Source organism: Schistocerca serialis, chromosome 11 (genome assembly GCF_023864345.2).
Source record: "Schistocerca serialis cubense isolate TAMUIC-IGC-003099 chromosome 11, iqSchSeri2.2, whole genome shotgun sequence".
NCBI lineage: Eukaryota > Metazoa > Arthropoda > Insecta > Orthoptera > Acrididae > Schistocerca > Schistocerca serialis.
This window is the reverse complement of record NC_064648.1, coordinates 206,438,795-206,582,973: the sequence shown is the minus strand read 5'-3', so window position 1 is coordinate 206,582,973 and position 144,179 is coordinate 206,438,795. Positions and strand designations below refer to the sequence as shown.

Here is a 144,179-nt window from a genome sequence, read left to right as displayed (position 1 = left end):
AAAGACTTCATAGCATTCCATTTGAAAAAAATCAAAATGACAAACAGTTAGTTTTCATTTTTCATTGACAAAGCTATGTAAAATATAAATAAGCAATTTGTCATTTCTGACTCTTGAAATAGAATGCTATGGAGTCTTCAGGCCAGATCCCATATGGTTTATGACAACTTCCTTCCCTCTGTCGATTAGATGTTGATAGTGCAGCTACTGGGAGACCACCAACTTGAGGGTTTGCTGACTGCAATTTTTGGACATAGTTTATGAGAAATCCAAATATTTTTTGTAATAATTCGCTGTTGTTACAGTTTAACATAATATTGGAAATAGGTCTGGACAACTCCCTTGTCCTAAATTGCAGCAAAAAAATGTCTGACGTCTCAATGTGCTCTACTGGTCACTCTGTGGCTCCTTCAACTGGCCCATCTATGGCTCCCTCTACTCTACTGACAGTGTGCGAAACGACTGCAGAGTTGATTCTGCTGGAGCCAGCCCCATGTGTCTCATCAAGACACATTAATGGCTGATTCCCTCAATTCTACTGACTGTATGTAAAATTACTGCAGAGTTGATTCTGCTAGAGTCAACCCTATGTGTCTCATCAAGACGCATGAATGGCTGACTCCTATAACTTTCTGGCAGTTTATCTAAACTTCACTCAGGTTAAAAAATAAGATTGCACAGATATGCTTGCATGAGTATTTAAGTCTGAAAATTTCACATTTGCAATTTGGCCTATCAATCTGGAAGTATTACAGTATTTCGTCTCTGCACTCTCCACACAAAACCAACCGTCAGATATCATATTTACTGATGTTGCTGTTGAATCAACTTTTGTTGTTTCAAATCACTGCATGATGTAACACAAACACCTTTGCTTTTTTGTACAAAAATATTGGAATATATTTGTTATAATATTTGATAGAAGATTCTGCAGACGGTACATTTTATGAAGACTTGGAAGAAGATAATTTATTGATACCATAGTACCCCCTTTTAATGTCTTGTCTGTATTCTATATGAGGAAAAAAATGTTTCAACATCTAATTCATGGCTTCAACAGCATTTGTAGTGTTGATGGTGTCAAAACTGCACTTGTCCTCCAAGGCTTTCACCCATATTTTTCATACCAATAGGTACTGCTGTTTGAAGAACCGACATGCCTTTTTGTTTCTCCTAGAAAACTCATATGTTCGTAACTCTTCTATACGAATTCTAAATTCTCTCTCAGTTGGTGATTCTGAAGTGTGTTGCCACATACCCTCAAATGTTTTCATATCTTGTGGTGCAAATAGATTATCCCCCTTTTTTAGCCACCTTCCCCATGCCTGTTTCAGATGAAACTGGCACATATGAACTTTTGACTGAGGGAATGCTTGTTCAATTGATTTTATCTCAGACTCTGAAAAATCAGTTACCCAACAGGTTGTATTCCAATCCTTGTTCTAGCCCTAGGAAATTTCTAGTGCTTCTTGAATTGATGTTCCATTTTCTATCTGAATGAAAAAGAAACCAGCAACAAAAAAGCCCACATTAGCCTTAACAGCATAAAAAATTAGGGAATATGTCGTTGTTTGTATGTTACATCTTGTAAACAACTATCCCCATGCGTCTTTGAAAGATCTCTTTGCCTACTGCTTTGATAGCAGAAAAGTAATGGTTCCACTTCTCTATTGCCATCTGGACAATGTCTGTAATGTATCATATGATTCATTGATACCTTATCCCACTCATCAACCTCAGTGTTCAGTCTACTGTCATCAACCAATATTGTCTTTGTATCATGTAAGGCTCGATACATGTGAGAATAAATTGCTTTATCCATGGGGTAAAATTTTGTGTTCATTGAACTCGGTTTGTACGTCCCTGTGAAAAGTCATCTAAACACCTATCTAGAGCAAACTTAACAGCGTTCTGTAATGTTGTTCCATTCAACACTAACTCCTGGATTTCCTTTATCAACAAAGATCAAACAATGGAAAATCCAAGATGGAATGTAAAAATCTTATGAGTGTGGCAGCAGCCACTAGAGACCGAAGTCATGTGTGTGTGAATTGCGTTTGTGTTTGTGTGTGTGTGTGTGTGTGTGTGTGTGTGTGTGTGTGTGTGTGTGTGTCATCTATTTTTGACACAGGTCTTGTTGGCTGAAAGCTCATTTGTGACATTCTTTTTGTTGTGCCTATCTGTGACTCAGCATCTCCACTATATAGTCTTAGGAACTTTCTTTACAAACAAAGGATGTATGATCCCATTTGCTTCTAATCTCTCAGTGGTATGTTTGTGCTGGTTTGCTGCAGAAGCTATTAAATAAAATCATAGGAAACTGTATGGCTGCTGTGATTCCAAATCTTGCCTGAGCCTTGCATGAACCTGTTACACAAAAGAAATGTCTAAATTATTTTTATTTATGGTTTCTTCCATTACTTCATTGATGGAGCAATTCCATATTTAAGGTTGAGTTTGTTCTACTGATTTTAGTCTATTTCGAACTAGTTTCTGGCTTATTAGGCCATCTCCAGGAAACAACTGACTACTCTCTAGGTCTACAGTCTGGAAGGGACACTGCTTCTTAGATAACTAAGCATTATAAGCGAAGATACACTTGTACAGAGTGTTGTGTATCACACTTGTCTCTCAATGTTGAATTACACTTCACACTATTGTCAATGTTAAGTACAATAAATAGTGAAACTTCCCAATATTACAGGTTAAATGATTTTTTTGTGTTGAGATACTGTTAAAGTGTGTACTCTTCATTTATGTTGTGGAATGAATACATATAATTAAAAAAAATACTGTAAACTTAACTAAAGGCAATAGACAGTGTTATACACAACAATTAGAATTTATAATCTTACATTATTATACACACATCAAAAAAAGTTTTCTATCACCCCATTTTCAAGAACTCCTGAAGATAGACGTTGACTGTGGATATTGATCCTTTGACTGTTCAGAGATGTCACTAAACCCGCCCAAAGGCGTAGACAGACATGCATGAGCAGCGCCTACTAGACGGAGGGAGTGCGAAGACGATCAGTTCCAGTCATTCCACCAGCAAGGAGGTAGACAGTTCGTGTTATCTGTAGTTCAACCATGGCTAGACGGTCAATACCTCGATTCGATCGTGTCCGCATTGTTACTTTGTGCCAGGAAGGACTCTGAAGAAGGGAAGTGTTCAGGTGTCTTGGAGTGTACCAAAGCGATGTTGTACGGACATGGAGGAGATACAGAGGAGACAGGAACTGTCGATGACACGCCTCACTCAGGCCGTCCAAGGGTTACTACTGCAGTGGATGACTGCTACTTTCGGATTATGGCTCGGAGGAACCCTGACAGCAACCACAGGATGCTGTATTACGACTCAAACTGTGTGCAATAGCCTGAGTGTTGCGCAACTTCACTCCTGACGTCCATGGTGAGGTCCATCTTTGCAACCACGACACCGTACAGTTCGGTACAGATGGGCTCAACAACATGCCGAATGGACTGCTCAGTGTTGGCATCAAGTCCTCTTCACCAATGAGTGTTGGATATACCTTCAACCAATCGTCAGAGACGTGTTTGGAGGCAACCCGGTCAGGCTGAAGACCTTAGACACACTGTCCAGCGAGTGCAGCAAGGTGGAGGGTCCCTGTCGTTTTGGGGTGGCATTTCGTGGGGCCAACATACGCCACTGGTGGTCTTGGAAGGCACTGTGACAAATGTATGTTATCTGAATGTCATCCTCCGACTGATAGTGCTACCATATTGGCAGCATTTTGTTGAGGCATTCGTTTTCATGGACGACAATTCGTGCCCCCATCGTGCACCTATTGTGAATGACTTCCTTCATAGCAACGACATCACTCGAATATAGTGGTCAGGATGTTCTCCAGAGACGACCCTATCGAACAAATCTGGGATAGAAAGAGATTTTCACTCTGCAGCGGAGTGTGCGCTGATATGAGACTTCCTGGCAGATTAAAACTGTGTGCCGGGCCGAGACTGGAACTTGGGACCTTTGCCTATCGGGGGCAAGTGCTCTACCAACTGAGTTATCCAAGCATGACTCACGACCCGCCCTCACAGCCTTAATTCCGCCAGTACCTCGTCTCCTACCTTCCAAACTTGACAGAAGCTCTTCTGCGAACCTTGCACATTCCACTGCAGAGTAAAAATCTCATTCTGGAAACATTCCCCAGACTGTGGCTAAACCATATCTCCGTAATATCCTTTCTTCCAGGAGTGCTAGTACTGCAAGGGATCTATGTCGAATCACCGTTCAGCAGTGTGACAATCTGGACCAACAGTGCCTTGATGAACTTGTGGATAGTATGCCACAACGAATATAGGAATGCATCATTGCATGAGGACTTGGTACTGGGTATTAGAGGTACTAGTGTGTAGAGTAATCTGGACCACCACCACTAAAGGTCTCGCTGTACGGTGGTACAGAATGCAGTGTGTGGGTTTCATGAGCAATAAAAAGGGCAGAAATGACGTTTATGTTGAGCTCTATTCCAATTTTCTGTACAGGTTCTGGAACTCTCAGAACCGAGGTGATGCAAAGCCTTTTTTGATGGGCGTAGAAAGTACAATGATGTTTAGGTCCATTAACACCACACAGCAGCTTTCAGTACTGTCTTCTTTCAAATAATTAAAATTGTTTCTTATCTTTTCTTACTTCACACTTCTATCAGAAAGAATAAGAATACAGGAGCATCCACGTGATTTCTCTCATTTGCAAAAGCTGTTTACTACTTCAAAATTTTTTAATTTATTAAAAATTTTTATATTGTCATATGTAAGCTGATGTTCATTGAGGCAAACAACTTTTATATGTTTACATTCAGAGAGAATAATTTGTGATTCATGAACTTTATGACTCTTGTTTGAAAAGTGCATTGGGTAGAGACAATCTTTCTTGTTTATGTTTTTAAAGCATGCGGTTTCTTAGGTAGCATTTTGGTCCTGCTACTTTTGCTACCAAATGCTTTTTATTATGCCCATCCTTCCTTATAAGTTGCCTCCATTCTTTAGAATTTTACAGGTATCAGTAAACATATCAATAAGAACTTTGCATCCTAACCCATAACTATATAGGTTAAGAAGCTATAACAACAAAATAAATCTCTAACAAGTATTTTGATACCTATGTTCATAAATGGAATATCAACTACGTAATACAGTGAGTGGAGGGGGCTGGGGGTAAGGGGTGGGGAGGCACTATGCAAGTTTTACCAGTTTGGGAAAGAACTGGGAAAAATTCATCCTCCATGTTGGAAGTCACCATTGCAGACTTAGTGCTTTTTTTCATTTTAAAATAAGACACATGGCATGGTACTCAGTCAACAAAAAGATAATACCTGCTGAAGTTGCCCATCAGCTGTTTCAGATCGTTTATTTGATTTTCAGTATTTTTCATATATTTGGGTTCATCATGGTGTATAGGTTTTATACAATAATCAGTCACAGAAAGTAGAAAATAAAATGTATTAAATATTTCGCTTTATATGTCTGGCACCACTAGCTCAAGGGCAGTATCGACTATCCCTCTTGTGGCCCTGTTACCAATATCTACGAGGAAGAGTTGGTTTCTGTGTGTTGTGTCCTCAGAAGCTCTTTGCTTGCTGATATATATACGGGTTTGCCGGCCCGAGAGAGGAGTCACGAGATTTGGGAATTGGTGAAAGTGTTGCGACAAGACGTGGTCAGGAGGACAGAGAAGCCGAAGCCACGAGCTGCGCAAGGAGGGCCCGTGCAGAGCGAAGACACCGGAGTACTTCACTGGGGTCAGTGTCGACTACAAGCAGCAGGCCGTCATTCCATCGGTTGGTTGGCAACATTCGTGTCAGACAACCGCTCGTGGCCTGGCTGCCCTCTTCTACCTGGCTGTCATCAGCACCACTCAGTAACCACTGCGACGCACTGTGGATCCATGCAACGCCTTGCTGATAAAGGGAAGTAGTATTCTGTAATCCTCGTGGTGATTTGTGGCATTGTTTACCTTACCTCCTTATTAGTTCCTGATTTGTGCCCAACCCTCAGGGTTTTACTTGGTCGGCTCTTTGATCGTAAATATAGGCCATAGTGCTGTACTAGACACCTGTTGTCGTTTGAAAATTTGTTCTGATTCTTGTTTATACCCGATCATTAATGTTTTAATGAATCAGCTCCTGGTCGGAAATACAGTCGGAACAATTCTACCAAGGCACAGGGGTCTTGTAATTAGGTTTAGATGCTAACCGGTTCAATTCCTTGACTATAATTGCATTTGAGATAATCTGAACTACCTGTTGTACTAGGCTGTGTGTTCCTGTCTCTGAAAGACCCGTTCATTATTGGTGCACTTTTAACTGGGTCTTGTAGTTCTGCCGAGTGAGTTCTCTTGTTATAAGTGCTCATACTTAATTTTTTAAAACATTCCTTGAGAGCGGCCTTCATAACTGACAAGCAGTTAACTTTCGACATATTAACAGTCAGAATGAGATTGTCAAAAGGGATAGGTTGGAATCCAGTCGCACCTTGGTTGCTGATTGAAATGATAAGGTTGCTAGCTTTGAAGCAAGCCTTACCATTGTCATAATTGTTTCCTGATTTGTTTAACCTTTAAGCATAGGTGCGCATCTTAACCCCTAACCTTTCGACATACAGTTTCCAAATTTAAAAAACTTTTTTATGTCATGTGTTTGAGTAATTAAAACACTATTGTCATCAATGTTATATGTTTTCCTGTGTTGCAGAAGGGCATTTAATAAGAGAAACTGTCGGCCGCGGTAGCAGACACCACTTTTCCACCTGATAATGGGTGGGCTGCAGGTCCGGTGCCTCGTAATTACTGTCACGTTATTCTTGTTTTGATTTCTGTTGTAAAGGGTTATTCATTTCAGAAATTTGTTAACTTGTAAAGATAACAAATTTATGGTTATATGTTGTTAAATAAACGAGTTGTGTGAAAAGGAAGTTATATTGGTGGGTCCTCCCACCCACGTTTTCCTTAATACCAGTAAATACCACATCTCAAATAGTATGACCTGTTCATCATACCTGCAAATATGTTGCATAATATTTGTTTCCCACTGCTGCTATTGCAATAAAAGACAAATATACATTGTACATAGTTTTGTTTATTAACGCTTTTTATGTACAGAAAATAAAAAATATGTTGTTGACATATTTCTTATTGTTCATTCTGCCTTACATTCCTACAGTATTGTTTAAATGGCTTTTTTTGTACCCTATAAATTATGATTGTATTGTGTTCAAACCAACACGACGAACGATATATTTAGGTTCTCCATCTGTAAACCAAGTTTTACAGATTTAATATTTATAGGAGTTATAGTAGCAGACTTCAGTACTGCAAGCATACATACATTTATGCTTTGTTCTAAATTGTCTTGTATGGTACATTTCATGTATATAACTTACAGCATCGTTAAATAACGCTTTCACATACACAACCGCTCATTAATTTCAATATAAGCAATAAATGACATCTAGTTCTCTGAAGATAAGGTCTAATACCGTGGGTACGGTCGAGGAAGTAAAGAAATAGTACAACATTTGTACACGTGTCATGAGTTTTATTTGTGGTCAGTGAGATACAATAGTATCCAACAAACAATGTTGTGTACATAAACATTATGTGCCTACCTGATATGTTTGTTTACCTATCTGGCGACGGACGCCACATTTGGTGCACCTGTGTTGTCCGCTGTAGTTATGTGATGCCCGCAGCGAACGGCAAGCATCGCTACGATACGTAATATGTGGTTCCTGCAGGTCAGTTCCTTCATGACATTGAAGTGTGCGCATCGCTAGTGTGGCTCCACGAGTGGAGATATCCATAGAAAAACTTGCTGCAGTTGTAGCACTTAGCCAAGCAGGTTTATCTATTCGCCAAATTACGAAACAGTGTAGTGTGTCTACAGAGGGAGTGCACTACGCCCTTCATCGCCCGAAAACAACAGATTTTTTTTTTGCCAATAAGGACATACCACGACCAGAACGACCTCGTAAAACAACTAAACGTGACGATAGATATCTCACAATTACTAGTAAGATAGATTCAAAACAGCGTCCCAAATTCATGCAGAATTGGTAGAAATGAACTCGGCAACAATATCTGTTGCAACAGTAGAAAGGAGACTGACTGAAACCGGCTTGAAAAGAAGTGTCACAGAAAGAAAACCCTTTCTAAGGCCCATAAATAAACAGAAGAAACTTGAATGGGATAGAAAACATCGTGATTGGACATCGGACGAGTGGACGAAGATGTTATTTATCGATGAATCAAAGTTCGAGATTTTTGGAACCAGAAGGAGAATATTTGTTCGCCGATAGATAGGGGAAAGGGTAGCCCAGCCGTGTGATCTACCTACAGTTAAACACAGTGGAGCTTCTACTATGGTTTGGATATGATTTACCGAAGCTAGAGTTGGCGACATTGTGAAAATAGATGGACGTATGGATCAGAAGCAGCACCGTTGCATACTTCGGTATAATGCAATACGAAGTGGATTGTGCTCAATAGGGTCAAATGGCTCTGAGCACTATGGGACTTAACTTCTGAGGTCATGAGTCCCCTAGAACTTAGAACTAGTTAAACCTAACTAACCTAAAGACGTCACACACATCCATGCCCGAGGCAGTATTCGAACCTGGTTCCAGACTGTAGTGCCTCAAACCGCTCGGCCACCTCGGCCTGCTGCTTGATAGGGGAAGGGTTCATTCACAACAGGGTAATGACCCAAAAACATCGATCGGCATACTGTATGAACTACAATGTATCAAAGGAAAAACAGAAAGTACTGAATGATATGGTATCGCTGTTCCACAGCCCCGATTGTAATCCCATTGAAATGGCCTATAATGAAGTGGACAGACGCATAAGGGAAGTTAATATATCCAGCAAGGAATGTCTCTGGAATATTGTTAAGGATGTGTGGAATCATATAGATTCACGATATCTATAAAAACTGTTTGACCGCATGCCTGGAGTTTGTGAGGCATTCATTAAATCGAAGGGAGGATACTTTGATGAAAATAAAATATAATGATTGCGATCGTATTATATATATGGAAGTTAATTATATTATATTTTATGAGAAATAACGTTTGATTTGTGTCGTAAATTTGAAATAGCAGGATGTATTGAAATTAATAAGCATTAGTGTATGGTTGCCACTGACTTTCTCTGTCGCAATCAGTTTTGCACTTTATAGCCAATACAACTTCATAACACTTCAGAGTTTTAAATAACCACATTGTGAAGAGCCCTGTGGTGATGGTGATGAGAACTTTAATGTAGCAGTTTTATACAGGTCGATGATGGCTGCCTTACTGCTGCAGATCTTCACATCAGAAGGAAGTTGAGACGGGTCATAGTGTGTTGTCATCAACCTCCCAGTGAGATTCATCAGCCTACATTGCCCTGCCTACTCCATCTCTGTAAATTGTGTTCTAGCATTATGGCAAACATTCTCAGTTTCTACTATAACCTCACATTCACAAAGATATACTAAGCTTACAGTTGCATGTTTGGAACCACATCCTGCTGACATGTGTGCACTGGTAAAGAGTAGCATTCTGAAATGAACTGACAATATGACATGGCTGTATAGTGTATATATCTCTCTGCAGTATAGATGCCCTTGGAATCCTAAGACTTAATGCAGTAACGTAAAAATTATACAGTAAAATTGCAGGGCAATTGCACACATTTTGAGCAGTGAAGACATTATGAAAATGACACTGTACAGCGATTCTCATCAGTAAGTAAGTGGTGTGCGTACTGTAAGACCTACGGTACACACACCATCAGATTATTTGACTTGTCACTCTAACGAAGTAGGCGAGTGTCAGCAATATGTCTCGTGGTCTTATCGTGGCGTGTTCATCTTCTGCCGTTAGGTCAGACGATAGAAATGCCACTTGCACGCTTAGAGTACCAGATTGACGGTGACCAACTTTAAACAGAACTTGATTAATTTTCACACACATTTATTAAAATAATAAAAATCATAGACATAACGTAACTTGATTCTGGATGCTGTTTACAGTTGACAATCTGAAGTTCCTTTGGTCTTGGTATGTTAATCTTATTCTCACATATCTCCGATACTTGACAAAGTGTCTATACATTTCTCTTCATGGCTATGTACAGGAATATGATAATCTTATTAGGCGCAGATTGAAACTTGACTACAGACTAAGGCAGACTGACTAATCAGAGGTCTGTATACTCGTTATAATACCTCGAGCGTTCAGGTATCACTGTGCGAGTGTGATCCGCGAGGAGAAAAGGTTCTACGTAGCAGCAATCTCACTGGCTGCGTTACATATCAATACGCGGATTGGCAGAAGCAGAATTTGGTCCGCCTCTAAGGCAGCGCCATCTCGTAGTGCGGAGACGGACGAGCGCTGCGCCTGCGCTGTCATGCTTAGCGGGGCGCGCTCTAGTGGGAAAGTTGTGTACGCGCTGACTACGTGGAAGTATGTACATAACAAAGTACTATTTCAATATCCACGGCCCAGTGCACCTCTGGATCCAGGGACCAAGACTAGGGGAGCAGCATAATTGAAAAAGTCATGCGTAATTATCTGTTGAAATTATGACATACACCTCAGGATCCAGGAAACAGGCCCAGAATAATTACATTCTTGATGATTAAACATGGAGATATTCGAATCAGCACGTTTGAGGATAAAGAGATCTCTGGATTAGCAGAACTGGATCATCATGTGACGTCATGACAGGGTGCGGGGCATGCAACCGCCTCAGCGGGTGTTGCAACATGTGACCCTGGTGTTGTTACGATAATATTGAGGCTAGAGCAAATTGAATATTTAGAAAGTGACATGGATTGTCTGTGAAAGAACACTGAGCCCCCTACTTTAGGTAAGCACATCTGCATTGTCCAGTGTTAATCTAGTTCATGATCCTCTACTGACATCTGGGGGGATTGAATCCTTCTCTCTGCATGAAAGGGTCTTTGACTAGATGTTTGTTGACTAATGATGACAACGTTTAATGAATTTCCCATGAATGATTGACATTGAAAGAGGACACCACAGGGTTTTTTGCTGTGCACCATGAGGTTTTCCTTGATTTCAAGCGTTGGTATTCTGACTATGCAATATCTCTATGAATCAGTAGCTGAGAATTCTTCTGGATGTTCCTCCAGACATTTAGGAGAGCTGATCTTCTCACAGCTGGAGGTGGGATGATGCTGAGAACAGGAAGCCTTAGAGTGTTTTTACTCTGAATACATCTCGTAATGTTTGATTGAGTGGCACTATTGATCCTGGTAGAGCAATAATATTCAGTAACAGAGCATCTATGATAGGGTTAAAGCTGTGGCTCTTAAAACAGGGGCATTAGCTCCCCATAAGGTACCAACAAATTTTTGAAGACTGTTGTATCTCGTTGTATGAGTTTAGCTGCCACAACTTGTAAGTTAACAGTTCTATACAGCGCCAGGTATTACAGTATAATGCAATACAGCAAGACTTGGCCTCTGAATCTGACGTCTGGTATGTAATCTGACTGTCTTGTACATAGATATAATGTAGATACAATTGTCTTCTGAGGATTTAGATGGATCCACAATTTCTTGAAGTATACATTCAAGACTTCCCTATGTGTGGATAAAGAGGTTTCAGCATCAGAAACGTTGTGGCTCTGGGCCACCAAGTAAATGTCATCACCATAAATCAATATGCTTGAAGACATTCCGGTAAGCCGTGCGTGTTCAGACCAAAAAGGTATTACCCCAGCGCAAATGCTTGAAGTAAACCATCATTCTGTTTAAGTACCCTGCAGCTGCCTTTGTCAGACTAGATATGAAATTATCTATTGCTTAACATGTTATAGAGTAAGTCCTTAAATTTACGATATAAGATAACAATCGTGAATTCCTAAAGAGGTCCTTCTCACCAAGCAGTGTCGTAATCAGCTGATAGGCCAAAAGACCGCTACACTTACTAATTTCTGCTCATACCAATTTGCGATATAAGTAACGAGAGAGAGTATCTCTTCATTAAGTTAATTACTCTTTCTAAGCTGGTCTAGTGCCTTTACTTTTAACGAAAAGGTCTGTTTTGATTCTCCCTATACGTTCAGAGTTGCACTCTGTAACTTTGCTGGTGTAGTAGTCTACATGATATTGTTTTTATTATTTCTGTTTGCTTGTTTCTATGACATCTTAAAACGGTTTACTGTTCGCATTGACCTGACAGCCATTTACTTACAGAGTTCCAAGATATGCTATTAGGTGATGACGTTCAAGCCTATGGAATTCACAGTCACATACTATTTACCATGAGTGGCAAATTATGACTTCATACTGCGTAAGTTTCATTATGTAGAATTAAAGTATGTTATTGAAGATTTTTAAAGTCAGTTAAACCTATGGCAATTTTCTGTTTCTTGTTTCTTTTACAGGCCTGATGATGGTTGTTTCGTACCCAAAACTTGTAATGATTAGTAAATCACTGTGTCTTTGCAATCAACAAAATTAAAAGATTTTGTAATTTAGTTTTAATGTTTTAGAAATACATAAGATCGCTTATTTCTATCACCTGATAAGTCAGGCCTTAATAACATGTGATTATGATTAAGATCATTCGTTGACTATTTCAAACTGACCTCATTAAAAAATGTCAGCTTCTAAGTTGCCGATGCCGGGCGTGTGGTCGAGCGGCTCTAGGCGCTTCAGTCTGGAACCGCGCGACTGCTACGGTCGCAGGATCGAATCCTGCCTCGGGCATGAATGTGTGTGATGTCCTTAGGTTAGTTAGGTTTAAGTAGTTCTAAGTTCTAGGGGACTGATGACCTCAGATGTTAAGTCCCATAGTGCTCAGAGCCATTTGAACCATTTTTGTAAGTTGACAATCCCAATTACAGTCACGTTCTGCAGGCGAGAGGTAAAAATGAAAATCTTTAAGTTTAGTCCAAGCAGCAGAATGCCTTGCCAAACGTGTTACTGTTAGAACTAGTAAGCGCTTAATGGTGTTGTCACACCGTTTATCTTTAATGTTAGGCTTCTATTTGACTTGAATATAGCATGTAATGCTGGTGGACTGGAGGACGATGTGATTCTTATTGTCGAGTGCTGGCATTCACCTTATGTCTCGATTAAAACCTCCATGTAAAAAACATCAAATGGGGTTATTTGTCGAACGTCAAGGCATTTTATGTCCTGTTCCCGTGGTTTTCGTAGTCTTTTCGACTAATTTTTAAACACTAATCTGTAGTATGATACAAAGGAGTTTCTAAAATAATTGTTTTAGTCACATTTTAACGAAAATGGGCTAAGTGCTATGTTATATAGTAGAAACTACAATCTTCTAAATGGTATAGTGATGCATGTATTTGTGTGCACAATAGCATAGTACATCATATTTATTATTTCTGCTGTCATGAAGTTATAATTTTTTGTTTATAACTGATTTAGTTATGTCAGTTATATCACATATTACAGAAAGGGCAGTGGATATAGATGTAGATGAGATAGGAGATGTAATACTGCAAGAAGAATTTGACAGTGCTGTGAAATATCTAAGTTGAAACAAGGCCCTAGGACTAAACAATATTCTGTCAGGACTATGGATAGCCATGACAAAACTCTTCCTTCCATTAGATGTATGAGAAAGGCGAAACACCCTCATACATTACGAAGAATATAATAATATCAATTCCAAAGGAAGCAATTGCTGACAGGTGTGAAAATTACTGAACTATCAGTTTAATAAGTCGTGATTGCAAGATACTAACAGGAATTCTTTGTAGAAGAGTGAGAAAACTGGTAGAAGCTGACCTAAGGGAAGTTCAGTTTGGATTCCAGAGAAATGTGGGAACATGTGAGACAGTACTAACCATACAATTTATCTTAGAAGATGGGTTAAACTTACGTTTATGGCATTTGTAGACTTAGATAAAGTTTTTGACAATGATGAATGGAATATCCTGTGTGAAATTCTGAAGATAGTAGGGGTAAAATAAAGTGAACGAAAGGCTATTTACAACTTGTACAGAAACCAGAGGGCAGTTATAAGGGTCGAAGCGCATTTAAGAGAATTTGGAGCAGTAGTTAAATTTCAGGGAGAAGAAATTAAAGCTTTTAGGTTTGCTGATGAATTGTAATTCAGTGAGAGACACTAAAGGACTTAGAAGAACAGTTGAACGAAATGGACAGTGTCTTGAAAGGAGGATGTAAGACGAACATCAACAAAAGCAAAACCAGGATGATGGAGTGTAATCGAATTAAATCAGATAATCGTAGGGGATTAGATTAGGCGATGAAGCACTGAGATGAGATCTGCTGTTTGGGCAGCGAAATAGCTGATGGTGGCCAAAGTAGAGAGGACATGAAATGTAGACCGGCAATTGGAAAAAAAGTATTTGTGAGGAAGAAAAATTTGTTAACTTCAAATATAGACTTAAGCATTGAAAAGTCATTTCTGAAGCTATTTGTATGGAGTGTAGCCATGTACATGAACGATAAACAATTTAGACAAAAAGAGAATAGGAGTTTTTGAAATGTGGTGCTATGGAAGAATGATGAAGTTTAGATGGGTGGATCACCCAACTAGTGAGGATATACCGTACTGAGTAGAATTGGAGGGTCAAGAAATGGGTGGCACAACTTGACGAAATGGAGGGATCGGTTGTAAGGACGCATTCTGAGGCATCAAGAGGTAACCAAGGGAAGTGGGGGGGGGGGGGGGGGGGTAAAACTCTCAGAGGAAGACTAATGGTCGAGTGCACCAACCGCAGTCAAAAAGCATGATAACCTAGGTCCCGCGATCATGGTAAAAAGTAAATCGCTTTTAAAATGTTTCTGCAGTCCACCAACGTTAATCGCTGGTCAGCAAACCGTCGTCTGCCAACTGTGCATTTGACCGTGGTAAACTCTCTACATTGCAATGGAATGTGTCCTGGCGACGCAAAGATATTAGTAAACATGAAATTGCACAGATAATCGCTGATGCCGCATTCTATCTTTGCTGTTTTTTCCGTTGACAAGCAGAAGCGTGTGTACGTACCTCGGTACCTATTTCCGATCTGTTGGTTTCGTTTTTGGAGAATAATGGAGAATAAAAGAAGAAAACCGAATTTCTCGAAGTATGAGATAGATGTACTTCTTGAACTGGTGGGTGCAAATGCATCCGTTCTTGAAAATAAGAAAACCGACGGCTGCAGCTTAAAAGAAAAACAGGCAATGTGGTCCCATGTGGAGGCGCAATTTAATTCTACTCCTGGTAAGTTTACTCATAAATGAATAACTTTTCTAGGTTCATCGCAAGCATAGGATACGGCACACACTGGCTTTTAGTTTGAAATTTGAAACTGTTATTGGCGTACCACTGAAATACGTGATAGGACTATGTACATTTACGGTTGGTATTGTTTTGTTAGTTTTAAATTTAAAAGTCCAATGCCGTGCTACTGTTAACTAAATATTATGTGACTAATGGAAGCTTTTATGTTGAAAATTTTGAACATGCGTTTCTCACTTAGCCCTATTCTTCATTTATGCCTATACCACTTTCTTTTTAATGAACTGAAATGTAAGCAAAAGCCATATACAGATCTTAGATTTTTATTGCAGTTATAAGTTAAGAGCCTCAGAATGCCAAATGAACTTATGAATGAAAATAATATAATAATTAATTTATGGTACTACAAACTACAACATCTATTTAATTTCAGGTGTGACAAAAAGATCCTGTGACAGGCTGAAAAGCTGTTATGAAAACATGAAAAGAAGATTTCGAAAAGACCTTGCAGAAGAAAAGGTGTAAGTGTATAAAATGGGTGGGGGGAAGCCTACCCAAAAAACCAAGCTCCATGATTGGGCTAAACTATTAGAAATTGTTGGTTCCTCAATGAAACTGTTAACAAATGCATACCATTCCGATGCACAGTTTAGCATGATTGTGGATGTTTTCAATATGGAGTGCAGTGCAGTGAGAACATGTCACCTGCTTCAGTTGTCGAGTTAGCAGAGTGCACACAACCTAGCACTTCCCACACACATGTCGTAATACAAAGTAAAGAGACACCAGATAATGATCTGGTGGATGTCACCCAGCTGCAGTCTGTTTCACGGTCTCCTGATCAACTCAATGAAAACATTTGCACTCCGAAAAATACATGGCATCATCGCAGGATGCCTGCAAAACCAAGGCCATCAGGTTCGCGAACAGTAATCGAAAATGTGTGCAAGAAGAGAGTGGAACTACTGGAGGCCCAATTACACATGATGAAGGCAGAGCATCAAAAGGAGCCGAGGATTAAAAATTTAAAGATTCTGGCCCTGAAAGAAAAACTAAAATACTGGAAGAAGAAAAATGCCAGTGACACATGACTTTTTTTTCCTGTGACAGTGAATTTTTGTAATTTTTTGTGTTGTGTTGTATTCTATTTAATGTATTAAAGTTGTCTCACAGTTCAAATAGTTTCTCTGCGTTTGTCCTGTTAGTGATACTGCTGCTATCCTAGTTGGTGTCTGTCTAATATCTGCTTACAGCTTATTTGGTCTGGACTAAGTTTCATCCAATTACTTAAAATTAGGATTACTTCATATATAAAAACAGATTAGCAACACTACACTTTACACAAGTAAGCTACATCTCAGTTGCAGGTCTGCAGCCATAACGTCAGGTGCCAATTTCTACTTAAATGACTTAACAATGAGGTAGACTGTTAATGAAACAAAATAATAGTAATAAAGCATCCTTGTTACTCTAACTTTGGAATGAACATGGGTGCTGTAACAGTTATATACATAAGGCCGAATGTTATCATGTTTTGCATTATTTATACCAGAAATATCCTAACATATTAAATTATGAGGGTAAGTGCTCCTAATCATAATTCTGTGTGTGCCATTTTCCGTGCAATACTCTGCACCTGGTAATGTTTATAATGGGAACCTATATCTTTTATGACAATACAATTTGAAGTGAGACATTTTGAGAAATACATTGCTGTGGTGGGTTCTCTTTTCTGCAAAAGCAAGCATAGCATATGTTGCTTTCCTAGCCACACCACTTGGTAATGTGTGTGGTGGAAACGTGTAACATTTATCATTACAGTATTTGCAGAGAGGCGTTATTGAATAATACATTGCTAATATGGACAGTAGTGAGATTAACATTGTGTGGCTTTTCTAGCAATATTCTCCACCTGTTAATGTTTATAATGTCAGCCCATAACTTTTATCACAACAAAATTTGTAACAAGATATTTTCAGAAATGCATTCCTGTGATGGGTCACTGTTTTCTGCTAAAGTAATCATAGCATGTGTGGCTTTCTTAGCAATACTCTGCACCTACTAATGGTTATGATGGCAACCCATAACTTCTGCCACAACTGTATTTGTAGTGAGGCATATTTCTGTTGCACTATGCAATGACAAGAAATTCCCTTCTGTACAGGTGAGCATTAAGTATGTGAAAAAACTGCATCAATATCAGTGATAGAGTGAGGGAGGGAGTACAGGTGAGCATTAAATATGTGAAAAAACTGCATCAATATCAGTGACAGAGTGAGGGAGGGAGTTTCCCTCAGTAATAACTTAAAGTATGACACTTCGTACCATCAACCCACAGCATTACGGTTCTGCTTTCATATCTTCCAAAGTAGCACACTCCTTAACTAATTATTGCTCTTGCACTGATCCCCAAAGTATTAGACATTGCTGACAAAATTCCATTGCCTTTTGTAGCAATGAGAACTTGTTTTTGGTGGCAATTTCTAAACACAAATTTGTCTTCAATTTCACGTATTTTTCTTTTAATACCATACAGTTGTGCATAATACTGTGTAAAGTGCTGCTACGCGCATGACTGACTAGAATTAACAACGGAATTCAATTCTTTGCACAACCTTATAGCCACACACAATTATGTTTGCAGAAAATCATATTGTAAAGAAAGAGTAGTGATTAATATGGAAACAATTTAACAAATAAACAATCCCAAGCTGACATTTTATGTTATTACACAAATGATTATTTATTTTGTGCCTATGTGTTTACTGCATATTCACAAGTTTAAGCTAATCTAGGTGATAAGACTGCATTAATACTGAGCAGAAGTGCCGTAAAATAATCTCTAAACTGAAAGGTTCTAATAATAAAGAATGTGCTCCTTTAATATTACAAAACTGTTGGACATTCACATATTTGTTGTTACAGTAGAAAATTTAAGAGATGTTTAGGATCTATAGTGAACATAGTACAGAAATATCCATTATATTTTATTCCACTCGCTTTTACTCTCACACTCTCTAAATGTAATGGAGTCATTTGTTCTCAAATTTAAGTACATACCCAGAAACTGAACATGTATGTAAATAACAGAGTACTGCATTGCTTTCACAACCAATGTGATGCAAGAAATATGTCTTTAATAATGAATTATCAACAGTTCCACACTAAAAAAATATCTCAGAAAAGTAGCAGCTGGGTAATTGTCTGTAGGCAGCACATCCTGTCCCTGGCACGCCAAAACCTCAAATTTCGCATCACACACCCAGTTCAGTGAGTACTTTTATGTTCGCTAGACAGCAGAAACAAAATAGATTACATGCTGAAATCATCTGAAAAATTGAAAATACGGCGAAATCCCATAACTATAATCATAATTTTTCATTACGAACAATGTCTGAATTTATGTTAGATTATCGAAAATGTTCACTAATTATAGCATGGCGAACTGCTCTTCCAGGTAATGTATCATCACGATACATCTGCTGTCCAGATAGCACTGGTTCGTTGTCTTCAATGTTGGGGCCTTTCTCATCACGTAACTGATTTAAAAATCGAGAAATTTCAGTATCTTCTGGTGGTTCTTCACCGCTTGTACTCCTCGGAATATTATGCAAGACAGCCGTATCCACAATTATTGACATTGCTAACTGTGAATTACATCTTATTCCTACAGATAATATGGGAAATCTTGTCTTCCACATACCATATTTTCTCTCAACAGTGTTTCTAGTTTTAATATGAGACCTGTTATATCGATGCTCTGCTTCATTTTGCGGATTTAAAAGTGGAGTTAACAAGTAGGATATACATGCATAACCACTATCTCCCACTAAGTGACCTTGTGGTATTTCTCCATTTTCAAATTGAGCTCTGCGAGCGCAGTTGAGAAATATGGTACTGTCGTGCACAGAGCCCGGCCATCGAGCGACAATATCTCTTATTAACAAATTGTGATCACTAATGGTTTGGCAGTTAAAGGAAAAATATGATTTCCTATTGCGGAAAAGTTCAGCATTATGTCCTCCAGGGGACTGAATTCTTATATGGGTACAATCCAAGGTACCAAGAATGCCGGGAAATCGGTCCAATTGACTAAACCCATTCATCACAGAGCACACTTCTTCTCTTGTAGGAAATTTTATAAAGCGAGGAGACAGTGATTCTATGATGTCTGATACATCATTGATGATTCGTCGTACTGTTGTACGATGTACATTACTGTTGTCCCCAATAAGAATGTTGAACGCACCTGTTGCATATGCCCTTAAAGTAATCAAAAGTCTGTTTATCGGAGAAACAGGGTTATTCCGATCAGTAGGAAATTCTAACCTATCATTAATTTGATTTAATAACCAGCACACTGTTTCTTTTGACAGACGAAATCTCTCTTCAAACTTCCTGTCACCATAATCTTCAAAAGGGTTTCCCCTTTCCACAATCACTCCAACACGATTTTGGTCACGATTTAAATGCTCAAGGTATAACAAATCTTCCTCAATGCCATCCATAACATCAAAACGCGCCGGAATCTTAATAGCGTATGCTTCTAAAACCGCGGTTATGTCGAGAAAACCGGGAAAGAGCCCCAGTTAAATATAACCGCGGTCGATTCCCTCGTTTAACTTAGATCGATGTTGGTGCACCGGAATACTGTGCTCAACAGGTTTATATATCGACTTAACCGCGGTTAACTGGTAATCGAGATTGGTGCACTCGGCCATAAGTGGTCAATACAGTAAGCAGATTCCGAAGGATGTAGGGTGCAGTAGTTACTTGGAGAGGAAGAGGCTTTCACAGGATAGAGTGGAATGGAGAGCTGTGTTTAAAAGCAGTCTTCAGAGTGAAGGCCAAACAACATCTTTCTGTTATATGTGGTGTGAACTGAAGAACATCCAGCAGAAGCCTGTTTAGGGAACTAGGGATACTAACTACTGCTTCCCAATATATTTATTCCTTAATGAAATTTGTCATTAAAAATATATCACTTTTTCAAACCAACAGCTCAATTCATGGAATCAATACTAGAAATAAGAATAATCTTCACAAGGATTTAAAGCCACTTACTCTTGCACAAAAAGGTGTGCATTATTCAGGAACACACATTTCCAGTCTACTGACTGGTTTAATGCGGCCCGCCACGAATTCCTTTCCTGTGCTAACCTCTTCACCTCAGAGTAGCACTTGCAACCTACGTCCTCAATTATTTGCTTCACGTATTCCAATCTCTGTCTTCCTCTACAGTTTTTGCCCTCTACACCTCCCTCTAGTACCATGGAAGTCATTCCCTCATGTCTTAGCAGATGTCCTATCATCCTGTCTCTTCTCCTTATCAGTGTTTTCCACATATTCCTTTCCTCTCCGATTCTGCGCAGAACCTCCTCATTCCTTACCTTATCAGTCCACCTAATTGTCAACATTCGTCTATAGCACCACATCTCAAATGCTTCGATTCTCTTCTGTTCCGGTTTTCCCACAGTCCATGTTTCGCTACCATACAATGCTGTACTCCAGACTTACATCCTCAGATATTTCTTCCTCAAATTAAGGCCGGTATTTGATATTAGTAGACTTCTCTTGGCCAGAAATGCCTTTTTTGCCATAGTGAGTCTGCTTTTCATGTCCTTGCTCCGTCCGTCATTGGTTGTTTTACTGCCTAGGTAGCAGAATACCTTAACTTCATTGACTTCGTGACCATCAATCCTGATGTTAAGTTTCTCGCTGTTCTCATTTCTACTACTTCTCATTACCTTCGTCTTTCTCCGATTTACTCTCAAACCATACTGTGTACTCATTAGACTGTTCATTCCGTTCAGCAGATCATTTAATTCTTCTTCACTTTCACTCAGGATAGCAATGTCATCAGCGAATCGTATCATTGATATCCTTTCACCTTGCATTTTAATTCCACTCCTGAACCTTTCTTTTATTTCCACCATTGCTTCCTCGATCTACAGATTGAAGAGTAGGGGCGAAAGGCTTCAGCCTTGTCTTAAACCCTTCTTAATATTCTCAATTTTCTTTTCCATTCTTCTGTATATTATTCTTGTAAGCAGCTTCGATGCATGAGCTGTTAAGCTGATTGCGCGATAATTCTCGCACTTGTCAGCTCTTGCCGTCTTCGGAATTGTGTGGATGATGCTTTTCCGAAAGTCAGATGGCATATCGCCAGACTCATATATTCTACACACAAACGTGAATAGTCGTTTTGTTGCCACTTCCCCCAATGATTTTAGAAATTCCGATGGAATGTTATCAATCCCTTCTGCCTTATTTGACCGGAAGTCCTCCAAAGCTCTTTTAAATTCCGATTCTAATACTGGATCCCCTATCTCTTCTAAATCGACTCCTGTTTCTTCTTCTATCACATCAGACAAATCTTCACCCTCATAGAGGCTTTCAATGTATTGTTTCCACCTATCTGCTCTCTCCTCTGCATTTAACAGTGGAATTCCCGTTGCACTCTTAATGTTACCACCGTTGCTTTTAATGTCACCAAAGGTTGTTTTGACTTTCCTGTATGCTGAGTCTGTCCTTCCGACAATCATATCTTTTTCGATGTCTTCACATTTTTCCTGCAGCCACTTCGTCTTAGCTTCCCTGCACTTCCTATTTATTTCATTCCTCAACGACTTGTATTTCTGTATTCCTGATTTTCCCGGAACATGTTTGTACTTCCTCCTTTCATCAATCAACTGAAGTATTTCTTCTGTTACCCATGGTTTCTTCGCAGCTACCTTCTTTGTACCTATGTTTTCCTTCCCAACTTCTGTGATGGCCCTTTTCAGAGATGTCCATTCCTCTTCAACTGTATTGCCTACTGCGCTATTCCTTATTGCTGTATCTATAGGATTTATTGGTGGCCAACTCCTTCTACTCAATTGATGAATTTCTCAGTAGAACCAACTGATATATATAACTTCTGCACAATTTCAGTACTTGCAGTGATGTGTCCATTGTAAATAAGTGTGTGTGTTTGTTTGTGTGTGTGTGTGTGTGTGTGTGTGTGTGTGTGTGTGTGTGTGTGTGTGTGTGTGTTTGTGTTTGTGTGTGTGTGTGTAAGTACAATCTAACTTCTGCACCATTTCAGTGAAGTAATGTGTTCATTGTAAATAAGTATTATAGTAGTTCTATTACATGTTTATTACCTTATAAATAAAAAACCTTTTTTTATTTTAAATTCATTGCATTAGTGTTTGTAAAATGATTCTTTCATATAGTGTTCATTAAAAAAATGACGATCATCCCACTCGGGACCTATGGGAGGTACATTAACTTATTTGTTTCAGTTGTACGTAAATATTTGCCATGTATTGTTGTTTTTCTTACATGTTCCACATCCTGGAGGACCTCCTCACTACAGGTCAATTGGAATAAAAGTGAATCTAATCTAATATAATATAATCTGTGTTACAACATCTTACTTTCCAGTGTATTTCTTCATTGTTTATAACTGACTGGCAGAATATGTCTGATGTAACTTCAAAGATAATGTGTTGGGGAATACATAGATATTTAAAGTATGGGTAGTTGATGGTCCCTGGTTGGTGCTGAAGGATAGATTTCATGGACCCAATGTATTTTAAACTACTGAGCCTATTGCTAGCGTCTTTCCCTTTTTATGTATTGAGTGTGTCGTTAGAGAGGCAATAGGAAAGTCATATGCTAGGTTTCAGTTACTCATAGGATCCTCTTGTTGTTAGATATGATCTTCTTAGTTTGATTGCCAGCCACTGTGACCGATTGGTTTTAGGCGCTTCAGTCTGGAACCGCACGACCGCTACGGTCGCAGGTTCGAATCCTGCCTCGGGCATGGATGTGTGTGATGCCGTTAGGTTAGTTGGGCTTAAGTAGTTCTAAGTTCTAGGGGACTGATGACCTCAGATGTTAAGTCCCATAGTGCTCAGAGCCATTTGAACCATTTTCTTAGTTTGATTGCTTGACATTAGCGATGTCTGCATTGCCATGTTCAAGTTCCGTGTGAATGAATATTTGATGTGTGAACAATGGCGCTGGTTGATCATTGTGTGTTTCACTAGTCGTAATAGCATGTGTGTATTCTGTGCTATTTTTGTCTGTTTTGTTTTTCACCCAGTTTAATAGCTCGTCTAAGTGAGTGAAAAGAGTTTTAAATGTGCTTGTAGGGTGATCTGGGATGGAGAGTACAATATTTAGCTTCTTTGGTCCCCATGCTTGCAGATTAGTAAGGTGTCGGTGCTAGAACAGTGTTTACTGACTTTTTGCGGGGTTGGTTCTTGAACTCGACTTGGTTAGCGAAGATTGCTGCTTGTTTGGGAAGGGACCGACATGCTCATTAATTCTGCCGCATGTTGGGCGGTGACACCAGTACGCAGTGTCATCTGTGTGCGGGGCTGTTCTTTCTTTCCTCGGCCGAGGTTTGGCGACGTCAGCTGCGTTGCTTGTGTGTAGTAGTGGAGACGTGGCTGTTCCAGGTGGCGTCTCTGAGGCTGGCGTAGAACTTGTCGAACGTCGATCACCGAGTAGGCCTCGTACTTACCTGTTCCCCACAACGTTTCACGTGGCAAGTTGAAATGTAACGTTTCAAAGAGTAGCGCAGAGTGCCAGAATTTTAACGGAACGCTCGTTCGCTGTCCACTGGGAAGCGTGCTGCCGTTGCATCTGCCGTGTTGCGTTGAGCCTGTGTCACTTTCCTGCTCAGTCCTAGAACCGGCTTACCTGTGCTATGGTTGCCGCTGAATCCGACTTGTTCTTGTGCGATTATGTTGCTTTATTCCTTGAATTCTTTTTAGTTTCTCTCGAAAGGCGCGAGTTACACAGGCAGTTGGCAGCAGATCTGTCTGAGTGACACGTGTGCTGTGGAACAACGAAGTACATGCAACAACTGCTGAAGAAATATCGGCTGCGAGAATGGTTGTCATCACAATTATCAGAGGAAATGCCTCAATACATGTATTGGGGTCAATGGAAGCGTCTGATTCCACCCGTCTGCTTTGACCCGTGTCGTCATTACGCCATGGGTTTTATGAGTTGGTTGTGTTTGTAGATATCGTCTCGTTGTGTTTCATGGTGCCGTCTGGTGTTTTGTGTGTGTGTGTGTGTGTGTGTGTGTGTGTGTGTGTGTGTGTGTGTGTTGAGTGTAATGTGTTGTATTGGGTTACCTTGCGCCTTAGTTTTGGGTATGTGAAGTCGTTGGCAGTGTTAAACGTAAGGTTTCGAAGTTTTTCCAATGAGTTATCAATTTTTTTTGTAAATGTGTTTGGCGTTTTCATGAGGTGTTATTGGTTTGTTGTTGTTGGTGTTCAAAAATGGTTCAAAATGGCTCTGAGCACTATGGGACTTAACTGCTAAGGTAATCAGTCCCCTAGAACTTACAACTACTTAAACCTAACTAACCTAAGGACATCACACACATCCATGCCCGAGGCAGGATTCGAACCTGCGACCGTAGCAGTCGCGCGGCTCCACACTGTAGCACCTAGAACTGCTCGGCCACTCTGGCTGGCCTGTTGTTGGGTTGGTGATAAGTAATCTTTTTTTATTTTTTTTTTTATTTGCCCATTCTTCTCGAGTTGTGATGTTTTGTGTATTATTGAACGTTTTTTAACTTGTACAGAGATGTTTGATTTGTGGATTTTTGAGGTTGTGGTTTTTGTTTTATTTTTCGTAGTTGTAAGCGTTGGTTTTTTGGTATCATCACCTGTGGTTGACCTATGTAGGTCAAGGGAAGTGTCCGATTCCTGCAGATTTCTTTTTTTGTTGGTGTAGAGGAATATTGTAATTCTTTTTTGTTCGTCATTTTGTGTTTTGGTATCGTAGTGTGTTTTTTTACTATTATGTTTAGCTTGTCCTCACTCTAAAACCGCGAGCCGCTGCGTCCGAGCGGTTGTAGGCGCTTCAGTCCGGAACCACACGACCGCTACGGTCGTAGGTTCGAATCCTGCCTCGGGCATGGATGTGTGTGATGTCCTTAGGTTAGTTAGCTTTAAGTAGTTCTAAGTCTAGGGGACTGATGACCTCACAATTTAAGTCCCATAGTGCTCAGAGCCATTTTAACCATTGTTGCTTCATTCCTTGAATTTAGTTTTAGTTTGTGTCCAAAGGTTTCCCTATCACTGAGAGCAGGTAACCTATGAGTGGGGATTGTTTTTTGGTCTATCAGCTTCGGAAATCACCTTCATTTTAGCTTGCTTCTATTTTACAGAGACTGTTTTCAGTTTCACGGCTGGGATGAAGCAACGTTGTAATGTGTTTGAGGCAGGTGTCTTCTGAAAGAAGTAATTTATGTTGTTATCTTCCGGTGTCTCTAATCTCTCGGCTGCTGTTCTTACATTTCAGGTTCCTTAATCTTATGAAGAAGTAGATGTTAAGCGGTTCGTGAGTTCTGTTGAATTTGCGGTAATATGGTTGATAGAGACTCCTTTTTTCTAGCATTTTGCTGAAGTTTCTTGAGGTCGTGGGTAATGGACGACGTTCTCATCTTCTATTAAGGCAGGCTGTTTGCAAATGATATACTATGGCTCATTTGAATTTTTTTCCGAAAACAACTGGCATTGTGGGGCCTAATTATTGCTGTTCCCTCGCCCATGACTTGGCGGGTTTCACATTAGGTCATTGAGACTGTTCAGGCCAATTTTAGCACGTCCGTTTGGTTAGTGCTGTACTGTTTCCAGAATTTTCTTTCTGTTTAATTTTGTTTATTATGTACACAAGGAGCGTTTCTTTGTCTTCTGTTATTTTCTTCTTAGCTCCGTTTTGAGCTACAGCAGGTTGTATTGCTTGCACTGTTTGTTGGCTGCAGTAGGTTATAACAAATGGATTCAGTAGCTGATACGGTAGGTTTTGCGCTTAAACGTCTCAGTCTGATTTTTTCGGCGATCCGAGTCCGTGAATCTATGTTGGTTTTAATGTTTTTCTGCTTTTTGTGGTTAATAACTGTAGTTCATATAGTAAACCGCAGGTACTCTTTAGTTATGCTGTCGCCAAATTCAGTCTCGCTTCAGTATCTGTGATCTAACATAAAAGTGTCATAGTGATTGGTTAAAATTGGTGAGTCATTTCTAAGTCTCAAAATGGCGGCAACAAGTTCACCACTTTTCTTGTTCGATTTTTTTCAGAAAATATATAGACCTAGCTCTGAGTCTTCTGAGACTTTAGCTGGGCCGAGTGAGGGTATGAAAAATAATGAGATTAGCTAGGAGGTCCTCAGCAGGAGGTACATGTATCGTTGTGTTTCTTATACCGTGCTCTAATTTTTAACAAGATTGTGTAGTGAATGTTTAGATTTTACTACTGGTTGAATCGTGCTGCAGCTAGGTGTTTTATATGAAAGATTGCCACGCACGTATTTCAGCTTCTACACTCATGCTCATAAATTAAGGATAATGCTGATACACGGTGAAACAACGCTCTGGTGGGTGGTTTGCGGGTTTAAATCACCTCGGGGTCTGACCGTGCGGTGCATTTGACATGCGGTCGTCGCACGGTGGCGCTGGCAGCAGTCCACATACGCAGAGGTGTGTTGGTGCTGTCAGAGTACGGTGCAGCGAGTAAGTGTGCAGACGTTTTCAGACGTGCTAACGGTGACTGTGTGTTGAAAATGGCTCAAACAACACATATTGATGACGTTATGGGTAGAATACTAGGGCGACTGGAGGCTGGTCAAACACAGCAGGTCGTACCACGGGCCCTCCGTGTGCCACAAAGTGTGATTATGGCAACGATTCCAGCAGACAGGAAACGTGTCCGGGCGCTACAGTACGGGACGTCCACAGTGTACAACACCACAAGAAGACCGATATCTCACCATCAGTGCCCGCAGACGGCCACGGAGTACTGCAGGTAGCCTCGCTCGGGACCTTACCGCAGCCACTGGAACAGTTGTCTCCAGACACACAGTCTACAGACGACTGAACAGACACGGTTTATTCGCCTGGCGACATGCAAGGTGCATTCCACTGACCCCTGGTCACAGGAGAGCCCGTAAAGCGAGCTGTCAAGAACACAGTACATCGTCATTGGAACAGTGGTCCCAGGCTATGTTCACAGACGGGTCCAGGTATAGTCTGAACAGTCATTCTCGCCGGGTTTTCGTCTGGCTTGAACCAGGAAGCAGATACCAACCCCTTAATGTCCTTGAAAGGGACCTGTATGAGGATCGCGGTTTGATGGTATGGGGTGGGATTATGATTGGTGGACGTACACCCCTGCGTGTATTTGACAGAGGATATGTAACAGGTCAGGTGTATTGGGACCATTTTTCACCAGTATCTCCGCCTTTTCAGTGGTGCAGTGGGCCCCATCTTCCTCCTGATGGATGATAACGCACAGCCCCACAGAGCTGCCATCATGCAGGAGTACCTTGAAACAGAAGATATCAGGCGAATGGAGTGGCCTGCCTGTTCTCCAGACCTAAACCTCATCGAGCACGTCCTGGATGTTCTCGGTCGACGTATCGCTGCAAGTCTTCAAACCTCCAGGAAACTTCGGGAGCTCCGACAGGCACTGGTGCAAGAATGGGACGCTATACCCCAGCAGCTGCCCGACCACCTGATCCAGAGTATGCCAACCCGTTGTGCGGCCTGTGTACGTGTGCACGGTGATCATACCCCATATAGACGTCGAGGTACATGCGCAGGAAACAGTGGCGTTTTGTAGTACATTTGTTTCGGGACGGTTTTCTCAATTTATCACTAGTACCCGGACTTACAGATCTGTGTCGTGTGTGTTCCCTATGTGCCTATGCTATTAGCGCTAGTTTTGTGTAGTGCCAAGCTGTGTGGCACCACTTTCTCCAATTATCCTTAATTTATGAGCATGAGTGTACTATGGCCTGGTTTGGGTTGGTCAAATCGGTGACGGATGTGGTTGTGTAGATTGATTTCTCTGCCTGGGCATCAGGTGTTTGCTATGACAATAATACTACTTTTTCTGTTACTACGTCTTCAAGAAATTTCTTCCTCGGGCAGAAACCCAATGCGTTGATAAAGCAGACAGCGGCAAAATCTTTCTCAGGCTTGTTCGTGGTGTCTCATGCTAGGTTAAGTTTAGGCCTTTTTGTCGATCGGCTTGGCGATATACATGTGGATCCGTGTTCGCCAAAGAGCGTCGTAGAAATTTTTTAGAAACTGTTGTTGTTTCCCTCCTTACAAACATAATGTTGAGACGGGCAGTAGTGAAGGCTCAGAGAGTGTTTTCCGTTTGATTGATTTCGTTCTGGGTCAAAGACCGCGATAGTTTCATCAGTGCACTTAATGTTTTCAGTTTTGTTGGCTGAGATAGCCTTTTTTGGTCTTCCTTTGCGACTCTCATCACTATTAAAGCTATCAGTGTTGCAGCTGCTGCATCTTGGTGCTTCTTTTTTCGGGTCTCGCAATTAAAAATTCGGTGTGGTCGGCTCCGTTTTCCACATTTCGGTCTATTACAGCAGTTTTTGATGGCATGTTGGAAAGTGTTGCAACTTGAATGTTGCTGTTATTGATGAGGTAGTGTTTTAGATTGGTTCAAATGGCGCTGAGAACTATGGGACTTAAGATCTGAGGTCATCAGTCCCCTAGAACGTAGAACTACTTAAACCTAACTAACCTAAGGACATCACACACAGCCATGCCCGAGGTATGGTCGCGCGGTTGCAGACTGAATGCTTTGGATAGTTCATCCTTATGAGGTACGCAGTGCAGTCTGAAATGGCGAGCAAGTTCCTTCTCTGTTGGTTGTTTGCGAGTATAGATGACCGGAAGTTTTTAATAGGTCCTGGAATGATGTGTGAAATGATGAGCACGGAATTTTGATTTAATTTCCCGGTACTTCCAGGTCCTCTTCAGTTTTTTCGATTGTCATATCATGGTCAAAATTGGTTATCCCAAAGGTGAGCTTGAGTGCATGCGGTTTCTCTTTTGCTTACTGTCTGGCGTGCGGTGTGATTGCGGTTACTGTTGCTTCAGATCGGTAACTAACTCAAACTGTTTTCTTGGGTTTCGAAATCTGGTGGGCGTGCTGTGATGTTGGCAAAGTTTTTCGGAATTTTTGGTGAACGACTTGGTGGCCCAGGCAACTGTTTTAGTGCGAGTTACAGCGATTTGGCGGTTTCTTTGCCAGTTTCTGCCTTTATACAGGGTGTTACAGAAAGGTATGGCCAAACTTTCAGGAAACATTCCTCACACACAAAGAAAGAAAATATGTTATGTGGACATGTGTCCGGAAACCCTTACTTTCCATGTTAGAGCTCATTTTATTACTTCTCTTCAGATCACATTAATCATGGAATGGAAACACACAGCAACAGAATGTACCAGCGTGACCTCAGACACTTTGTTACAGGAAATGTTCAAAACGTCCTCTGTTAGTGAGGATACGTGCATCCACCCTCCGTCGCACGGAATCCCTGATGCGCTGATGCAGCCCTGGAGAATGGCGTATTGTATCACAGCCGTCCACAATACGAGCACGAAGAGTCTCTACATTTGGTACCGGGGTTGCGTAGACGAGAGCTTTCAAATGCCCCCATAAATGAAAGTCAAGAGGGTTGAGGTCAGGAGAGCGGGGAGGCCACGGAATTGGCCCGCCTCTACCAATCCATTGGTCACCGAATCTGTTGTTGAGAAGCGTACGAACACTTCGACTGAAATGTGCAGGAGCTCCATCGTGCACGAACCACATGTTGTTTCGTACTTGTAAAGGCACATGTTCTAGCAGCGCAGGTAGAGAATCCCGTATGAAATCATGGCGGTGAATCGAGGAAGTACAGTACATACTGACTAAACTAAGATGAGCTCTAACATAGATATCAAGCGTTTCCGGACACATGTCCACATAACATCTTTCCTTTATTTGTGTGTGAGGAATGTTTGCTGAAAGTTTGGCCGTACCTTTTTGTAACACCCTGTATATGAAGATGGTATCTGTTCTTTTGGAGCATGTCCGAAAAAACAGATACCATGGTTGATCTTGCAGCTCTCGAAGAATGAAGTTAGAATGAAATCCATACCTTTAGCTGCTTACAGGTGTTGATAAATATCAATGGGGAGAGTTGAAAATGTGTGGCCCTACTGGGACTCAAACGTATGCTCGTGGGAGTGGAAGCTGTCATCAAAGCTAAGGGTGGGCCAACACCATACTGAATTCCAGCATTACCGATGGAGGTCGCCACGAAGTTGTAAGTCATTTGCAACCAGGTGTCTGGATACTTTTGATTACATAGTGTAGGTAGCATTAGGATATTAATTACTGCCGGCCGATGTGGCCGTGTGGTTCTAGGCGCTACAGTCTGGAACCGCGCGACCGCCACGGTCGCAGTTTCGAATCCTGCCTCGGGCATGGATGTGTGTGATGTCCCTAGGTTGGTTAGGTTTAAGTAGTTCTAAGTTCTAGGGGACTGATGACCACAGGTGTTAAGTCCCTTAGTGCTCAGAGCCATTTGAACCATTTATTAATTACTGAGTCTTGGCTGATGAGGTTCAGTCCTGTCTCACGGGTCAAGTCTCGTCTGGCGACCCTCGTATCGGACTGACTTTATGTGTGTATCTGTGCGGGACACATATCTGGTTCCGCCAGTAAGTGTCTCTAGGGCGCCACCTGACGGATCTGGAACACCGGAGCCAGGAATGGTGCGGAGTTTGGCCTGAAAGTAGGTGTGAGCTGGCGTGACGCTGAAGGAAAGGGGGGTGGGGCTGTGGCAGCGGGGCCAGGCCTGGCCCACACCTGCTGTGAGCGCCCCCCTGTGGTCAAGGCAGCGTGCAGGCGGGCTGCACCCGGCACCTGCCTCGTGACGAACCACGGTGGGCAGTCACGCTGCAGTCTCTGGTTTCGCCACTTCCAGTACGGCAACTCTTGCTTCAGGAAAATCGCTGTCAGCATTGTGGATGCCTGCTAAATGAGTGATGATCCCTTTCCGAAAATCAGTCCACGTAGTATTATTTACCGCAGGAGTTTCAGTTGGGCTGGATATTAAATTGACACAGACACTCGTTTACTTTTCTCACTCAGGTTTTATTTGAACACGAATCACAATAAATTTGGCTTACGGTCTCATTCTAGTTAAGCTACTATGGCACATGTCTTCCAGGACTCACACTACTGGCACATGTTTATTCTTCCACAGTTCTGTTTCAATAAATGCCTCTTTAAGTAATGTTCTTCCTTGTTTAAGAGTAGTGCAGGGAACACTAATTTTTAACACCTGCTGCAGTACCCTGACGAACCTGTAGCTCAAGAAATCACCATCTTGTCTCACAAACGCAATAACTCTAATCTGGTAAAACACTGTCCTTCCACACTCTGCCTTCACTTCAAGCCACATTTCACACAGACAGTTATTTATTACTTTTTTTTACTCTGCCTGTTTGAGCTACTTTATGGAATCGATCCACTAATAAGCTCAACACACCCATTTACACGTTCGTCCACACACTACTTCAGCCATTGCCCTGCTCTTTAGACTTTGTAAAGATTTGAATGTCTCTGCCATGGTACTTAAATTACAAATCATATAGAAGTACAACTTTCACACACATACATAAAACTTCCTTATTTCAGACAACATATGTTAATTAACACTATATACTGGGTGATCAAAAAGTTAGTATAAATTTGAAAACTTAATAAACCACAGAACAATGTAAGGTAAAAATTGACACACATGCTTGGAATGACATGGGGTTTTATTTGAACAAAAAAAAAAAAAGTTCACAAAATGTCCGACACATGGTGCTGGACAGCAAAAAGTCAGTGACTGCACATCACAATCATGTATAAGAGGAGCTGTAATGAGAGAGAGAATCAGATGTGCCAGCAGTCGCAGCATGTTGACATTACCTGAAGAGGCACTTTTAATGAAGCTGTATTATCAGAATAGGGAATGTGCTAGTTCAGCGTTACGATCCTATCGCCATAGGAAGGGGATTCGAAAGGGTAAAGGTCCGTTGACAAATGCAGCTGTGGCGAGTATGATTTCGAAGTTCGCAGCCACGGGTTGTTTAGACGACAGACCCCGTAGTGGCCGACCGAGCACAAGGCGTAATGCTGCTGAGACAGTTCAGGAAGAAATGGAGACTGTAGCGGGTTCGTCTACCCATGGGGAAGTCAGCGCTCGTGCAGTCGCACGTCGCACCGGCATTCCATACACTACTGTTTGGTTGGCACTTAGGCGTACCCTCCGATGCTATCCGTACAGAATCCATCGGCATCGTGAACTGTTACCTGGGGATTTAGCGAAGCGGAGGGCATTTGCGGTGTGGGCGTTTCAAAAGATGGCGGAAGACGACGGTTGGTTGAGTAACGTGTTGTGGACCGACGAAGCTCATTTCACGCTCCGGGGGTCTGTCAACGCCCACAACTGCAGAATTTGGGCTACCGAAAACCCTAGAACTGTCGTGGAAACTCCATTGCATGACGAGAAAGTCACGCTATCGGTTGGATTTACCACATCTACCGTTATCGGGCCTTTTTTCTTCGAGGAAATGCGTGATTCTGGTTTTGTAACTGCTACCGTGACGGGTGAGAGGTAAGCCGGCCGATATGTTACAGAATCGCATCATCCCCAGCCTGGCTGATCAACACCTGCTGGAACGTACGATGTTATGCTGGATGGCGCTCCACCCCATATTGCTAGACGCGTGAAATATCTCTTGCGCGCGTCGTTTGGTGATGCTCGTGTGCTCAGCCGCCCCTTTCGTCACGCTTGGCCTCCCAGGTCTCCAGACCTCAGTCCGTGAGATTATTGGCTTTGGGGTTACCTGAAGCCTGAAGTGTGTCGTGATCGACCGACGTCTCTAGGGATGCTGAAAGACAACATCCGACGCCAATGCCTCACCATAGCTCAGGACACGCTTTACAGTGCTGTTCACAACATTATTCCTCGACTATTGTATTGTTGAGGAATGATGGTGAACATATTGAGCATTTCCTGTAAAGACCGTCATCTTTGCTTTGTCTTACTTTGTTATGCTAATTATTGCTGTTCTGATCAGATGAAGCGCCATCTGTCGGACATTTTTTGAACTTTTGTATTTTTTTGGTTCTGATATAACTTCATGTCATTCCAAGCATGTGTGTCAATTTGTACCTCTCTATCTACATTATTTCGGGATTTATTCAGTTTTCATATTTATACTGACTTTTTGATTACCTGGTATGTATGTGTGTGTGTGTGTGTGTGTGTGTGTGTGTTAGGGTACACAATGCGTTTTAGTAAGTGCCCTCAGAGCATTAGAATATGTAGACAGAGGCTACCATTTACAAGCAAGCCCACAGTTATAAATGAAGTAGACAGTAGGAAAGAGAAATACTGGCTGTACAATATCACATTTAATGTCGTCATATCAGGTAGATTCCATTTTCACTGCTGGCCTTAGTGCTACAGCGAGGATTCTGTAACCACGGGCTGTTCATTGTTCCTCCTGGCCAGGTTCCTCTCAGCTGCGGAGCACAGCTCCTGCCCTGCAGGGACGCTGGTCGGGCTCCACCACACGAGTATCCTGTCCTTCAGCGCGGGGAGCGTCGTTCCGTTGCAGATGAAGCAGACGAACAGCACCGGTCCCTGCACCATCGTACCCAGGTGTACGTAGTACACAAACTGCGCCACCCCCTGAGCCTGGTGGAACCCGATCCTAATTATAATGCCTAGTCCGCTTAAGATAACGGCCTTAACTGACATAAAAAGACATTGCTTCTTTGAGGCAAATTTATTGTTACCAACAATTTTGAGTCGCCGCATGAAATACCGAGTACGTAGGTACATGTATCCGACCAGTCCGAGACAAACCAAGTTGAAAGTGACTGACATTGAAATCCCCACGAGGACTACTATACGACTGTGGATCAGGTAGTATCTACTGGTCTTTTCCAAAGCAACAGCTGCCACACATACTGTACTCCACGGTATTAACGCCAACAGAACTTGACGGCAGAATAACTGGCTTAGTTCGGCAGGTAGTATGTCGTTAGGAAGCCTGAGATGACGAACACAGGCGTACATCTCGTAGCAGAATATGTTCAGCCAGATACAGCTGAGAAGTGTGAGGGCGCCGTCTATCAGCACTGCTGTAGGTAAGTCAGGGACGCCTGCCATACGGTACACGACCTCAGAACACAGGACCTGGATTATGCCAGTGATCTGAAACGACAAGAATATCTTTCCAGGCAGGTTACGTAACTGGGGAAGGTACATGTACACTCCGGCAGTCGAAAAGCGGAAAATGATGTTTATCACTATAAGTGAGATTTCTAAATACTTTAAACTGTCAATTTTAAAATCCTTGTATCTCAAGGTGGCGTTGTTCAAAGTGGCTTTGTAGGCCAGTGATTGTTCTGTTAGCATAGAATACGTCAATGGGACGTCTCTAAATAGATAAAAAAGGACCCGACAACTATTGGAAGGCTTAAAGAAGAAAAAGTCGTGACACTTCAGCAACAGAACAGCTCTGGAAACAGAGCAGATGGCATCTGTAGCGTTCGATTGCAGACACGATTGATCGTCAGGACTATCGAAGTAGCAGCGAGCATCGTGCACTGATTGCATGATACTAAACGGGACGTCCTGACAAATGCCAAACGAGTTGACAGCCATCCAGGCCAGCAGACAGAGGTTGACGTTTACCCTCTGCGTGTAGGCCAGGTAGCTGGTGACGGGTATGTGGGGCGACCGCTGCACCATGTCGTCCCACAGCTGCGCACGGCACTGCAAGCGCTGGCTAACGGCTTCCACTGGCAGGTCATCCAGTGGACACGTGGGGTTGTCCAGGGCGTTCATCAACAGCTGCACGCAGTCAGTGTCCACGGAGAGGGTAGTGTTGCTTCTGTCTTCCAACTGCCACTCCTCGTCTGCAAAAAAATGACAACAAGTAGGTGGTGCCCATACACTGCAGGCAGCTCAACCCAAACTCCCCTCTGGGCGATAAGATTCAGCTTCGTTTACCTTGTAAGTGATGTGCACTTAAGTGGCGTTTGTGAAATGAGTGGAGCCCTGAGCTATATCCTGATGGATAAAACATCCTCACGCAAATGGAAATGCTATCTGACATTAAAATCAAAGCAAAATATTGGGTCGCCAGCAACTCTAGCCACACGGCAAACGAGAACTTCGACTGAATTAGAAAATTAATTAATTTAGTCATAACAAAAACTCATAATAGAACATTTGTTGTAAAGTCATGCATAAAGAATGGGATGTTTAGATTAGATTAATTATTCATTCCATAGACCCACAAAAGAGGGGATCCTCCTGGGTGTGGAACATGTCAGATAAACACATTACAAAGATGAAATTATAAAAACTTGAGTTTCATTAATTTTAATAATCCTCAGTCAATAAATAGTAAAATTATATACATGAATTAGAATTAAACTTCTAATATTTACAGGTTTAGTACTTACTTCTGCTTCCATTAAATCCATCATTCACACAGTAGCTAGTTACTTGGCTATTACAACCAAGTATTGTCAAAAATTAAAGTAAATTATTCGTTTCAATGATCCTCAGTTAAGAACAGTCAAATTACGTACAAGATTTAAAATTAAACTTCCACTATTTACAGACTAAAGACTATTATCTGCTTTTCATACATCCATCATTCACACAATAGATAGCTACTTGGCTATTACAATCAAGTGTTGTCAAAAATTAAAGTAAACTATTCATTTGAATGATCCTCAGTTAAGAACAGTCAAATTGTGTACAAGATTTAAAATTAAACTTCCACTATTTACAGACTAAAGACTACTATCTGCTTTTCATACATCCATCATTCACACAATAGATAGTTACTTGGCTATTACAACCAAGTGTTGTCAAAAATTAAAGTAAACTGTTCATTTGAATGATCCTCAGTTAAGAATAGTCTAATTATGTACAAGATTTAAAATTAAACTTCCAATATTTACAGACTTAAGACTCATATCTGCTTTTCATCATCATCATTCACACAGTAGGTAGTTACAACCAAGTATTGTCAAAAATTCAAGTATAATAAATTTTCATGAAAATGGTCTACTACACTTGTTGAGAGATTCAAGGATGGAATAGAAGGATTTGGCCACCAAATATTCTTTGAAATTATGTTTAAATTGTGCCTTGTCTGAAACTAAACTCTTAATGGTTGCTGGTATCTTACTGAATATATGCGCTGCTGAATACTGGACTCCTTTCTGGGCAAGAGTGAGTGGTTTTAAATCTTTATGTATATTGTTCCCCCCATGAACCATGGACCTTGCCGTTGGTGGGGAGGCTTGCGTGCCTCAGCGATACAGATATCCGTACCGTAGGTGCAACCACAACGGAGGGGTATCTGTTGAGAGGCCAGACAAACATGTGGTTCCTGAAGAGGGGCAGCAGCCTTTTCAGTAGTTGCAAGGGCAACAGTCTGGATGATTGACTGATCTGGCCTTGTAACAATAACCAAAACGGCCTTGCTGTGCTGGTACTGCGAACGGCTGAAAGCAAGGGGAAACTACAGCCGTAATTTTTCCCGAGGGCATGCAGCTTTACTGTATGATTACATGATGATGACGTCCTCTTGGGTAAAATATTCCGGAGGTAAAATAGTCCCCCATTCGGATCTCCGGGCGGGGACTACTCAAGAGGATGTCGTTATCAGGAGAAAGAAAACTGGCGTTCTACGGATCGGAGCGTGGAATGTCAGATCCCTTAATCGGGCAGGTAGGTTAGAAAATTTAAAAAGGGAAATGGATAGGTTGAAGTTAGATATAGTGGGAATTAGTGAAGTTTGGTGGCAGGAGGAACAAGACTTCTGGTCAGGTGACTACAGGGTTATAAACACAAAATCAAATAGGGGTAATGCAGGAGTAGGTTTAATAATGAATAGGAAAATAGGAATGCGGGTAAGCTACTACAAACAGCATAGTGAACGCATTATTGTGGCCAAGATAGACACGAAGCCCACACCTACTACAGTAGTACAAGTTTATATGCCAACTAGCTCTGCAGATGACGAAGAAATTGAAGAAATGTGTGATGAAATAAAAGAAATTATTCAGATTGTGAAGGGAGACGAAAATTTAATAGTCATGGGTGACTGGAATTCGAGTGTAGGAAAAGGGAGAGAAGGAAACATAGTAGGTGAATATGGATTGGGGGACAGAAATGAAAGAGGAAGCCGCCTGGTAGAATTTTGCACAGAGCACAACATAATCATAGCTAACACTTGGTTTAAGAATCTTGAAAGAAGGTTGTATACATGGAAGAACCCTGGAGATACTAAAAGGTATCAGATAGATTATATAATGGTAAGACAGAGATTTAGGAACCAGGTTTTAAATTGTAAGACATTTCCAGGGGCAGATGTGGACTCTGACCACAATCTATTGGTTATGACCTGTAGATTAAAACTGAAGAAACTGCAAAAAGGTGGGAATTTAAGGAGATGGGACCTGGATAAACTAAAAGAACCAGAGGTTGTACAGAGATTCAGGGAGAGCATAAGGGAGCAATTGACAAGAATGGGGGAAATAAATACGGTAGAAGAAGAATGGGTAGCTTTGAGGGATGAAGTAGTGAAGGCAGCAGAGGATCAAGTAGGTAAAAAGACGAGGGCTAGTAGAAATCCTTGGGTAACAGAAGAAATATTGAATTTAATTGATGAAAGGAGAAAATATAAAAATGCAGTAAGTGAAACAGGCAAAAAGGAATACAAACGTCTCAAAAATGAGATCGACAGGAAGTGCAAAATGGCTAAGCAGGGATGGCTAGAGGACAAATGTAAGGATGTAGAGGCCTATCTCACTAGGGGTAAGATAGATACCGCCTACAGGAAAATTAAAGAGACCTTTGGAGATAAGAGAACAACTTGTATGAATATCAAGAGCTCAGATGGCAACCCAGTTCTAAGCAAAGAAGGGAAAGCAGAAAGGTGGAAGGAGTATATAGAGGGTCTATACAAGGGCGATGTACTTGAGGACAATATTATGGAAATGGAGGAAGATGTAGATGAAGATGAAATGGGAGATACGATACTGCGTGAAGAGTTTGACAGAGCACTGAAAGACCTGAGTCGAAACAAGGCCCCCGGAGTAGACAATATTCCATTGGAACTACTGACGGCCGTGGGAGAGCCAGTCCTGACAAAACTCTACCATCTGGTGAGCAAGATGTATGAAACAGGCGAAATACCCTCAGACTTCAAGAAGAATATAATAATTCCAATCCCAAAGAAAGCAGGTGTTGACAGATGTGAAAATTACCGAACTATCAGCTTAATAAGTCACAGCTGCAAAATACTAACACGAATTCTTTACAGACGAATGGAAAAACTAGTAGAAGCCAACCTCGGGGAAGATCAGTTTGGATTCCGTAGAAACACTGGAACACGTGAGGCAATACTAACCTTACGACTTATCTTAGAAGAAAGATTAAGGAAAGGCAAACCTACGTTTCTAGCATTTGTAGACTTAGAGAAAGCTTTTGACAATGTTGACTGGAATACTCTCTTTCAAATTCTAAAGGTGGCAGGGGTAAAATACAGGGAGCGAAAGGCTATTTACAATTTGTACAGAAACCAGATGGCAGTTATAAGAGTCGAGGGACATGAAAGGGAAGCAGTGGTTGGGAAGGGAGTAAGACAGGGTTGTAGCCTCTCCCCGATGTTGTTCAATCTGTATATTGAGCAAGCAGTAAAGGAAACAAAAGAAAAATTCGGGGTAGGTATTAAAATTCATGGAGAAGAAATAAAAACTTTGAGGTTCGCCGATGACATTGTAATTCTGTCAGAGACAGCAAAGGACTTGGAAGAGCAGTTGAATAGAATGGACAGTGTCTTGAAAGGAGGATATAAGATGAACATCAACAAAAGCAAAACAAGGATAATGGAATGTAGTCTAATTAAGTCCGGTGATGCTGAGGGAATTAGATTAGGAAATGAGGCACTTAAAGTAGTAAAGGAGTTTTGCTATTTGGGGAGCAAAATAACTGATGATGGTCGAAGTAGAGAGGATATAAAATGTAGGCTGGCAATGGCAAGGAAAGCGTTTCTGAAGAAGAGAAATTTGTTAACATCCAGTATTGATTTAAGTGTCAGGAAGTCATTTCTGAAAGTATTCGTATGGAGTGTAGCCATGTATGGAAGTGAAACATGGACGATAAATAGTTTGGACAAGAAGAGAATAGAAGCTTTCGAAATGTGGTGCTACAGAAGAATGCTGAAGATTAGATGGGTAGATCACATAACTAATGAGGAGGTATTGAATAGGATTGGGGAGGAGAGAAGTTTGTGGCACAACTTGACCAGAAGAAGGGATCGGTTGGTAGGACATGTTCTGAGGCATCAAGGGATCACCAATTTAGTATTGGAGGGCAGCGTGGAGGGTAAAAATCGTAGAGGGAGACCAAGAGATGAATACACTAAGCAGATTCAGAAGGATGTAGGTTGCAGTAGGTACTGGGAGATGAAAAAGCTTGCACAGGATAGAGTAGCATGGAGAGCTGCATCAAACCAGTCTCAGGACTGAAGACCACAACAACAACAACAACAACAACATGTATATTGTTCTTATTCCTAGTAGTGATACTGTGTACTTTGCAGTTAGTTGGAAAAAGGGACACATTATTTACAACAAATTTCATTAGGGAATAAATATACTGTGAAGCTGTGGTTAGTATGCCCATTTCTTTGAATAGGTTTCGACATGATGTTCTTGGATTTACACTACACATTACTGTTACTATTCGCTTCTGAACTCTAAAAATTATTTCTCGGTTTGAGTAATTAATAATACGATACAGGGATTGGTCAGATGAATCAAATATTAAATTAAAGTAAAAAGTGTGTGAACACTGTGAATAAGAGCAGCTTGCAGCAACATTCCTGAGAGCAAGATCTATTCTAAAGAATTTCTCTTAAATAAAAAGGGAGCACTAATTATGGGATCTCTTTGCATGGAAACGCTATGGATCGGCTAACAAGGAAACTACAGGTAAATGGCTTAGGTAAAGGAGACATGGCTTCGGTACACTGGATAAGACTTGAAACAAAATTATTTATTTCTTAAGTCATTTTTATAAGACATCTACATAACTGCTGTTGCCTGGTAACTACAAAAGATTGCTTGTGATACGCTATACGATTCACAACAGAATCTCTTAATTTAGAATCGCGGTCGTAATTAGAGGGAGACGGGAAAGGTTTAATACTCGCATTCAGACCCAGATTCACTCAAAGAACAGCAAGGACGGCCCCAACACCAACATGCAACGAAGCTAGGAGGTTTGTTCCGCTGTATTGAGAAATGATTAAATAAAAGAGTAAATCTGAATATCACGGTTGCATTTAAAGTTGAACCTCAGTTTGGAGAAACAGCCTCAACGAAGGCTACACATAGATGCTTACGCACTTAACATGAAATCACAAACCACAAATACAACTGAATAATACCATTAAAACTGTTGCTGCACACGCATTGCTAGATGGACCTTCTGTGTTTTGTGGTTGCAGATTGAATTTCAGCATTGATTTGAATGACACATTTTCCCATGGGAATGGCTGGTTGACAGTAGCAGTTGTACGTGGTGGGAGTGGTGTCCCGAACGTGTCTGGATTGGAAAGCTTCGTCGACAGAGACATCATAGCCTACAAAACATATCATGTTACCGAAAATGCTAATAAAGACTTCGGCAAATCAACATATATGTCTCCTTCTCCCTTTGTCCTGTATACCCGTAAGAGAGCTCAGTATAAATTTGAAAACTTAATAAACCACGGAATAATCTAGATAGAGAGGTAAAAATTGACACACATGGTTGGAATGACATGGGGTTTTATTAGAACAAAAAAAAAAAAAAAAACAACGTATTGCTAGACGCGTGAAAGATCTCTTGTGCGCGCGTCGTTTGGTGATGATCGTGTGCTCAGCCGCCACTTTCGTCTCGCTTGGCCTCCCAGCTCCCCAGACCTCAGTCCGTGCGATTATTGGCTTTGGGGTTACCTGAAGTCGCAAGTGTATCGTGATCGACCGACATCTCTAGGGATGCTGAAAGACAACATCCGACGCCAATGCCTCACCATAACTCAGGACACGCTTTACAGTGCTGTTCACAACATTATTCCTCGACTACAGCTATTGTTGAGGAAAGATGGTGGACATATTGAGCATTTCCTGTAAAGAACATCATCTTTGCTTTGTCTTCCTTTGTTATGCTAATTATTGCTATTCTGATCAGATGAAGCGTTATCTCTCGGACATTTTTTGAACTTTTGTATTTTTTTGGTTCTAATATAACTTCATGTCATTACAAGCATGTGCGTCAATTTGTAGCCCTCTATCTACATTACTCCGTGATTTATTAAGTTTTCAAATTTATACTGACTTTTTGATCACCCGGTATTTAATATTCCAAAATCAGAGCAATACGTAAACTCTAGGACAGAGACAGGGGGTCACAGGAGAGTTAGCACTCCGTCTGAAGGCCAAAAGTGGCCCACCGAGACCACCCGACCGACGTGTCATCCTCAGGTGAGGATGTGGATAGGAGGGGCGTGTGGTCAGCACACCGCTCTCCTGGTCGTTATGATGGTTTTCTTCGACCGCAGCCGCTACTATTCGGTCGAGTAGATCCTCAATTGGCATCACGAGGCTGAGTGCACCCCGAAAAATGGCAACAGCGCATGGCGACCACGCCCGACAGCGCTAAACTTCCGTGATCTGAAGGGAACCGGTGTATGCACTGCGGCAAGGCCGTTGCCACACGAGAGAGTTAGGCTCACAGTTAACTCGTGTGGCCACGTGGTTCATGGAGAGACAATTTATACGTATGATGGCCAAATTTTAGCAACATTAAACCACGCAAACGTGAGCAATTAACATTTTACAGAGGACACATTTGAATAGACGAAGGGTAATGGCAGGGGCCCTACAAACTCTAATAGTAACCCACGTGGACGGTTTCCGACGGACATATAGTAATGAACAAGGAAAATTCACAAAGAGGCAAAAATTATCAAGACTCGGGAAAGATGAGAATGTATGCACACGCAGTCGCAGGCACACAAAACATTCACAATGAACGGAGGCGCAATTCCTACGTGAGATCGCTTCAATATATGCAACACCTTTGTGTTACGTTCTTCTTACGAACCAAAGTCTGCCATTAGGAATCAAACTGAAAGTCTGCAAAAGTCTTGCATTCCTTGCTGCGACCCAGCAAACCAATCTCTATTAGGCTAAGCGCGAGGCCAAAAACTAAAAGCTCCCCTCTCGCTATGAGACAACGCGCCACGCGGTTAGTTCGACCCACGCTTCTTCGAAGAGACCTCGACTGCAGGCCCTCGGAGATCTCGAACCAACTGCCCGTCTCACACTAAAGCTTCTCCTACACGACTCCGTGACCAGGAAAGCGCACAGATGGTGCTTCCACCACCAATTTAACACCGGTAACTTTCACACGAAGCGAACAAGCCTCATTGCCTACCTGTAAACTACAAGGGTTGGTCATTCTGTAAGACTACCGCTGATTCTCTGCAGCATACTAAACCACCGTACAGCAAAATGAAACACACCCATATTCATTCGCTCACGCATGCCAGAGAGTTTTGGAAGAGGAGAACAAGGGATAAACGTTTTATGGAATCATACTCGTGAGTTGGGTTACATACAAAAAAAAAAAAAAAAATATGGGAGACCTGTGGCTAGACTGAATCATAGCTCAGTCTTCTCCGGTGCGAAATTTAGCAACGAAAAAACCCGAATTGTAATGTACACTACTGGCCATTAAAATTGCTACACCACAAAGATGACGTGCTAAAGATGCGAAATTTAACCGACAGGAAGAAAGAAGAGGCTGTGATATGCAAATGATTAGCTTTTCAGAGCATTCACACAAGGTTGGCGCCGGTGGCGACACCTACAACGTGCTGACATGAGGAAAGTTTCCAACCGATTTCTCCTCATACACAAACAGCATTTGACCAGCGTTGCCTGGTGAAACGTTGTTGTGATGCCTCGTGTAAGGAGGAGAAATGCGTACCATCACTTTTCCCACTTTGATAAAGGTCGGATTGTAGCCTATCGCGATTGCGGTCTGTCGTATCGCGACATTGCTGCTCGTGTTGGTCAAGATCCAATGACTGTTAGCAGAATATGGAATCGGTGGGTTCAGGAGGGTAATACGGAACGCCATGCTGGATCCCAACGGCCTCGTATCACTAGCAGTCGAGAAGACAGGCATCTTATCCGCACGGCTGTAACGGATCCCTGAGTCAACAGATGGGGACGTTTTCAAGACGACAACCATCTGCACGAACAGTTCGACGACGTTTGCAGCAGCATGGACTATCAGCTCGGAGACCGTGGCTGCGGTTACCCTTGACGCTGCATCACAGACAGGAGCGCCTGCGATGGTGTCCCCACGACGAACCTGCGTGCACGAATGGCAAAATCTCGTTTTTTCGGATGAATCCAGGTTCTGTTTACAGCATCATGATGGTCGCATCCGTGTTGGGCGACATCGGGTGTACCGGCGTGATGGTGTGGGGTGCCACTGGTTACATGTCTCGGTCACCTCTTGTTCGCGTTGACGGCACTTTGAACAGTGGACGTTACATTTCAAATGTGTTACGACCCGTGGCTCTACCCTTCATTCGATGCCTGCGAAACCCTATATTTCAGCAGGATAATGCACGACCGCATGTTGCAGGTCCTGTCCGGGCCTTTCTGGATACAGAAAATGTTCGACTGCTGCCCTGGCCAGCACATTCTCCAGTTCTCTCACCAATTCAAAACGTCTGGTCAATGGTGGCCGAGCAACTGGCTCGTCACAATACGCCAGTCACTACTCTTGATGAACTGTGGTATCGTGTTGAAGCTGCTTGGGCAGCTGTACCTGTACACGCCATCCAAGCTCTGTTTCACTCAATGCCCAGGTGTATCAAGGCCGTTATTACGGCCAGAGGTGGTTGTTCTGGGTACTGATTTCTCAGGTTCTATGCACTCAAATTGCGTGAAAATGTAATCACATATCAGTTCTAGTATAGTATATTTGTCCAATAAATATCCGTTTATCATCTGCATTTCTTCTTGGTGTTGCAATTTTAATGGCCAGTAGTGTGGGGTGAAAGTGCACTGGAAAGCAAATAAAATGATAATGAAAGGGGACTATAGGACCGTTTCAACCTACATTATCCAGGTTCAGTTACCCAGAGCTATGTAAACAGATGTCATTTTTAATATGCAAGTCTATTCCATCTACAATGTGTCGAAGAGATCCGTGTATCGTTATTGACTTAATAAAAAATGAGGAAATATATGGGTTTTATTGCTGATGGTGATGAGGCTCCATACTCCTAGGAGCGCAGGGGACGATGCGGGAGACCCACACCGCCGTACTAGGCGAGGTCCTAGCGGATGTGGTTTGCCATTGCCTTCCCCCGTCCGTAATGGGGATGAATGATGATGAAGACGACACAACAACACTCAGTCCTCTCGAGGCAGGGAAAATCCCTGACCCCGCCGGGAATCGAACCCGGGACCCCGTGCGCGGGATGCGAGATCGCTACCGCAAGACCACGAGCTGCAGACAGGTTACTCCTTCTTTGAAGCTGGCAAAAAAGAATGTTATCAGTATTGCATTTTTGTTTCAGCGCTGCAGTCTTTCAGTTCCGACCCCATGGAGCAACAGTTATATTGTAAATGAGAGATTAGTGGCGGATTTGTGGGTGCATGAACTTCCACAGACAGGAAAAACAATGAAAGTTCTGATGAGACCATTTGGCACAGTTCACGTCATAAATAAGCCCTCCCTGATTGAGACAAATGTCCTGTTTTTTCAGGCTGTCTCAAAGACAAGCAACGTATTGGAAGCAATAAAACGTGAGAGGAAAGGTGTGCCACCGTCTCTTAATCAGATGAGCAGTCTCCAGCGAAATCCATTCGCTAAAGAGGAGTTGGAACTTCCAAGCATCTTGGTCAACAGCGCACGACCACTCTGAAAAAAAATTTGAATACGAAATGATTTCGGCCGACGTTTGTTACTGAATTATCTGACAATGGTGTGGAGCAACGATTTGTGACCTACCGTACTTCGTTGTGACAACTTCTGCCGTGCCTCGCTCAAGAGTCTTGTTTACTGATAAATGTGCCGTATATCGCAGTTTGCACGGGAGAAATATTGTTTTCTTGTCTAAGGTTCAAATGGTTCAAATGGCTCTGAGCACTAAGGGACTTAACATCTGTGGTCATCAGTCGCCTAGAACTTAGAACTACTTAAACCTAACTAACCTAAGGACATCACACACACATCCATGCCCGAGGCAGGATTCGAACCTGCGACCGTAGCGGTCGCGCGGTTCCGGACTGAGCGCCTAGAACCGCTAGACCACCGCGGCCGGCTCTTGTCTAAGGAAAATGCCCATTATCAGCAAGAGCCCACGTGCGGGCTTCCAAAAAGAAAATGTAATGATGTGGTGTGATGGGGTGTGGCCCTCAACTACGTACCCTCTGACTCAGAGGTGAAACATTGAAGTTTTGAGCCGGCCGGTGTGGCCGTGCGGTTCTAGGCGCTTCAGTCTGGAATCCGCGTGACCGCTACGGTCGCAGGTTCGAATCCTGCCTCGGGCATGGATGTGTGTGATGTTCTTAGGTTAATTCGGTTTAAGTAGTTCTAAGTTCTAGGCGACTGATGACCACAGATGTTAAGTCCCTTAGTGCTCAGAGCCATTGGAACCATTTAGAAGCCGACCTCGGGGAAGATCAGTTTGGATTCCGTAGAAATATGGGAACACGTGAGGCTATACTGACCTTACGACTTATTTTGGAAGCTAGATTAAGAAAAGGCAAACCTCCGTTTCTAGGATTTGTAGACTTAGAGAAAGCTTTTCACAATGTTGACTGGAATACTCTCTTTCAAATTCTGAAGGTGGTAGATGTAAAATACAGGGAGCGAGAGGCTATTTACAATTTGTACAGAAAGCAGATGGCATTTATAAGAGTCGAGGGACATGAAAGGGAAGCAGTGGTTGGGAAGGGAGTGAGACAGGGTTGTAGCGTCTCCCCGATGTTGTTCAATCTGTATATTGAGCAAGCAGTAAAAGAAACAAAAGAAAAATTCGGACTAGGTATTAAAATCAATGGAGAAGAAATAAAAACTTTGAGGTTCGCCGATGACATTGTAATTCTGTCAGAGACAGCAAAGGACTTGGAAGAGTAGTTGAACGGAATGGACAGTGTGCTGAGGGAATTAGATTAGGAAGTGAGACACTTAAAATAGTAAAGGGGTTTTGCTATTTGGGGATCAAAATAACTGATGATGGTCGAAGTACAGAGGATATAAAATGTAGACTGGCAATGGAAAGGAAAGCGTTTCTGAAGAAAAGAAATTTGTTGACGTCGGGTATAGATTTAGGTGCCAGGGAGTCGTTTCTGAAAGTATTTGTATGGAGTGTGGCCATGTGTGGAATTGAAACATGGACGATAAATAGTTTGGAAAAGAAGAGAATAGATGCTTTCGAAATGTAGTGCTACAGAAGAATGCTGAAGATTAGATGAGTAGATCACATAACTAATGAGGAGGTATTGAATAGGATTGGAGAGGTTTGTGGCACAACTTGATTAGAAGAAGGGATCGGTTGGTAGGACACGTTCTGAGGCATCAAGGGATCACAAATTTAGTATTGGAGGGCAGCGTAGAGGGTAAAAATCGTAGAGGGAGACTAAGAGATGAATACACTAAGCGGATTCAGAAGGATGTAGGTTGCAGTAAGTACTGGGAGATGAAGTAGCTTGCACGGGAGAGTAGCACGGAGAGCTGCATCAAACCTGTCTCAGGACTGAAGACCACAACAACAACAACCACGCTAGTAACTCAATATGAAGATAAATTAAGTCCCATGTGGCACAACGCTAAAAGATCAATGGAAAATTGACGCAAGTGTACAGGAAGCCTTTCTAAGCAGGATTACAAGGCCGATAAGCAAAAATGCTAGGGGGACATGGAGACACATAGACCTCTGTGTATCCGCTGGACACTTACTTTTCATATCTAAGTACCTTAACAGGGAAACATACTCTTCTGACATAACTCTATGGGGACATCCGGACATGCTGTACAATGAAAGTGGATGCAGGCTGAATTCTCGTCTATCTGATATTTCACTTTTGTCCCCTAACCTAGTGACTCCCATGACGCAGATTTAAGACAAGTGACGGAGCAGATTTGTCACCAGTTTGTTTCGTTAGTGCGAGATTGTCGAGGAAAAGCACAACAAACTACAGTAGCTGAAGATTTAGGAAATATCTTTACCACAATGAACGGTTTACTCGTAATATTCTGTTAGTATAAATTCAAAAACACGTAGAGAAATGTAAAAGTACTACATCACTTCACCCACACCTTTTGTGGCGATAATAATGCAGCAGTAAATGCAATTGGGGCACATGTGGCTCAGTTGCTCAGTGGATGAATGTGGGATTAGAACTCCAGAGAAGTAGGGTTCACGGATTGCTCCTGAGATTCCTTCTGTCACTTATCACTTCTTTCACCTCTGACACTGATTTATCGAAGTCGAAAATGTCGGAACTGCAGAATGGTTCAGAGGCCCAATAATTAACAGTGCCGCACAATAATTAACTGGCTAATTTAGTTCAAAAGTAGGAAGATGGCCAATGACCACAACCTGCAGTAGGACCATGGCTGGCGAAGCACTGCAGTGACCAAACCAAGCTTCAGCTTGAGGACAGCTTTAGCTTTTGCCTTCTGAGAAGTCCTGATAGTCGTTTTTCTCGAGCACCACTCACTTCCACAGCATAAATCAAAGAAGAATGATACTGAAACGCTATGCATCGTCCAATGTACATAGTTCATTGCCGTGTTGAGCGCAAGTGTAGACACAGTACGATTCCTATACACAGATTCTGTGAAAGGCCGAATACACGACTTTGTCGTAGACACTTCAATTTCTTTGTTATTCATTTCACTCCCACCACATGATGGAGTGGTGGTCAAGCTGCAGACAAGTTGCTGATCTTCAGCCTATCGAGGTTAAAAATGCCTGTATAGTTTTTTATTGTTTGAATGAATAATATGATAGGTTTCAAAAAAACAAAAGGCATATCGTCTCTAAACAAACACACAGATGTTGAAGTTGATGATGGTGCTATGGTGAAGATAAAGCTAGTGCTTCTGGCAAGTCGTTGGGAGTCAGGTTCCAATACATGCTATGAGGGTAATACAGTATGATGCAGGTGCAGGCCAGAAAGGGTGTATGCATTACGAGGTGTTGGAATGGGCTGGGAAGTAAGATTGATAAGTTGATGTGGGAAGAGGGAGGTGTGAGGGAGGGATTATGGTGGTCAGGAGGCTGGAAGCGGGAACCTCTATATATTGAAGGGATATAGACGCAAGGATTATAGCTGGTTGGATGGGTGTCAACATACTATTCTGGAACAGGAAGAAGCATCCAGCTCAAGTTTCGCTGGAATAGGATACGGAAGAAGCGCAGATGGAGGGTGGGTATGACATGTTGGTAGAGGCGCAGAAAGTATGCATGCGATTGGGGAGAAAAACCTGCTTTTGATCCCCAAGTTTGTGGAAAGTATACACTTTGTGTCAAAGTTAGAGGAACTTCAGAAGAGAGGGCAATCTAATTAGTTGGTAGAGGTTGCATGTGAGAGGGGGAAGACAATACAGATTGCATCGTGTTCTAAGACTGTAAGGAATGGTAAAATTTAGAGAGTGCAGATACCCAGGCTATATTGGTGGAAGTAAGACATGAGCAGGATTTTGGAAAGACGAAGGAAGAAACGATTAGGGGCTAACGTCCTGTTGATGACAGAGCCATTAGAGACAGAGCATAAGCTAGAATTGGGAAATATGGGGAAGCAAGACAGGTGCATCCATCCAAAGGAACCATCGTATCATTCACCTTAAACTGTTTAGGGACATCACAGAGAAACGAAATTTTCATCGAAAGTCGAGTTTGGAACCACCAGCTTACCACAGCACCGCCTCATCTTGCGGGTTTTTCCAAGTACAGAGGATGGTTGAATGATGGAATACCCACATATGTCCAGTTTGCTGCTTTCTTAATTTGAGTCTGTTGTACGCTGAGAGTGTGTGGTTAGTCCAAGATGCGAGAAAGAAATTGAGAGTCCTTCTGCCCATGTAAGCAGGGAGAAACGCTTATCTTCCTCCACGCAACTGGGTACTGTCGTTGCACTGTCCTATGTCGCGCCTCGAAACTACAGGAGGAGTGGCTTACTGTTCCTTTCTCATTGGCCCCTGGCAATGCAGCTTAGGCGTACAACACCTCTGTGGCGGTCGACTGACGATTTGCCACTGGCGATCATCGTCGACACCTCATGCGTTACCTTCAACAGTGCAACAGGCCCACGTGTCATGACACACTGAGGAGAGGTAATTTAATGAAGGACACTGACACAAGGCCTGGTGATGAGGAACTTTGAGCTCCCATCCCCCCTCCCATTACTGGGGAAATACACACACAAAAAAAAGTTTTGCGTCACCCCAGTTCCAAGAATTCCTGAAGATACACGTTGACTGTGGATATTGTATGACAGACACAGACGCTTTGACTGTTCAGAGATGTCAGTAAACCCGCCCAAAGATGTAAAAAACCATGCATGAGCAGAGCCTACTGCACGGAGGGAGTCCCAAGCCGATCAGTTCTAGTCATTCCACCAGGCTGGAGGTACACGGCTCGTGTTGTCTCTAGTTCAACCGTGCCTAGACGGTCAATACCGCGATTCGATCGCGTCCGCATTGTTACTTTGTGCCAGGAAGGGCTCTCGACAAGGGAAATGTCCAGGTGTCTCGGAGTCAACCAAAGCGATGTTGTTCGGACATGGAGGAGATACAGAGAGACAGGAATTGTCGATGACATGCCTCGCTCAGGCCGCCCGAGGGCTACTACTGCGGTGGATGACCGCTACCTACGGATTATGGCTCGGAGGAGCCCTGACAGCAACGCCACCATGTTGAACAATGCTTTTCGTGCAGCCACAGGACGTCGTGTTACGACTGAAACTGTGTGTAATAGGTTGCATGCTGCGAAACTTCACTCCTGACGCCCATGGCGAGGTCCATCTTTACAACCACGACACCGTGCAGCGCGGTACAGATGGACCCAACAACTTGCCGAATGGACAGCTCAGGATTGGCAGCACGTTCTCTTCACCGATTTGTGTCGCATATGCCTTCAACCAGACAATCGTCGGAGATGTGTTTGGAGGCAACCCAGTCAGGCTGAACGCCTTAGACACACTGTCCAGCGAGTGTAGCGTGGTGGAAGTTCCCTGCTGTTTTGGGGTGGCATTATGTGGGGACGACGTACGCCGCTGGTGGTCATGGAAGGCGCCGTAACGGCTGTACGATATGTGATGCCATCCCCTGACCGATAATGCAACCATATTGGCAGCGTATTGGCGAGGCAATCCTCTTCATGGACGACAATTCGCGCCCCCATCGTGGACATCTTGCGAATGAGTTCCTTCAGGATAACAACATCGCTCGACTATAGTGGCCAGCATGTTCTCCAGACATGAACCCTATCTAACAAGCCTGGGATAGATTTAAAACGGGTTTTTATGGAGGACGTGACCCACCAACCAGTCTGAGGGAATTGCCGTTGAGGAGTGGGATAATGTGGACCAACAGTACCTTGATGAACTTATGGATGCTACTGGGTATTAGAGGTACCGGTGTGTACAGAAATCTGGACCACCACCTCTGAAGGTCTCGCTGTATGGTGGTACAATATGCAATGTGTAGTTTGCATGAGCAATAAAAAGGGCGGAAATGATGTTTATGTTTATCTCTATTCCAGTTTTCTGTACAGGTCCGGAACTCTCGAACCGAGGTGATGCAAAACTTTTTTTGATGTGTATATTCCTCCTTACAGAAAAACAGAGAGTAAAGTGACAGTCGGTGCCAGATTCCTTAAATACCGGAGAACAACGTTCCTGAATCTGATTTTTGATACGACCATCGTGTGATAACATAATTTCTTCCGAATAGTGAAAGCCATTAGAATCCACTGAAAATGTGAAAGGCATCTAATTTTCAAAGATGCTCCCTGATGCAGAAAATGTCATTCCTTGCGCCACTTGCCACCCAGGCAGGACGGAAAACCTCTGAGGAATGAAGGCATTATCAGCTTTCTGTGTACCAGCAGGTACATGGTGGCTGCTGCCATTGGTAGCAGTTGAAATTAGTCCCAATTTTTGACGTCATAGGGTTTGTGGGGTCGGTCACTCGGTTGTGATAAAAGGTTTTTGGCTCAGGGACTTGCCGCCTGCTCTCGTTACGATTCTGCTGGACAGTGATGCGTAAAGGAGGCGGCAGTAAAGAGCCACGGTTTTAAAGCGGCGACAGCAACCTGCTGGATGTCGCAATCCAACATTGCCACGTGCTCAGAAGAGATTCCCCCCCCCCCCCCCCCTTCTTTTGTTATCTCGACCGAACTGCCACGATCTCTCCGATCTCTCTGGATTATCACGACAGCTTTCCCCTGAAGATATCTTCAATGTCGGGCTTAGCTGCCAGATAAACTGCTGTGAGCTTCCGTCGCTACTCACTCTGTAATATCTTGTCGCTACTCGCTAACATTCCAAGGAATTGAAACATTAACTTCAGCTCACACGTTTATCCTCTGCGTCCATTACAGTTTCAATCGTAATTATACACACGCTGCAGAGAGCTGCACAGTCTAGCAACAAATGGGGTAAGTGTGCCTCATTCCCCAACACGTCTTCTTGTTTAGTAACTTGCTAACAATGAGTATTTCCGTTTATGCGCCATTATTATGCTCATGAGTGTCAGCTGTAAATTACTGGCGACAGCCGTAATTTTTTAAAGGCCGGTCTTTGCAGTGTTAGAGTTCCTGGTTCTAATATAAGCATATTCTTATGATAACTTACTTCTTTATCTGTTGTAACACTTGCCGATCACGTTTCTTAATTAGTCACTTTACTACCAATCCGATTGTCTGAAGCGGTCAAGAGCGACACCGGCAGGCATCATTAATTTTCCCGTGGAGAGAGCACAAACTCGCTGTCCCTCCCCCCCCTCCCCCCTCCCCCACCCCCATCATTTCATTTAAATGGAGTTGCTCCATACCGAGCAAGAACCTATCAGGCAGTTACAAAGAGCGAAATGAACTTCTTTCAAATCTGGTGCACGACAGGCAGATGGAACGATCGAGTAAGAGATAAAGTCTAGCAACAAGAATAAAACAATAAATTAAAAAAAAAAATAGTCATTCGAACAAATAGAGTTATTTATCAGACAGGTGCCATTGCTGAAAGTACAGAGTTTCCTCAGTCCTACTACAGTCCATAGTAAAAACTATTTGTAAGAATAATGTTAACAGTTTATCCTGTCCAGTTAACTGTTCAGTTACAAATCGAAATACACTATGTGACCAAAAGTATCCGGACACCTGGCTGAAAATGACTTAAAAGTTCGTGAAGCCCAACATCGGTAATACTGGAATTCAGTATGTTGTTGGCCCACCCTTAGCCTAGATGACAGCTTCCACTCTTGCAGGCATACGCTCAATCAGGTGCTGGAAGCTTTATTGGGGAATGATAGCCCATTCTTCTTGGACTGCTGTACTAAGGAGCCGTATCAATGTCGGTCGGTGAGGGCTGGCACGAAGTCGGCGTTCCAAAACATCCCAAAGATTCAGGTCAGGACTCTGTGCAGGCCAGTCCATTACAGGGATGTTATTGTTGTGTAACCACTCTGCCACAGGCACAGGTGCTCGATAACGTTGAAAGATGTGATCGCCATCTCTTAATTGCTCGTCAACAGCGCGAAGCAAAATGATGCTTAAAACAACAATGTAGGCCTGTGCTGTGATAGTGCCACGCAAAACAAGGGGTGCAAGCCCCCTCCATGAAAAACTCGACCACACCATAACACCACCGCCTACGAATTTTACTGTTGGCACTACACACGCTGGCAGATGTTCACCGGGCATTCGCCATACCCACACCCTGCCATCGGATCGCCACATTGTGTACCGTGATTCGTCACTCCACACAACGTTTTTCCACTGCTCACTCGTCCAATGTTTACGCTCCTTACACCAAGCGAGGCGTCGTTTGGCATTTACCGGCGTGATGTGTGGCTTATGAGTAGCCGCTCGAACATGAAATCCAAGTTTTCTCACCTCCCACCTTACTCTCATAGTACTTGCAGTGGATCCTAATGCAGTCTGGAATTCCTGTGTGACGGTCTGGATAGATGTCTGCCTATTACACATTACGACCCTCTACAAATGTCGGAAGTCTCTGTCAGCCAACAGACGAGGTCGGCCTGTATGCTTTTGCGCTGTACGCGTCCCTTCACGTTTCCACTATCACATCGGAAACAGTGGACCTAGCGATGCTTAGGAGTGTGGAACTCTCGCGTACAGACGTATGACACAAGTGACACCCAATCACCTGACCACGTTCGAAGTCCGTGAGTTCTGCGGAGCGCCCCATTCTGCTCTCTCACGATGTCTAATGACTACTGAGGTCGCTGATATGGAGTAGCTGGCAGTAGGTGGCAGCACAGTGCACCTAATATGAGAAACGTTTGTTTTGGGGCTGTCCGGGTACTTTTTATCGCAAGTGTATTATTCGTCAAATAAAATTAGTAAATACGAACAATTTCATACTAGAGAGAAATTTAGAACACTACACCAGTTACAGTATTAATAAAAAAATTAGTTTGTCAGTAGAGGTTATTTTACATAAACCAACAGCTGTTTTCAAAGCAAGCCTTATACTGGCTCTGAAAAAAGCTACATGTTAGAGTGTTTAGAGAAGATAAAAAGGAACACTTTTTTATGTGACTCAAATGTTGCACCTCCACTGATGGTGTTCAATCTGCTGTGGGATGAATACTCTTTTAGAGATGTTGCGGGCCTCCTACGGGAGGGAGACGAGTCGTTCGGTGTACCAGGCACTGGCAGACACTCCAGGTGAGCTAGTTGCCTGCTAGGCTGAGGCTGCAAGCACTATTTGTGAAACACCCACTTGTTTCGAGTGTGTTATACTATCATTAGCACCCAGCTCGCACTTGTTGTTGTTGTATCCGAATCCCGCACCAGCTACCGCCAGGTCTGGGTTGTTACTATGTTAGCTTCAGACGGTGGCTGTCACCACGCTGTACCCCTTGGGACGGAATTAGTGCATCCCAGCTGTCGACGTCTAGTGTAAACCGTGAAATAGTGCGAATGTGTTTCAGATTTCTGTGAGTCTTGTAACTGAGGTGTGAAGTGGGAACGAGCCCAGTATTCATCTAGTGGGATGTGGAAAACCGCCTAAAAGCACATCCAGGCTGGCGAGCACACCGGCTCTCGTCGTTAATCGATCCGGGGCCGGCGCGCCTACCCGAGTCCAGGAAGCAAGCAGCGCATTAGCGCTCTCAGCTAACCTGGCGGGTTTGCACTTGAGTAACATCTCTAAAACATCACATAGTCTCTGAACATCAGTAGCGTCGCAACCTTCACGGACCACGAGCGTGCAGAGGGTGCACCTGTGACATCTGTGTCGAATAAAACATTTGCTCCTTTTATTCTTCTCTAAGCATTCCATAATTTATATGAAGTAGTTACCTTGTAACAGGCCCAGATGGACAGTTGCCAAGCAGTCGAAAAACTGACTCTGGAAAGAGCATTTTGCGAGACATACAAAATCACGTAGGATCTAAAACTAGATATTCAGGAGGACATTTGAAGCTCATTCCTCGCATAATTGGGCAGTCGGCAGTGGATAAGCGTGAAGTGGAGCGGTCCCAGTATTAAACTTACCCACAGGCTTGAAACTAAATTCGTAGGACCTATCCATGAACACGGCTGCAGTGTACCAGTAGACACGGTAGGAGGCGTACAGTGTGGCAGCGAGGCTGAACATCTGCGACGCCTCCGGCTGCCGCTGCTCGCACAGCGCACTGAAGTCGTCGTGGAAGGAGACGTTCCACGGCTGATGGTGCAGTAGTTGTTCACTCAACAGCGGCCGCCTGTAACACACAAGCTGCGAGGTTAATAGTTAGAAACCAAGCGTGTACACTGTATGCAAGAATGTAAAAGTATCCACACTGGACTTCCACGCAACAATGGATTAGAAACGTTCCGGTACACCAAAACAGTGTGTGAGACTGGGACTGAATCCTTGAACTTGTTTAAAATGTTTAAATGTGTATGAAATCCTATGGGACTCAACTGCTAACGTCATCAGTCCCTAAGATTACACACTACTTAACCTAAATTATCCTAAGGACAAACACACACACCCATTTCCCGAGGGAGGACTCGAACCTCCGTTGGGACCAGCCGCACGGTCCATGACTGCAGCGCTTATATTGTTTGAAGGAAGCACAGAAACACAGCAAACAATCGCAGACGCATTGGTTTTTCAGCATTTTAGCACATCGAGATATCAACTTCAGATTTCAGAGCATTTAAGTCAGATACAGATTTTTGACTATTTCTTGCAGGTCATTCACTCCGTTCTGCCCTGCTATATCTTTTGAGCTGGTTTTAGACACATTAAACAGCAGAAGTGCAGCAATAGCCGTAGAATATGTCTTTTCCTTCAAGAAGAAAATGGCTCTGAGCACTATGGGACTCAACTTCTGAGGCCATCAGTCCCCTAGAACTTAGAACTACTTAAACCTAACTAACCTAAGGGCATCACACACATCCATGCCCGAGGCAGGATTCGAACCTGCGACCGTAGCAGTCGCGCGGTTCCGGACTGAGCGCCTAGAACCGCTCGGCCACCGCGGCCGGCCTTAAAGAAGAATTGCGCATGCATTGCAAGAGAGTGGACATGTGATATTTGTGTTAAGGATGTGAATGACTTGTTAAAATTTCTTATAGATGAAGGTAAGTTGTCCACATTTGTGTTGACTAAACTGTACGCGTAATAAAACTGAGAGGTGGAATACAATACACACTGTTCCATTAAGTTTCGGGTGTGCAGCCGCAAGAATTCTCCTTCTTCTAATATTTCGGCTGTATAACGTTCAGCCATCTTCAGAGTGAGCCGCGAGACTGCCACTCCAGTGCTCGCTTCGTCCCTTTATACTCGTGTACCGCGCGACTGCGCATGCGGCCACAGATGCAAATGCGCCAGAGATGTTGGTCGGCGGCAGAGACGTGCACAATGCGCGAGTTACATCTGTGACTCCGCAGTCGATCTCTGTTGGCATGTCGATATATCCTTGTGAGCTGCACTGTGACGACGTCTTTGTGAGTTTATTACAGCAAGTGCCTGATTCCATGATTTGTCAAGTCGAAAGAGGGCACAAAGAAAGCAGAAGAAGACGAAGAAACCTTTAAATCGATGGCCTTCGTGCCATATGTGGGTAGCCCCTGATCAAAAATAGGACGGATCCTCAGCAGACACCAAGTAAAAGTGATTTTTCGTCCTCCACCCAAGACAGCAGCACTCGTGGGCTCAGTCAAAGATGATTTGCTGCTCCGAAAGTCTGGAGTTTACAAAATTCCATGTGAATGTGGCCTTTCTGACATTGGAAAAACAACTCGTACTGTCCATGAAAGATGTACAGAACTCTGCAGGTACACGCGACTTTTACAACCTAACAAGTCGGCAGTGGCAGAGCGCTGTATTGACACTGGTCAGCCGGCCAGAGTGGCCGAGCGGTTCTAGGCGCTACAGTCTGGAACCGCGCGACCGCTACGGTCGCAGGTTCGAATCCTGCCTCGGTCATGGATGTGTGTGAAGTCCTTAGGTTAGTTAGGATAAAGTAGTTCTAAGTTCTAGGGGACTGATGACCACAGCTGTTAAGTTCCATAGTGCTCAGAGCCATTTGAACCATTTGACACTGGTCACAGTATGTTGTATGACAACGTCAAAATTTTGGCAACTACATCATCTTTATGGGACTCGATAGTGAAGGAGGCAATTGAGATTTGCTTGGCGACCAATTTAACCAACAAAGATAGTGATTTCAAACTTGACAAATCATGGAATCCGGATCTTGGCGTAATAAACTCACAAAGACGTCGTCACAGTGCAGCTCACAATGATATATCGACATGCCAACACAGATCGACTGCGGAGTCACAGATGTAAATCGCGCATTGTGCACGTCTCTGCCACCGACCAACATCTCTGTCTCATTTGCATCTGTGGTCGCATGCTTATTGGCGCGTTACACGAGTATAAAGGGATGAAGCGAGCACCTCCTGAACACAGCGGATATGCCCCAACCCCCTCCTCCAGTACACCTCTTGCAATATGCCGATAACACCACATTCCTCGCCCTCGGTCCTACCCTCGAACGGTCCCAACGCCTTCTCCAGAATCACCTTGACCTTTTTGCCGCACGGTGTAACCGGTGGTTCCTGAAAATCAATCCTTCCCAGACCCAGGCAATCATCGTAGGTCGTACCACTCGCTCCTTCCAGCTCCTGGATTTCTCCCTTACTGTCTGCGCCCGTCCTGTCCGCCTCACCCCCCACCCTCACCTACCTCGGCTTCACCATTGACCGTCACCTCACCTGGATCCCTCATGTCCGCTCCATCCAATCCAAAGCCCACAACCACCTCCGACTCCTCAAACTCCTCTCTGGCCGGACGTGGGGGTTGCACCCCTCTACCGTCCTCTATACCTACAAATCCTTAATCCGTCCCATCCTCTGTTATGCCAGTCCCACCTGGATATCTGCCCCCCCCCCCCCCCCAAATTTTATAAGTCCCTCCAGATCCTCGAGCGTCATTCACTCCACCTCGCCCTCCGTATATGCCTCCCATCCCCCACACAGATCCTCTACGACCTCATTCCTTTACCCCATGTGCTCCTATTACTCAAACATATCTGCATACTCTACACCTCCCGCCACCTCAATCCCCCTCACCGCCTGGTTGCTCCTCTCCTCTCCTATCCCCGCCCCCTGCCACGTCTTCACTGTTGTGTTCCCCCTACCCTCCATCTCTACACCCTTCATCTCCTTTCCCAGGGTGGCTTCCATCAACTCCCCCTCCCGGATAATGCCCTCTCTCCCTCCATCTATCCCTCCTATCAACTCTGATCCCCACCCCCCTCCTTTCCTCTGTCCTTTCCCTGGGCTCCCTCTTCCCCCCCTTCCATCCTGTTTTCTCCCCAGCTAACCTCTCCCTACCTCCCTTCTCCCCCCCCCCCCCGAGTCCTTCTGTATTCCTCTCCTCTGCCTTCCCCACTCCCTGTTGCATCTGCCCAGCACCCCCCACCCCTCTTATGGGTCCTGTTCCTCCATCGGCTCCTTTACTGCCTCCTCCCCTTCGCTTTTCCTCTCCGTCCCCCCTTTTTTATCTTCCCCTCATCTGTCTAGTTTCCCTCCATGTGCTCTCGGCTGTGGTATGTCATATTTTAGTGCAGTGTTCCAGTGCATGTTCAGTGTTGTTTCATCTTTTCCTGTGTTGCGAACAGAAACCATGCTGTCGCTGGGTGTGAATTTTATGTCCTTTGCGAACAGAAACCAGACTGTCGCCGTGTTTCTTTTAATTGTCTGTCTATTATTTTACCTGTCTGCTTCGTATGTATTTTTATTAACATCAGCCTCCCTTTGTTCTGTTTTAAGTTCCACGATTTTTTTCGCCATGTTACCCTTTAAGTCTTCACTTTTACCGCCTGTTTTTTAGTATTTATTATCTTCACCTTTTTAAAACAAAGTCTGTAGGCTGAAGAGCGGCATACTAAGCTGCTGCCAGCCCGACCCCCTTCGGGGGGGGGGAATCGAAGTTCAATAAAGGAAAAAAAAAACAAAAAAAACTGGAGCGGCAGTCTTGCGGTTCACTCTGAAGATGTCTGAACGTTATACAGCCGAAATATTAGAAGAAGAAGAAGGAGGAGAATTTTTGCGGTTGCACACCCGAAACTTAATGGAACAATCATTGCGCCACCAAATCTGAAGATTCACAACAATACGCACTGATTAACTTCTCACCGTTGTGGTTCACAGTCATGCACAATTTTTCGAAACTTTCATTTCACCATGTGCAGACGTTCGCACTTGTTTCATGTTACTGTATTTCTACAATGAAAACGCTTATTTTAGATGGTGACTTGTACACATATGGATCTTAAAGTCTGACATGAACTGAAGCAAAATCCTCCTCAATACCACTTAAAAATTGCCCAAAGGCCGAAACTGCAATTGCAAAACAAATAATTTTTACAGTCAATGGCGAATATGACGTCCTTAAAAAAATGCGCATCGAGCTAGCCAGTTGGGGGTGAGTGTGATCAGTTGGTCAGCCGGGTCAGTGTGGGGCAGTCAGTGTCTGTCTGTCGTCCGGAGTGCCAGTATGTGTTAGGCCGCCAGTGTGCTCGAGTTTGCTCAGGCAACGGCCATTGGCGGTTGGATCGGTCGGTTGGTCGGTCGCGCACTGAGACACGAGATGACTTGTCCGCCTCGAGCGTCGGCGCATGTGAGGTCGCCACGTGAGTCCAGTGGGCCGCGCCGTATAGCGAAGGGTAGTGGCTTCGCGGCCGACACGAGAGCAACAGGAGTCAACCCACGACTTCGGTCTGGCCGGTGCGAGCTGCGACGCCGTGAGACGGGAGATGGGCAGTCGTGTGAAGTTAGCACCCCTTTTTCGAGAAATATACATTTTTTTCAGAGTTCTTGATAGATATGGCATAGTTCTAGAGTTCTTTGTACAAAATTTCAATAGTTCTGCAGAATTTAGCGAAGAAAACAACAATATTCGAAAAAATTTTCGTATCGAAAACGTTCTTTGGCAATTTCCGCAAAATGTAAATAAGTACAAGAGTTCAGAACACAGTTCTGAATAGAGCTCCAAGAGTTCTTTCGAAAATCCTAGTAACATTTTTTTGTGCAGCTAATAGTTTACGAGATAATTGCATTTTAATGAGAAAATATTTTCACTTACTGTGAAGTTGGCACCCTTTTTTTCAGAAATATATATTTTTTTCAGAGTTCTTGATAGATATGGCATAGTTCTAGAGTTCTTTGTACAAAATTTCAATAGTTCTGCAGAATTTAGCGAAGAAAATAACAAAATTCGAAAAAAATTTCGTATCGAAAACATTTTTTGTCAATTTTCGTAAAAATTAAACTTGTATAACAGTTCTGAGGACAGTTCTGAACAGAACCCCAAGAGCTCTATCGAAAATCCCAACAACATTTTTCTATGGCGATAATGGTTTGAGATAAATTGATTTAATATGGGACACACTTTCTGTACGGAAAATATAAATATATTCGTACAACAGTTCTGATGACAGTTCTGGACACCACGTGAAGAGTTCTATCGAAAATCCTAGTGAAATTTTTTTGTGCAGGTAATAGTTTAAGAGGTAATTGCAACTTAATTAAGAATTCCATAAGAGCTCCTACTGTGAAGCTGGCACCCTTTTTTTCAGAAATGTATACTTTTTTCAGATTTCTTGATAGATATGCCATAGTTCTAGAGTTCTTTGTACAAAATTTCAATAGTTCTGCAGAATTTAGCGACGAAAACAATATTCGAAAAAATTTTCGTATCGAAAACATTCTTCGTCAATTTTCGCAAATTGTAAATAAGTACAACAGTTCTGAGCACAGTTCTGAACAGAACTCCAAGAGTTCTATCGAAAACCCAAGTAACATTTTTTTGTGCAGCTAATAGTTTACGAGATAATTGCAATTTAAGGAGAAAATCTTTTCACTTACTGTGAAGTTGGCACCCTTTTTTTCAGAAATGTATATTATTTTCAGAGTTCTTGATAGATATGGCATAGTTCTAGAGTTCTTTGTACAAAATTTCAATAGTTCTGCAGAATTTAACGAAGAAAACAACAATACTCGAAAAAAATTTCGTATAGCAAACATTCGTTATTAATTTTCGCAAAAAGTAAATTCGGACAACAGTTCTGAGGGCAGTTCTGAACAGAACCCCAATAGTTCTATAGAATATCCTAATTACAATTTTTTGTGCAGCTAACATGTTACGATATAATTGCAATTTAATTAGGGAACCTCTTCACTTACTATGAAGTTGGAATCCTTTTCTTCAGAAATATATATATATTTTCAGAGTTCTTGATAGAAATGTCATAGTTCTAGAGTTATTTGTACAAAATTTGAATAGTCCTGCATAATTTAGCGAAAAAAACAACAATACTCGAAAAATTTTTCGTATCGAATACATTCCTTGTCAATTTTCGCAAAAAGTAAATTCGTACAACAGTTCTGAACAGAACACCCAGAGCTCTATCGAAAATCCTAATAACATCTTTTTGTGGCGATGATAGTTTCTACGGTAACTGTTTTGATGTTAGACCCACTTTCTCCACAGAAAAAGTAAATTCGTTCAACAGTTTTGATGAACAGTTCTGGTTAACACGTCAAGACTTCTATCTATAATCATAATAACATTTTTGTGGTTGTAATAGTTTGTATGGTAATTGATTAATTGTGGGGCACTCTTACTCAAAAAAAAAAAAAATTATGTCTGTTCGTATGCTCTCATGCCAGCTCTGGATAGCATTGTAAGAGTTCTATCGAAAAAACTAGTAACATATTCTGTGCAGGTAATTGTTTACGTAGTAACTGCCATTATTAAGGAATGCTTATGAGCATTTCCCGTGAAGTTTGAACCCCTTTTACGATAAATATAAATTTTTTTCACAGTTCTTGATATATATGCAATAGTTCTAGATTTCCCTGCTCAAAACACGAATAGTTCTACAGAATTTCGGGAAGAAAACAATAACACGGCAAAATTTTGGTATGGTAAAAAATTATTTGTCAGTTTGGAAAAAATAAATTTGTATAACAGTTCTGTTGGCAGTTCTGGATAGCACCGGAAGAGTTGCAATGAAAATGATAAGAACATTTTTGTGGCGATAATAGTTTATACAATAATTGTTTTAATCTGATACTCACTTTATCTAATATAGCAAAATTCGTAGAATAGTTCTGATGACAGTTCTGAATATCACCTACAGAGTTCTACCAAAAACTATAATAACATTATTTGTGACGATGACATTATATGAGATAATTAATGTGGGACTCACTTTTGTCAGGTAAAAGTAATAAATTCGTACAAAAGATCTGACGGCATTTCTTAATACGACCCTAAGAGTTCTACCGACAACTGTAATAACATTTTTTGTGGGGATAACAGTTAATGAGATAATAGCATTTTCGAGAGACCCACTTGGTCTACATTATAATAAATTGGCACAACCCTTTTGCTGCCAGTTCTGGATAGCACCGAAAGAGTTCTTTTAAAAACCCTCATAACATTTTTATGGTGCCAGTAGATTATGAAATAGATTGTGTGTTCTCTCTGCAGTGGGTGTGCGCCGATGTGAAACTTACTGGCAGATAAAAACTGTGTGCCGGACCGGGTCTCTAACCCCAGGCTGTGACCAAAGAATATCGTCACAATATCCTTTCGTCCAGGAGTGCTTCTTCTGCAATTTTCGTAGGACAACTTCTACGAAATTGGGAACGCAGGAGATGAAGTACTGCTGGAAGTACAGCTATGAGTACGATCGTAAATTCTCACTTTTATTTTGGAAAACCGAAAATCGAAAACCGGATGTATATTCTACTAAATACAAAAAGTCTAAATGTTCAGCACTATACAAATGCCAGTACACCTTCTTAAGACTGACTGTAGTAACTGTAGGTGGAAGCGTGGGATGTGCACGCTTAGATGATTCAAGGAGAGAAGGCTGGTCAGTGCAAAACAAACAGATGGCTGAGAGAGCAGATACATTCACACGCGCCACTAACCAGATGGTGTCACACCTGTCGAGAATCGCGCCAGAGGTACAATGAGCTGTGGTGGAGTGCTGTTGGCGTGGTTACTATGGAACTTACTTGATGGGCATCAATACACCGTTATATTAATGTACAATACTTGAGAAACAATGTCATTCACACACTCCAAGTTCCTTATCACTCAGTACTAGACTAAATTACCGGCCTGGTGATAAGCAGCCTGTGTACCTCACCGACTACACATCTTCGTGTTATAAGAAAAAAAAAGAGAAAAATACCAAGGGACACAAAATATGAATCCGGATAAACCGGAAATCCGGATTATTGAGGACCAAATAAACGAGGTTCTTATTTACAAATTTCGAACTTCTTATTAACTTTAATACTGTATCCCCTCAACATTATAACACCTCTATCAGTCATGTATTGAATTAGGATTTAAACATACTACTTAGTTCGTTTGTACGATATATTCAGTAAATATACTTACATTTCTATACATCGTAAAGACTTTTAACTCTCGCTGTAGTGTAACTCATCAAACTTCCACACTTCCTTTCTAACTAGAACAAATGTTTGCAACAATATTAACGACATCAATTTCAAATTTATTCGTTACACACAGCACATGTTTTTATGTATCCTAGTGGCTGGTGATGTTGCAATATAACTTTCATCCATGAGGGTCCTGGGCATATTTTTAGCTGTTAGTGGGTCCTGGATGTCATGAGAGTCCAAAACAATTACTGTTTTACGTGATAAAATTCATCTGGTTCTTCCTGAATCTAAAAATATACACTTCATGTGTGCCTTTCATTGTTGTATGTATGATTCAGTATCGACGCTAATGCTCTCTTGATGAGATATGAGCCGATTGCTCGTTTTTATCCACTGTGCCCTTTCGTATTTCATTTCAGCGATTAGTTTACTTGTTTATCAACGTAGTAAGTAGTACAAAGCTAATCCAGAATGTAAACTGCACTTAAATTCTGTTTGAACTGTTTAATAGTCAGTGTCCGCTGTCTGAACGTCAAATATCAGATTAATACACTGCGCCTGGTTGCGTTATTTTATAGGAATTTTATTATTTTAAGTGGGAAGTACTAGATAATGTTGAAGAAATTCGAAGCATATTGTTCGAAGAGCATAATATTATTCGAAATTTACCTGTACCAATAGGTGCAGCCAAAGCAGCATTTGTGATGCTGTAATTACCTCATAGATACCGATTTTTGTCTATTGTAGTTTTGTATTCCAATCAGAATTTAGAGAGCATCAAAGCCTCATTTCAGCGTGAGAGAGGGGTAAAATCAATAGATAATATTGAATTGAAAGCCTTCATCAGTCTCTTGTTTTTAATTGTTGTTAACAAAAGTAACAGATAAAGCCTGGAAGATCTGTGTGGAACTGATGGTGATGGCATTGAAAAATTTCACCTCGCAAACGAACATAAAACGTTTCAAATTTATTCTGGAGAGCCTTAGATTTTACAGTCGCGCTATTCGTGATGAAAGGAGACAATTAGACAAGCTAACAGCTATTCGGGAAATATTTACTGTGTTTGTACGCAACTACCACAAATCTTAAACCTCGGAGAATATGTTACAGTAGGCAAGAAGCTGGAAGTATTCTGTGGAAGGTACAGTTTTCGCCAATATGTATCAATCAAAACAAACGAGTATGGATTCTTAAGTGTGGATTCTTAAGTATTTTACCTGTAAAATTTGGAAATATACGCTGTGTTGCAACCAGAAGGATTTACCAACTGAGCAATAAACAATTTGATGTTGTTCTGTGACTGTGTAAACCTATATATCAGTCAGGTCGAAATGTGAAAGCGGACAACTGGTTTACTAGTACTGGAATGATAATAGAGCTATGAAGGGAGAGTTTTTCTTCTGTTGGCATGATGAAGAAAAACAAGTGTGGAGATTTCTCTAGAGTTTGCTATCAGTAAAAGAAGGGCTGCCCACATTTCCTATTTGACTTCCACAAGACTGAACTCTAGTTTTCTCCGTACCTAAAAGGGGAAGTGAGTGATCCAGGCATCACGTTTGCATGAAGATAATTCGATAGATGCTGACATTGTAGATAAACGGAAGCCATCCACCGTAAATTTTAAAATAGCGTTAAGTGTGGTATTTTCACAGCGGATAAGCCGAATGCTTTGTACAACGCTGCAAGAAATGTACGCCGCTGCTCAATGGTTGTATTTTTGTAATGATCAGTACAATTGGAATCTATGCACAAGTGATTTATTGTGACAACAGGAAGAATTGTATCAAAAGGAAAGGGTTCCTGAATCAGCTTTGTTATACAATGTTGTTGTCTTCGCTAAATTCTGCATAACTATTGAAATTTTGTACCGAGAACTCTATAACTATGACTTATCTATCAAGAACTCTGAAAAAAATATATATTTCTGAAAAAAAAGGGGTGCCAGCTTCACAGTAGGAGCTCTTATGGGGTTCTTAATTAAGTTGCGATTACCTCTTAAACTATTACCTGCACTAAACAATTCTGCTAGGAATTTCGATAGAACTCTTCACTTGGTGTCCAGAACTGTCATCAGAACTGTTGTACGAATATATTTATATTTTCTGTAGAGAAAGTGTGTCCCACATTAAATCAATTTATCACAAACTATTATCGCCATAGAAAAATGTTATTAGGATTTTCGATAGAGCTCTTGGGGTTCTGTTCAGAACTGTCCTCAGAACTGTTGTACCAGTTTAATTTTTGCGAAAATTGACAAAAAATGATTTCGATAGTAAATTTTTTTCGAGTATTGTTGTTTTCTTCCCTAAATTCTGCAGAACTATTGAAATTTTGTACAAAGAACTCTAGAACTATGGCATACCTGTCAAGAACTGTGAAAGAAATACACATTTCTGAAGAAAAGGGTGCCAACTTCACAGTAAATGAAAAGATTTTCACCTTAAATTGCAATTATTTCGTAAACTATTAGCTGCACAAAAAAAATGTTAATTGGGTTTTCGATAGAACTCTTGGAGTTCTGTTCAGAACTGTGCTCGGAACTGTTGTACTTATTTACAATTTGCGAAAATAGACGAAGAATGTTTTCGATACGAAAATTTTTTCGAATATTGTTTACGTCGCTAAATTTTGCAGAACTATTGAAATTTTGTACAAAGAAATCTAGAACTAAGGCATATCTATCAAGAAATCTGAAAAAAGTATACATTTCTGAAAAAAAGGGTGCCAACTTCACAGTAAGTGAAAAGATTTTCTCATTAAAATGCAATTATCTCGTAAACTATTAGCTGCACAAAAAAATGTTACTTGGATTTTCGAAAGAACTCTTGGAGCTCTGTTCAGAACTGTGTTCTGAACTCTTGTACTTATTTACATTTTGCGGAAATTGCCAAAGATTGTTTTCGGTACGAAAATTTTTTCGAGTATTGTTGTTTTCGTCGCTAAATTCTGCAGAACTATTGAAATTTTGTACAAAGAACTCTAGAACTATGCCATATCTATCAAGAACTCTGAAAAAAATGTATATTCCTCGAAAAAGGGGTGCTAACTTCACACGACTGAGATGGGCGCGCCTTCCTGCGTCCGTGGAAGCGGCTGGCAGCGGACGGTTCGGGAGAGCGATTTGGGGGTGCTGCGCCAGGTGTTCTCGAGAAATCGCGGTTTATTAGAAGTTGAATGATTGGTCATATCTTGGTTGATTTACTTGTTAAATTCTACTTGTTTTCTTGGTCAGTCTCTCGTCCGCATTTGTTAGGCAGTTAGTATCTGTCTGTGTGTCTGTCGGTCTGCCGTACGTTAGTAGCTGCCTCTGTCATGTTTGTCGGATTCGGTGTTAACGAATTTATTGCTTGAAGTGTAACGGGCGAATTTCTGAAATATGTTTTTATCTTGCCTATCATCTTGAGAGGCGGTATATGTGTAATGTAGAGCATCTTTGTACATTTTATGTAAATGGTCATTTTAGTATATAAAGTTGCCACCCTTCCACCGTAAGCGTTTCTTTTTTTTTTTTTTTTTTAATCAAGTTGCACTTTCGGTGGCAAGTTAACTTTTTTTTTAATGTTAGTGTTTTGTACCATTTCCATCCCTCCTACGGGGTGCATAGTTTATGTGCTTGTGTGAGTTTTTAAAATTTTTAGTTTAAAGTAATCTGGTGTGTTGCACCAGTGTAGTCTTTCAGAGGTTGTTGTGACTACGGCCGTGTCAAAAGGGAGCGGCAAGGTTCTCAGCCCGAAAGCTCATACTGTCAAAATTGGTTCTTTCTGCCTGTGAATAAATTGTAACTATGATATTTAGAGGGTGATTTCTGATTATAATTTTAAATCTGTTTTATAAAAAAAGGGCTTTTAGGAATAAAATTTCCATTTGTTGAAAGAAATTTGTTTTCATCAGTTACCCACTGGCAACCATTTCCACGCTCACATAGTGTGATTAAATGTGTTAATGTTCTTGATGAATCGCTAGTAAATAAAGTAAATTCTTAAGAAAAGGTTTTGAAAGTAAATTCACGGTTCAGTTTGCTTTACCCGTTACTTGTGTAATCTGATCATTCCATTTGAGATCATTTCGAATAGTCACACCCATCATCAGCAAACAACCGCAGATCGCTGCCCACCCTGCCCGCCAGACCATTTACGTATACAGAGAACAACAGAGGTCCGACCACACTCCCCTGGGGCAATCCTGACGCTACCCTTGTCTCTGATGAACACTGACCGACGAAGAAAACATACTATTACGTGAGAAATCCTTGAGGCACTTACATATCTGTTAACTTATTCCATATGACCGTAACTTCGTCAACAGTCCGCGATGGGGCACAGTGTGAAATGCGTTTTGAAAATCTCGAAATATGAAATCTGCCTGTTGCCCTTCATCCGTAGCATTCATTATACCGTGTGAGAAAAGGAAAAGCCGAGTTTCGCACGAGCGATGCTTTCTAAACCGTGCTGAGTCGTGCACATATGCTCCTCAGTCTCTAAATATTTGATTATTTTCGAACTGAGAATATGTTCAAGGATTCTACGTCAAACAGAAGTTACGGATATTGGTCCGTAATTTTCTGGGTCCGTTCTTTAACTTTTCTTATACACTGGAGTCACTTGCACTTTTTGCCAGTCGCCTGGGACTTTGCGCTGCGCGAGAGACTTATGTTAAATGCCAGCTGGGTAAGGGAGCAGTGCCTTAGGGTGCTCTCGGTCAAATCGAACTGGCATTCCGTCCGGACCTGGCGACTTACTTGCTTTCAAGTCTTTCAGTTGTTTCTCTACGCCAGTTATGCTTATTACTGTCTGTCTGACGGTCAAACAAAAGGTACATTCGTACGATTCACCTGTATGAATGATTTGCTGAAGGTGAAATTTAAAACTTCGACTTTCGTTTTGCTATCTTCAGCTGTCCCACAAGATCCGTCAACAAGAGGCTGAATGAAAGCTTTAGACCCGCTTAGCGATTATACGTATGACCAGAATTTTCTCGGGTTCTCTGCCAGAAGTTTTGGTATGGTGTGTGGATGGTAGCCATTGTATGCTTCGCCCATTGATCTTTTTGCAGAGGCACGAATATCTGCTAACCATCGCTTGTCCTCATTTATGTGTTCCCTTTTGAAAAGGAGTGCAACGGCCTCTGCTTCCTCAGAATCCGCCGAATTTCGTTTTTAGACCATGGTGGGTCTTATCCATCCTTTATCCACTTACTAAGCACATAACTCTCCAGACCACGATTTACAATGTACTTAAACATTGCCCATAATTCCTCTACATTCATCTTCCTGGAAGTATTATCAGTTCATTGTCTAAGTGAGAAGTTAATAACTGCTAATCTGCTCCATCTAGCAGATTCACTCTCGTAGTTTTTTGACTGATTTATTAGCTTTCGTAATCGTAGTTGCTGCAGTGACATGATGGTCGCTAAGCCCCGTTTCGACAGTAACACTGCGGTTAGGTCCGGTCTGTTTCTAGCTAGAAGGTCTAAGATATTTGCATTACGCATAGGCTGCTCACCTAGCTCCTCAAGACTGTTTTCAGAAAACTTGTTCAAAAGTATTTTGCATGACTGCCTGTGTCTGACAATCTGAGCAGTTCTCTTAGGTTGTTCACACATGATGCTGTAGTTTACCGTCTAGTAAGGTCATCCGAAGACCAGTATCAGTTGCAAAGCGATTTAGAAAAGATTGCTGTATGGTGTGGCAGGTGGCAGTTGACGCTAAATAACGAAAAGTGTGAGTGATCCACACGAGTTCCAAAAGAAATCCGTTGGAATTCGATTGCTCGATAAATAGTACAATTCTCGAGGCTGTCAATTCAACTAAGTACCTGGGTGTTAAAATTACGAACAACTTCAGTTGCGAAGACCACATAGAAAATATTGTGGGGAAGGCGAGCCAAAGATTGCGTTTCATTGGCAGGACACTTGGAAGATGCAACAAGTCCACTAAAGAGACAGCTTACACTACACTCGTTCGTCCTCTGTTAGAATATTGCTGCGCGGTGTGGGATCCTTACCAGGTGGGATTGACGGAGGACATCGAAAGGGTGCAAAAAAGGGCAGCTCGTTTTGTATTATCACGTTATAGGGGAGAGAGTGTGGCAGATATGATAGGCGAGTTGGGATGGAAGTCATTAAAGCAAAGACGTTTTCCGTCGCGGCGAGATCTATTTACGAAATTTCAGTCAACAACTTTCTCTTCCGAATGCGAAAATATTTTGTTGAGTCCAACCTACATAGGTAGGAATGATCATCAAAATAAAAAAGAGAAATCAGAGCTCGAACAGAAAGGTTTAGGTGTTCGTTTTTCCCGCGCGCTGTTCGGGAGTGGAATGGTAGGGAGATAGTATGATTGTGGTTCGATGAACCCTCTGCCAAGCACTTAATTATGAATTGCGGAGTAATCGTGTAGATGTAGATGTACCCCCTGCAGTGAATCTATAGCGTCCCACTCTATACTTGGTGGGTTAATGTCGCCACCGACTAGTGTCGCGTGATCTGGATATTTATGCACAGCTGACTATAAACCTTCTTTCAATGACTCTACATCTGTCTGAGCAGAGTCGACTGGGCGGCAGAAAACGCCAACAATAAACATGGTTCCACCTAGACTTGTTATGCGCGACCAGAAAACGTCACTGTCACACTCCAGTTCAACCCCAGTAGACAGAATATTTGTTGTCGACTGCAGTGAACACTGCCCCTCCTACGGCGTCTAATGTGTCTTTCCGATGAACAGTCCAAGACTCGTTAAATATCTCCGAGTTTTTTAGTTCGGATACTAGACAGCTCTCAATTCCAAGAATAATTTGAGGCTGAGAACTTCTCTGGACGGCGGTAAATTCGGGAAATTTGTTACCAATACTTCGAAAATTTACTGATAAAATTTTTACTCAGAAAGCGGTCTGATTTCCCTATATGTGTACCAGCTGGCAAGTGTTCATGAGAGTACCTCAAACTACTGCCTAACGTGAAACCGCCCATGTGCACTCACAAGTAACCTGCCACCCGAGTTACAGCTTCCTTTGTGTAGTTCATCCCTGTCTTACAATCTACTCATCCCCACTTTTCAGGTCACCACGTAACAATTCCTTGTCCAGTCCCTGGCAGACTATTCGTACTTTTATCCCATCACACTATCTGCAGGTCTCCATGTACAGTGAATCAGTAACCCACTCACAGTGCCAAAGACAGAGGTGGAGTAGCGAACCAAAAATTCCCACACAATAACCAATGTGGAGTAACAATACTGTTCCTCAAAAACAGCCGCAGTTGGCTACAAATCATGTTCAATAACCTTGCCTAATACTTTATTCTGAGTGTGTATTTTACAACCCTAACAGTGATCTGTGCTACTAACAGTCTCTGTCCGAGCCATCCTATACCACATACACACATCAAAAAAAGTTTTGCATCACCCCAGTTCCCAGAACTCCTGAAGGTAGACGTTGACTGTGTATATTGTATCACAGACAGAGTCCCTTTGTCTGTTCAGAGATGTCACTAAACCCATCCAAAGATGTAAACAACCATGCACGAGCACTGTCTATTAGACGGAGGGGGTCCGACAGCCGATCAGTTCCATTCATTCCACCAGGAAGGAGGTACACGGCTCGTGTTGTCTGTGGTTCAACCGTACCTAGACGGTCAATACTGCGGTTCTATCTCGTCCGCTTGGTACTTTATGCCAGGAAGGGCTCTCTATAAGGGAAGTGTCCAGGCGTCTCGGAGTGAAGCAAAGCGATGTTATTTGGGCATGGAGGAGATACAGAGAGAAAGTAACTGTCCATGACATACCTCGTTCACGCCGCCAAAGGGCTACTAATGCAGTGGATGACCGCTACCTACGGATTGTGGCTCGGAGGAACCCTGACAGCAACGCCGCCATGTTGAATAATGCTTTTTGTGCAGCCACGGGACGTCGTGTTACGACTCAAACTGTGTGCAGTAGGCTGCATGTTGCACAACTTCGCTCTCCACGGCCATGGCAAGGTCCATCTTCACAACCACCTCACCATGCAGTGCGCTAACGATGGGCCCACACTGACCATTGCCTCTCCACCCGTGTACAGTGTGTTACAAGAAGGTGCGGCCAAACTTTCAGGAAACATTCATCACACACAAAGAAACAAAATATGTGGACATGTGTCCGGAAACGCTTACTTTCCATGTTAGAGCTCATTTTAGTTTCGTCAGTATGTACTGCACTTCCTCGATTCACCGCCAGTTGGCAGTTGAAGGAAGGTAATGTTGACTTCGGTGCTTGTGTTGACATGCGACTCATTGCTCTACAGTACTGGCATCAAGCACATCAGTACGTAGCATCAACAGGTTAGTGCTCATCACGAACGTGGTTTTGCAGTCAGTGCAATGTTTACAAATGCGGAGTTGGCAGATGCCCATTTGATGTACGGATTAGCACGGGGCAATAGCCGTGGCGCGGTACGTTTGTATCGAGACAGATTTCCAGAACGAAGGTGTACCGACAGGAAGACGTTCGAAGCAATTGACCGGCGTCTTAGGGAGCACGGAACATTCCAGCCTATGACTCGCTACTGGGGAAGACCTAGAACGACGAGGACACCTGCAACGGACGAGGCAATTCTTCGTGCAGTTGACGATAACCCTAATGTCAGCGTCAGAGAAGTTGCTGCTGTACAACGTAACGTTGACCACGTCACTGTATGGAGAGTGCTACGGGAGAACCAGTTGTTTCCGTACCGTGTACAGCGTGTGCAGGCACTATCAGCAGCTGATTGGCCTCCACGGGTACACTTCTGCGAATGGTTCATCCAACAATGTGTCAATCCTCATTTCAGTGAAAATGTTCTCTTTAAGGATGAGGCTTCATTCCGACGTCATCAAATTGTAAATTTTCACAATCGACATGTGTGGGCTGACGAGAATCCGCACGCAATTGTGCAATCACGCCATCAACACAGATTTTCTGTGAACGTTTGGACAGGCATTGTTGGTGATGTCTTGACTGGGCCCCTTGTTCTTCCACTTACGCTCAATGGAGCACGTTATCATGATTTCAAACGGGATACTCTACCTGTGCTGCTAGAACATGTGCATTTACAAGTACGACACAACATGTGGTTCATGCACGATGGAGCTCCTGCACATTTCAGTCGAAGTGTTCGTACACTTCTCAACAACAGATTCGGTGACCGATGGATTGGTAGAGGCGGACCAATTCCGTGGCCTCCACGCTCTCCTGACCTCAACCCTCTTGACTTTCATTTATGGGGGCATTTGAAAGCTCTCGTCTACGCAACCCCGGTACCAAGTGTAGAAACTCTTCGTGCTCGTATTGTGGACGGCTGTGATACAATACGCCATTCTCCAGGGCTGCATCAGCGCATCAGGGATTCCATGAGACGGAGGGTGGATGCATGTATCCTCACTAACGGAGGACATTTTGAACATTTCCTGAAACAAAGTGTTTGAACTCACGCTGGTTCGTTCTGTTGCTGTGTGTTTCCATTCCATGATGAATGTGTTTTGAAGAGAAGTAATAAAATGAGCTCTAACATGGAAAGTAAGCTTTTCCGGACACATGTCCACATAACATATTTTCTTTCTATGTGTGTGAGGAATGTTTCCTGAAAGTTTGGCCCTACCTTTTTGTAACACCCTGTATATTCACATCAGTTCCTATGATGAACTTAACTGGGGATGTCAACTGATCATCTTCGTTTCAGAAGACCTTGTCCACTTCCCAGGCACATCCATGTCCAGACCCCCTACCAACTTCTTCAGGTATAACTGATGAAGTCTTTCATTCAATTGACTGAGTCTAATTGTCCATCCTAATCCATGTTTTCTACCTACATAGCTATTCCACTATATGCGACCTAAAATAATCCAAGAACACCGCCGTAAGACGTGCCTACTGAGAGCTTACCCATTACCACATTGGAAGCCACCTTATCGCCCTCCAAACTTCCAGCGTATCTCCTACACTACTCCTTTCCATGGCCCCCTATGTCAACACTCTCTCTCACAACCTCCAGTATTTGCGCTCTGTGCTACGGACTGATTTAAACACAACAACTACAGGAAAAAATATAAGAACCTCAACTCTGCTGCCATCTTCCCTCATCGCTGCTTGGATTTTTCCGTCGTCAATTGAGATGAACATGACTTGTGGCCTCATTTCCTCACCGATTGGAGGCCAGTATCTGGACTAGAGTCGCTACTTCACTTCAATAGCGTAATTTCTCCCGCAGGTGACATTTTTTTTGTCCCAGATAAGATGAGGAGACGCTCATCATTGTTTCTACAAATTATGAAAATTTCGGAAGTATCTGCAACAATCAATATTTCCTCAACTCAAAGTAGTAACACCATTCGTTGTGTTCGTTTTCTCCGCTCGTCTGCTGCATTATACGTGGCACATTTTAAGACTAAATACGAACCAAGGCTAAACGGAATCAAAAAACTTTGTAAATGACTCTGTAACCATCTCCTTATCTGCTGTCTATCAATCGTTGTTCTTTACTCCATTCTGAATTAAATGATCCCAGTATTTACTCTAGCAGTAATTAATGCTTCCATGGAAAAAATGTGAAATAAACTCTAATAAATGATACCTGAGTATCAAGCGTCCCGGCTTCTCCTTGTCTTCTTCCACTTCGAAATGCCCTATCTCTTTGCTGGCGTATTGCATGTCGTGTACCAATCCGGTTAGTTTCGTGTGCAGCATGTCCTTCACACGTTGCACGTCCTTAATCCAGCCGTGGAGTTGCTGATCACTCGTGCGGTTACCCTGAGACACACAGAAAACAGTTCAGATTACTTGCATAGCATTCACAGGCAGCAGCCTGACTTAATTTACAGTAACATCTACCACTATTACATAAAACTGAAATTACTGCCAGCGCATGAGTGTAGTACATTCAGTTTCGCAGGCATTAAAACATTAATGCACAGCAGATGCCTACTGGGGTTTTACTAAATACACACATTTCTCAAACTATGACACCAGAGAAGAGTTGTTGTTGTGATCTTCAGTCCAGAGACTGGTTTGATGCAGCTCTCCATGCTACTCTATCCTGTGCAAGCTTCTTCATCTCCCAGTATCTACTGCAGCCTACATCCTTCTCAATCTGCTTACTGTATTCATCTCTTGATCTCCCTCTACGATTTTTACCCTCCACGCTGCCCTCCAATACTAAATTGGTGATCCCTTGATGCCTCAGGACATGTCCTACCAACCGATCCCTTCTTATAGTCAAGTTGTGCCACAAACTTCTCTTCTCCCCAATTTTGTTCAATACCTCATCATTAGTTATGTGATCTACCCATATAATCTTCAGCATTCTTCTGTAGCACCACATTTCGAAACCTTCTATTCTCTTCTTGTCTCAACTATTTATCGTCCACGTTTTACTTCCATACATGGTTACACGCCATACAAATATTTTCAGAAACGACTTCCTGGCACTTAAATCTGTACACTATGTTAACAAATTTCTCTTCTTCAGAAACGCTTTCCTTGCCATTGACAATCTACATTTTATATCCTGTCGACTTCGACCATCGTCAGTTATTTTGCCCCCGAAATAGCAAAACTCCTTTACTACTTTAAGCGTCTAGTTTCCTAATCTAATTCCCTCAGCGTCACCCGACTTAATTCGACGACATTCCATTATCCTTGTTTTGCTTTTCTTGATGTTCATCTTATATCCTCGTTTCAAGTCACTGTCCATTCAGTTCAACTGCTCTTCCAGTTGCTTTGTTGTCTCTGACAGAAATACAATGTCATCGGCGACCCTCGAAGTTTTTGTTTCTTCTCCATGGATTTTAATATCTACTCCCAATTTTTCTTTTGTTTCCTTCACTGCTTGCTCAATATACAGATTGAATAACATCGGGGAGAGGCTACAACCCTGTCTCACTCCCTTCCCAACCACTGCTTCCCTTTCATGCCCCTGGACTCTTACAACTGTCATCTGGTTTCTGTACAAATTGTAAATGGCCTTTCGCTCCCTGTAATTTACCCCTGCCACCTTCAGAATTTGAAAGAGAGTATTCCAGTCAACATTGTCAAAAGCTTTCTCTAAGTCTACAAATGCTAGAAACGTAGGTTTGCCTTTCCTTAATCTAGCTTCTAAGATATGTCGTAGGGTCAATATTGCCTCACGTGTTCCTATATTTCTACGGAATCCAAACTGATCTTCCCCGAGGTCGGCTTCTACTAGTTTTTCCATTCGTCTCTAAAGAATTCGTGCTAGTATTTTGCAGCCGTGACTTATTAAACTGATAGTTCGGTAATTTTCACATCTGTCAACACCTGCTTTCTTTGGGATTGGAATTATTATATTCTTCTTGAAGTCTGAGGGTATTTCGCCTGTCTCATACATCTTGCCCACTAGATGGTAGAGTTTTGCTACGCCTGGCTCTCCCAAGGCTATCAGTAGTTCTAATGGAATGTTGTCTACTCCCTACTCCCGGAGCCAGACAAGAGAGCTGCAGATATTTCTTGGTAGTTGACATTACAAACGTCTGGATGTATGGGTACATACTCTCGTGACGATATGCCCGACTCAGATGTTCTGGGGCTGCCAGCAACATCGAGTTCCTATGTGTAGAGCCACATGGCGTGGCTGGGACTCGAAAGAGATTCTATTCAAACTTTTGAACGATTTTCGAAAATAGAGGGGTCTACTCTGTCAAAATATTTCTCGTTACCAATGCTGTCAGAAACATGAAGACATGTCGCGACCGTTTGCAAACGCAATGATAGACATCAGCCTCTCCATATCAGAAAAATTATCTGAATTAATTGTGCACACATGAATTGTCAGTTCGATTCAAAATTTTGTATCGTTTTCCGTTGTCTGGCTGCTCTTTTTTGCCGAAAATTTCAGTTTGTTGCTTGTCATCTAACATGATGTCGTCTATATCTGAATACGTCTCGAATATTGCAGATTTGAAGGAATGTAGCACGGTTTATTGACCTTGCGAGTTTCAGAGGGGAAAAAATGAGCCTGTCCCAGTCGCTCTAGCTGACCATAACAGAGAAACCAAATCGGAGAAGATGTTTCGAAATAACTCCAGTGGATGAAAAGAGAATTCTGTGGAACGATGAGGGTTCCATGTGTCAGTCTCAAAAATATAGAATCGCTTAGCAGCCCGTGTGTCTGTCCGATTGTTAAGAACCCTTTCTGCTAGGAACTGGTATACGTATCAGGTTCAAATTCCTGTCATATATTAAAGTCGGTGGTCCCAGTGAGGTATCAAAATTTTAAGCTTACAAGTCACTGCAATCAAAAGATGCGGCCATTTATGTCAATATATTGATACTCGAAAACTCACTCGTGAAACCCTGAAACGTGCTTTCCGTTGATCTAGAATAGTGAAACTTGGCAAGATGCAAGGTTTCACAGTAAAAGGAAAACATTCCGAAAATTATTAATCTGGGATTATGAACACGAAAAAATGCTTCTTTGTCCTGTTTTTATCAATCTGTCTATTTGCCTGTCCGAGTGTTAAGGTCCTTTTTTCTGGACCAGTTTTGGGTACGAAGTTCAAATTTATGTCACATATTGAGGTCTATGCTCCCTTGGCGTTGTACAAATTGTAAGTTTATAAGCCAATGCAATCAAAAGATACGGCCATTTATGCTACATATTTTGATACTCGAAAACTCACTCATCGAAACCTATAGGGTGCTCCCCATTGACTTAGAATCATGAGATTTGGCAACAACTAAGTTTTCGAGTACAAGTAAAGGAAAAAATCTGCAACTTGTTACGTTGTAATTATCTCAGAAAAAAATATCTTTTGCCATTTGGAGATACAATGCAGTCATCATCTGTTAAAAGCATAACATATTAACGCAGAGTACCGGGCGTGAGTCGTGCTTGCGTAGCTCAGATGGTAGAGCACGTGCCCGCGAAAGGCAAAGGTCACGAGTTCGAGTCTCGGTCCGGCACACGATTTAATCTGCCAGGAAGTTTCATACCCTAGAATACATACATAGTACATGTGTTGCGAAACAACCCGAATCACCTAAGAAAGCAAGTCTTCCGGTCCAGACGGAATACCAGTCAGGTTCCTTTCAGAGTATGATGACAACAATAGCGCCTTTCTTAGAAATCATCTACAGCCGCTCACTTGACGAAGGGTCTGTTCTTAAAGACTGGAAAGTAGCACAGGTCACACCAATATTCAAGAAAGGAAATATGAGTAAACCATTGAATTATAGACCCATACCACTGACCTCAATTTGCAGTGCGATTTTGGAGCATATACTGTACTCGAACATTATAAATCATCTTGAAGAAAATGACTTATTTATACATAACCAACATGGATTCAGAAAATATCGTTCTTGCGCACGAAGTAATGAGTGCTGTCGACAAGGGATCTAAAATGGTTCAAATGGCTCTGAGCACTATGGGACAACTTCTGAGGCCATCAGTCCCCTAGAACTTAGAACTACTGAAACCTAACTAACCTAAGGACATCACTCACATCCATGCCCGAGGCAGGATTCGAACATGCGACGGGAGCGCTCGCGCGGTTCCAGACTGTAGCGCCTAGAACCGCTCGGCCACCAAGGGATCTCAGATCGATTTCATATTCCTAGATTTCCTCACAACTATTAATCAAATTGCGTGCGTGTGGAGTATCATGTCAGTTGTGTGACTGTATTTGTGATTTCCTCTCAGAGAGGTCACAGATCGCAGTGATAGACGGTAAATCATCGAGTAGATCAGAAGTGACATCTGGCGTTCCGCAGGGTAGTGTCATAGGCCCTCTGCTGTTCCTGATTTACACAAATGATCTAGGTGATAATCTGAGCAGCCCTCTTGGAATGTTTGCAGATGACGCTGTAATTTGCCGTCTAGTTAAATCATCAGACGATCAATTTCAATTACAAAATGATCTCGAGAGAGTTTCTGTATGGTGCGAAAAGTGGCAATTAACACTAAACAAAGAAAAGTCAAAGTCATCCACATGGGGACTAAAAGAAATCCAATAAATTTTGGGTGTACGATAAAATGCACAAATCTAAGGGCTGTCAATTCGAGTAAATACCTCGGAATTACAATTACGAGCAACTTAAATCGGAAAAACCACGTAGATAATATTGTGGGGAAGGCGAAACAAAGACTGCGCTTTGTTGGCAGAACATTTAGAAGATGCAACAAAACGACTAAAGAGACAGCCTACATTACACTTGTCCGTCCTCTGCTGGAATATTGCTGCGCGGTGTGGGATCCTTACCAGGTAGGACTGACGGAGGACATCGAAAAAGTGAAAAGAAGGGCAGCTTGTTTCGTGTTATCGCGCAATAGGGGTGAGAGTGTCACTGATATGATACGCAAGTTGGGGTGGCAGTCACCGAAACAAAGGCGGTTCTCTTTGCGGCGAGACCTATTTACGAAATTTAGATCCCAACTTACTCTTCCGAGTGCGTTAATATTTTGTTGACACCCACCTACGTAGGGAGAAATGATCATCATAATAAAATAAGAGAAATGAGAACTCTAACGGAGAGATTTAGGTGTTCCTTTTTCCCACTCGCCATTAGAGTGTGGAATGGTAGAGAAGTAGTATGAAAGTGGTTCGACGAACCCTCTGCGAGGCACTTACGTGTGAATTGCAGAGTAACCACGTAGGTGTAGATGTAGAATACTTAAGAGATATTACTGAACCAACATCAACGAACTTTGACTTCTCTGAAATAAATGCGCTCTGAATTATGACTTGTATCAGTGTGCATGAGAAAGATATAGTTATGTTCTAGCTTTTGTAGACTAATTAACTAGTGTTCTTCAATTTCTGCTCGTGGTCTTCCTATAAAGTCACTTCATCTGCTTATGCTATGATTTTCGTGGCACCTGCTGTTGAGCGTTGGCAAAGTACCCTTATGATATTTTCCATGACAACATCCATATCAGTGCGTGAAACTTTATCTGTTATCTTATTAGACACTGCAATTCCCTGCCTATACCTCTCCGACCCCTACCTTCCTCCTTACACTGTTGTTGTGGTCTTCAGTCTTGACACTGGTTTGATGCAGCTCTCCATGCTACTCTATCCTGTGCAAGCTTCTTCATCTCCCAGTACCTACTGCAGCCTACATCCTTCATCTCTTGGTCTCCCTCTACGATTTTTACCCTCCACACTGCCCTCCAATACCAAACTGGTGATCTCTTGATGCCTCAGAACATGTCCTACCAACCGATCCCTTCTTCTAGTCAAGTTGTGCCACAAACTCCTCTTCTCCCCAATTCTATTCAATACCTCATCATTAGTTACGTGATCTACCCACCTTATCTTCAGCATTCTTCTGTAGCACCACAATTCAAAAGTTTCTGTTCTCTTCTTGTCCAAACTGGTTATCGTCCATGTTTCACTTCCATACATGGCTACACTCCATACAAATATTTTCAGAGTCCTTCCATTAGGAGTACAGATTCCGAAGAAGCAAAGATGCATGTCGTGACATAAAATGCCAGACAATAGACTCTAGACCAGTCTCCACTAAATCTGTGACTAACAGGCTTAGGCTAGTAAACCAGGATCTGATGCAAAGTTTCCTAAATCTGTTAAAAAAGTAGCGGGAAAATACAAAAAAAGGAAAATACAGACGATTTGCTTCCCTATCCTTGACCATTCCGAGGTTTGCCTCCCTGTGCCAAAGCCGCACAAGGCCCACAAAGTAGAGGTCGGTTCAGAATTCTAGCAGAGGGTTAGCTTTAGAACTGGGCAACCAGAGACAGCTCCAGTGTGAACTGGGAAACAGGCTCCGTGAAATGACCAGGCGGTGTTTGTCATTTTCTCACACCTCGTACATATAACACAGTTTATAAGAGAGCAAAAATCACCACTTACCATATGTTCGAATGCGAGGGGAACGAACAGCTGTGAGAAGTGCGTCGCGCTGAGCGACAGCAGCTGCGACAGGTCCCGCCAGTAGTTGGAGAGGCGTTCCCGGTAGAGCGCCGCCTGGGCCTGCAGCCCTGCACAGGACGGGAGAAGACGTGCTGGTGAACAAGCCGGGGGGCTCAAACCTCTGTGGGAGCACAGCTGTCACTTCCTGCCCTCACAGAGTGTGCGCAAGCAGCATTCACCTTCTGAAACTACACTCATGCTCACAAATTAAGGATAATGCTGATACGTGGTGTAACAACGCTCTGGTGGGCGGTTTGCGGGTTTAAATCACCTCGGGGTTTTGTTTGACCTGCGGTCGTCGCACGGTGGCGCTGGCAGCAGTCCACATACGCAGAGGTGTGTTGGTGCATGTCAGAGTACGGTGCAGCGAGTAAGTGTGCAGACGTGCTAATGGTGACTGTGTGTTCAAAATGGCTCAAAGAACACATATTGTGACGTTATGAGGGGTAGGATACTAGGGCGACTGAAGGCTGGTCAAACACAACAGGTCGTAGCACGGGCCCTCCGTATGCCACAAAGTGTGATCTCGAGATTACGGCAACGATTCCAGCAGACTGGAAACGTGTCCAGGCGCTACAGTACGGGACGTCCACAGTGTACAACACCACAAGAAGACCGATATCTCACCATCAGTGCCCGCAGACGGCCACGGAGTACTGCAGGTAGCCTCGCTCGGGACCTTACCGCAGCCACTGGAACAGTTGTCTCCAGACACACAGTCTACAGACGACTGAACAGACACGGTTTATTCTCCCAGAGACCTGCAAGGTTTATTCCACTGAACCCTGGTCACAGGAGAGCCCGTAAAGCCTGGTGTCAAGAACACAGTACATCGTCATTGGAACAGTGGTCCCAGGTTATGTTCACGGACGAGTCCAGGTATAGTCTGAACAGTGACTCTCGCCTGGTTTTCATCTGGCGTGAACCGGGAACCAGATACCAACCCCTTGAAAGGGGCCTGTATGCAGGTCGTGGTTTGATGGTGTGGGGTGGGATTATGATTGGTGCACACACACACACCTGCATGTCTTCGACAGAGGAACTGTAACAGGTCAGGTGTAACGGGACGTCATTTTGCACCAGTATGTCCGCCTTTTCAGGGGTGCCGTGGGTCCCACCTTCCTACTGATGCATGATAACGCACGGCCCCACCGAGCTGCCATCGTGGAGGAGTACCTTGAAACAGAAGATACCAGGTGAATGGAGTGACCTGCCTGTTCTCCAGACCTAAACCCCAATCGAGCACGTCTGGGATGCTCTCGGTCGACGTATCGCTGCACGTCTTCAAACCCCTACGACACTTCAGGAGCTCCGACAGGCACTGGTGCAAGAATGGCAGACTTTACCACAGCAGCTGCTCGACCACCTGATCCAGAGTATGCCAACCCGTTGTGCGTCCTGTGCACGTGTGCACGGTGATCACATCCCATACTGATGTCGGGGGACATGCGCAGGAAACACTTTCGGAACGGTTTCTTCAACTTACCAATACCGTGGACTTGCAGACCTGTGTCGTGTGTGTTCCCTACGTGCCTATGCTATTAGCGCCAGTTTTGTGTAGTGCCACGTTGTGTGGCGCCACATTCTGCACACATCCTTAATTTACGAGCATAAGTGTAGATGAATATACACTGTCAGTAATCGTAAGAGTTACAGTATGGATTCCATGACCAGACTTTACGAAGCTCATATTCCAGCGACAAATTTAAAGAGCACATCAGGCAGAGCGAGAGGACTACCGCCAGCTAACGTAGTTTTCACTCATAACAATTCTTCATACATTGCCTAAGGGTAGAAGTATGAACCTATTTGAAGAAATGAAAACGTACAGCTACTTAAAAAACCAGCCACACGACTTGCTCAGCAATAATACAGATTTAAGAAATAAGAGGCTTGAGATAATTTCCAGTCAGTTTCATGTGCTAATAATAGAAGGTAACATAAATGAGGATGTGTAGTTTGCCTATTTGACTTTGACTAACTGACAAGCATAGGACGTGGAGATTTGCACAGAATCGTGTCTATGCCGGTTTTATAATGTGAGTAGTCCTTATTGTATGAAGTGTTTTGCAAGAGCAACAGAAATAGCCCGTCTCCCCCTAAAAGTCCTAAGCGCCATAGAAATCTATGACTACATTTGTACTGGTATGGTACCTTACATATTAATAGTACATTTTACAATTAGGTAGTGGTACACATAGTGTTCTGTAATTTGTGGGAAGTATCCCATCAGACATTTTTATCTCAGTTTATTGTATTTCTTCTTTTTTTATTTGTCCTGTGGATCAATTCATGTATGACGGTTGTTGTGAAAGCGATTTATGCCTTTATGATGTTAATCTGCTACAATGAATACACATCTAAAATTATATATATATATATATATATATATATATATATATATATATATATAGATTATAACTGCCATGTTTCTATGAGCATCCAAGCTACTGTAAGCCTTTGAGAGTAGATACCGTATGTGTTGTTCCACCCTATCATAATAAACCAATTCCTCATCTTATTCCCTCACATCATATGACTGTATCGTAATACAGAATGTCACATTCTGTTATCGAATGTACACATGATATTAAGATACTCTGATATAAAACGTTTACTGTGGGATGTACAATCACTGATGACAGCAAAGAAAAAACGACTTGTGAATATATTCCCCCCACCAACTGCCTCACTTGCCATGTAAACAGTGTACCTGAACAGTGATTTGATGCATGTTATGTTACCATCGGTAACAATAAATCTACCTTATGGCATTTCTATGATCCTTACGCTGATGTACTCTCAACAAACAGATACAACGATTAGGTATATACATGTCAGAAGGTTCGTAAATTTTGACATCTGCTGAGGCACAATGTAAGTGATTTTTGGTTTCAGCATTTTTTGTAATGTAACTACCGTATGGATGGCTTAATAGTGCCATTCCGTACATGCCCTCTGTCCTTTATTTTTCAGCTTTTGCTGTATAACACTGGATAATGAGCATAAAACAGAAAATACAGTCATAAAAATAAACAATTTTTACAATTAATAGCAGCTATGTTGTCTTTTAAAAAACCATACTGCGTTGATTTTAGGCCTATGCGATGTTTTTCGACCTTAGTCCTTATGCGATCTTATTTTCAGAACAGAAAAGATGCACTATCCGATCAAAAGTAACCGAACACCTGTCAGAAAATGACTTACAAGTTCGTGGCGCCCTCCATCGGTAATGCTGGAATTTAGTGTGCTGTTGGCTCACCCTAGGCCTTGATGACAGCTTCCACTCTTGCAGGCATACGTCCAAACAGGTACTGGAAGGTTTCTTGGGGAATGGCAGCTCAGTCTACACGGAGCGCTGCACTGAGGAGAGGTATCCATGTCGGTCGGTGAGGACTGCCACGAAGTCGGCGTTCCAAAACATCTCATATGTGTTCCGTATCATTCACGTCAGGACCTTGTGTCTTAAGAAAAAAAGGTACACTAGCACGAACTCAACCCTAGCAACCGAACCCCCCGCTCCCTCTTACAAAATGGCCATAATTATGATAATATACATTTTAGACCTCTGGAATGTACAGCTTTTAAGCTTCTGCACATGCAAGGTTGCCTGTAACTGGCTTCGCCCTGCTGCAACTGCCTAATGCACAAGTGCAAAGTACTGTACATTGGGGTGACATCCAGAGCCCTAATACCGCTTCATGTTGAAAGCGCGGGAGTGGGTGTGTGGAACTGGTCACATCTGCCCCATGTGTTTCGAAACTTTGTTCTACAAGTAGAACACATGTTATTTAACATGAGAAACAGGTAAGCAATATCAGCAGATTGTATGTCCATGTCATGCACATATATGGTCAATATTGTTTAGCAATATTCTAATACTGATATTCTGCAGCGCTTATATACACACATCAGAAAAAGGTTTGCGTCACCTCGAATCAAAGAGTTCCGGAACCTGTACAGAAAATTAGAATAGAGATCAACATAAACATCATTTTCGCCCATTTTATTGCTCATGAAAACCTCACATTGCATGTTGTACCACCATACAGCGAGACCTTCAGAAGTGGTGGTCGAGACCGCTGTACACACCTCTAATACCCACTAGCACGTCCTCTTGCATTAATACATGCCTGTGTTTCTTGCTGCATACTATCCAAAAGTTCATCAAGGCAGGCACTGATGGTCTTTCGTCCCTTCAACCCACACAAACCAAACCATCATCAAGACACTATTGGTCCTGATTGCCCCACTCCTCAATGGCGATTCGGCGTAGATCCCTCAGAGTGCTTGGTGGGTCACGTCGTCTATAAACAGTCCTTTTCAATCTATCCCAGGCATGTTCGGTATGTTTCATGTCTGGACAACATGCTGGCCACTGTAGTCGAGCAATGTCGTTATGCTAAAGGAAGTCATTCACAAGATGTGCACGATGGGGCGCGAATTGTCGTCCATTAAGGCGAATGCCTCGCCAATATGTTGCCAATACAGTTGCACTATCAGTCGGAGGATGGCATTGACGTAAGTATTGGGGCTAGGCTGGCACCACCCCAAAGTACCGTTATCCAAGATGGCGGCGATGACGTCAGCTAAGATGGAGGCAATGACGTGAATCAAGATGGCGGATTTTGGTGGGAAGTTTCAATTTTGGCAGGAAAGTGCGACGCCTCCCTCGCCCATAAAAATGGCATGAAGTTCAAATTCCAACATGATAATGCGTCACACCAATCTCTACTAAGCAAAGAAAATGGCGGGAAAAAGGACTATTATTTAACCAATTTCAAGCAGGTGTGTTCTCCACTGAGTCTGGACTCCAACTAGCTTAGTCATATCGTCGCCACCAGAGGACGCCACCGTGATGTGAGACCATGACGCAAGTACCATCATTCAACATGGCTGCACCCGGTGTATCCACCACGAGCTCCAGAGCCCAACCGGCTTAGTTCATGTCGTGCCCACCAGAGGGCGCTATCTTGAAGTCACTTGATGACAAAAGTTCGTCTGCTCTTCCCACACGGACTCTGTAACCGGACACTCGCCGCATCGTCGGCCCGTGAGCGACCGCTTACATCACAGCCTCAAGCCCGCACCTTTATGCTTGTGCCAGATGCAGTCTTCCGTAAATATGCTAACTAAAGTAACACTCACATTGTGCATCTAACCTATCCATTACCTAAGTACTTAATTCCATTCCAATTTTAATCATATTCAATAAGTCAATTTACAAGTTCAATTTTCAATGATCAAATGAGAAGTTCCACATTTTCCCACTATCAGCACGTTCCTGACCTAGCACCCCCCCCCCCCCTACCCCTAGAATGCTGCATTCCTACTGGCTACTGCATTAGTCATGTGATACGACTTCATATAGGTGAGAACAGGGGTTCACTATACTTTCAACTACTTTTCAAGGTCCAGACCGCCACCTCTTCCTAGGAACCGGCGCCGAGTTTGAATTCTGGCAGTAAAGAAAGGTCACTTGGGATTTCGCTACCAACCTAAGAAAATTGTTGCAGACAAAGCTCACCACCAATAACCTAAGCCTCCAGGGCGCAACCTCTTCTTAGGGGTTGCTGGTAAAAGGACTCATCCGGCACTAGGCTGATGGAGAGAGGAAGGAGTTTACTTTATTTATTTGGGAGCAATTTATGTAGGGATGGAGAATATGTATCACAGAACACACGCTCTGACATGGCCCCATAGCATAGAGACCTGCAAACTACTCCTACATAACTCATTTATAAAGCTCTACACACACTCTTGCTAATTGGAAACCGACAAAAATAACGCACTGCACAGGCTACAGACATGCGAACCACTCATAAATTGTAAGAGGTCCGAGCAGCTGTAATTTCGATGTATTGCTCATGCGGTGCCTGCAATAGGCAAGGCATAAGAGAATCTCTGACCAGAGAGCAGTGTTGATTGCAGTAGGAACTGTGTAGCTGTAGCAGTAAAGTTGTCGCTAGTCTGGAGTCTGCTCTGGTCTGGTCTGGTGTATCGTGTTGGCTGGCCCGGTCGTGGTGCAGCGATGTCGCAGTCTGAGTATTATTGTATAAGGTACAAAGCAGCCTCGCGCGTATTTAGTAATGTTATCTCAAGTCGCATGTAAATGTTTTAAAACTCTCGTAATAATAATCTTCCTCATAAAAAGTAACTTTTAACAACCATTCATTTCAATTTAAAGAATTTACTAATTTCTCCCATCCATGATCATCCCGATTATTGCAATAGAAAAATCAGTTGCTCCCTTTCATAAATGACAGATAGGTCGGCCAGCAATGCACAGAGCTGTGCCGGAAAAATTTATTGTAAGAGCAGATATATCCGGCGACTTCATTGAGGTAAGAATTTTTTCCTTTTTTTATTCAGAATGATCTTTCAGGGCCATGACGCAGCACTGCTGTCGTCCAAAATTTACCAGGTTAAATTCACAGTGAATTATTGAAAAGTCATAAGCGAGCGACAATTTAATTGAGAGGTTAATTACATTGTTTTATTACCAGGTTACTGAATTTATTTTTTTATTGGGACGTTACACTGAATGTGAACGACATAATTATAATTTTTACTGTTGAGAGATTTAGGAATTTTTCTGTTTTGAGGTTACGCTAAATGTGAATGAATTTTGAGCTTAGATTAAATCAGAAAGAATTTTGTGTGGAGGTTAATGTGAAAAGAATTTTGTAGGGAGGTTATAAATGTAAATGAATTTTGTGGGGAGGTTACACTGTGAGAGAATTTTGTTTTGAGGTTACACCAAATTAGAATCATTATTCATATTATTTATTTTATATATTTTGTGGGGAGGTTACAAAATAATACAATACCTTTACGTCCAGATAGGCAAACAACTCGCAAATTGTCAAAATGATAGTCCATCTAAAAGACTCTGCTTGTTTAATCATCGACTGTCGAAATCGTACACCGGTCTTTATTTAAACAATTAGAGGCAGCACCGCCACCAAGTGTGTATGCATGCCGATGGTAGCTCGGGTCTGCTACGTGTTCTGAGAGCGTCTGCGAGGGGTGCGTGTACACAGACGCGCAGAAAACAGAGCAAATGCTCCCCGAATGTGGGGGTGACTGGACACAGTCCAGTACAGTGCTGTATCAAGCCTCCTGATCAGTGCATCTGGGCTGGGCGGTGGCTGCTGTGTCACATTGACAGGCAACTTTAGAACCCAGAACGAGCAGTTACGTCGTGATCGCATGGACAGATCTGACATAAATTCGATGGAATTGCGAAAAATGTGTAGGGAATAGGTATAAATTAATCGAATATACACGGAAATGCGGGGAAATTGAGGAAGTACTTGTGTTATGTTCTGGTTCGCACCGAACAGTTTGTGCATGGTATCAGGCCAACAAGAGGAATGCGAGGAAACATTGGCATCGAAACGAGAGGGAATCAGGGAGGTAATCAATTGTCTATTGAGATATCAGTGATACATGGGAGTTGACTAGTGTATTTGGTGCTTTTGAGGAGTTCAGAGATCGTTTCACCTCTAAACTTACTTGCATCTGCGTTTTAGGATAACAGAGAGTGGAGGGGTTGATCGATTGAGAAACAGCTGTAGAGGTACGATTTAAACGTTGACTGGTTCATGCTAGAGAAGGAGAAGTTGGTGCAGGTAAATTTTTCTTTTTCTTTTTTTTTTTTTTTTTTTTTTTTTTTTTTTTTTTTTTTTTTTTTTTTTTGCCGTGTTCTATCCGGATGCATGAGTCTCGTGACATAGACTGCTTTCTACTCGTATACAGCTACGTGTTCCGTATGTGGTTTAAAGCAGAGTCTATTTGCGATCGTTAACAGTAAACCTCTCGGTCATCAGAGGACTTCCACCTCATGTGTAATGAAATTTAACACATTCCTCTAAAAGAATTTTGATTTTATGCGACCCCCTGTCGCATCTAGAGTGTAAAATCGAGACTTCAGGGTCATAAATAACTTACAAGGGAACCTCCCCATCGCACCCCCCTCAGATTTAGTTATAAGTTGGCACAGTGGACACAGGCCTTGAAAAACTGAACACAGATCAATTGAGAAAACAGGAAGAAGTTGTGTAGAACTGTGAAAAAATAAGCAAAATATACAAACTGAGTAGTTCAAGGGAAGATAAGCAACAATAAGGACTATAGGAACGCCGGAGCGCCGTGGTCTCGTGGTAACGTGAGCAGCTACGGAAAAAAAGGTCCTAGGTTCAAATCTTCCATCAAGAGTAAATTTTAATTTTTTTATTTTCAGTTTATGTGACAAACTCTTATGTTTTCATCACTTTTTTGGGAGTGATTATCACATCCACAAGAAAACCTAAATCGGGCAAGGTAGAAGAATCTTTTTACCCATTCGCCAGGTGTACAAGTTAGGTGGGTCGACAACATATTCCTGTCATGTGACGCACATGCCGTCACCAGTGTCGTATAGAATATATCAGACGTGTTTTCCTGTGGAGGAATCTGTTGACCTATGACCTTACGATCAAATGTTTTCTGTTCCCATTGGAGAGGCACGTCCTTTCGTCTACTAATCGCACGGTTTTGCAGTGCGCTCGCAAAACACAGACACTAAACTTATTACAGTGAACAGAGATGTCAATGAACGAACGGACAGATAGTAACTATGCAAAAATAAAGAAAGTAAAATTTTCAGTCGAGGGAAGACTTGAATCAAGGATCTCTCGTGCAGCAGCTGCTCACGCTACCACGGGACCACGGCGCTTCTAAACACACTTTTTCCATGATGTTGCTTATGTGGCACATGGACTACTCAGTTTGTATATTTTGCTTATTTTTTCACAGTTCCACACAACTTCTTCCTGTTTTCTCGAGTGATCTGTGTTCAAGTTTATCAAGGCCTATCCACTGTGCCAACTTATAACTAAATCTGAGGGGGGTGCGATGGGGAGGTTCCCTTGTTAGTGGTAAGAGCTTGTGATGCGGTGCAAACCCTGTGTACACATTTGCTCGACTGATGTGCTGTTTACAGGGTTAGCGACGGAATGACTTGTAATTTTCACATGTCGGACGCTGCTGCTACGCGTTTATCTGTTTCCTTCTAGGATGCATCCCCCGCTAAAATTTTATATATAGGCCTGATGCAGGCATCGTATAATTTCTGAACCGTGGTGGGATTTGGAGAGTGGACACTATACGTCTCCGCAAAGCTATTTTGTGCTCGTATCATGCAACTCAAATGTTTTACGTTTCGATAACATAGTTCAGCCTAGAGAAACCGGGAAGAAGCATGTGTGTCTGATAGGTCGGAAACGTATGCGCTCTAACATTATAGCCAGTTCTTAAGTGCAGACCGTTGCAGTCTTAGGAGTGCGTGTGTTCATGTTCTCTCTCTTAGGATTACCTTCCAGGTGCGGATCCTAGACTCTAGAACAATACTTGGCTGATTTTTGTAAAAATGCATCGAGTGCCATCCGTCTGGGGCTCCGTCGCGTATAAAATAAATCTTTTGTTGAGCTTCTTACTGTCTGGTGTTATATGGCCGCACTTTGGAATCTGTTACTATACATCGATAAGGGGTGCTAAGCTCCGCTACATGGTCGCGTCTCATGCACTTGGACGGGTTAGGACTCGGAAAGCTCAATTCATTTACGAGACGTGGAGAGTAGTGGTCTTCTTATGGACGGTTGCAGGCTAATTCGCTATCTGTAATGCAGGGCTGATTGGTCAGTGGCAGTGTGAGGATGGTCTTTTACCCTAAGATGGCGAGAATGCTCTGTGACTCCCATACGCGGAGAGATAGATCGTAAATTAAACACTATGCTCGAGGTGACAGAAATATGTAGAGCGCTGTCTTGTATACTTTGATGATTTATGTGTTCAAGAATTAATTGTTAATGGGCGTACTGCTAAGTCATCTATCCATGTTCACTATGACACTCGCAACGTGGAGAGGGCAAGGTGTAGGTAGCTATGATACTGAAATTGGGGAAACATGTTGTCACATCATTGGCTGGTGCTGCACTTAGTCTAAAATTCTTTGTGCTGTTGCTTAATATTACAGTACATGGGCGGTGTCTTTTCCATCACATCCATGCATTGGTTACCACATGATAGAGTGACATCGCTTGTTTCAGTTGGGAAAGGTCATAACTGCGTCTTGTCAAAATTATGGCCAAAACCTCCGCGTGAAGAAGGTATAAACTGCGTCCTGCCAGAATTATGGACCAAATCTCCGTGTTCAGAAGGTCATAACTACATATTGTCCACATTATAGCCCAAATCTGCATGTTCAGAAGATCATAACTGCGTATTGTCAGAATTTTGCCCCAAATCTCCGTGTTCAGAAGGTCATAACTGCGTACTGTCAGCATTATGGCCGAAACCTCTGTGTTCAGAAGATCATAACTGGGTATTGTCAGGATTATGGCCCAAATCTCCGTGTTCAGGATTTCATAACTGTGTATGGTAGGAATTATGGCCCAAATCTCCGTGTTCAGAAGGACATAAGTGCATATTGTCAGAATTATGGACAAAACCTCTGTGTTCAGAAGGTCATAACTGTGTATGGTAAGATTTCTAGCCCAAATCTCCGTGTTCAGAAGGGCATAAGTGGGTATTGTCAGAATTACGGCCCAAATCTCTTTGTTCAGAAGGTCATTAATCCATAGTGTCAGAATTGTGGCCCAAATCTCTGTGTTCAGGATTTCATAACTGTGTATGGTAAGAATTATGGCCCAAATCTCGGTATTCAGAAGGTCGTAACTGTGTATTGTCAGAATTATTGCCCAAATCTGCGTGTTCAGAAGGTCATAACTGCGTAATGTCAGAATTATGTCACAAATCTCTGTGTTCAGAAAGTGATAACACTATGTATTGTCGGAATTATGGCAAAAATCACTGTGTTCAGATGGTCATAACTGCATAGTGTCTGAATTATGGCCCAAATATCCGCGTTCAGAAGGTCATAACTGCATAGTGTCAGAATTATGGTTCAAATCCCCATGTTCAGATGGTCATAACTGCGTATTGTCTGAATTATGGCCCAAATATCCGTGGTCAGAAGGTCATAACTGTGTAGTGTCAGAATTATGGCCCAAATCTCCGTGTTGGGAAGGTCATAACTGTGTAGTGTCAGAATTATGGCCCAAATCCCAGTGTTGAGATGGTCATAACTGCATAGTGTCTGAATTATGGCCCAAATATCCGTGGTCAGAAGGTCATAACTGCATAGTGTCAGAGTTATGGTTCAAATCCCCATGTTCAGAAGGCCATATCTGCATAGTGTCAGAATTATGGTTCAAATCCCCATGTTCAGATGGTCATAACTGCAAAGTGTCTGAATTATGGCCCAAATATCCGTGGTCAGAAGGTCATAATTGCATAGTGTCAGAATTATGGTTCAAATCCCCATGTCCAGATGGTCATAACTGCGTATTGTCTGAATTATGGCCCAAATGTCCGTGGTCAGAAGGTCATAATTGCATAGTGTTAGAATTATGGTTCAAATCCCCATGTTCAGAAGGTCATATCTGCATAGTGACAGAATTATGGTTCAAATCCCCATGTTCAGATGGTCATAACTGCGTGTTGTCTGAATTATGGCCCAAATCTCCGTGTTGGGAAGGTCATAACTGTGTAGTGTCAGAATTATGGCCCAAATCTCCGTGTTGGGAAGGTTATAACTGTGTAGTGTCAGAATTATGGCCCAAATCCCAGTGTTGAGATGGTCATAACTGCATAGTGTCTGAATTATGGCCCAAATATCCGTGGTCAGAAGGTCATAATTGCATAGTGTCAGAATTATGGTTCAAATCCCCATGTTCAGAAGGTCATATCTGCATAGTGTCAGAGTTATGGTTCAAATCCCCATGTTCAGATGGTCATAACTGCGTATTGTCTGAATTATGGCCCAAATATCCGTGGTCAGAAGGTCATAACTGTGTAGTGTCAGAATTATGGCCCAAATCTCCGTGTTGGGAAGGTCATAACTGTGTAGTGTCAGAATTATGGCCCAAATCTCCGTGTTGGGAAGGTCATAACTGTGTAGTGTCAGAATTATGGCCCAAATCCCAGTGTTGAGATGGTCATAACTGCATAGTGTCTGAATTATGGCCCAAATATCCGTGGTCAGAAGGTCATAACTGCATAGTGTCAGAATTATGGTTCAAATCCCCATGTTCAGAAGGTCATATCTGCATAGTGTCAGAATTATGGTTCAAATCCCAATGTTCAAATGGTCATAACTGCGTATTGTCTGAATTATGGCCCAAATATCCGTGGTCAGAAGGTCATAACTGCATAGTGTCAGAATTATGGCCCAAATCTCCGTGGTCAGAAGGTCATAACTGTGTAGTGTCAGAATTATGGCCCAAATCTCCGTGTTGAAAAGGTCATAACTGTGTAGTGTCAGAATTATGGCCCAAATCCCAGTGTTGAGATGGTCATAACTGCATAGTGTCTGAATTATGGCCCAAATAACCGTGGTCAGAAGGTCATAATTGCATAGTGTCAGAATTATGGTTCAAATCCCCATGTTCAGAAGGTCATATCTGCATAGTGTTAGAATTATGGTCCAAATCTCCGCGCAAGATCGACAGCTGGGACTGTCATATTGCAAGTGTGCTTTTTTTTATATGAAACCTTGTTGGTGATCTCCCCTTGTTAGATGCAATAGTTTGTTAGTTGACAACTATTTCTTCTCTCGAGTGTCGTTATTACTTAGTTGTAATGTTTTTCTTTTTATGTACTTTAATACGGACAGGGTTTTCAATCTGGTGGAACTCCATCTTGATTTGTTCGTTAATTTAGACGAAATTTTTTGTAGAATACCTTAATGAGCACATTGCGCGTTATTTAACAATAACGTACTTCCAGATGTGATACTCACCAGTTTTGTTCAAGTCCTTCCACTCGTAAGTAGGTCCGTAGTTGATCTCACAGCTTTTTCTGCCGACCATGGCTCTGGTGATGCGCCGAACGGCGTGCCACGTCTGGGACAGGGCGTGGTGCCTCAGGTCGTCTGCCTGCAGCGTCGTCGTGTTCCATGCCATGTTGTCCAACCTTTCAAAAATAAAATTCAGTCAGCTGATGCAATAGACGATATTCTGGAACTTAACCGTATTTTGTAGAATAGAATAGTGTAAGCTTAACCCAAGTTGCCCTTTGTTTAGCTTTTACGTTTCCCATTGACAGACGTTGCCAGCCCATTAGTGACGAATCAAGGTGCCAGTCGATTATCCTGGCGTAAATTATGACGGGTACGCGAGTCTGCTAACATATTCTGGCGAACTGATCGTTGCTGATGAAATACAAGAATTCACATACAAGGTGTCCAGAAAAGGGCTCCCTGATTTCAAAATTAAATATCTCGAAAACAAAGATCGATAGAGGAATGGAGTTAACGGTATGTTTATTGTGAAAGCTGTAAGAAGTTTATACAGCAGTTTGAAACAATAGTTACAAGAGCTGCTAACAGATGGCGCTGTACGCTGTACAGCTCATATCAGCATACATAAGTGAAATAATCGTATGAAAACAATCTTTCCAAACAATCACATCACAATGTTTTCAACATGTTCACCATTGGCACTACAGAGGTGGCGAAACGAATAATGAAATTCGCTATCACATTTCGTAGTGTCTCAACCGAAATGGATTCACATGCCACAGAGATCGCCGATTCAAGCTCGTCCAGCGTGGCGGGATCCTTCGGGTAGACCGTGTCTTTCTCTGTGCCCCACAAAAAAAAGTCACAGGGAGTCAAATCCGGCGAATATGGAGGCCAATCCATGCCCGCACCAGTAAATTTGGGATATTCCAAAGCAATGACTCGATTCCCGAAGTATTACTCAAGAAAGCGAAACACTTGTTCGGTCCGATGTGGTCGGGCTCCATCTTGTATAAACCATTCAGTACCTGGTCGATCTTCTAACGCTTGCTGTGTGGCGACAAATTGTTCCAAAATTGCAACGTAACGTGCACCAGTGACCGTTTCTCGAATGAAAAAAGAGCCAATAATGCCTCTGCTGCATACTGCAGCCCACACAGTAACTTGAGGAGAATACAGGGGTTTCCCTTCACACCAATATGGCTTTTCGGAGCCCCAAAATCGCCTGTTCTGCTTATTCACGTATCCATTCAGGTGGAAGTGTGCTTCATCTGTAAAGCAGATGCAGCCAACATCAAATCCTTCACTATCAATCATTGTGAGCATCTGATTAGCAAAGGCAACCCTTTGTTGCACAGTTCGTACGGCTATGGCCTGGTGCGTTTGAATTTTGAATGGAAACACGTGTAGGCTCTTTCTCAGTATTTTCTGCGTGCTGGAACGCTTCAAACGAGTCTCAGATCCAATTCTTCGGACGGATGACATTGGATTTCGCTGAATAATTCCAGAAACTGTGGCGATATTTTCAGGCGTAACTGCGGTTTGCTTGCGGCCAACATGCCCCACTAGATCATCAGTTACGCTGCCTGTTCGTTGAAATTTTGCGAAGAGCGTACGAATGGTTTTCGCATCGGGTCCTTTTGGAACGTTAAATCGTGCTTGAAAACTTCGCCTTGTTGCCGTAGGACTCTCTTCTAACCTGTGGTAGTCTAGCACCAGAAAAACGCGTTATTCAATGGAGTATACGGTTTTAATCTCTACGTTCGGTACGCTAACCTCCTTCCACGTTTCAATAGTGGAACGGATCGCTCTGAGCTTCGGATCACTATTTATACTAGGCATTGCGTATGGCGATTACAGCGCCATCTGTTAGCAGCTTTTGTAACTATTATTTCAAACTGCTGTATAAACTTCTTACAGCTTTTACAATAAACATACCGTTTACTGCATTCCTCTATCGATCTTTGTTTTGGAGATATTTAATTTTGAAATCAGGGAGTCCTTTTCTGGACACCCTGTACAACCATCAGCCAGAACTATGACTAGACCAGCACGGGAGACCACTTTCTAAAACGTGGAGTGGGCGCTCCCCTACAACATGTCCCATTGTCTACTCCTCGGCACCATAGTCACAGGCAGCGCTTCCACCAAAACCCACTTTTTCAAGACGCAGCCGTATCACCTTTGTGCCATTTGGGTGAGGTTGGATCTTGAGCTTTCGTGACAAGGAAGACCATACTGTGCAATGATACTCAGTTGCTCTAGTCTGTAACAAGCTATTTAGGACTCAATTCTTGTTGGACACTGTCTTAAGAAACTTCCTGGCAGATTAAAACTGTGTGCCCGACCGAGACTCGAACTCGGGACATTTGCCTTTCGCGGGCAAGTGCTCTACCAACTGAGCTACCCAAGCACGGCTCACGCCCGGTCTCACAGCTTTACTTCTGCCAGTACCTCGTCTCCTACCTTCCAAATTTTACAGAAGCTCTCCTGCGAACCTTACAGAAGTAGCACTCCTGAAAGAAAGGATACTGCGGAGACATGGCTTAGCCACAGCCTGGGTGTCTATATCAGCGCACACTCCGCTGCAGAGTGAAAATCTCATTCTGGAAACTGTCTTAAGAATTAGTACCTTGTCATCTCTGATTGCGAGATTACTAGGCACAAAACTGGATAGAACAGGCAACCACTGAGTGGGTGCTGTTGTGGCAATGCTATTAATAACATGGCCCCTTTTTAGGGTTTATAATAATTATGTATTATAATTATTTGTTATAAATGGTTGTGTATAGTAATTATGTGTTATTTATGGTTGTTCAAAGCAGGGATCCGGCAGAAAAATGCGTAAAAACTTATTACGGGTTAAGTGAACATTTTAGAGACTTTGATACGTTAAGGGGGTAGGACGTCAAAGGGGCCGACTTGGAGCAGAAGAGGCATGACAGGACATTCTAGTAACCAGTGTCTATACTTTTACAAATAAACTCATAAAACTTTGTCAGCATGACCAGGAAGGATTCAGGATTCACACTAATTGCAGAGGAAGTTCGAAAACATCATCATCATCATCATAATTTAAGGCATTATTCCTTTCAGCGTTCAGTCTGGGGCATAGCCCCCCTTACAAAATTCCTCCATGATCCCCTATTCAGTGCTAACATTGATGCCTCTTCTAATGTTAAGCCTATTACTTCAAAATCTTTCTTAACCGAATCCAGGTACCTTCTCCTTGGTCTGCCCCGACTCCTCCCACCCTCTACTGCTGAACCCATGAGTCTCTTGGGTAACCTTGCTTCTCCCATGCGTGTAACATGATCCCACCATCTAAGCCTGTTCGCCCTGACTGCTACATCTATAGAGTTCATTGCCAGTTCTTCTTTGATTTCCCTTTTGTGGACACCCTCCTGCCATTGTTCCCATCTACTAGTACCTGCAGTCATCCTAGCTACTTTCATATCCGTAACCTCAACCTTGTTGATAAGGTAACCCGAATCCACCCAGCTTTCGCTCCCATACAACAAAGTTGGTCGAAAGATTGAACGGTGCACAGATAACTTAGTCTTGGTACTGACTTCCTTCTCTTATTTTATTTTGATGATCATTCCTACCTATGTAGGTTGGCCTCAACAAAATATTTTCGGAAGAGAACGTTGGTGACTGAAATTTCGTAAATAGATCTCGCCGCGAAGAAAAGCGTCTTTGCTTTAATGACTTCCATCCCAACTCGCCTATCATATCTGCCACACTCTCTCCCCTATTACGTGATAATACAAAACGAGCTGCCCTTTTTTGCACCCTTTCGATGTCCTCCGTCAATCCCACCTGGTAAGGATCCCACACCGCGCAGCAATATTCCAACAGTGGACGAACGAGTGTAGTGTAAGCTGTCTCTTTAGTGGACTTGTTGCAGCTTCTAAGTGTCCTGCCAATGAAACGCAACCTTTAGCTCGCCTTCCCCACAATATTATCTATGTGGTCTTTCCAACTGAAGTTGTTCGTAATTTTAACACCCCGGTACTTAGTTGAATTGACAGCCTTGAGAATTGTACTATTTATCGAGTAATCGAATTCCGACGGATTTCTTTTGGAACTCGTGTGGATCACCTCACACTTTTCGTTATTTAGCGTCAACTGCCACCTGCCACACCGTACAGCAATCTTTTCCAAATCGCTTTGCAACTGATACTGGTCTTCGGATGACCTTACTAGACGGTAAATTACAGCATCATCTGCGAACAACCTAAGAGAACTGCTCAGATTGTCACTCAGGTCATTTATATAGATCAGGAACAGCAGAGGTCCCAGGACGCTTCCCTGGGGAACACCTGATATCACTTCAGTTTTACTGGACGATTTGCCGTCTATTACTACGAACTGACAGGAAATCTCGAATCCAGTCGCACAACTGAGACGATACCCCGTAGGCCCGCAGCTCGATTAGAAGTCGCTTGTGAGGAACGGTGACAAAAGCTTTCCGGAAATCTAGAAATACGGAATCAACTTGGCAGACTGGCGGAAAATAGGGAAAGAAAGTGACAGCGCTGAGAACAAAATCAAGGAGAGGAGAAGGAGACTAGCTGTACGGTTAGTAGCTACGACGCCGAGTGGCGTACGTACCTCGGTACAGAGCAGGAGTCGATGCAGTCGTCGGCCATGCGGCAGATGAGCTCCCCGACGAGTTGCAAGGACTCGTTGCGCGTGAGGCGGCGGAGCTGCGCCAGCGCGTCGGCGCACGCCTCCCCCTCCTCCCCCGCACCCGCAGGCGGCGCCAGTCCGTAGCCGCTGATGGCGTCTGCCGTGCGGACCACGGCCGACCACGCCGCGGGCTGCTGCTCCAGGGCGCCGCACGACACGAACTCCGGCAGCCGATCTGCAGGACACCCCGAGCTCTGCACTCTGACCACCCACTCGGGCTTCCATTGACCGCTCCTATCCAGGTAGGTAATGAGAAGTAGAAGAAACGAGAACAGCGAGAAACTTAACATCAGGATTGATGGTCACGAAGTCAATGAAGTTCAGGAATTCTGCTACCTAGGCAGTAAAACAACCAATGACGGACGGAGCAAGGAGGACATCAAAAGCAGACTCGCTATGGCAAAAAAGGCATTTCTGGCCGAGAGAAGTCTACTAATATCATATACCGGCCTTAATTTGAGGAAGAAATTTCTGAGGATGTACGTCTGGAGTACAGCATTGTATGGTAGTGAAACATGGACTGTGGGAAAACCGGAACAGAAGAGAATCGAAGCATTTGAGATGTGGTGCTATAGACGAATGTTGAAAATTAGGTGGACTGATAAGGTAAGGAATGAGGAGGTTCTACGCAGAATCGGAGAGGAAACGAATATGTGGAAAACACTCATAAGGAGAAGGGACAGCATGATAGGACATCTGCTAAGACATGAGGGAATGACTTGCATGGTACTAGAGGGAGCTGTAGAGGGCAAAAACTGTAGAGGAAGACAGAGATTGGAATACGTCAAGCAAATAATTGAGGACGTAGGTTGCAAGTGCTACTCTGAGATGAAGAGGTTAGCACAGGAAAGGAATTCGTGGCGGGCTGCATCAAACCAGTCAGTAGACTCACGACCAAAAAAAAAAATAAAAAATAAAAAATCCACATTCGAATCGACAATACCTGCCAAGTAGAAGTAAATATCCTCAGAGTTGTGAAGCAACTTGTTGTTGTTGTTGTGGTCTTCAGTCCAGAGACTGGTTTGATGCAGCTCTCCATGCTACCCTATCCTGTGCAAATTTCTTCATCTCCCAGTATCTACTGCAACCTACATCCTTCTGAATCTGCTTAATGTATTCATCTCTTGGTCTCCCTCTACGATTTTTACTCTCCACGCTGCCCTCCAATGCTAAACTTGTGATCCCTTGATGCCTCAGAACATGTCCTACCAACCGATCCCTTCTTCTAGTCAAGTTCTGCCACAAACTCCTCTTCCCCCAATTCTATTCAATACCTCCTCATTAATTATGTGATCTACCCAACTAATCTTCAGCATTCTTCTGTAGCACCACATTTCGAAAGCTTCTATTCTTTTCTTGTCCAAACTATTTTTCGTCCATGTTTCACTTTTATGCATGGCTACACTCCATACAAATACTTTCACAAACGACTTCCTGACACTTAAATCTATACTCGATGTTAACAAATTTCTCTTCTTCAGAAACGCTTTCTTTGCCAGTGCCAGTCTACATTTTATATCCTCTCTACTTCAACTATCAGTTATTTTGCTCCCCAAATAGTAAAACTCCTTTACTACTTTGAGTGTCTCATTTCCTAATCTAATTCCCTCAGCATCACCCGACTTAATTCGACAATATTCCATTATCCTCGTTTTGCTTTTGTTGATGTTCATCTTATATCCTCCTATCAGGGCACTGTCAATTCTGTTCAACTGCTCTTCCAAGTCTTCTGCTGTCTCTGACAGAATTACCATGTCATCGGCGAACCTCAAAGTTTTTATTTCTTCTCCATGGGTTTTAATACCTACTCCAAACTTTTCTTTTGATTCCTTTATTGCTTGCTCAATATACAGATTCAGTAACATCGGGGAGAGGCTACAACCCTGTCTCACTCCCTTCCCAACCACTGCTTCCCTTTCATACCCCTAGACTCTTATAACTGCCATCTGGTTTCTGTACAAATTCTAAATAGCCTTTCTCTCCCTGTATTTTACCCCTGCCACCTTTAGAATTAGAAAGAGAGTATTCCAGTCAACATTGTCAAAAGCTTTCTCTGAATCTAGAAATGCTTGAATCGTAGGTTTGCATTTCCTTACTCTTTCTTCTAAGATAAGTCGTAAGGTCAGTATTGCCTCACGTGTTCCAACATTTCTACGGAATCCAAACTGATCTTCCTCGAGGTCGGCTTCTACCAGTTTTTCCGTTCGCCTGTAAAGAATTCGCGTTAGTATTTTGCAGCTGTGACTTATTAAACTGATAGTTCGGTAATTTTCACATCTGTCAACACCTGCTTTCTTTGGGATTGGAATTATTATATTCTTCTTGAAGTCTGAGGGTATTTCGCCTGTCTCATACATCTTGCTCACCAGATGGTAGAGTTTTGTCAGGACTGGCTCTCCCAAGGCCGTCGGTAGTTCTAATGGAATGTTGTCTACTCCCGTGGCCTTGTTTCGACTCATGTTTTTCAGTACTCTGTGAAACTCTTCACGCATCACACACATCCATGCCCGAGGCAGGATTCGAATATGCGACCGTAGCGGTAGCGCGGTTGCAGACTGAAGCGCCTAGAACCGCTCTGCCAACACGACATATATTGTTTCGATTTCAAGCGAAACAGTGGATGGTTGGATAACTTCAAACAGTGCTACAGAATTGGAAAACGAAAGGTAATGAAATTTCAAACGAAACTTCAGCTAGACTATGCACAGCAACCTACGGAATCGGGCGAAATTTTTTTAGAGGAGATAAACAAAACTATACCTTAGTTAAGTAAGTAATCTGTTTCCAACTGCAACCAATCGGAATTTGAAGAGGAAACGTATATGAAACGGACCCTGGAAAATTAAAGGTACCAAGAGGGTTCTATCAAAATCAATTCCTTAGCGCATTCGTATACGAGGGGCGTTTGAAAAGTCCGTGTAAAGTCCGAGAGATGGCACCACCGGCGCGTATCGACGTCATGTTTAGTTAGTAGCATCTTTGGAAACAACGCACACCAAGTTTCAGCCATATTGGTCTATTTCTTTGTGTTTGGCATTCGTGTGAATCAAGGAAGTCGAGTGATTGTCAAAAAATGGACGAAGAAGAGTTTCGTGTGGTGACTAAACATTACTTTATGAAAGGCAAAACGAGCCAGGAGACTAAAGAGAAGCTTGATAAACATTACGGTGACTCTGCACCTTCGATTAGAACAATTTATAAGTGGTTTCAGAAGTTTTGGAGTGGTCAAATGGGCACAAGTGATGCTGAACGTTCTGGACACCCTGTGGAGGTTACAACTCCAGAAATAATTTATAAAATCCGTCATATGGTGATGGATAACACAAGCGTTAAGGTGTGTGAGACTGCTAGTGCTGTGTGCATCTCGAATGAACGGGTATATAATATTTTACATAAACATTTGGACATGAGAAAGCTATCCGCAAGATGGGTTCCGCGATTGCTCACAGTTGACCAAAGATGGAATCGTGTGAAATGTTGCAAGGATGGTTTGCAGTTGTTCAGGAAGAATCCGGAGGACTTTAAGCGTCGTTTCGTCACTGTGTATGAAAGATGGATACATTACTATACTCCTGAGACCAAACAACAATAGAAACAATGGGTTACCAAGGGAGAATCTGCACCAATAAAGGCGAAGACCAGCCCTTCGGCCTGAAAGGTTCTGGCGACTGTCTTTTGGGATTCGCAAGGGATAATCCTCATCGACTATCTGGAAAAGGGTAAAACTATTACAGGTGCATATTATTCATCGTTATTGGACCGTTTGAAAACCGAGGTGCAAGAAGAAGCCGGTGATTGGACCGCAAAAATGTCCATTTCCGTTACGACAATGCACCAGCGCACATCTCAGCACTTGTGGTCACAAAATTAACGGAAATAGGATTCCAACTCGTTTCAAATCCCCCCTGTTCTCCAGACTTGCCTCCCTCGGACTACTATTTGTTCCCCAATTTGAAGAAATGGCTGGCGGGACTAAGATTTTATTCAAACTATGAGGTGATTGCAGCAAATAATAGCTATTTTGCAGACTTGGAAATTCCTATTATTCGGAAGGGATCAACAAATTAGAACAGCGTTGGACGAAGTGTATAAGTCTAAAAGGCGGCTATGTCGAGAAATAAAAAAGGTTTACCCCAAACACGTAAGTAGTTTTTATTTTTGCACGGACTTCTCAAACGTCCCTCGTATAATTATGCCGACTGTTTAACCAGATCGTAAATTGGCTGGAACGCTATTTATTGCTCTGAGAGAACTAAGAGGAGCTCTGTGCTTTATGATTCTTTCTTGTATGTGTAGTCTTCGCAAGGGCGTCGGGGAAATTTACGTCACAGCAAGCAAGAGTGGGAGAACGGGCGTAACAGAACTACAACTATGGTATGAACACTGCTTTTGACCAATAGCTCGTCAGAATAAGTTGCTTTTCTTTAATTCCTGGCAACGGCCTAGTCACAGTGGATACACCGGTTCCCGTCAGATCACCGAAGTTAAGCGCTGTCGGGCGTGGCCGGCACTTGGATGGCTGACCATCCGGCCGCCATGCGCTGTTGCCACTTTTCGGGGTGCACTCAGCCTCGTGATGCCAATTGAGGAGCTTCTCGACCGAATAGTAGCGGCTCCGGTCAAAGGAAAGCATCGTAACGACCGGGAGAGCGGTGTGCTGACCACACGCCCCTCCTATCTGCATCCTTAGCTGAGGATGACACGGCGGTCGGATGGTCCCAATGGGCCACTTGTGGCCTGAAGACGGAGTGCTGCTCTCTTGTTTAATTCCTAGTATATGTATAAAAATCATACTCCTAAAGAACAAACTACTGGTCCTGGAAAGTGTGTGACATTGCAGTTCATATCCCCTGGAACCACCAGATGAATTCAATCTCCCGATGTTTGTGTTTTCCGTGCGTATAAAACATATCACCGCACTATTTGCAGCAACGCCTTGAAGGACAGCCAGTTCCACAATAAGAGCCAGGACAGGCTGCTTCGCATTCGGTTGCATGCCATCACATCCCACCAGTTCTCTTCAACCTGTTACACCAATGTGATTGTATATGCATTCTTTAAGAGCGCGGTTTGTAACTCCCAAGGAGCTCGCCTGTGATCTTGATGGTGCGAACCTTTGTGATGATTCACATGCCTATCTACCCCGATAGCTGTATGGCGAGCGTGACGGACTGCCGTCCGTAGGGGCCCGGGTTCGATTCCAGGCCGGGTCTGGGATTTTCTCCGCTCAGGGACTGAGTGTTGTGTTGCCTTCATCATCATTTCATCCCCACCCGGCGCACAGGTCGCCCAATGTGGCGTCGAATGTAGTAAGAGCTGCACCAAGGCGGCCGGACCTGCCCCGTAAGGGGCCTCCCGGCCAATGAACTCAAACGCTCATTTCCATAGAGATGCGCAATTTTTTATTCGGTTTTCATGATCCAAGTTAACGGTTTGTTTCGAACGTCTCTAGAATCTCGATGGTGTCAATTTTGTGAAGGCTGATCTCCTCGCGTCTCAGACTCTTCGTTTTCTGGGAACGTAGTGAGTCATTACCAGTTACTATTTTTCCTGTCGTAATTTTCGCTTTCGAATGAGCCATGCTAAAGATTGCTCTTGCGACCTCGCACTCAACAGGTTCCTTGTAAGTTATCTAAAAGAGAAGGCTAAGAAGCGTGAGGGATCTATTGGACATAAGAATGCTTATTTAGCTTAATCAGTCCTTGGAAAAACAGAAATTAAGCAACACCTTGGCTCAGAGCACTGAAAGACCTAAGCCGAAACAAGGCCTCGGGAGTGCACAACATTCCATTAGAACTACTGACAGCCTTGGGAGAGCCAGTCCTGACAAAACTCTACCATCTGGTGACCAAGATGTATGAGACAGGCGAAATTCCCTCAGACTTCAAGACGAATATAATAATTCCAATCGCAAAGAGGTCAGATGTTGACAGATGTGAAAATTACCGAACAACCAGTTTAATAAGCCATAGCTGCAAAATACTAACGCGAATTCTTCACAGACGAATGGAAAAACTAGTAGAAGCCAACGACGGGGAAGATCAGTGTGGATTCCGTAGAAATGTTGGAACACGTGAGGCAATACCGACCTTACGACTTATCTTAGAAGAAAGAATAAGGAAAGGCAAACCTACGATTCAAGTATTTCTAGATTCAGCGAAAGCTTTCGACAATGTTGACTGGAATACTCTCTTTCAAATTCTAAAGGTGGCAGGGGTAAAATACAGAGAGCGAAAGGCTATTTACGATTTGTACAGAAACCAGATGGCAGTTATAAGAGTCGAGGGGCATGAAAGGGAAGCAGTGGTTGGGAAGGGAGTGAGACAAAGTTGTAGCCTCTCCCCGATGTTATTCAATCTGTATATTGAGCAAGCCGTAAAGGAAACAAAAGAAAAGTTCGGAGTAGGTATTAAAATCCATGGAGAAGAAAGAAAAACTGAGGTTCGCCGATGACATTGTAATTCTGTCAGAGACAGCAAAGGAACTGGAAGAGCAGTTGAACGGAATGGACAGTGTCTCGAAACGAGGATATAAGATGAACATAAACGAAAACAAAACGAGGATAATGGAATGTAGTCGAATTAAGTCTGGTTATGCTGAGGGAATTAGATTAGGAAATGAGACACTTAAAATAGTAAAGGAGTTTTGCTATTTGGTGAGAAAAATAACTGACGATGGTCGAAGTAGAGAGGATATAAAATGTAGACTAGCAATGGCAAGGAAAGCGTTTCTGAGAAAGAGAAATTTGTTAACATCGAGTATAGTTTTAAGTGCCAGGGAATCGTTTGTGAAAGTATTTGTATGGAGTGTAGCCATGTATGGAAGTGAAACATGGACGATAAATAGTTTAGGCAAGAAGAGAATTGAAGCTTTCGAAATCTGGTGCTACAGAAGAATGCTGAAGATTAGATGGGTAGATCACATAACTAATGAGGAGGTGTTGAATAGAATTTGGGAGAAGAGGAGTTTGTGGCACAACTTGACTAGAAGAAGGGATCGGTTGGTAGGGCATGTTCTGAGACATCAAGGGATCACGAATTTAGTATTGGAGGGCAGCATGGAGGGTAAAAATCGTAGAGGGAGACCAAGAGATGAATACACGAAACAGATTCAGAAGGATGTAGGCTGCAGTAAGTACTGTGAGATGAACAAGCTTGCACAGGATAGAGTAGCATGGAGAGCTGCATCAAACCAGTCTCAGGACTGTAGACCACAACAACAACAACAACATAGTTCAGATTTCTGGCAAAATGCAGAAAGACAGAACGGTAACGTTAGGGAAAATCGCTATGTTCTTTCCAGGATAACTGGCTGCATTCTATAGTGAGTCTGAACTTGCGTTATGTGTACATGATGAAACAGTAGAATCTAACAATCCTAGAATACTCAGAGAGCGTGTAAATTTCACTTACGCTTTAGCAGCGGATGTGAATGCTGCTGTCTTTCAGGTGTTTCCAATGATATACAAAAGAATTTACTGGATTGTACGTTACATGTGTGTCAGGAAGAAAATACACTCCTGGAAATTGAAATAAGAACACCGTGAATTCATTGTCCCAGGAAGGGGAAACTTTATTGACACATTCCTGGGGTCAGATACATCACATGATCACACTGACAGAACCACAGGCACATAGACACAGGCAACAGAGCATGCACAATGTCGGCACTAGTACAGTGTATATCCACCTTTCGCAGCAATGCAGGCTGCTATTCTCCCATGGAGACGATCGTAGAGATGCTGGATGTAGTCGTGTGGAACGGCTTGCCATGCCATTTCCACCTGGCGCCTCAGTTGGACCAGCGTTCGTGCTGGACGTGCAGACCGCGTGAGACGACGCTTCATCCAGTCCCAAACATGCTCAATGGGGGACAGATCCGGAGATCTTGCTGGCCAGGGTAGTTGACTTACACCTTCTAGAGCACGTTGGGTGGCACGGGATACATGCGGACGTACACTGTCCTGTTGGAACAGCAAGTTCCCTTGCCGGTCTAGAAATGGTAGAACGATGGGTTCGATGACGGTTTGGATGTACCGTGCACTATTCAGTGTCCCCTCGACGATCACCAGTGGTGTACGGCCAGTGTAGGAGATCGCTCCCCACACCATGATGCCGGGTGTTGGCCCTGTGTGCCTCGGTCGTATGCAGTCCTGATTGTGGCGCTCACCTGCACGGCGCCAAACACGCATACGACCATCATTGGCACCAAGGCAGAAGCGACTCTCATCGCTGAAGACGACACGTCTCCATTCGTCCCTCCATTCACGCCTGTCGCGACACCACTGGAGGCGGGCTGCACGATGTTGGGGCGTGAGCAGAAGACGGCCTAACGGTGTGCGGGACCGTAGCCCAGCTTCACGGAGACGGTTGCGAATGGTCCTCGTCGATACCCCAGGAGCAACAGTGTCCCTAATTTGCTGGGAAGTGGCGGTGCGGTCCCCTACGGCACTGCGTAGGATCCTACGGTCTTGGCGTGCATCCGTGCGTCGCTGCGGTCCGGTCCCAGGTCGACGGGCACGTGCACCTTCCGCCGACCACTGGCGACAACATCGATGTACTGTGGAGACCTCACGCCCCACGTGTTGAGCAATTCGGCGGTACGTCCACCCGGCCTCCCGCATGCTCACTATACGCCCTCGCTCAAAGTCCGTCAACTGCACATACGGTTCACGTCCACGCTGTCGCGGCATGCTACCAGTGTTAAAGACTGCGATGGAGCTCCGTATGCCACGGCAAACTGGCTGACACTGACGGCGGCAGTGCACAAATGCTGCGCAGCTAGCTCCATTCGACGGCCAACACCGCGGTTCCTGGTGTGTCCGCTGTGCCGTGCGTGTGATCATTGCTTGTACAGCCCTCTCGCAGTGTCCGGAGCAAGTATGGTGGGTCTGACACACCGGTGTCAATGTGTTCTTTTTTCCATTTCCAGGAGTGTAGTTAAGAAACAGCTAAGACAGATTTTGTGTCTTTGATAGCATATGAAACTTCTGATGTATCTTGTAAATTTGAGTTGTGTGTACTATTTCGTTTTCTGTTATCTACTGGAGAGACGGTCGAAAGATTTTGGACATTTTCACATCAATCACGTAACAATGCTTCCTCCTTGGCTGATTCAATTAAAGATGTACTCGCCGATGGTGTCCAAGAAACGAAAGAAAACGTAAAATCTGAAATATGTGATGGCACCTGATGCGTGACCATCATACACAAATCCAAACAACTGTAAGAGAAGAGCATAATTTGGTGTATTATGCGCTTTGTTATGAACACCAACTGAATTTAGTTCTTGCCCAAGCTACATGAAACAAATAAAACTGTTTTTCGTAACTACTGCACAGGTAGCAATATGTTTCTGTCATTCACCTCGAGAAGTGGTTGTTCCATATGCAACGAAGAATCCTTCATGGATCAACCATAAGACGGAACTCTAAAAAAGGCCTCAAAATTCACGAGCATAAAGAGGCCTTTCTAGGATGTTAAACACATTGAAGATACCATCAACCAGACCACAAATGTGGATCAAACATATTGTATAAGGTTAAAACTCGAACACCCAAAACTTTCGTTTCGGTTACAGATATTTTCTAAAATAGCTAGCTGTCAAACCAAGCAACGTGCAGGTATTCATTTGGCAACTTTCTATTAGAAATGAAAACAGAAATGAACTGTGTTTTTCTGTAATATCGAGAAAATTTGATTTACATGTATTCGTGAAAATACTTTTGAAATTACGGAACAGTCGTACAAAAAAAATGCATAATTTCCAGATGTGTAAGGACAGCTTATTCTCGTATCTAGACCGCGATTTTGCAAACGTCTCTATAGGCTCTTCATAGCTCTATAGACGGCTATGGTTTCGCCTACAGCCGATTGCGTTTCGCAGCTGAAAACTGTCAGAAGCTCTGCGAGGTATCAGGAATTTCTCTAAGTGAACTCGACTCTGTATGTGTCTTAGTACTAAAGAATAAATGTATTAAAAATTCATACATGATGCGGCATTTTTCCACACGTCTCGTTGTTCATGACTCCATGTCTCCTGCTCCTTGTGTCATGCAATGACATGACTTTGTACGTACATTCAGCGGCGTACGTCGGAACTGTGTGCAGAATGTGTTGCGAACTGAGGTACTAGGGAAGAAGCAATAAATTTAAGCGTCACGCACGATGAGGCAGTTTGCCATGCATCTCATTGTTTATGACGTCATATGTCCTGAACTGTGATAGGTAAGTAGTTCTAACCCCCACAGCAATTGTATGCTGACAGTAAGGGACGTGTGTTTGGTTGAAATCGGGTCAGAAGGGGATGTGGAACATCCACTCAGACACACTCGCACATAAATACATACATCCATTTTTATACACTACTGGCCATTAAAATTGCTACACCACGAAGATGACGTGCTACAGACGCGAAATTTAACCGACAGGAAGAAGATACTGTGATATGGAAATGATTAGCTTTTCAGAGCATTCACACAAGGTTGGCGCCGGTGGCGACACCTATAACGTACTGACATGAGGAAAGTTTCCAACGGATTTCTCATACACAAACAGCAGTTGACCGGCGTTGCTGGTGAAACGTTGTTGTGGTGCCTCGTGTGAGGAGGAGAAATGCGTACCATCACGTTTCCGACTTTCATAAAGGTCGGATTGTAGCCTATCGCGATTGCGGTTTATCGTATCGCGACATTGCTGCTCGCGTTGGTCGAGATCCAATGACTGTTAGCAGAATACGGAATCGGTGGTTTCAGGAGGGTAATACGGAACGCCATGCTGGATCCCAACGGCCTCGTATCACTAGCAGTCGAGATGACAGGCATCTTATCCGCACGTCTGTAACGGATCCCTGAGTCAACAGATTGGGACGTTTTCAAGACAACAACCATCTGCACGAACAGTTCGACGACGTTTGCAGCAGCATGGGCTATTCAGCTCGGAGACCGTGGCTGCGGTTACCCTTGACAGAGCAGTCAGAGGTTTGAATTCTGCAACCACTTGTTGGCACCTAATTTACTTCACCAGCACGTCTTCTTTTCACTGAACAATAAGTGTCCTGCAGAAATTCCTTATGCTGTCTTTTAGGCTGTCTGCCATTGCCATGCCTTCTATTGAAAGGGAAACGATTCACAACAAGGGCGTACCCAGGATCTGAACTGGGGGGGGGGGGGGGGGGGGGGCAGCAGGTCATACTAGTCTCAGGAAACAAGGACTCGAGACAACATACAGCACTTCTTATTAAATAAAACAGTAAACTAGTGAAAAACTGCGAATATTTTCTAAGAGGGGGGGGGGGGGGGGGAGCAGCTGCCCTCCCCCTGCCCCACTCTGGGTACTCCCATGATTCACAGGTCTCCAGATTTCAACGACATAGATCCGTCACGAAAACGGAAAGGAGGATGGACTTTCTTTGTACGTCTAAAGGCGATTCAGTCCTGCGAACGTCGTCAGGCTCATTGTAAGGTAATTTTAGAGCTACAGAAATATTTTAAATAATTTAGGAAATTAAATTATTTGGAAAGGTAAGTTGTACAGTGCAGTAAAGGCAGGTAACTTCAACGTGCTTGCGCAAATACCGAAATTTTGTACTCAGTTTGTATTGTATTCTCTTTCTTATCGACGTAGTGCTGTACGTTAAATAATTACGAGCCGCTTGACATCGCTGTATTCATTCTGAATTCTTTTTATTGTAATATCAATCTCCATCTACATCTACATCTACGTGATTACTTGGCTATTCACAATAAAGTGCCTGGCAGAGGGTTCAATTAACCACCTTCAAGCTGTCTCTCTACCGTTCCACTCTCGAACTGCGCGCGGGGAAAAACGAGCACTTAAATTTTTTTGTGCGAGCCCTGGTGTCTATCATTTTATTATGGTGGCTGCCAACAGAATGTTTTCGCAATCGGAGGAAAAAACTGGTGATTGAAATTTCATGAGAAGATCCCGTCGCAACGAAAAACGCTTTTGTTTTAATGATTGCCACTCCAATTCACGTATCATGTCTGTGGCACTATCTCCCCTATTTCGCGATAATACAAAACCAGCTGCCCTTCTTTGTACTTTTTCGATGTACTCCATCAGTCCTATCGGATAAGGATCCCACACCGCGAAGCATTACTCTAAAAGAGGACGGACAAGTGTAGTGTAGGCAGTCTCCTTAGTAGGTCTGTTACGTTTTCTAAGTGTTCTGCGAATAAAACGCAGTCTTTGGTTAGCCTTCCCCACGACATTTTCTATGTGTTCGTTCCGATTGAAGTTGTTCGTAATTGTAATACCTAGGTATTTAGCTGAATTTACGGCTTTTAGATTAGACCGATTTATCGTGTAACCGAAGTTTAACGGGTTCCTTTTAGCACTCATGTGGATGACCTCATACTTTCCGTTATTTATGGTAAACTGCCACTTTTCGCACCATTCAGATATCTTTTCTAAATCGTATTGCAGTTCGTTTTGATCTTCTGGTTATTAGTAGATAAACGACAGCGTCATCTGCAAACAACCTAAGACGGCTGCTCAGATTGTCTGCAAAATCGTTTATATAAATAAGGAACAGCAAAAGGCCCATAACACTAGCTTGGGGAACGCCAGAATTCACTTCTGTTTTACTCGATGACTTTCCGTCAATTACTACGAACTGTGACCTCTCTGACAGGAAATCACGAATCCAGTCACATAACTAAGACGATATTCTATAAGCACACAATTTCACTACGAGCCGCTTGTGTGGTACAATGTCAAAAGCCTTCCGGAAATCCAGAAATACGGAATCGATCTGAAATCACTTGTCAACAGCACTCAACACTTCATGCTAATAAAGAGCCAGTTGTGTTTCACAAGAACGATGTTTCCCAAACCCATGTTGCCTGTGTGTCAATAAACTCTTTTCTTCGAGGTCATTCATAATGTTCCAACACAGTATATGTTCTAGAATCCTTCTGCACATCGACGTTAACGATATGGGCCTGTAACTAAGTGGATTACTCCTACACCCTTGCTTGAATGTTGGTATGACCTGTGCAACTTTCCAGTCTTTGGGTACGGATCTTTCGTCGAGCGAACGGTTGTATATGATTGTTAAATATGGAGCTATGCATCAGCATACTCTGAAAGGAACCTAATTGGTATACAACCTGGACCAGAAGACTTGCCTTTATTAAGTGTTTTAAGTTGCTTCACTACTCTGAGGATATTTTCTTCTACGTTACTCATGTTGGCAGCTGTTCTCGATTCGAATTCTGGAATATTTACTTCGTCTTCTTTTGTAAAGGCATTTCGGAAGGCTGTGTTTAGTAACTCTGCTTTGGCAGCACTGTCTTCGATAGTATCTCCATTGCTATCGTGCAGAGAAGGCACTGATTGTTTCTTGCCGCTAACATACTTCACATACGACTAGAATCTCTTTGGATTTTCTGCCAGGTTTCGAGACAAAGTTTCGTTGTGGAAACTGTTATGAGCATCTCGCATTGAAGTCCACGCTAAATTTCGAGCTTCTATAAAAGATCGCCAATCTTGGGGATTTTGCGTCTGTTTAAATTTGGCATGTTTGTTTCGTTGTTTCTGCAACAGTGTTCTGATCCGTTTTGTGCACCAACGAGGATCAGCTCCGTCGTTTGTTAATTTTTTTGGTATAAATCTCTCAATTGCTGCCGATACTATTTCTCTGAATTCAAGCTACATCCGGTCTGTACTTATATTATCCATTTCGAAGGAGTAGAGATTGTCTCTCACGAATGCGTCAAGTGAATTGAAGGGCTTATTTCAATAGTGGAAAAAGTCAATTTTTGTTCATTCTTAGATACAGAGTCCTAAAGTTAAATCAGCGCTCAAAAATGTGCAGTTGAGATACCAGAAATATTCATATATATATATATATATATATATATATATATATATATATATATATATATATATATACTGTAGACTGGCAATGGCAAGGAAAGCGATTCTGAAGAATACAAATTTGTTAACATCGAGTATTGATTTAAGTGTCAGGAATTCGTTTCCGAAAGTATTTGTATGGCGTGTAGCCATGTATGGAAGTGAAACATGGACGATAAATAGTTTAGACAAGAAGACAATAGAAGCTTTCGAAATGTGGTGCTGCAGAAGAATGCTGAAGATTAGATGGGTAGATCACATAACTAATGAGGAGGTACTGAATAAGATTGGGGAGGAGTTTGTGGCACAACTTGACTAGAAGAAGGGATCGGTAGGTAGGACATGTTCTGAGGCATCAAGGGATCACCAATTTAGTATTGGAGGGCAGAGTGGAGGGTAAAAATCGTAGAGGGAGACCAAGAGATGAATACACTAAGCAGATTCAGAAGGATGTGGGCTGCAGTACGTACTGGGAGGTGAAGAAGCTTGCACAGGATAGAGCAGCATGGAGAGCTGCATCAAACCAGTCTCAGGACTGAAGACCGGGTGTTACAAAAAGGTACGGCCAAACTTTCAGGAAACATTCCTCACACACAAAGAAAGAAAATATGTTATGGGGACATGTGTCCGGAAACGCTTACATTCCACGTTAGAGCTCATTTTATTACTTCTCTTCAAATCACATTAATCATGGAATGGAAAGACACAGCAACAGAACGTACCAGCGTGACTTCAAACACTTTGTTACAGGAAATGTTCAAAATGTCCCCCGTTAGCGAGGATACATGCATCCACCCTCCGTCGCACGGAATCCCTGATGCAGCCCAGGAGAATGGCGTATTGCATCACAGCCGTCCACAATACGAGCACGAAGAGTCTCTACATTTGGTACCGGGGTTGCGTAGACGAGAGCTTTCGAATGCCCCCATAAATGAAAGTCAAGAGGGTTGAGGTCAGGAGAGCGTGGAGGCCACGGAATTGGTCCGCCTGTACCAATCCGTCGGTCACCGAATCTGTTGTTGAGAAGCGTACGAACACTTCGACTGAAATGTGCAGGAGCTCCATCGTTCATGAACCAGATGTTGTGACGTACTTGTAAAGGCACATGTTCTAGCAGCACAGGTAGAGTATCCCGCATGAAATCATGACAACGTGCTCCATTGATCGTAGGTGGAAGAATGTGGGGCCCAATCAAAACATCACCAACAATGCCTGCCCAAACGTGCACAGAAAATCTGTGTTGATGACGTGATTGCACAATTGCGTGCGGATTCTCGTCAGCCCACACGTGTTGATGTGAAAATTTACAATTTGATCACGTGGAATGAAGCATCTGTAAAGAAGATTTGCACTGAAATCGGATTGACACATTGTCGGATGAGCCATTCGCAGAAGTGTACCCGTGGAGGCCAATTAGCTGCTGATAGTGCCTGCACACGCTGTACACGGTTCGGAAACAACTGGTTCTCCCGTAGCACTCTCCATACAGTGACTGCAAAACCACGTTGGTGATGAACACTAACCTGTTGATGCTACATACTGATGTGCTCGATGCTAGTACTGTAGAGCAATGAGTCGCATGTCAACGCAAGCACCGAAGTCAACATTACCTTCCTTCAGTTGGGCCAACTGGCGGTGAATCGAGGAAGTACAGTACATACTGACGAAACTAAAATGAGCTCTAACATGGAAATTAAGCGTTTCCGGACACATGTCCACATAACATCTTTTCTTTATTTGTGTGTGAGGAATGTTTGCTGAAAGTTTGGCCGTACCTTTTTGTAACACCCTGTATATACACTCCTGGAAATGGAAAAAAGAACACATTGACACCGGTGTGTCAGACCCACCATACTTGCTCCGGACACTGCGAGAGGGCTGTACAAGCAATGATCACAAGCACGGCACAGCGGACACACCAGGAAACGCGGTGTTGGCCGTCGAATGGCGCTAGCTGCGCAGCATTTGTGCACCGCCGCCGTCAGTGTCAGCCAGTTTGCCGTGGCATACGGAGCTGCATCGCAGTCTTTAACACTGGTAGCATGCCGCGACAGTATGGACGTGAACCGTATGTGCAGTTGACGGACTTTGAGCGAGGGCGTATAGTGGGAATGCGGGAGGCCGGGTGGACGTACCGCCGAATTGCTCAACACGTGGGGCGTGAGGTCTCCACAGTACATCGATGTTGTCGCCAGTGGTCGGCGGAAGGTGCACGTGCCCGTCGACCTGGGACCGGACTGCAGCGACGCACGGATGCACGCCAAGACCGTAGGATCCTACGCAGTGCCGTAGGGGACCGCACCGCCACTTCCCAGCAAATTAGGGACACTGTTGCTCCTGGGGTATCGGCGAGGACCATTCGCAACCGTCTCCATGAAGCTGGGCTACGGTCCCGCACACCGTTAGGCCGTCTTCCGCTCACGCCCCAACATCGTGCAGCCCGCCTCCAGTGGTGTCGCGACAGGCGTGAATGGAGGCACGAATGGAGACGTGTCGTCTTCAGCGATGAGAGTCGCTTCTGCCTTGGTGCCAATGATGGTCGTATGCGTGTTTGGCGCCGTGCAGGTGAGCGCCACAATCAGGACTGCATACGACCGAGGCACACAGGGCCAACACCCGGCATCATGGTGTGGGCAGCGATCTCCTACACTGGCCGTACACCACTGGTGATCGTCGAGGGGACACTGAATAGTGCACGGTACATCCAAACCGTCATCGAACCCATCGTTCTACCATTCCTAGACCGGAAAGGGAACTTACTGTTCCAACAGGACAATGCACGTCCGCATGTATCCCGTGCCACCCAACGTGCTCTAGAAGGTGTAAGTCAACTACCCTGGCCAGCAATACCTCCGGATCTGTCCCCCATTGAGCATGTTTGGGACTGGATGAAGCGTCGTCTCACGCGGTCTGCACGTCCAGCACGAACGCTGGTCCAACTGAGGCGCCAGGTGGAAATGGCGTGGCAAGCCGTTCCACAGGACTACATCCAGCATCTCTACGATCGTCTCCATGGAAGAATAGCAGCCTGCATTGCTGCGAAAGGTGGATATACACTGTACTAGTGCCGACATTGTGCATGCTCTGTTGCCTGTGTCTATGTGCCTGTGGTTCTGTCAGTGTGATCATGTGATGTATCTGACCCCAGGAATGTGTCAATAAAGTTTCCCCTTCCTGGGACAATGAATTCACGGTGTTCTTATTTCAATTTCCAGGAGTATATATATATATATATATATATATATATATATATATATATATATATATATATATTCAGCAGTTGAGATACCAGAAATAAGAAAGATTCAAGTATATATAATTGAATATTCAATCTCGCTACGACAACCCTGTGTTCACTAATCCCTGTATCCGTTATTAACTCAGGATTATTTGTTGCTAACAGGTTGGTTGGTTGGTTTGTTGGGGGAAGGAGACCAGATATCGATGTCATCGGTCTCATCAGATTAGGGAAGGACGGGGAAGGAAGTCGGCCGTGCCCTTTGAAAGGAACCATCCCGGCATTTTCCTGGAGCGATTTAGGGAAATCACGGAAAACGTAAATCAGGATGGCCGGACGCGGGATTGAACCGTCGTCCTCCCGAATGCGAGTCCAGTGTCTAACCACTGCGCCACCTCGCTCGGTTTGCTAACAGGTCAAGTGTGTTTGCACAGCTGTAGTCCTTCATTGTTAGGGAGAAAACGTACAACCAATGATAAGAGCACGTGTAAGCCGAGCTGCCTGTGGTGTGTGAAGACTGCCCTGTACATATCGTCTCGTCAGCCCGCACTGCACTTACCAGAACGCAGACAGTAGTCCCACCACGTCTCAATTTCACCGTCGCTGAGGTCCAGGATGCCGCCAGAGCGAGCGACGGCGGTGGTGCGGGAGCAGACGCAGTCGAGCACCGAGGTGCCGTTCCCTGCGAGCAAGGCCGCCAGGGCTGCAACGACGCCCGCCGCCTGCATGGTCTGCTGTCGATGCTGCTGGGGAGCGATCAGCGGCGGTGCGCGGGCCCGGCATATAACGGCGAGCGCAGCGGAAGTCTGCCGCGGGGCGGCCAAGCCACAGGAAGCGGGCCGCCTCCCGTCCGGATCAGTCTGGTTCTCACGAGTGTCACGAATCCGGTAAAGCACGAAATCTCTGACTTCACTGAGGCCAGAAAAAGGTCCTGCAAGGACGGGACCAACGACGGCTGAAGAGAATCGTTCGGCGTGACAGAACTGCAACCCTTCCGCAAATTGCCGCAGGTTTAAACGCTGGGGCATTTGGAAGTGTCGGTTTTGGTGCGAAAAGTGGCAGTTCACTCTGAATAATGAGAAGTGTGACGTCATCCACATGAGAACTAGAAGGAATCCGTTAAATTTGTGTTACTCGATGAGTCACGCAATTCAAAAGATTGCCAGTTCAGTTACGTGCGAGTTAGGGCCAACTTCAGGTGTAACTTCAAATGGTTCAAATGGCTCTGAGCACTATGGAACTTAACATCTGAGGTCATGAGTCCCCTAGAACTTAGAACTACTTAAACCCAACTAACCTAAGGACATCACACACATTCATGCCCGAGGCAGGATTCGAACCTGCGACCGTAACGGTCACGTGGTTCCAGACTGAAGCGTCTAGAACCGCACGGCCACACCGGCCGGCTAAGGTGTAAGTGGGTAACCTCTTTTGATGCTAGTCAATTGTCAGGATGAGCATTACTGCAAAGGGCATTTGATTCTAAAGCATTATGTTAGGGTCAAAGACACTAAATAAATTACTTTTTCTCTCTTAACAACATGTGGGCGGGGGTGGGTTCTTCCTTGGCTCGGGTATGAGGTAGAATGAAACAGCATTTTTACATAAGGTAACTTTTATTGAAAGTTTTGTACAATTGTTTGCTTACTGGATGTTCTGGCTCGGAGAGCAGCAGCTGTGTCGTTTGCGAAGCCTTCTGCTGCGGCAGCGGCGGCGTCTGATTACGCGTGGCAGTGCGTATCTCGTGTCACCGTCTCGTCCAGTTGACTGAAGACGCGCCTCGTGCGGTGGCCCGTTTAATTATTGAGAACAAAGTCGTGGAACGGGTGGTGACACCTTGGATGTGGCGTCCCAGTGTTTCTCTTCTCTAGGAGGCCGCGTGTGTTGTGCGTCGGCCAGCGGAGCAGCGCGGCGGGGGAAGGCCAGTGTCCCGGACTCGAACAACGGACTCCCGCTTGCCAGTCTTCGGCTGTCAGATCTTCATCCCAGCTCACAGGTGACTGCTGGTGTGAGGCCGTCTCCTTCCCCTCCTCACGAGTCACCCGGTTACGTAAAACTCAGTCTTCAAATACCTTCTAACTCCTGTCTTCTGGCGCCGAGGCTGCTGCTTGCTATTCCATTACAGCGGTGGACTTGGTGCTTCTGTGTACGATGTCGTCTCTTCCTGCATGACTGTCTTCAGCACCGACTGAACTGTACTGGAACTGAACTGAACTGAAAACTACTGTCGGGCCCACTGCGTCTCGTGTGTTTATTTACTTCAGTTCACTGGAGGTGAACGACTTCACGGTCATTGCCTCTTCTGTCACGTTGAAAAGCTTCTCAAAGACTCTTCTTAACGTCGGTCATTGGCTCTTGGAATGTAGGCGAGGGCCTTTGATCACATGTGACAATTGAGAAACAAAATGGTTCAAATAGCTCTGAGCACTATGGGACTCAACTGCTGAGGTCATTAGTTCCCTAGAACTTAGAACTAGTTAAACCTAACTAACCTAAGGACATCACAAACATCCATGCCCGAGGCAGGATTCGAACCTGCGACCGTAGCGGTCTTGCGGTTCCAGAATTGAGAAACACATTAGCCGGTCATTGCCTCTTCTGTCACATTGAAAAGCTTCTCGAAGAAAATTACTTAATGTCGGTCATTGCCTCTTGGAATATAGGCGAGGGCCTTTGATCACATTTGACAACTGAGAAACACGTGAGCCGGTCGGGCGATGCCCTGAAGGCTGAATCGACAGATTCCGCATATGTGGGGAGGGCCATGGCTTCTCCTGAAGGTGCTGACTTGCAAGTGCCGGCCGTTGCCACTGCTGCCCTGCCTGCCAGTGTGTAACTCTTCTAAACTAAACTAAGTTTTTCATTTATTTCCTAATTTATACTTCACTTCACATTGATTTCACTAATTTATTTACCTATCTTAATTACCACTCAACAAAGTGGATCACACCGTCTTTCAGGTCGAAAAAAATCGATTTTCTGTTTTCATCATATTTCGATAGATTAAGGTTTTATTTAAGTACCCTGAAGAGGATTTAGCTGAAAAATTTTTTTTCGTGCATTTAAAGAGCATATTCCTACCGCATGTGTTTATGTGCCACGCCCACTTTTCTGCATATATTTTAGATCTTTATATCCCCTACATTGCACGTTAGGGATTTTTTTTTACTTCCGAGTGTGTTGGCTATCCTTGGAATGCAACCGTCGGTATTCTTTTGTTTGTACACAACAGGCTTTCAAACACACAGTCAGTTTTGTTCAAGTGTGATTGCGAGTAGTTGTTATAGAAAAATTGCAGGTATACTACGGGCAGGCAATTAGGAGAAAAAAAGAAAATCTGGAAGCAATGAAGAGAAGGGTTTGGCCATATTCTTCCATAAGTCTTCTACTGATGATAAGCCATGTCATCGATTGTGTCCATCAGGAGAAAATTGGTGGTGCAAATACAATAGGGCTCAGGCAACTGGAGAATCTTATTCTCACCACCATTCTCTTCCTGCTCCTGTTATTACAGCAATTAAACCTATTTTCAGAGACTTGGCTAATCCTGACCTTCTAAGGAAATGTCTGAGCCGACCGAAGTGGCCGAGCGGTTCTCGGCACTATAGTCAGGAACCGCGAGACTGCTACGGTCGCAGGTTCGAATCCTGCTTCGTCCATGGAGGTGTGTTATGTCCTTAGGTTAGTTAGGTTTAGGTAGTTCTAAGTTCTAGGGGACTCATGACCTCAGAAGTTAAGTCCCATAGTGCTCAGAGCCATTTGAACCATTTTGAAATGTCTGCCTGGGCAGACACAGAACCCAATTGAATGTTTGAACAGCATAATTTTGAACCGCCGCCATAAAACTGTATTTGTAGGCATGCATACAGTGAAACTAAGAGTTCATGATGCTGTTATTACATTCAGTTGTGGTAATATTGGTAAGTGTTGGGTACCGAAATACTAGGAATTAATCCTGGTGAAAATACGATCACTGGGCTGCAACATTGCGATAAAATGAGGATAGCCGATGCAGACAGGTCTGCATCTAATATGGCCAAGAAAGCAAGACAAACATCCAGGAAGGAGAAAAAGAAGCTGGAAGACCTGCTAGAGGCCAAAGAAGGGCCATCATATGCAGCAGGACAGTTTTAATTAACTGTAAGTAACAAATTTCAAAAGGTTTTTCTTTAAAGTCAATTTCCTGCAAACTAAATTTTTCAGTACATATGCCCCATTATATCAGAAACTATCACAGATAAATGAATCAAATTTTCAGAGACTCTGAATAACATCAAAAGTCACCTCTGGTGCTACATTCGTTAATATTCGCCCGTTAGGAAATTCACAAAAACTATTTTCTGAAGAAAAAACAATATTTTTTGTTAATAATTTAAAAAAAAAGTATTTCTTAAAAACTATAAATGGATAAAGTAGATTTTAGTACAGTTGACTCTATTAGCATCAGGTAACATACAGGAAAAATATTAAGGTCCTGCATCAAATACCTTTTTCCAGAAATGGGTCAAATACTTGTCTAATTTAACATGGGTTAGAAAGGCAGGGTGTGGTCCCCTTAAATAGGAACGACCAAATAAAAAATCTTGTAGCGAAGACGAGACTAAGACTGTTTGTTTGCAGGACACCTAGAAGATGCAACAAGTCCACTAAAGAGACTGTCACTTAGTGATGCTAGAAGCACCTACCGCCACGCACCGCCAGGTGGCATGCTGACTATTGATGGTGCAGGCTCTTTGCTTTCCATATTTTCGGAAGTGGTAGTGTGAACCAAAACAAGAAGAAAATGTCCAGTAAACATGTGCCCTAAAATGGATACCTTAAAAGTTATGAGCACTTGTTCATTAGAAGAGTTGTATTTCAAAGTAGCGAAGATGAACAAGATCTCGTAGCTCTTAAAATATGCATTTTAGACCACGTGTTTGCTGGACATTTTCTTCTCGTTTTGGTGCATACTACCACTTTTCAAAATATGGAAAGCAAAGAGCTTGCAGTAGAAGAGATTTGTTTCAAAGTATCAAAGATCAAGACGTTCTCATAGCTCTTAGGGTATGCGTTTTAGAGCCAATGCTTACTTGGCCTTTTTGTTTAGAATGATCATTCCTGTCATATCCCTGAATATTGACCATCACTTGTGAAACTCCCTGTACATGCCGTAATGCGCAATTCGGTGCATGGCGGAGGTTGCCTTGCACCACCACTAGTCATTTCCTTCCCTGTTACGCTCGTGCGAGTTAGAAACGACTTTCTATATGCCTCCACACACACCCTGCTTTCTCTATCTTAGTGCTGCTTACGCCAAATGGACATTGACGCCAGTGAAATCGTACTGCAGTCAGCTTCGAATGCCGGTTCTCTAAATTTCCTCACCAGCGTTACTAGAAAATACCATCGTCTTCCCTGCAGGGGTTCCTATTTGGGCTCACAAACCAGCTCCATAACACTACCATTGTTCCAACCTAGAGCTAACAAATCTGGCTGCGCAGTTCTAAACTGCTTCGACGTCTTGCTTTAATATGACCTTGTGCGGGTCCAAAACACTTGGACAGTACTCAAGGTGGTTCAAATGGCTCTGAGCACTATGGAACTTAATATCTGAGGTCATCAGTCCCCTAGAACTTAGAACTACTTAAACCTAACTAACCTAAGGACGTCACACACATCCATGGCCGAGGCAGGTTTCGAACCTGCGACTGTAGCAGCAGCGCGGTTCCAGACTGAAGCGCCTAGAACCGCTCGGCCACAGTGGCCGGGTAGTACTCACGAATGGGTTGTACTAGTGTCCTATACTATGTCTTCTACGTATTGGACAGCAAAATGACTGATGATGGTCGAATTAGAGAGGATATAAAATGTAGACTGGCAATGGCGAGGAAAGCGTTTCTGAAGAAGAGAAATTTGTTATCATCGAGTATAGGTTCAAGTGTCAGGAAGTCGTTTCTGAAAGTATTTGTATGGAGTGTAGCCATGTATGGAAGTGAAACATGGACGATAAATAGTTTAGAAAAGAAGAGAATAGAAGCTTTAGAAATGTGGTGCTACAGAAGGATGCTGAAGATTAGAAGGTAGATCACATAACTAATGAGGAGGTATTGAATAGAATTGGGGAGAAGAGGAGTATGTGGCGCCGGCCGAAGTGGCCGTGCGGTTAAAGGCGCTGCAGTCTGGAACCGCAAGACCGCTACGGTCGCAGGTTGGAATCCTGCCTCGGGCATGGATGTTTGTGATGTCCTTAGGTTAGTTAGGTTTAACTAGTTCTAAGTTCTAGAGGACTAATGACCTCAGCAGTTGAGTCCCATAGTGCTCAGAGCCATTTTTGGAGTTTGTGGCAAAACCTGACTAGAAGAAGGGATCGATTGGTAGGACGTGTTCTGAGGCATCAAGGGATCACCAATTCAGTATTGGAGGGCAGCGTGGAGGGTAAAAATCGTAGAGGGAGACCAAGAGATGAATACACTAAGCAGATTGAGAAGGATGTGGGCTGCAGTAGGTACTGGGAGATGAAGAAACTTGCACAGGATAGAGTAGCATGGAGAGCTGCATCAAACCAGTCTCAGGACTGAAGACCACAACAACAACAACAACAACATATGAACCGCACATTCCTAAAATTCCACCAATCGAAGTCGTGCATTCACCTTCTCTGTTGCACCCTTAGATGCTAATTACATTTCATACAGCTGTTCAACGTTCAAATGGTTCAAATGGCTCTGAGCTCCATGGGACTTAACTGCTGTGGTCATCAGTCCCCTAGAACTTAGAACTATTTAAACCTAACTAACCTAAGGACATCACTCACATCCATGCCCGAGGCAGGATTCGAACCTGCGACCGTAGCGGTCGCTCGGTTCCAGACTGTAGCGCGTAGAACCGCTGGGCCACTCCGGCTGGCGTGCAACGTTGCACCTAGATACTTAATCTACTTGACTCTGTCAAGCAGCATACAGGTAGTGCCGCATTGCAATATTTCTGCAATTAGATCTAACTACCATTCATCTTACCACCTAGAAATTTTGTGTAACTCATCTTGTACTCTTAACAGTCACTCAACAATTACACCTCCCTGTACATCACCAGCTCATACTGTCTGTCAGATTATACTCTGGGGCACTCCTGGCGATACGTCTGCCTCTCTCGAACACTCGCTGTCGAGTACAATGTAACGGGTTCTGTTATTGTGAAATTTTCCAGTCTCTCACATATCGAGGAACCTATTCTGTATGCTCCTTCATTCGTTAACAGACTGCAGTGAGGGACCGTAGCATGGGTTCACTGTGGCCCGTGAACACACTGCTGGCTCAGGGTCTGTCAGTCCTTTTCTTCTGGTGTCATATCACAGCAGACGCAACTGCTTCTGTCGCCCTCCTGATCGCTCATCCTTCTCTCCCCACTCCAATCCCCCTCCATTCCAACCCACACACTACTCTCGCACAGTAAGAATCATTTCAGGACTGTATACATTATGTCACGAAATTCTGTCGGCAGGGATGGGCCAAAAATCATATACAGGGTGTGACAAAAAGGTACGGCCAAACTTTCAGGAAACATTCCTCACACACAAAGAAAGAAAAGATGTTATGTGGACATGTGTCCGGAAACGCTTAATTTCCAAGTTAGAGCTCGTTTTAGTTTCGTTAGAATGTACTGTACTTCCTCGATTCACTACCAGTTGGCCCAATTAAAGGAAGGTAATGTTGACTTCGGTGCTTGTGTTGACATGCGACTCATTGCTCTACAGTACTAGCATCAAGCACATCAGTACGTAGCATCAACAGGTTAGTGTTCATCACGAACGTGGTTTTGCAGTCAGTGCAATGTTGGCAGATGCCCATTTGATGTACGGATTAGCACGGGGCAATAGCCGTGGCGCGGTACGTTTGTATCGAGACAGATTTCCAGAACGAAGGTGTCCCGACGGGAAGACGTTCGAAGCAATTGATCGGCGTCTTAGGGAGCACGGTACATTCCAGCCTATGACTCGCGACTGGGGAAGACCTAGAACGACAAGGACACCTGCAATGGACGAGGCAATTCTTCGTGCAGTTGACGATAACCCTAATGTCGGCGTCGCAGAAGTTGCTGCTGTACAAGGTAACGTTGACCACATCACTGTATGGAGAGTGCTACGGGAGAACCAGTTGTTTCCGTACCGTGTACAGCGTGTGCAGGCACTATCAGCAGCTGTTTGGCCTCCACTGGTACACTTCTGCGAATGGTTCATCCGACAATGTGTCAATCCTCATTTCAGTGCAAATGTTCTCTTTACGGATGAGGCTTCATTACGACGGGATCAAATTGTAAATTTTCACAATCAACACGTGTGGGCTGACGAGAATCCACAAGCAATTGTGCAATCACGTCATCAACACAGATTTTCTGTAAACGTTTGGGCAGGCATTGTTGGTGATGTCTCGATTGGGCCCCATGTTCTTCCACCTACGCTCAATGGAGCACGTTATCATGATTTCATACGGGATACTCTATCTCTGCTGCTAGAACATGTGCCTTTACAAGTACGACACAACATCTGGTTCACGCACGATGGAGCTCCTGGACATTTTAGTCCAAGTGTTCGTACGCTTCTCAACAACAGAATCGGTGACCGACGGATTGGTAGAGGCGGACCAATTCGGTGGCCTCCACGCTCTCCTGACCTCAACCCTCTTGACTTTCATTTATGGGGGCATTTGAAAGCTCTTGTCTACGCAACCCCGGTACCAAATGTAGAGACTCTTCGTGCTCGTATTGTGGACGGCTGTGATACAATACGCCATTCTCCAGGGCTGCATCAGCGCATCAGGGATCCCGTGCGACGGAGGGTGGATGCACGTATCCTCGCTAACGGAGGACATTTTGAACATTTCCTGTAACAAAGGTTTGAAGTCACGCTGGTACGTTCTGTTGCTGTGTGTTTCCATTCCATGATTAATGTGATTTGAAGGGAAGTAATAAAATGAGCTCTAACATGGAATGTAAGCGTTTCCGGACGCATGTCCACATAACATATTTTCTTTCTATGTGTGTGAGGAATGTTTCCTGAAAGTTTGGCCGTACCTTTTTGTAATACCCTGTATACACTATGTGATGAAAAGTATCTGGACACTCCCAAAAACATACGTTTTTCACATTATCTGCATTGTGCTGCCACCTACTGCCAGGCACTCCATATCAGCGACGTCAGTAGTCATCAGATATCGTGAGAGAGCAGAATGGGGCGCTTCGCGGAACTCAGACTTTGAACGTGGTCAGACGTATGACACAAGTCACACCCAATGACACATCTGTACGCGAGATTGTCAAGCTCCTAAACATCCCTATGTCCACTGTTTCTGATCTGATAGTAAAGTGGCAACGTGAAGGAACACCTACAGCCCAAGGGCGTACAGGCTGACCTCGTCTGTTGGCTGACAGAGACCGACGACAGTTGAAGAGGGTCGTAATGTGTTATAAGCAGACATCTATACAGACCATGAGACAGGAATTCGAAACCGCATTAGGATCCACTGCAAGTACTATGAGAGTTAGGCGGGAGGTGAGCGGCTACTCATAAGGCCGTGGGCACACGGACCGTGCATCCGAACGTTGAGCGTTGAGCGGGCGAGTTTCTGACGTCATAGCGTGGAACACCACGTTCGGGAGTCTGGCATGTCAGATACTCTGAGCGTGCGTCTGAGCGTCGACCAATGAGATGTCACAACGCCACCTACGTCACAGGCACCCCGTCTCCCTTCAGTACAGAGTTGTGAGGCGCCATATTGGCGTTCATTTCAAGCCTATATGTGTATGTGCCGTTTCTGAGCACCAGCAAATTGAGGATCACTGGAAAACCCGTTGTTAACTGTGTGATCCGTTGCAATAAAACAATGAGAAACGTCATATTCGTGGCGAAAAAATTATTGTAACTTGCGTATTATGAGAGTAGGCTATTTGAAGGCAGCGACACACTGAAGATCCACCAAAACCGCATTGTTATTGGTACAATTTGTTATAATTAAATTTCAGTTAGTAAGATATCTACGATAAGTTTTTCTGCAAGGGGTAATATACTACGATTACTTGCTCTCTGTCTGTCATTGGTTTAGCGTAATGAGTAGCGTCATTGTCATGTATTGATTGCCCGCATCTCGTGGTCGTGCAGTAGCGTTCTCACATCCCACGCCCGGGTTCCCGGATTCGATTCCCGGCGGGGTCAGGGATTTTCTTTGCCTCGTGATGGCTGGTTGTTGCGTGCTGTTCTTAGGTTAGTTAGGTTTAAGTAGTTCTAAGTTCTAGGGGAACTGATGACCATAGGTGTTAAGTCCCATAGTGCTCAGAGCCATTTGAACCATTTCATGTATTGATGTTATGTAAATGTAAGTTCACCTTTTTTTGAGGGGTGACTTCATTCGATTGGCTTAATCTACAAGACAGCTTGCGCTACTTGTATAAAGATATTTTGCTCCTTTTTCTTTGACGTTTCGTAATTCACATGTTGCAGAGATTCTGCTACTGGGTAGGAACAGTGATGAAGTAAGACTGACCATGGGGTTGTACTAAAATGTGGGAATGATGAAATAATGTTTATCTTATGCGGAGAAGTATTCCAAATTTGTACCACACTGTATGTAATGGAACTTTCATAGCCCTGTGTCCTTATTGATTGGACATGGTACTTTTCTTTTCGTGGACGATGGAGGAAATGTGCGTTTTAATAGAGCTAACATGGGAATTTTACGCGCGCCCGTTGAGTAAACAGTGTGGTTTACGAACTAGAAGCATCCCTCAAATTGCCGCTGGAGTGCGTTGTGATCGCGCATACCACGTTGGGGCCCACGTACCGTGTGCACGAGTAGCATTGTTCCTGAGCGTGCAGCAGCACGTTGAACTCGGCACGCTCAACGTTTACGTTCGACAGCACGGTCCGTGTGCCGACGGCTTAAGCCACACATCACGACTTTGCACCAACATTGTAGCAATATTGCAGCGGAATTATAACGGCGGGATGTTCAATTGCACCACTTGAATATTAAAGATCAGCCATACATATATATGCGAAACAGATCCTTTGTAGATATTCTGGCTACGGCGGAGTGCTGATATCCCCTGCTGCTATCAAAACTGGGATTGCTATCTGATTAACAGCACCTGTCCTCACACATGTAGCACTATCAAAACTACATCCGCCCGAGTACACTCTGGTGTTTGTTTATTTGCTGCTACAGTATCCTGACGCACACCTCCAGCAGTTATCGTCTAGACTGGCTGCAGAATCCGGACTGCTACAACAATGGCAATAATCCTTCCCAACTCCCATGCTGCACATATCTAGAGCGAGAAAGAAATTATTAGTTGGATGTATAGTTTTTTCTCAATTCTCACTTAATGGCTGCCTTACATCAGAGGCAGTGTTGGGAGTAGGTTCATAGTAAATAGTAAAAGTTTGCTATTCATTCTATGGATCCCACAGCCCTTATTGTGTTAAAGGCAGCCACATGAAATTGGTTAAAAACAAGGTGTTTGAGTTAATTTGTTATCTTAATGTCTGGCAGGCATGTATCTCATTTTTTTTCTATTCAATTAATTTTTATGGCTGTGTTTTTGGTCCATCTAAAGAATTTTATGATAGTTTCATCACATTCATTAGTGGCATGACCAAAGAAGATTACTGATTGTAACTTAGTGAAACTTATATCGCTGGTTGTACATCTCAGACTACATATCCATCAGTTTCATATTTTAGTTTCACTAACATACGACGATGGACTGCAAAAACAATGATATTCTATCCATTTACATTATTCTATCCATTTACATTATAAAGTTATTGTTTTGAAGAAATATTGCACTAAGTTCAAACCCATGTCATAAGTTCATTGTGACGTGTGTGTGTGTGTGTCTTTATGTTTTAGCATTCAGATGTATTAGTACTTTGTGTAAGGCTGAACACATTCTGTGTTAACGTGGTACAACTATGAAATAGTACAGTGTCACCGCCAGAAGCTGATAGATGGCTCTCCTGTCGTACAATCTCTCTCTAGAATTTCTTTCAGCTCAGTTAGCTACTAATGCTGGCACACGGCTTTGTACTTCAAGTTGTATATTATAAACTGTAGCTGTAAGTGTTGTTACTGATTGGTGAGGTTGAAAATAAAAAAAAAGGAAAACAATTTATAGGGCACATCTATTTACACATACATATATAATCGATTTTCAACATATAGGTACAGTAATAGCCACTTATTGTCATGCTACATTCCTCCTGCTTGCTTGACAGTCCAAATAAAGTGACATTTCGTGATGCAGAAGGCTGTGGATGTGAATGTTGTTGCTGCTGCTGTGATGCATATGTACGTGTGTGGAACATCTCCATATACTGGTTCAGCATCAGAACAGAGTGTATCCATTGCATTCTGCACTGCTGCAACTGATGTGAAGGTTCAGTGTGTAGTAGGTCAGGGAATACCTCCAGGGACTCTGCTAACACTGTATTACAACAAACCCTTAGTGTATTGACATGTAAATACATAACAATAATAATAATTAGAGATGGATAAATACTTACTGACAGGTATTGCAAGTCATTGTCTTGGAGGCCCCTACCAAGTAATGCATCGGGATTTCATTAATGTCCACAGGAACTCAGCCTTCATTAGAGAATACATGAACACATATTTAAAAAAATGTATTGTATCAGTTCGGTACAGAAAATTGGAATAGAGATCAACATAAACATCATTTCCGCCCTTTTTATTGCTCATGAAAACCCCACATTGCATGTTGTACCACCATACAGCGAGACCTTCAGAGGTCTTGGTGGTCCAGATTGCTGTACACACCGGTACCTCTAATACTCAGTAGCACGTCCTCTTGCACTGATGCATGCCTGTATTCATTGTCCGGACGGTATACCAATTAGGTTCCTTTCGGAGTATGCTGATGCATTAGCTCCATACTTGACAATCATATACAACCGTTCGATCGACTAAAGATCCGTACCCAGGTACTGGAAAGTTGTACAGGCCACACCGATATTCAAGAAAGGTAGTAGGAGTAATCCTCTAAATTACAGGCCCATATCGTTAACGTCGATATGCAGTAAGATTTTAGAACATATATTGTGTACGAACATATGAATTACCTCGAAGAAAACGGGCTATTGACACACAGTCAACAGGGGTTTAGAAAACATCTTTCTTGTGAAACACAACTATCTCTTTATTCGCATGAGCTGTTGAGTGCTGTTGACAAGTGATTTCAGATCGATTCCGTATTTCTGGATTTCCGGAAGGCTTTTGACACTGTACCACACAAGCGGCTCGTATTGAAATTGCGTGCTTGTGGAATATCGTCTCAGTTATGTGACTGGATTTATGACTTCCTGTCAGAGAGGTGACAGTTCGTAGTAATTGACGGAAAGTCATCGAGTAAAACGGAAGTGATTTGTGGCGTTCCCCAAGGTAGTGTTATGGGCCTTTTGCTGTTCCGTATTTATATAAACGATTTGGGAGACAATCTGAGCAGCCGTCTTTGTTTTTTTGCAGACGAAACTGTCGTTTATAGACTACTAAAGTCGTCAGAAGATCAAAACAAACTGCAAAACGATTTAGAAAGGATATCTGAATAGTGCGAAAATTGGTAGTTCACCCTAAATAACGAAAAGTGTGAGGTCATCCACATGAGTGCTAAAAGGAACCCGTTACACGATAAATCAGTCTAATCTAAAGGCCGTAAATTCAACTAAATACCTAGGAATTACGATTACGAAGTACTTGAAATGGAAGGTTCAAAATATTCAAATGTGTGTGAACGCCTAAGGTAACAAATTGCTAGGGTCTTCGGTCCCTAGACTTACACACTACTTAAACTAACTTATGCTAACAACAACAGACACACCCATGTCTGGGGGAGGACTCGAAACTCCGGCGGGAGGAGCCGCGCAGTCCGTGGCATGCCGCTTTGAACCGCGCGGCCACTCCGCGCAGCAAAGCGGAAGGAACACACTTAGAAAATGTAACAGACCTACTAAGGAGACCGCCTACACTACGCTTGTCCGTCCTCTTTTAGAATACTGCTGCGTGGTGTGGGATCCTTATCAGATAGGACTGATGGAGTACATCGAAAAAGTACAAAGAAGGGCAGCTCGTTTTGTATTATCGCGAAATATGTGAGAGAGTGTCACAGAAATGATACAGAATTTGGGCTGGAAATCATTAAAAGAAAGGCGTTTTTCGTTGCGACCGAACCTTCTCACGAAATTTCAGTCAGCAACTATCTCCTCCGAATGGGAATTTTGTTGACACCGACCTATAGAGGGAGAAACGATCACCACGATAAAGTAAGGTAAATGAGAGCTGGTAACGGAAATATCTAGGTGTTTTTTCTTTCCGCGCGCTGTACGAGATTGGAATAATAGAGAATTGTGAAGGCGGTTTCATGAACCCTTTGCGAGGCACTTGCAGAGTATCCATGTAGATGTAGATGTAGATGTAGATCAAGTGGGCGAGAACAGCGTCAGCAGACTAGCTCATCACAGACATCCATCCAGTGTCGATGTACCGGGTGATCAAAAAGTCAGTATAAATTTGAAATTTGAATAAATCACGGAATAATGTAGATAAAGAGGTACAAATTGACACTCATGCTTGGAATGATATGGGGTTTTATTAGAACCAAAAAAATACAAAAGTTCAAAAAATGTCTGACAGATGGCGCTTCATCTGATCATAATAGAAATAATTAGCATAACAAAGTAAGACAAAGCAAAGATGATGTGCTTTACAGGAAATGCTCAATATGTCCACCATCATTCCTCAGCAATAGCTGTAGTCGAGGAATAATGTTGTGAACAGCACTGTAAAGCACGTCCGGAGTTACGGTGAGGCATTGGTGTCGGATGTTGTCTTTCAGCATCCCTAGAGATGTCGGTCGATCACGATACACTTGGGACTTCAGGTAACCCCAAAGCCAATAATCGCACGGACTGAGTTCTGGGGACCTGGGAGGCCAAGCATGGCGAAAGTGGCGGCTGAGCACACGATCATCACCAAACGACGCGCATCTGTCTGACATTTTGTGAACTTTGCTGTTTTTTTTTTTTTGTTCTAATAAAACCCCATGTCATACCAAGCAAATGTGTCAATTTTTACCTCCCTATCTACATTACTCCGTGGTTTATTAAGTTTTCAAATTTATACTGACTTTTTGAGCACCCGGTACTTGCCATTTAAGGACACGTTTAAGCTTTAGTGGGAAGATACTGTCAGAGGAATGTGTATTCGCATAACGAGGTCGTTGCGGATGTGCGGCGGGATTACTTCACATGTTTACGTGTGTGCGTGGATTAAGAGCGGATAGGAGTGGTGGTATCATGTCCTCAGGGTGACCGCAGGCGGTTTGCGGCTTGTGGTCAGCTGATATCCTGTTTGCTCTATAAACTGCTTCCCGTTTGCGACAGCGCGGCTGTGGCCGAGGGAGGCCGGCTACACGGACTGAGTCCATAGAGTCTGGGGCCCACCGTAGACACCAACCCAAAACCACTATAGTGGCGACACGTGACTACAGCTAACACTTACCAGAACATCTACATCTACATGGATACTCTGCAAATCACATGTAGGGGGGGTAGGACGTCAAACGGGCCGACTTGGCAGAAAATCGTAAGAAATTTTGGTCTTATGTCGAAGCGGTACGTGTATCAAAACAAAATGTCCAGACACTCTGTGACCAAAATGGTACTGAAACAGAGGATGACAGACGAAAGGCCGAAATGTTAAATGTCTTTTTCCAAAGCTGGAAGACTGCTCTGTAGTTCCTTCTCTAGATTGTCGCACAGATGACAAAATGGCTGATATCGAAATAGATGACAGAGGGATAGAGAAACAATTAAAATCACTTAAAAGAGGAAATGCCGCTCGACCTGATGGGATACCAGTTCGATTTTACACAGAGTACGCGAAGGAACTTGCCCCCCTTCTTGCAGCGGTGTACCGTAGGTCTCTAGAAGAGCGCAGCGTTCCAAAAGATTGGAAAAGGGCACAGGTCATCCCCGTTTTCAAGAAGGGACGTCGAACAGATGTGCAGAACTATAGACCTATATCTCTAACGTCGATCAGTTGTAGAATTTTGGAACACGTATTGTGTTCGAGTATAATGACTTTTCTGGAGACTAGAAATCTACTCTGTAGGAATCACCATGGGTTTCGAAAAAGACGATCGTGTGAAACACAACTCGCGCTATTCGTCCACGAGACTCAGAGGGCCATAGACACGGGTTCACAGGTAGATGGCGTGTTTCTTGACTTCCTCAAGGCGTTCGATACAGTTCCCCACAGTAGTTTAATGAACATAGTAAGAGGATATGGACTATCGGACCAATTTTGTGATTGGATTGAAGAGTTCCTAGATCCAGAAAGCAGCATGTCATTCTCAATGGAGAGAAGTCTTCCGAAGTAAGAGTGATTTCAGGTGTGCCGCAGGGGAGTGTCATAGGACCGTTGCTATTCACAGTATACAAATATGACCTTGTGGATGACAGCGGAAGTTCACTGAGGCTTTTTGCGGATGATGCTGTGGTATATCGAGAGGTTGCAACAATGGAAAATTGTACTGAAATGCAGGAGGATCTGTAGCGAATTGACGCATGGTGCAGGGAATGGCAATTGAATCTCAATGTAGACAAGTGTAATGTGCTGTGAATACATAGAAAGAAAGATACTTTATCATTTAGCTACAATATAGCAGGTCAGCAATTCCATAAATTATCTGGGAGTAGGCATTAGGCGTGATTTAAAATGGAATGACCATATAAAATTAATCGTCGGTAAAGCAGATGCCAGACTGAGATTCATTGGAAGAATCCTAAGGAAATGCAGTCCGAAAACAAAGGAAGTAGGTTGCAGTACGCTTGTTCGCCCGCTGCTCGAATACTGCTCACCAGTGTGGGATCCGTACCAGATAGGGCTGATAGAAGAGATAGAGAAGATCCAACGGAGAGCAGCGCGCTTCGTTACAGAATCATTTAGTAATCGCGAGAGCGTTACGGAGATGACAGATAAACTCCAGTGTAAGACTCTGTAGGAGAGACGCTCAGTAGCTCGGCACGGGCTTTTGTTGAAGTTTCGAGAACATACCTTCACCGAGGAGTCAAGCAGTATATTGCTCCCTCCTACGTATATCTCGCGAAGAGACCGTGAGGGTAAAATAGGAGAGATTAGAGCCCACATAGAGGCATACCGACAATCTTTCTTTCCACGAACAATACGAGACTGGAATAGAAGGGAGAACCGATAGAGGTACTCAAGGTATCCTCCGCCACACACCGTCAGGTGGCTTGCGGAGTATGGATGTAGATGTAGATGTAGATGACTTGGAGCACGAGAGGCACCACAGGACATTTCAATTTGCAAATAAATTCATAAAACTTTGTCAGCATGACCAGGAAGGGTTCACATTCATAGCAGTGGAAGTTCTAAAACATAACGAAGTAATTTCTTTTACGTGTGAAATTTGATCATTTTTTTCACTTAATAATGGCAGCATTTCTTGCTATAGGTACACTTCATAAGTAAGAGAGATTCTTCGACGAATTTTGCACAGCATAAAACAATACTTAAAGGTGTATGAAATTCTAGAATTTTCCAAATCTATTAAAAACTGTGGTAAAAATTGAGGTAATTAACAATAAAATTTGTGTTTTTTCTAAACACGAAGTTTAAAATATAACAGTTCATTCATTTTTTCATAAATTAAATAAATTCTAGAGTTTCATACACCTGTGAGTATGGTATGTATGATGTGCAAAATTCACCGAAGAATCTCTCTAACTTATGAAGAAAAATGTACCTATAGCAACAAATGCAGTCATTAGTAAGCGAAAAAATTATGAAATTTCGCACGTAAAAAAATTATTATGTTATCTTTTAGAACTTCCACTGCAATGGGTGTGAATCCTGAATCCTTCCTGGTGATACTGACAAAGTTTTATGAATTTATTTGAAAAAGTATGGGCACTGGAAATTGAAATGTCCTGTGATGCCTCTCCTGCTCCAAGTCGGCCCGTTTGACGTCGATTATTCCTCACAAGCGTCTCCTAACCAAACTGCGTGCCTACGGAGTATCGCCTCGGTTGTGCGACTGGATTCGTGATATCCTGTCAGAAAGGTCACAGTTCGTAGTAATAAACTGAAAGTCATCTAGTAAAACAGAAGTAATATCCGGCGTTCCCCAAGGAAGTGTTAGAAAGCCTTCTATTGTTCCTGATCTATATTAACGACATAGGAGACAATCTGAGTAGCCGTCCTAGATTGATTGCAGATGATGCTGTCATTTACCGTCTTGTAAAGTCATCAGATGAACAAAACGACTTGCAAAATGAGTTACATAAGAAATCTGTATGGTGCGAAAAGTGGCGAACAAGGAAATTAAGTCACGCAAATCTGAAGGCTTTAAATTCGACTAAATACTTAGCGATTACAATTACAAATAACTTAAATTGGAACGATCACATACATAATATTGTGGGTAGAGCAAACCAAAGACTGCGATTCATTGGCAGAACACCTAGAAGGTGCAACAGGTCTACTAAAGAGACTGCTTACACCACGCTTGTCCGCCCTATTCTGCAGTATTGCTGTGCGGTGTGGGATCCGCATCAGGTGGGACTGACGGATGACATCGAAAAAGTTGAAAGAAGGGCAGCTCGTTTTGTATTATCGCGAAATAGGGGAGATAGTGCCGCAGACATGATACGTGAATTGGAGTGGCTATCATTAAAACAAAGGCGTTTTTCGTTGCGACGGGATCTTCTCATGAAATTTCAATCACCAGTTTTCTCCTCCGATTGCGAAAACATTATGTTCGCACCCACCTACGTAGAGAGAAATGATTATCACGGTAAATTAACAGAAATCAGGGCTCGCGCAGAAAAATCTAAGTTCTCATTTTTCCCGCGGGCCGTTCGAGAGTGGAGCGGTAGAGAGACAGCTTGAAGGTGGTTCATTGAACCCTCTACCAGGCACTTTGTTGTGAATAGCAGAGTAATCACTTAGATGTAGATTCCAATTTCGTATAGCGCGCGGAAAGAACGAACACCTATATCTTTCCGTACGAGCTCTGATTCCCCTTATTTTATCGTGATAGTTTCTCCCTACGTAGGTCGGTGTCAACAAAATGTTTTCGCATTCGGAGGAGATAATGTAAATTAAACTTCAGAATTTCCATAGTTGTGCAAGAGCAGCGAATGGAAAGCCGCTCCACACTTTTGAATCAGCACCTCCCAAAACGTCGAAATTGCCCTCCTTGCCATGGCGGCACTGCGTTCTCACCTAGGCCTCTGCGCCTGGCATCCACCGATTTGTTTTCCTGGGGTTATGCGAAACACCTTGCGTATGTGCCTCCTTTACCGAAAACCATTCCAGAACACAAATTACTCATATCCGACGCGTCAGAAACTCCACCTACGCTTCTAAAAGTATGGCGTTAAATGGTTTGACGGTTGCATGTTGTGCGTGTCATCAAGGGCACCATTCAAAGGACCTAGAAACAACCAAAAATAAATTTGCTCTGCATCGAATATCTACAGTCACTGGTAACCGATGCATTCAGTTTTAACCGTATACCATCGATACAAATAGCTAATTTAAAATATTTGTACAAGAATATGAAGAAAGAATTGCGGCGGCGCGGTTCTTTCCGTCCTTTTACGACGACGTACCTGCACCTACCTGTGAACATTGTCTCAGCATATCATCAGTAGGGAAGCCGAGCGAAACCTATCGTACTTCGACGTGAACCAGGCAGCAATTAAAGTCACTAATGTACGTTTCGGGAGAAAGTTTTCACAAGAAATGAAAGGTTGGAAATTTTGTCCTCAATTAGTATATTCTGAAACTTAGGTGAACAAGTATCACTGCCAAGCCCGTGCTAGTCTTAACACAGTCACTCACAATCCCTTTCACTCACGTTAGCAAGTTTACGGTGTTGCATTTCCCGAAAACGTAATAGCTACACAAATACCCATTGTTTTTGGTTGAGAATGCTCACCAAATATTAGGTCTGTCGGTACCTAATGCAGTCACAGTTTTTAGCCACCGACCTGCTCAATACGCCACGCCGAATTTACGAGTCTTTTCTCGTCACAAAATTCCCTTAAAAATTCCGAAATTTGTACACGCCCATCGGAATAATTATGCCGTCACTTTACCACACTTTTGATGTATGAAACACTGCTAGATCGGGCAACTTATCGTTTCCATCGGAACTACTACTACACACGTCCGAACTGTTTCATGGCTACGCTCCGACTCCTCTCTAGAATACTCTAACTCATCTCTAACAGCAGAGAAAGGCGCGCGAAAAATATTCCAGTACCATTGCTCAGTTTACTCAACAGCCATTAGCAAAACAACATTCTCCCGCATCAATCCGCGCTTTTCATCAATAACCAATCGCAAAATAGGAAACCTAACGACTGCACTTTTTACCGACATAATTATCTAATATGCTGAAGTTTTGTTTATGCATAAAGTTATTTACTATTGTTATTTATACCTGAATTAACTTTCCCTTTACCATAAACTTATTTTACAAATCTATTCTACAAAAATCCCCTTTGTCCACATCCATACATCTTCGAAATGTTCCCACACTAAATCCCACTACATAACTCGTTAAACAACTATCTTCATATTAGTCTTAAACCACACTCACGCATCATTCATACTGCTAAAACACATTTATAACATTTTACATACACAAAATGGCTCTGAGCACTATGGGACTTCTGACGTCATCAGTCCCCTAGAACTTAGAACTACTTAAACCTAACTAACCTAAGGACATCACACACATCCATGCCGGAGGCAGGATTCGAACCTGCGACCGTAACGCTCGCGCGGTTCCAGACTGTAGCGCCTAGAACCGCTCGGCCACTCCGGCCGGCTTACATACACAAAAAGACATAGTAACACTTTATGAAAATACTATAACAGTTTAAGAAATACATTCTATTACTTTACTGCTCTCTAGTGGGCACAATCGAAACTAAATCGCAGTACCCATCCAATACTGTCCTCTATCGGCTGATACATAAACTACGTGCGCATCCAGTCTCTCGTCACCATCTGTCACTATCCAGCTCTAAGACACATCTCCCACTTAACCGCCTCCAAGGCAGGATCGGTATATGGCGCTACGCCTCAGAATAAGAGGGCTCATAGGATTCAGTAGACATACGGATATCAGAGTGAGAATTTCACTCTGCAGCGGAGTGTGAGCTGACATGAAACTTCCTGGCAGATTAAAACTTTGTGCCCGTCCGAGACTCGAACTCGGGACGACTTGCCTTTCGCGGGCGAGTGCTCTACCAACTGAGCTACCCAAGCAAGACTCAGCACCCCTCCTCACAGCTTCACATCTGCCAGTACCTCGTCCCCTACCTCATTCTGGAAACATCCCCCAGGCTGTGGCTAAGCCATGTCTCCGCAGTATCCGTTCTTCCGGGAGTGCTAGTTCTGCTAGGTTCGCAGAAGAGCTTCTGTAAAGTTTGGAAGGTAGGAGACGAGATACTGGCAGAAGTAAAGCTGTGAGGACCGGGCGTGAGTCGTGCTTGGGTAGCTCAGATGGTAGAGCAGTTAAAGGCAAAGACCCCGATTTCGAGTCTCGGTCGGGCACACAGTTTTAATCTGCCAGCAAGTTTCATATCAGCGCACACTCCGCTGCAGAGTGAAAACCTTATTCTCTAATTAAATCTGTCCGGTATAGCTCTGCACGCTTTGAAAGTGAAAACTGGATCCCCAGTAATACTATTAAGAAATATTAACTCACGCGGATTATGTAATGGGACAATATTTTGTGTCAATCAACTACTTCATAATATCATTGAAGCAATAATTTTAACTGGTAAACAAAAAGAAAAATCGGTGTTCATACGAAGAATCTCATTGATCTCAACATAAGTTATGTTATTTAATGTAAAGACTTTATATTTAAGATATTCGCCCAAATAAAAAAAAAACGAAACGAAAAAGTCTTTCACTGCAGTTTTTTTTGGTCTTTTATTACATTTATAAAACTACTGACAGAAAAATGAAACGCCAACGAAGTGGGTTATTATCAGCTAGTGTGTGAGACTGTTCGCTAGGTTCAAGTCTTTCGATTTGACGCCACGGCGGCAATTTCCGCGTCGATGGGTATGAAATGATGATGATTAGGACAACACAACACCCAGTCCCTGAGCGAAGAAAATCTCCGACCCAGCCGGGAATCGGACCCGGGCCCTAAGGATTGACATTCTGTCGGACTGACCACTTTTTTTTAACAACTTTATTTTATTCCACAAAAACAGTAACAAAAATGGCTAGCTTACGATGTAGTGCCATAAATGAGGTGACAGATAATTGCAGTCATAAATTACAGCATTCAAAAAATTAGTCTTTAGCAGTAGCACAATTTATCACCCTCGCTGTCACCTTCAACTGGTGGCAGTTCAGCATGCACATTTTCTTCTTCTGCAGCCCTAGGTTCCTCATCATCATTTCCCACACCCAAATTAATCAGTCAGTAGATCCTTGATGTGTGTTCCTTCCAGGGTAAATTACGTGGACAGAAGAGCAGTCCCGAACAGCGACACCGCAAAATACTTCACTGCCTTGTTAGTTTTGTCAGTTCCAGCCTTCTGAACGCATCCTTAGGGAGTACAACATCTTCCTTTACAACAGAAACTAGGTTTTTTCCGTCATAGTCTTGTATCTGCTGTACTACTGATTTATTTTTCATGTGTGACTTGCAGGTGAGGTTAGGGTCGGGAACGTGACCCAACCCATTCACTCTAACCTATACCTATTCTGTTGAAGACAAATCGGAGCATGCTAGCATATTTCTTACTGTGATTCTGACGTTGTTGTTGTTGTTGTTGTTGTTGTTGTCGTATTCAGTCCAGAGACTGTTTTGATGCAGCTCTCCATGCTACTCTATCCTGTGCAAGCTTCTTCATCTCCCAGTACCTACTGCACCCTACATCCTTCTGAATCTTGTTGGTGTATTCATCTCTTGGTCTCCCTCTACGATTTCTACCCCCCACACTGCTCTCCAATACTAAATTGGTGATCCCTTGATGTCTCAGAATATGTCCTACCAACCGATCCCTTCTTCCGGTCAAGTTGTGCCACATATTTCTCTTCTCCCCAATCCTATTCAATACTTCCTCATTAGTTATCTGATCCACCCATCTAATCTTCAGCATTCTTCTGTAGCACCACATTTCGAAAGCTTCTATTCTCTTCTTCTCTAAACTATTTATCGTCCACGTTTCACCTCCATACATTGCTACACTCCATACAAATACTGTCAGAAACGACTTCCTGACACTTAAATCTATACACGATGTTAACACATTTCTCTTCTTCAGAAACGCTTTCTTTGCCATTGCCAGTCTACATTTTATATCCTCTCTACTTTGACCATCATCAGTTATTTTGCTCCCCAAATAGCAAAACTCATTTACTACTTTAAGCGCCTCATTTCCCAATCTAATTTCCGCAGCATTAGACTACATTCCATTATCCTCGTTTTGCTTCTGTTGATGTTCATCTTGTACCCTCCTTTCAAAACACTGTGCATTCCGTTCAGATGCTATTCCAGGTCCTTAGCTGTCTCTGACAGAATAACAACGTAAGTTTTTATTTCTTCTCGATAGATTTTAATTCCTACTCCGAATTTTTCTTTTGTTTCATTTACTGCTTCCTCAATATACAGATTGAATAACATCGGGGAGAGGCTACAACCCTGCCTCACTCCCTTCCCAACCACTGCTTTCCTTTCATGCCCCTCGACTCTTATAACTGCCATCTGGTTTCTTTACAAATTGTAAATAGCCTTTCGCTCCCTGTATTTTACCCCTGCCACCTTCAGAATTTGAAAGAAAGTATTCCAGTTAAGTGATTCTGACACTTAAGTGTTTTCTTGAATTCCTTTTTCATATACATCTTGTAATCAATATGTTCATCGCTCCCAATATTGTTAAAAATGTAACTTGTATATTTGTCCATTAACCAAATCCTTGCGTTATTTTTTTGCCTGAGGGTAGTAACTTTCCTCTGGTCTGAAGAAAATATTAGGCGGTACATTGTTTGCTGAAGTTCTTGTTATTTGAGCAGTTTTCTCCCTGGTCCACCTCCAGTTGATAATCCGATCTCCACATGTGTAACGATGAGGCACATCATCAACGAGGTTGCATTTGCTGCAGAGGTTAGTGTCACTTAAACCGATGGCGAAGAGAGGCTCATTAGTTCAAAAATGCTTCAAATGGCTCTGACAGCACTATGGGACTCAACATCTGAGGTCATCAGTCACCTAGAACTTAGAACTACTTAAACCTAACTAACCTAACGACATCACACACATCCATGCCCGAGGCAGGATTCGAACATGCGACCGTAGTGGTCCCGCGGTTCCAGACTGAAGCGCCTACAACCGCTCGGCCACAGCGGCCGGCGCTCATTAGTGCTGATGATGTTACTGACTGCCTTGTACCGCGCTGTTCTCACGTCAGACGAAAGAACATCGCTACTGATGTTTTTCCAGACCACATTCCGTGGTATTCCAGCATATTTAGTTTCTATGTTATTTTTCCTTTGATGTTTCCGTCTTTCAGCTAAAATCGCCTTCGCTGTAACGTTTTTGGAGTTTAAAAGCTTTTTGCTGAGATAGCTTGGTTCAAGATAATACTCCCTAACATGTTTTGGTTTGAAACTTATTTTTTGTGTATTTATCGGCAGCTCTGCGCTTTCTGGCCTCACAAGGTCGTATAGTTTTGCTGTAATGCACCCTGGATCGTTACACATTATGCTCCACATTCGTTTGACATACATTGCCGTCGCTTTAGGCTTGATGTCGGTTAGTGCCATTCCTCCATTGCTTGGATCCAAAACTTCTGTCTTCACCGGCACTCGAAGCAGTTCCGCTTTCCACAAAAACTTTGCTAAGGTGGACATGGTCGTCTTCGCCACCATTGATGGAATGGTGAGAACCTGTGCTATGTAGTAGGCCTTGGATAAAATATACGTGTTGATAAACAGTATTCTCTGGAACTAGTCTACGCTATGTTCACAGTTTTCAATCAAAGCTCCCTTGATTTTTCTTGCCATATCCCGCCAATTTATTGCAATCATTTTTAAAAGGGAAGTTGTCAATGCTATTCCAAGAGCTTTGTGTTCATTAACATGGTTCGCCCACTCAAGCGGCTTTATATTTAGAAATTTACTTTTGTTTCCATTTACCTTCATACCTGATACGGAACAGAATTTTCCAAGTACCACCTCTAGTTGTGTCACATCTGCTTGCTCTCTGTCAGCTACCGGGGGCGGACATCAGCTAGTAACCTCAGTAAAAGCAACCTCATACATATCTTCATATCAATAAAGCTTCGCTGCCATCTGGAGCTTAACAGCTGAAAGTCATCACACCTTACAGCTTATAGCGGTACAACAGATCACTTCTTCATCATACATTATAATTCATATTACAGCACTTAATACATCATAGCTTAATTACAAGTAAGTATGACTTATGTAAGACTTAAGACATGGACAGGCAAAGACTTCAAGATTGGGAGAGAAAATGTGGAGAGATACAGGGAGGAGAGAAGGAGGTGACGGAGAAAGTTAAATCCCTTTTACCAGAAATATTGATATTTAAACAATGTGTCTAATAGTGTATTTTAAATACGACAGTATGCCATATTAGGCACTGTATAACATTCTAAGAAACAGTTGTTAATGGCATTGTAAATTGTTATGTACATAGTTCCACATAGTCAGCGCGTACACAACTTCCCCACTAGAGCGCGCCCCGCCAAGCACAACAGCGCAGGCGCAGCGCTCGTCTGTCTCCGCACTATGAGATGGCGCTGCCTTAGAGACGGACAAAATTCTGCTTCCGCCGATCCGCGTATTAATATGTAACGCAGCCAATGAGATTGCTGCTAACATAGAACCTTTTCTCCTCGCAGATCACACTCACGCAGTGATACCTGATTGTGCGAGGTATTGTAACGAGTGTACAGACCTCAGATTAGTCAGTCTGCATTTGTCTGCACCAGTCTGCATTAGTCTGTACCAGTCTATAGTCAAGTTTCAGCCTGCGCCTGATAAGATTACCATATTCCTGTACATAGCCATGAAGATTAATGAATAGACACTTTCTAGAATGAAATTTTCACTCTACAGCGGAGTGTGCGCTGATATGAAACTTCCTGGCAGATTAAAATTGTGTGCCGGACCGAGACTCGAACTCGGACCTTTGCCTTTTGCGGGCAAGTGCTCTACCGACTGAGCTACTCAAGCACGACACACACCCGTCCTCACAAAAGTGCCAGCGCTGTAGAGTGAAAATTTCATTCTAGAAACATCCCCCAGGCTGTGGCTAAGCCATGTCTCTGCAATATCCTTTCTTTCAGGAGTGCTAGTTCTGCAAGGTTCGCAGGAGAGCTTCTGTAAAGTTTGGAAGGTAGGAGACGAGGTACTGGCAGAAGTAAAGGTGAGGACGGGGCGTGGCTCATGCTTGGGTAGCTCAGTCGGTAGAGCACTTGCCCGCCAAAGGCAAAGGTCCCGAGTTCGAGTCTCAGTCCGGCACACAGTTTTAATCTGCCAGGAAGTTTCAATAGAGAGAGATATGTGAGAATAAGATTAACGTACCCAGACCAAAGGAACTTCAGATTGTGAATTGTAAATAGCATCCAGAATCAAGTTACGTAAGGTTTATGCTTGTCACTATTTTGATAAATTTATCAAGTCCTGTTTAAAGTTGGTCACCTTCAATCTGCTACTCTAAGCGTGCAAGTGGCATTTCTATCGTCTGACCTAACGGCAGAAGATAATCACACCACGATAAGACCACGAGACATATTGCTGATACTCGCCTACTTCGCTAGAGCGACAAGTCAAATAATCTGATGGTGTGTGTACCGAAAAAAATGGTTCAAATGGATCTGAGCACTATGGGACTTAACATCTTTGGTCATCAGTCCCCTAGAACTTAGAACTACTTAAACCTAACTAACCTAAGGACATCATACAACACCCAGTCATCACGAGGCAGAGAAAATCCCCGACCCCGCCAGGAATCGAACCCGGGAACCCGGGTGCGGGAAGCAAGAACGCTATCGCACGACCACGGGCTGCGCACAGTGTGTACCGAAGCTCTTACAGTATGCACACCACATAAATAAAAATATTAGGCACTGTATAACATTGTAAGAAACACTTGATAATGGCATTGAAAATAAATAAATAAATAAATAAATAAATAAAATTAAAAAAAACCAGTCTAATGCCGGTACTGACTTTAAAGTCATATATGATGGCTGTGGCTCCACATTATGAAAAAATTATTAAATCCCATCGTTCTGCAACCCGGCACGTCACACAGCCCCCTGTGTGTTTCGGCAACGCAAGTGCTAATCGTGTAATTACGACTGCGCACGCACCTGGGGCGTCGGGTCGCTTGCTTCCAATAGTAGCTTGGTAGACAGGACCAGGATCGTCAGAAGCTAGTCGTCTGCCGCTGTTCTTACGAGGCCTAGACGCGGATTTGGCGTCTGTGTCTGGCCAATAAAAACACCCCCCCCCCCCCCCCCCCCCATCAAAGTACAAGGATTCAGTGCACCGATTATTTCAACAACTTTGCAAATGCGGATTTCGAACATAATGGATTTATGTGCTCCAAAACGCTCACATTCAGTGGAGCAAGGCGTGAAAGCATGGTCTGATCGGCGTGCAGAAATAGTAATTGCAGAAAAGAGGAAAGAAAACGGGATAGAGCATGGCACGAAAGCGAAACGGAAGAAAATGCAGCTGGGAGATTTTGTGTTTGCCGGACACATTATAAGGTGTCAGGCAAATCCAACACCTTCCATGAAAACCCTGACATGATAAGCAAATCCGGCAGTATGTCACATAGCTCCAAATAAATCCTGACATTAAATTAACCAAAGTAATACCACCAACGAGTGAGCAAATGGAATACCACAGACTAACACAAGAACGCCTAAATGCATGTCATACCTTCCCACCGTGAAACAGACGCAGTTCCGAGGGGAGAAACGGGAACAGAAGCCGAGAGCAGAACCGTGTTAAGCTGGAAGGCCCTACAATAAGAGACGGACACTCACATCGCCAGCCAACCACCAGGACCACCCCACAGCCCATGTTAAAAGATAGAGCCCTCCAGAAGAACAGTATAGATCTTACGATAACACTAAAAGGGGCACACCAGCTGCAAGTTTTAGCGTGAGACTTTTCGCGTCTCTGTTACGTTGCAAACGTTAAAAACATTGCCCCACCACGAAAAGTATAACGTTTCTCATTGGATAGACAGAATTTTTGTTGGCGGAGCTTAAGGTTAACATTGAGACCCTGATTGGTCAGATGAAAACACAGCCAGATATTTTTTTTTAAACCAACTTCGGTAAATTGTACTGAGGAGAAGTTAGGAGAGAGTTGCTTCCGAGACGGCGAGGTGAGCGGAGCTGCGCCGGCCGCCGCCCCCTGACACTGCCTAAACACCGACAAGGTAATGAACGCACGCGATGCCGCATAACAGCGCATAAAGCTTCACTTAGAACTGCAGAAGTCTCATCTGTTACATTCCGTTTTAACGTAATACTAGTGTCGATCGTCAATTCAAGCTCATGGTATTCACATTTGCTATGCAAGTTAAAATCTGAAATGCGAGGATTATTCTGTTATACAGGGCTATTACAAATGATTGAAGCGATTTCATAAATTCACTGTAGCTCCATTCATTGACATATGGTCACGACGCACTACAGATACGTAGAAAAACTCATAAAGTTTTGTTTGGCTGAAGCCGCACTTCAGGTTTCTGCCGCCAGAGCGCTCGAGAGCGCAGTGAGACAAAATGGCGACAGGAGCCGAGAAAGCGTATGTCCTGCTTGAAATGGACTCAGATCAGTCAGTCATAACAGTGCAACGACACTTCAGGACGAAGTTCAACAAAGATCCACCAACTGATAACTCCATTCGGCGATGGTATGCGCAGTTTAAAGCTTCTGGATGCCTCTGTAAGGGGAAATCAACGGGTCGGCCTGCAGTGAGCGAAGAAACGGTTGAACGCGTGCGGGCAAGTTTCACGCGTAGCCCGCGGAAGTCGACGAATAAAGCAAGCAGGGAGCTAAACGTACCACAGCCGACGGTTTG

The 144,179-nt window shown here is 43.2% G+C and overlaps 1 protein-coding gene across 1 annotated transcript; it reads right to left on the bottom strand.

Moving 5' to 3' along the window:
• Window positions 1-32,892: 32,892 nt before the first annotated feature.
• On the bottom strand, window positions 32,893-115,718 carry LOC126426705 (uncharacterized). Its single transcript, XM_050088627.1, has 7 exons — window positions 115,550-115,718; window positions 97,795-98,047; window positions 93,178-93,350; window positions 80,274-80,401; window positions 74,015-74,190; window positions 54,996-55,204; window positions 32,893-35,058 (listed from the first exon to the last, which is right to left on the bottom strand). Exons 1-7 carry the CDS (start codon window positions 115,716-115,718, stop codon window positions 33,593-33,595), a joined length of 2,574 nt encoding a protein of 857 aa, XP_049944584.1. The 3' UTR covers window positions 32,893-33,592.
• Between the last annotated feature and the right edge of the window lie 28,461 nt (window positions 115,719-144,179).

Coding starts and splice junctions, on each gene's coding strand:
- LOC126426705 (XM_050088627.1), bottom strand. CDS start 115,718: ATGCAGGCGGCGGGCGTCGTTGCAGCCCTGGCGGCCTTGCTCGCAGGG. Junction 98,048..115,549: donor GGACTACTGTCTGCGTTCTG/GTAAGTGCAGTG, acceptor GGTGTCCTGCAG/ATCGGCTGCCGGAGTTCGTG. Junction 74,191..80,273: donor CCCTCGCATTCGAACATATG/GTAAGTGGTGAT, acceptor TGTGTGTCTCAG/GGTAACCGCACGAGTGATCA.